Source organism: Falco peregrinus, chromosome 16 (genome assembly GCF_023634155.1).
Source record: "Falco peregrinus isolate bFalPer1 chromosome 16, bFalPer1.pri, whole genome shotgun sequence".
Lineage (NCBI taxonomy): Eukaryota > Metazoa > Chordata > Aves > Falconiformes > Falconidae > Falco > Falco peregrinus.
Window position 1 is genome coordinate 4,088,508 of NC_073736.1, and position 121,896 is coordinate 4,210,403.

A 121,896-nucleotide genomic window follows, 5' to 3' on the forward strand; every position below is an offset into this window, starting at 1 on the left:
AGAGCTGTTGACCTGGGCCAGGAAAGGGTGAGGGCAGGGAAAGGGCTTCTGCTTCCCGGGGAGCTGAGCCATGCAGGGAAGGAATAAATTGCTTGGAGTTTCCCGCTGGGGGATATTCGTAGCACTCAACTTTAATCTGCTTATGCTCCTCGTGTAGTCAGTGAATAGGGAGGGGCTTTTTTCCAAAGGCAATGCAGAGCACCCAAGGGACCGGGAGACGGGTGACATGGCAGGTCTCGGGGATGGTGGCATACCAGATGTGCACGCAGGAACGGCCTGAGCAGACCCGCTCCTGACTCATCCTTCCCAGCTCTGCCCCCAAGAACAGCTCCATTTCCATCCCATTCTGACAATCCAAAGCAGCTGACAAGACAAATACCTGAGGGTGTAAGGAGCCTCTCAAGGTGGCACCATCCTGCCTGTGAGGTGGTGGCTAGCACAGGTCCCCAGGGCAGAGGGCATCTCACCGAGAGGTGCTCTCACGTCAGACATGCACAGGCTTCAGGAGAAATCTCTATTCACACTGGTGATCCTGACGTCAAGGCCAACCCCGATCTCCTCTGGGAAGGGATCTGCTTTGCCCGGCTCCATTTCAGGGCTGGTGGTAGCAGGAGCCACCCATCCCGGCACCCCAGGGCGCACCCACCCCCCTCAGCAGCAGTGGCAGGGCTCTCCCTGGCCAAATGCATCCCAGCTGCTGGCTGAAGGAAACGTTCCCTGAGCTGGCGGAGGGTTTCTGGTAGCGGCTGAGGGACAGGATAATAAAACAGGAAAAAATTAACATGTAAGAAAACATAGCTGCACCTGAAGCAACAGAGGCAAAGAGAGTCAATGCAATTCCTCTCAATGCCAGAAAGGAACTGTAAGTCAGGGGAACAGGCTGATGCCCCCCTTCCTCCCTCCCGCTCTCGCTAACTCCTATTTCAAAGGCGGACAAACAACACACTGTACTGTGTGGCATCTCCACTCTTAAATCTTCCTGTCTTCGGGTTCGTGTAACGTGAGCCAGCAGGGCATGATCTGACCCTCTTGCCGAGCAGTCCGGGGCACAGCCTCAGCTCTGGAGAGAAATCCCCCAGTTGGATCTCCCAAAGCCCCCGAACAAGCTGTAAGGCGTCCCCTGGGAGAGGCAGCTGGTCCAGAGCACTGCTGCAGCCTCCGAACCTCGGGGCTTTGGGTTCAAACCTTGCAGGCAGCTCCCAACACCTGCAAGGCAAAGGGCGATGCTAAAAACTGCCCTGTTTTGCAGCCCGGCTGGCTGCCTGGGGCTGGGGGCTGCGCCCACCCGCCTCCCTATGAAAGATGCTCTTTGTAAACCTCCCCGCCGTTTAGCTCCGCTGCACCTTGTCTGTTCGGTCTCTGCTCAGAGATGGCAGCCGGGAAGCGTGCATCTCCCCAGCCATTTGTCTCCCCGTGTTGGCCTTGAGAAAGGAGTGGGCTAAGCTGGACCTTGGTGTCCACACTGGGGGATAAGTCACGGCTCCGTGGTGCCCCATGGATCAGCCCCATCCGAGGCTGCCGGGACCAGCGAGGAGCAGCCCCGGCACACTTCAGTTGTACCTCCTTGCTTCTATCACCCACAAAAAGTGGGGATGGGAAGGGGTCAACGGGCACCCACCTGGTCAGGCACCCCAGGGTGCCCCCAAAGGACACCATGGCGCAGCCCCCACTGCCCTTGGTGTCACTGGGACTGGCTCGCTGGGGGTTGTTCTTTGCATCGCCCTTTGCAACAGCCGTGCAAAGGGAGACGAAGCTGCCGGCCGAAGGCAGCTCTGGCTGGAGAGGAGCCGAGACTCCATGGACCAATGTCTTGGAAATCATCTCCTGCCGCGGGCCAAGTGCTGCCTGGAGGCTGTTTGTGTTGATTGTTGGGTTTTGCTTTTTCTCTCTTTTCTCCCCCTTTCTTTCTTTTTTGCTTTCTCGCTCTCTCTTTCTTTCTTTCACAGAAAGACATAATCTCTCTCACTTGCTCTCACTCTGTGAGAGCTGATGCAGTTAATTGGAGCTTCTTGTAAGTGAACATTAGCACAGGCAGAGCCAAGAAGACGTCTTGGCAGCAAAATATCATTATCAGTTCTTGAGCTCCAGCCAAAATCCCCTTGCGGTCAAAACACAATTCTTTAAACTAAACAATTAAAGATTTGTGCAAGTGTTGCTGCCATGAGTTATCAAGCATGGGGAGGGGCTGCTCCGTGCCCGTGTCAGCAGAAGTTAAAACAGTCCTGCTCCCTGGCAGGGAAGCAGGTGACAGGCTGAAACCTCCATCAGCGTGGAGGCACGGGGAAGGGGCCCTGGGAAAAATCTCCGCTGTGGTCACATCATGCCTGGGCTAGCAGCCCCACGGTGGCTGTGGCCACGGGGCTCATCCAGACTGTGCCACCAGGTATCCAATTCTCCTCTTCCCGGTGATGTGGTTTTGTTCTTTCTCTTCTTTCTTCCAACCTCGGTGGAAAGCGTCTTTAAGGTTTAGTGGAAGTTTCTGTCAGAACAATAAGCAAAATCTCCGGGTTTTCAGCAGTTTGTCAAAATCTACACATAAACCCTGTCTCCTTTCCTAAATGACAAAGTGTCTTTTTCTGCAGGGACTGTTTCTCATGTTCATGCACTCAAAACCACACAAAAATGAAAGCCAATTTGTTATTATTATTTTAGCCTTCTTTATTTTTTTCCCCCCAAGCACAAAATGATAGCATTTCCCAACTAGATTTAGCTCTGAAGAGAAGAGTTTGGGAATTCACCCTTTCCCCTCACAGCCCAAAGAAAAAAAGCATTGCATCCTCTAGAAACCTTTTTCTCCAGGTTTGGCCCCTCTTTTCAGCTTGGTCCAAAGAGGGAATAAATCAGAGAAAAGGGATCAGTTTAGACAATTTCAAGTTCAGACAGGAGCCTGAGTGTCAGGAATGACTGAAGTACATCAAACACAAAGCTACATTTCTGGGTTTGGGTGAATGTGCCGCTGCAGCCAGTGAAAATGCAAGTGGCAGCTGAGCGGTGTGATGGGAAGGAGGATAATTAAATGTCGTGAGATGGTGCCAGGTGGGAGAAGCACCATCCCTCCAGCTGCAGCCAGGCAAGCTGCAAAGGGTTAATAGAAGAAACACTGTTAATTGTCACAGGTGTAGGGAAGGGTGTGCACCAGGGGGAAATTTTTAAAGAGATGTAGAAATATTACCAGATAATAAAATATCCCCTTTTCAGTGTCAAAGTTAATGTTCCAGGCCTCAGGTGAAATTGGCTCCCCGGGGTGGGCGAAGCAGGAGCTGATTCCCCTTCACACCAGGAGGACAGGGTGCTCAGTGCTACGGGTGCCCCCAAAACACAAAATTGTGGGGGATGAACCGAGGCAGAGAGGCTTGAGAGAAAGAGGGAGGATTAGCATCTTTCCAGCCTCCTGCATAATTTCCACCCCATTGGACATTCTTGTTATCCACATAAATGTCCAAACTGTTTTAATCCTGCCAGGCTCTTGAGACCTTGTGGCAAAGAGCTCCAGGGGCTGGAACAAATTTCCCAGGTCAGGATTGTTTGCCTCTGAGGCTTCTCCCCCTCTTCCAAGTGCCCTGTCCATCAGCCTCCAAAGTTTGTCATCTTTTCCTGAGTGATGCCAGTATCTTCTATATGTCTCTTCCTATCCCTCCTCCCTGCTCATTTAAGTATTTGTTCCCCTTGTTTAATTCTACTTTTACAGTAGGACCCAACCCAGGCACAGCAAAGAGATACCAGTACTGCCTCAGAGAACCAGACTTTCTGCTGTTTTCTTCTCTGATATTCAGGATTTTTTCTTCTATCCCAATTCCTTTCCCCAGTGTCCTGCCCACCCCTTCATGATTCTGTCACTATCCCTCTTTGTTGCTAACTCACCAAAACAAATGTAGGTCTGGTGTTACAACAACATTCCTATGTATAGTAGCTAATAGAGGAAATAATAGATAAAATATTGATTGGTTTAGAGGCAGAAGGTGTGGAAACCCATCTCTCTGTATCTCTTATCACAACAGCAATAAAAGGCAGTACTTTTTTACACCAGTGCATGCTCAGGACTTTTTGAGAACAAGCATTCAGCAAGATGGAAAAAAACTCTGAACCAACACACGGATACACAAACCTGCCAGCATCTGTAAGTAACACCATCATCAGGCATCCTAAATCTCATCGGTTGCAGTTTAGGTACACCTTTAATAGTTGTAGATGAAGATGAAGCTTCTCTGATGAGATTAGCCATCAAGTTGCTGCAAAGTGATTTCTAGGTCCAGCCAGTGCTGAGCTGGGGCTTGGGGCTTGCCGGTATGGTGTGATGCTCCTGCCAGCACTGGGTGGGATCCTTGGAGGAGGATGGATGTGTCTGCATCCAAGGAAGGAAAATCAGTCCTGCTGGGTTGTTAGTGACAGGGCTAACTTTGCAACAGAGCTGGCTGGATCAGCTTTCCTCAACCTCTTGTGCCAGCGGCCGGCTGAGCTGTTAGGATTTGTGTGCTGGTACCTCATCCCAGCATCTGGCTCCCTGTAAAACCAGCCTTCGGTTAGCGGCGAAGCACAAACCCTCTGCCTGCCCCACCAAAGTCCAAATCCTGCCTCGCAAAACCAGCCACATGAACGCAACATGAACCCACCTGCTGCTGAATTCTCTCAACCCGACGCTCCTGCTCACGGGACTGCACAAATCTGGGAGAGCCAGGTCACGCGCTGGGCGCCCTGCTGAGGCGGAGGGGAGCCGGCCCACACCGCGGCCAGGGGCAGGGGGGCATGGGGAAGGAAAGCTGCATTTGTGAGCCACCCATCCCTGTTTTCCAGGGCAGGGCGCAGCTGGGGTGCCTTTGGGAGGAGAGCAAGGGCCGTGGCTTCTAACAGGCGCAGAGTCCCAGCTAGGAGCGTGTTGCCCCTGGGACGAGGAGCAAACTGCGCTGCTGTGAACCAAAACCCCAGCAGTAACCCCAGGGCCATTCCTTTCCCCTGCCTTCAGGCTTAAGTAAATAAGAATTTGTGCTTTGGGACCGACCCCTTTACCCAGGGGAAAGCCCGTTAGAGGAGAACTCATTGTGCTTGTGCAACATTAGCAGGGGAAAACATGCAAAAGGGGAGAATCCCTCCACCGTGGTGATGCACAAGGCTGTGGCTGAGCAGGGCTCTCTCCCTCTGGGCACAGTTCCTCTGAGCCCTCATTTGTCCCCAGCAATATTCAGCCCACGTACCTGACTTGGCTGAACCCCCCAAGCTTTAACCCGGTGCCTGGCTGCACCCAGAGCCATATAAATTTTTTTTTTTTTTCCTTTGCACTAAACAGCTAGCTGCGGCAGGCTGCGGAGGCCCCCTCAGCGCTTCCTGGGGACAGTCCCGTTGCCACCTGTTCCTATGGAGAAGGCTTTTTATCACAAACACTTGGTAAACAGCTGCCGCCGGAGCCCCTTTCTGCCTGCCCTGCGTTTATTCGGAGAAAGTCAATAAAGAAAAACAAACATTCCTTGTCCTTGTGCACACACATCCCTGGGCCGCCGCAGCACTGGCCTGCTGTACGTGGCAGACATGGGGGGGGGGCTCCCAGATGGTGCCCAAAGCCAGGGTTGGTGGGCACGGCCCCACGCCTTGCTTTAGGGCAGCTGGGAAGCCAAGGAGGACACACCACCTTTGCAAAGGGATTTTCCCTTTTCCCTTGCCCAGCATAGGGACACATCCCTGGTAGTGAGTCCAGCAGGGTCAGACGTGAAACTCAGACCTCGTGGGCTTCCCCTCCCAAAGGGGCTTCTTCCCTGCAAGCTCTGAAGGTTACTAAGTTGAACTTTGGTCCCCCCACTGCCCTCGCCCGCACAGGCACCAGCTCCCTTCCCGCTCCCACATGCGCTTCCCCAAGGCAGGGGGAGAGGAAGAGGGCAGACAGGATCCCCATTGCGACAAGCACTTGCCGAGCTGGAGCCAGGAATTAACATGCTCAGGCTATAATTAGGGCTTCAGCACTGTGACACCTTTACAAGTGTCTTTATTTAACAGCAGGTAAATTGGAGGCTTCCAGGTTGGGTATGTTAGCAGGGGGAGGTGGTGGTAATGATGGTGGGGAAGGGATGAGACAGGAGAGAATTATTTCTAATGGCATCCTCGTGCTGTGACAGGTTGACCATGGCCTGGGAGATGGGTGGGAGATGCAGAAACTTGAAGGAAGTTGGTTGGACTCGATGGGGAGAGAGAGTATTTATGTAGGACCTGCGTCTGGATGGGAGAGCAGGGACAGGGGGTGAAGCTGCATGGGCTGAAGCCCACACGGAGTATCAAGGCTGTGCTCATCCTATTGCCTGCCCCGTTCAATCCACCTGCTCCTACCAGCACAGTTTAGCCTCTACCTTCCTCACTGGCAACCAGGTCATGTTGGCTGAAGCAGGCTGGGAAGCAACCCCATAAGTGGGGCTGGAGCAGGAGCAGGTTAGGGGCAAGGGCTATGGGGGGCTGGCGGCAGGGACTGAACCCCCTGCCGCCCCGTGCATCACTGCCCACAAGCTGCGGGTACCCCTCCTGCTGGCCCTGCTGCTCAGAACCTGCCAGCCCGGCTGGTTAGAGAGGCAACTTCAACATTTGGATCCAGATGATAACACCAGCAGCCTCAAAGTTCAGGGATATTCAGATCTAGACCAATCTCTAGGCTTTTTTTTTTTTTTTTTTTTTTTTTTGACAGCTGCTGCCTCTACTTTAGGCAAGGACATTAGCGCCGAGAGGAAAAAAATTTGATTTTAATGCAAGCCCCAGTAATCAGCTATTTGTGATGGAATTTTATCTGTCCTGGTCTCTAAGGGATGAGAAGCAAGCAGAGAGGAAAGAAGGGTCAGAAATTAGTATGCAGAAATATCTGATCAGCCAAAGTAATTTTCTTTAATAATCGTATTCATACTGGCTGCTCTCCGCTCACTAGAAGAATTAAGTATTTAATAGTAATATATTTCATCTGGCAGCAGTTCCGTTTCGTTAGGAGCTGTGATGCCTCGCCGGGGTGGGGGTGGGCAGGGGAGGCAGCAGGAGGAGGGCCCCAGCGCGGGGCGACCTGACGGAGAAACAAAGCTGCCTCGCACGCCGGCGTGATCGGCAGCGGGTCCCGGGGGGACACCGGGCTCTGCCAGCCCTCCCCACTGCCTGGCACCCGTCGGGGAGAGCCAGCCGGTGCGGCATGGCACAGGGTGAGCTTGTTATGGAGCTATAATTACAGAGGAGCGTCCTGCTCTTGCAAGGGGACGTGAGGTGTTGGGACCAGCCGGTGCGGACATGGGCGGAAGGACCCGGGCGCTGCTGTGGGCCGTCGACGTGTGTTTCACGTTGGGCCCCGTGTCGGAAATCCTGTGCTGCATCCTCTGGGCTGCGCAACACAGCAAGAAGGTCACACCAGAGAAACATCAAGTTTCTCTGTGGCCTTAAAACCTATGGTTCTGTAATTGCCAGGAGATACACTAATTATTATTATTGGCATCCTTTTAGGAAAGTGTATAAATGCATGCTTAACTTAAGCATGTCCATAAGTCCCATTGACTCTAATGGGACTTAACTAGATGCTTAAATGCTTCCCTGAATATCGATGTTTTCCCAAATCAGTGATTATTCACAACAACGCCATAGTAAAGGCAAGAGCCTCCCAACAGGCCCGCAGCCTGGATCTGTCTGGGTGCCTGCCGTGTCCCCTGCGGTCACCCAGGGCAACATGCAGCCATCTCTCGTTCAAGAGATCCGCAGCATCTTCCTGCAGTTTCCAGCCTTGCAGCACATGCAGCGCCCGGGTCAGAGGAGAGGGACCCTGTGACAGCAGCACAACGGCACCTTTGTAAGGGCAGGATTGTCCTCCCAGAGGCCGGATGGGCTGAAGGCACAGGGGAACGTGTCCCTGCTTGTCATCCTCAGCCCCATGCTGCCATCAGGACTCCCCCAGGACATCCAAAACAAGAGAATGGGGTCATCCACTCCATGCCAGCCCTGCCTCCAAACACCCGCTGTGATTTGCACAGGCAGGAGGGGTTGGGTGAGAAATACCAGGGAGAAATTAATCCACATTTGCTCAAAAAAGAGGCAGAGAGAGAGAAATTCAAATCTGAGTTCAAATCCTCTCTCTTCTTTTAAAAGCACATGATAGAAACAGATGGAAAGTGATGCTGGCAATTCAGATCACTCAATAGTCTGGAATTAAATACTATGTGTTAAAATTGACAGTTCTCCAGGCACAGGGGAAGGAGGCAGCCAGGGATTTCAGGGGGCCTTGGCAGAACAGTGACTTGGGGATCAACTGCCTTGGAAAGGTGGGAAATGCACTCTTATCGGCCAAACTCTTCCAGAAATAACAGCAGGAAAACAGCATCACAAACCCTTGTGTTGTTGTTGCCTTCTGGATGAATTACAAGCAAAGTGTCAATGGCAGAGAGCAAATGTATTGAATGATTCAAGCTGGTACACAAGGGGACAGACCTAGTCTTCCTTTCTTCCTTTTCTTTCTTTCTTTCTTTCCTTCCTTCTTTCTTTCTTTCTTTTTCTTTTTCTTTCTTTCTTTCTTTTTCTTTCTTTTTCTTTCTTTTTTCTTTTTTTTCTTTTTCTTTCTTTCTTTCTTTCCTTCTTTCTTTCTTTCTTTTTCGCTTCTCTTTCTCTTTCTTTCTTTCTCACCCACTAACCCCCCCCCCCAAAAAAAAAAAAGTTCTGTACTTTATTTTCCAAAGCTGAAGAAATCAGTACACCTTCCCCTTTGCTCCCTCAGTCTCAGTTCTGTCCATCCCAGCTCCCGTGTCCGTTTGGGTGACATGGGCTCTACAGCAAGACCAAAAAGCATTCGTTGCAAAAAATGAATGACTCGATCGAGCTTGCAAATGCCAGAAAGTAATGTTCAGTTGAAAAAAGATTTAGTGAACTGGGACTTGGCTCTTGTGATAAGCATACTGTAGTGTGGAAATAGTGAGTAAATAAATAGTATAGCAGAGGACAGGATTCCTCACAGCAAAAATAGTGAACATTAGGGGTGTTAAAGCTTTGAAGTGATGGAAAACTCCAGAGCTGATGATAACAGTGGGCTCCAGCTAAAAGGCAGGATAGGTGATTAGACTGCAGAGCTCTTGTGATTGTGCTTTTAGGGTTTTGCATGGTGATATGGGTTTGCCCGGGACACAAATAGCCTCCTTTGAGGGACAGGAAAACAACTGTGAAATAGTCTGGGGTTTCAGGTGTTCCTCACTGCTCGTTTGTGTCTGGCCAAACCTTATTCTCTTCTCCTTCACCTCCTGAACGACTGTTCAGACAGACCCTGAGTGTGGGGAAGGGAGGAGGGGGTGTCTGTCCGCACACCCGGACATGTCTGCACTGTGCCTCGTCCCCAAGTCACCCAGCTGCTGGTGACGTGCTGTGCCCACAAGAATGGGCACGGCTCAGCCCGTATCACCGAGGATGCACTGAGCGGGTGTGTGGGGATGGGGGGGTCACCCTGCTGGCTCCCACCGAAATCCCTGATGTATCCATTTTTCATCAGCACCCTGAGATGCCGGGCCCCTCCAGTGGGCAGCGGGTGCCGGCTCCTGCCTGCCCCGTGGCTCCTTTCTTGCCTCCCTCTCTCCCCAGCACCACAGCCTCCCACGAGCTCTGCTCCCCTCACCGCTCGAGCACCTTCAGGGATGCCAGCAGCACAGCAAGAGCCATCTCTGGATGCTGCTGCTCTTGGAAAGGCCCGTGCCAGTGGTCCAGCTCCCAGCAAGCACCCTCGTCCCTCTCTGGAACCAGTGACCCCGGACATCCATCCCACGCGTGTCTCCTCTCCTTCCTCCCCTCCTTCCCCATCCTCCTCCTCCCCAAAGCGCGGTCTGCAGAGCACGTGTTTGTGAGCTCACAGGGAACGGCGGGACACGGGCCTTTCTCTCAGCTCTAATGAAACCCTTTAATCATATTCAAATAGGTTACTGTTCAGGGGGAAAATAGAAATATGGATTTGATAGCAATAAATTTCCCTGGCTGGCTAAGCCCAGTTCTTAATTGTCCTGTCCCAGGGCTCGCACATTTCATTGTTCGTTAGGTGCTTAAGTCCCTGCTCTCATTTTGTGGCGGTGACATTACCGCTGATGGCTCTAATACTCTCATAATTTGAAAGGGGATTTGCATGATAGAACGCAGAGTATTAAAAGAAAAAGAAAAAAGGAGAGTTAAAAAAAAAAAAAAAGAGGGAGGGGGCGAAGAAGGAGTGTGCGGGGGGGCAGGGGAGCGGATTCAGCTTTCACTTAAAAAAAAAAAAGTCACTTTCTTCAAAGTCAAATCATTGTTTTCATTAAAGTGGAAAAAAAAAAGTGTCTCTTCTGCACAGTCAGTCCGGCCTGGCGCTGGTATTATCCTTATTGTTGCTAATGGTTATTAATTATTATTATCCTGCTACACAGAGCACTGCGGACGTGATGTCCCCAATGTCCTTGGGACAAAGAGAAAAAAAAAAAAAGCAGGGTGTCCGAGCCAGGGCAGGCTCCTGGCAGCCGGTGGTGTGAAGCGAGAGGGGTTTTGCCATTGTCTGCGGTGCGAGAGTGTTTTGGCAGGAGCCTTGGCAGGCATCTGCTGCCAGCCAGGGTCTCCGTCTCGGCAGCTTGCTTTGCTTCTGGTGTGCCTTGGTGCGCGCTGCCCCGCTGCCAGCTCCCGCCTGTGGTTTGGGTCAAGGGTGTTTTTTGGGGTAGAAAACACAACATAAAACCCAGGTCGCCTTGCTGCCTGCCTTTATCCCCCTAACTTTGGTTAATGTTTAGAGATGAGCGCAAATATATCGTTGTTCCTCGATGTCCGGAGAGGCTCAGACCTGCACGTGGGTCCCACCGCTCCCAGCTGAGCTGGGTTGGGCTCTGCAGCGCTACCTCCAAGGGGCTAGAAACCAGACCCGGCTTCAGAGCTGAATTTTCCTAGTCACTGGCTTTTAAAGCTAGGAAGAACCATTATGATCATCTAAGCTGCAAGTACCGGATCGCCTCAGCACCTGGGGTGTCAGAAATCCTGATGTGGATTTTATAGTGGCAAACCTATCTCTGCAGAAAGAGGGGCACGGGTCTCCAGGCTGTCATTTTGCAACATAAAGACTGGGGGGAGCAGTGATTTCTGCTTCTGTTGCTGGCACAGAGAGCCCCCACACCAACGTAGCACCTCTACGCTGTTGATACTAGCATTATTAACCCTGTTGCAGTTATATCTCCCTTTGGTTCAGCTGGCTAGTTTTGTCCAGCCATGAAGAAATTTATCCCAACTTTTGACAGTGACTCAGTTGTTAATTTCCTGAAAAAAAATCTGCAGTCTCAAATCTCTTTTGAGGGATTTTGCTTTTCCCCTTGATGGCTGGTTAAGGGGGAGAAGAAACACACCTACATCAGAGACTAAAAAGACTTCCCTTGAACAAGCCAGAAATTGCCCAGCCTTTCCCGAGCCCGGAGCTGCCTCCACCTGTATTTATGGAGTGAGCACTCGCCAAGCTAAATCACAGCCACGTCACCCAGTTCAGGTCCAGTTGGACCAACACCAGTCCACAGGCCACCACCTAACCAGCCGTGTCCATGACTGCAACATGTCTTGAAAGAGGACTTGTGCTTGCTGACACATCTCCAGCTGCCCTTTCGCTCCCTGTCTCACTCATGTGAGAGAAATGCACAGAAAGAAACTGCAACCAAAATTAGTCTTGGGATAAAAATCCCTTTTTTCACCTCTTTGTATGGAGACCACAGTTATATTCTGTAGTTGATCCGAAATTTAACGTCGGTGCATGGACACACACTGCAATGTTCCTGTGCTCTAGTGCACAGGAGCTTATGGGAAGGCTTTTATCCATCAGCTGTTTATTTTCTAAAAATAAAGTGGTAGTCGGAAATGTATCAATTATTATTATAGTGTCTGAGGCTTGCGCAGGAATCATATTTTGGCTGCCGTTCTCTTATCAAGCAATTTAGCATCCTTCAAGGTGAGAAGGGCCCAGTGAGTGAAAATCAGCTCAGGTCTGTTGATCTCGGCAGAACTGGAGTCATTTGCACCAGCTTGGGATGCTGCTTTCACGCTTGCCATTCCCTCTTTCCCCTGTAACTCCATTGTCCATCCCAGGCTGTGCAGAGACACTGGCGAAGCCCCGGGCCGTGCATCCAGATGCTTTCCTGATTTCTCTGCATTTCCACATGGGCTCTTTCCAGGCTTCTTTCAGTGGAAAGGATCCTCTGGCAGTTCATGGAGCTGATTTTAGCCCCAGAGCCACACACTGAACTCCTTCCCACAACATCAGGTATTTACCAGCTGAATTCACCATGTGGGAGGCACCGAGGTCCCCTCACTGTGGGTTTCCATGTGACGGGGCTCCGGGAGTATGGCTGTGTCTGCTCATTCCCGAGACTACTCACCACCCATTTCTGGGAATTTCACCATCTCTAATGCGCATGGGAAGAAGCCCAAAGGGCTCACAAGGAGCAGAGATTTCTATTTATGTGGCTGCATCCCACAGACACCCCAGACAGGCTGGGCACCCGAGCCTCTGCCCTTCCAAGGAGTGCCTGGTCAAATTCCCAAATTGAGATGGATTTTGCCAGCCCCACCCCGAGCTGTTTACCCTGCCCTTGCTATCAACAAATCCCCTGCTTAAAGCATGCCTGGATTTCCTCGCCTGGCTCGCCCCAGGCCTGCAGTATGAGACGGGGACCAGCCACAGGCAAACCCGGAGCGCAGGAGGAGCTCACAGCCTGGCGGAGAGGTGCGGTGAGCTGGCTGGGCTGCGAGCGCCCTGCCCTTTGCCGGGAGAGGGATTTGGATCCAGCACGTGCGCCGGGAGGTGTCTAAATCCAGAGAGAGACCCTTGAGGGCGTGAAGGAGCCATGTAGCGGTACGCTGAAGGAAGGATCCTGGTCAAAATAGGATAATCTCATCTCTCTCCTATTCTATTTTCATCACCGCGGTATTGGACCACTTCCCACTAACATATTTACCCAGCGAGGTGACTACCATCTGTCTCCTCTTTATTAAAATACTCCAGGATTTTCCCCCATGAGTCGTCACCCTTGGGAATGGGAAGAAAGGATGTCAGCGAGCTGGAGGGAGGACTGGGAAGTGGGTCATACCCTTCAGGAGCGCTCTCAGCCCCTCCAAACTGGGGCATGCCGCGAGTCCGGGGACACGGCGCTGTTTGGACTCGGCTGCACAACGGATCCTGGGGCTTTTTTTTTTTGCCTAAAGCAGCCATTTCGAACGGTGCCATGTGAGTTGCCAGCCCCCACCGTGCAGCAACTTGTTCCCCGATTACGTCACCCTGCATAAAAGGGAATTATTCAGACCCTCGTTTCAGCTGAAACAATACTGCAAATTAGCTAAACGTGTGCTCCGCTCCCCTCCCGCCCCCCACCCGCCCATCTTCCAAGAAGCAAGACCTGCCTGGTGCAGGTTGAAGTAAGACCTGCTCCAAGGTTCAAGGGATTAAGTCACTGAAACCGATTTTGTGGAGTTTAGAAAAACGCCCATTTCCTTTGGAAAAAAAAAAGGAAAAAAAAAAAAAAAAAGAGAAGAAGAAGAAGAAGAAAAAAAGGGTCTTGAAACAGGCCCCACCAGCAGCAGCGCCTGCAGCAGCTGCAGTGCCCCAGGGACCCTCCCGCGGCGGCGAGCTCTGCTCCCAGTACCTGGCCCACCTCGGCTGGGCATGGATGGGCTCCGCAGCCTCTTTGCATCCCTCCCACTGCCCTGTGCCCCCTTGCCTGGAACCCTCCGTGTATTGCTAGCTGGAGGTCTGTCTGGCAGTTGCCCCCACCAAAGCCTCAGCAGCCTCCATCACCAAGGAGGTGGCCATGCCTTCACGTTGCCACTCCAGGGCCCTGTGCAGCTCTCAAGGGGGGCCCGACACCCCCAGATTATCTCCTGGGCAGCAGAGCAGCCTCCGCACCCTCAGCCCGCTCTCTGGTCAATGGTGGGATGTGGGACATTTCCCAGCACATCTTCCACCGCCGCCGTCCCAAGCCCCGCTCACCCCAAGAAAGCACCAGAGGCAAAGTGGAGCTTAAATATTTTTGTTCTCTCATTCACTTAGAGGTTGGGGGGAGGAATGAAGGGGGGAGAAGGGAGAAGAAGGGGAGGGGGACAAAGGGGGTTTAATAGGCTCCAGTGACAGCACAATGTCCACATTGGGAAAAGATTAATGACGAAAATTAATCGCATGACCTTTCTTTCGAGGAGCTGGAGGTGAGGCGAGCCATTAAAGCCTCTTATGTTGTAATTAACGTTTGAGGGGAGAAAAGACTGGCTTTAGAATGGATGCGATCATTTAATTAGGGTTATGCGTCAGTGCCACAACAGGTTCAGAGAAGTCATAATTTAACTATAGCTTTAAATTACACAGTCAGAACGCGGATGGCAGGGTTTAATGGCAGGGAAGCGCTGCCACTGAGGAGTCGGGAAAACAATTAAATAAACATCTCGAATGGGAGAAGGAGAGGGGAGACGGCCGTGGAGGCGAGGAGGGCATCCTGGGCAGGGAAGTTGCGTCTTGGGTTTGTTTGAAAGGGAATCCTGTTAAATCAGAGCAGGACAGACCTCGAGCCGCCTCCGTCCAGCTATACGCCAACAGGCTCGTGTGTTCTCCCTGACCAGAGTTTCCAGGGTAGTGGGGTCTCTTCCTCAGCCTGGTATTAATCCACCAGCCCTGATTTCCCCTTCTTTCACCCCAGTGGATGAAGACCCCACGGGTCTTAATGTGATTCATGTTGAGGCACCGTGGCCCAAGACACTCTCTCGGCAGTATTTATTTGATGCTTCTGTGCAAGGCACAAGGCATCTCACGACCAACATTAGCAAGCAAAAGCAATGTATCTTTACAAATACAAGATTTTAGAAAGTCAGGATTTCTTTTTCTCTTTCAGGAGAAGAATTCACCAAAAATAATCCAGACAAATGCCTAGCTTTCCCTTCATCTAGGTAGAAACATCCACTTGGTGAGAAGCACTGGCTGCTTTAGCACTGCTGCAGAAAGCAGCTCTTTTTGGTCCTTGAAAGGGGAGTGAAACGCTGCTCACAGCCACGCCGGGGCTGTGCGGCATAGCATCGGCACCGTGTCCTGCTGGGCTTTTTTGGGGAGGGTTGATTCAAAACGGAAAAGTTGGATTGCGTTTGACTTTGGCGCAGGGAGCAGGTTTAACAGCTACTCGGTGCGGCGCAGGCGGGTGTATATGTTAGAGAGAAGGTGAAGGTGGATGTGTAGAGTCTTGGAAAATTATATGTGAGAAATGAGTGTCATGATCAAGTGCTGCATATTGGATGGATTATTAAGGTTCAAAATTAAAACATATACAATATTGCCAATGCCAAGAGCTCTCTAATCATAAATCAGTTCCCCTGACCCCTTCATAATCATGAGATTGCCCTAAAGAGCATGAGATTTTACATAATAATAAATGTGAAAGGGTTTTTTTTTTAATTGGCCTTCTGGTTTTTTGAGCCTGCAGTGGTCACATTGTCAAACTCTTCTTGGCAATCGGAAGGATGTTTTATTTGTTTTTTTAGTGAAGGTGGAGGTTTATCTGTAATGCTGTATCATTGTGAAATTATGCTTTAGGAAAAACCCGTACATTTCTCATGAGCCCCTTCTTTGGCAACACAGCAAACAGAAGCGAGAAAACCGAAACTCTGCGATCCCAGTGCCGATGCTGAGCTCCCTGTGTGGCGCAGGCTGGGGGAGCAGCCCGGGAAACGGCAGGTTGAATCCTTCGCATCGGTGCTCCTTAACCCGGGGGGTAAATCACAAACAGCTCTGTCGCCTTCAGCAGAGGCAGAAGTCTGGAGTAAATAGTTCTCTGAATCTAACCAGCTGCTTAAAACCAGTATGATACTCCTGCTAAAAGGGAAGAATTTTTTACATTGTCCTTTCCTTTCATCATTCACTTTGGTTTTCCTCTTGCTTTCGCTCACTGAGGGACCATTATTACTGATGTGCGCCTCTCACTTTGTTTTTTATCCGCTTTGCCTTTCAGTGAAGGTCCTCCTGTCTTCCCACTGCACCGTCAAATTTGGGCTGCAAACCCTTGCTTCTCTTTGGGGACAACTTGTGAAATCCTTACAACGCATAAAAATTGTGAAGGAAACCCCCAAACACTAGCACACGATTAACCGTAAATTCTGCAAAACCCTTTCTCTCCTGGCACACATGGGCTGAGTGCCTCTCTCTGAAGAGGTGCTGCCCCAGGTAACACAAACCACCTTTGTGTCACCACCACTGTCATCTACAGCTTCTGCACTGCCCTCCACAAGCATCAGGTCTTAGCATTTTCATCCTGTTGATGTTTTACTCTCAAATGAGGGGGAGAAGAAACGAAAGGGAGAGCGCACAACGCCCCCCCTGTATCTTGCCCGCTCGCTCTCAGCAGAAGGCATCTCAGGCTGTGCTGGGTGCAGTCACTGCACCCGTTTTGATGCAAAATGCTGAATTTTCCACCCTCTGCATTTTTGCAAGACCTGCCTCAAAGGGGGAGCGTTCACTTCCATCACGCCGCAGGGCTGCATTTCGTTCCCCTCACCTGCAGTCACACACCGCTGCAAGCACGGCCCGGCTCCTGCTCACCACGGTGGGAGCTGGCGGACACTGCCAGCCTGCCTGGATGGCAACTCGTGTCCTGGGGCTGGCAGGAGGGCACCATCCTGCCTTCAGGAAAACTCAGCAGCGAGTGGCTGTGTTTGCTCTGTAGCCACTACAGTTGCGGTGCCTCCAATTCAGCGACGTGCACAAGCACCTGCTTAACTCGGAGAGCGGGGTGAAGTCCATCCCTGCTTAGCGAGAAGCACTTGAGACAAAGTGCTTTGCTAAATCTAAATCCAAATGCAATTCTGGGCCGCATAAACAGAGGTATCCACTTGTCAGCGAGGCCATGAGCATGCCAAAGTACCTGCTTGCAAATAGCCCCAGCTCTGCACCTCCTGGCTGAGCAGTAAGTGATTTGAGCCAAATAGCCCCCAGATCCTAGCCAGCAGCAGTGACCCGACATCCAGCATCCCTGGAGCTCTGGATTTTGGGGAATGAATTCTCAGATCACTTCTGGACTGAGTTTTGGAACAAAAAACCCCCAAGCAGTCTCCCCGCTCCGCCTGTCTCTGCAATCTGTGCGTGTGCACCAAGCCTCCCCAAGGACAAGGTCATTTTGCCCAGCCCATGCAGGACTGTTCAGGTGACCAGGGTGTTATTTCTGCGCTTGCATGAGCTCAGAACCAGCACAGGCAGACAGGACAGGTGAGTTATTTTCCTGTGGGATAGAAGTGAAAATATTTACCACGTTTCTCGCCATAGTGCTGGAGAGATACAGAATAAATAACAAACAGGTCTGCTCTGGAGCAAGGGATGGGATGCTTCAGTTGTCCAGTTACTTTGCGCTCAGCTGGGATATTTGCATGCTTAGACATGTAGGGGGATAAAAATGCACAACAGGATCTCAAGCCCATTGCCTCTTTCATCCCACGTCCTCACACTGTTGGGTGTCAAAGCCATTGCCTAGTTTTCCCCTAAACACCTGTCTCTGCAAGAAAGCCTGGGATTTGGGAAGAACCAAGTGCAAAAAATAAAAAAAATCAACCACTCCAGCCCGCGTTATTGCAAACCCCATCCTTGGGGACGTACCAGGACCCACACCACTGCTGCCCTGGGCCCTGCCCTCCCCAGCGAGTGTGGTGGCCCCAGTGCTGCCATGCAGAAGCCTCGTCGATCCCAGTTGCTGACTGCCCCATAAACCCCAGCACCCTCGAAAGAGAGAAAAAAATGGAAATGACTTCTCTCCTTCACGGAGGTCTCGTGGCCTTAAAACTTAATAGTCTCTCAAATGCCGTAATGCAAGAGGGGACTTTTATGGACTCGACAAGAGATAATATTATTAAGGTGTGTTATTATATTAATTCCAATATTTCATGAGATGGGGCGGGGGGAGAGGGTGAAGAATAAAACCTTTCGCTGGGGAGTTCTGCGTTGTCTTATCCCTCCCCAGGGATGCACAGAGCGGTCAGTGAAGGCTGCTGGGGCTCCTTGGGTAGCAATGCCACTGTCACCAAATGCATCTTCCCCTCCTCCTCTGCCCTCCCCTTGTGCCAAGGCAGACGTCGAGGGTCCTGGTGGGAGGTGCAGTCCCAGGGTGGCTCTCCAGATCTGAAGTGCAACGAGTTCAGAGGGGATGGCTGGGTAAATTACCAGCCCTTTGACTAGTGACCAGTCATTTAAAGTTTGTGCCACCGTCAATGGGGAGCAGATAGAGAGGACTTGGGAAGAAGCAACTTCCACTGTGCTGGGAGAAGCCGTGGCTGGATCCAGGGATCTCCTGGGAAGGGCAAAGCTTGCACCCAGTTTTCTTGTTGATGCTTAGCTCTGGCTGCCCCTAACCCAAGCTCTGAGGGCTGGGCTATTGGCTCTGCATGCCTGCGGCAGTGCTCACGGTGCTGCAGGGCACCCTGGTGTTACTGGGCTGCGGCAGCATCCCCCAGACCTCTGCTCACGTGCCAGGCAGCAGCGTGGGTGAGGCACCCTGTGCCCAGGAACCATGGCTGGCTCAGCTCTGGAAGGATGGAGAGTGCTTTTTGGCACTGAAATCCCTTGAGGAAGACTGCACCAACTGCAACATTTTGCCAGAGCGGGCAAGGAAACATCCAGGGATCTCCCTGTCGGGTCATCTCCACCACAAGCAGAGGCAGACGCAGTCCCTGCGATCTGCCATCACCCCATCCACTAAATGCCTTCACTGTCCAAACAAGGGCTGCTCGATCGTTTCCTTTCCTAATCCCATCTCTTTCTCCTTTTTTCTGTATTTCTCTCCTCCCTTCTTTTTCCCTCTTTCTACTTCTCCTTACCTCTCCAAGCCAAAGCGCCTGCTGGGATTTTGGAGTCCAGCCACTGCCCAGCTTTCACCGTGTGTGGGCAACACCAAACAAACAGACTGTAAATAAAATACCCTCTCTCTCACACACACACATATTTTCTCCATTACCTCCGCTAATACTGTCTTTCTTCCATCTTGAGTTCAATGTTGTTTTTTGTCTCTCCCAAACCCCTCCTCCTCCTCCTCCCTGCAATTTATTCCAGCTGTGAAAACCTTTCTGCCATCCCCTCTGCCACACGGGCGGATAGGTGAGTGGCAGCGAGAGAAGCCCCTCTAAGCCACTGTGGCTAATCTATCCCACATGTGTGACTTGGCGGGTGTCCCACGCCGGAGCCCGGCCGGACTGTGCGGCTCCTGCTGGAATCAGCCGGGCTCCTTACGGGCTCCGGCCCAGCCGCTTCCCTCCCTGTGCCGGTGGAGAGCAGCACTGGGGATGAAACGGGCCATCTGGGGCTTCTCTGCTCTGCATCCTCTTGTACCCGGTTTGTCGGTGTGGTCTGAGCCAAAGGAGGGAGGTGGAAGCCTGTGGGGAGGAAGGGTCACCACGAGGAGGACAAGAGAGGACAAGCCACGAGCACATCTAACCATCATAAATCCCTGTGCTGGGCTGAAGGATGTCATGAAGCCGGCCTTTGCTCATCTCAATACCTTTAGGTAATGTTTTCCACTTCAACATCAGCCTGTTGGGAAACAGCTACCACCCTCCCCATCAACTGCTGGGGAAAGAGCACTGCACACCTTGGGGTGACTTGTCCCAGTTGCCACCCTGAGCCATTCACAGGGCTGAGGGAAGAGTTTGGCTTTTGCACGCCCTGTATCCACACACAGATTCACCCTCCCCAATCTGGGAAAGGGACCCGGGAGCCCTGACATCCCAGCTGGATGCACTAAACTGTTCGGCTCTAACATGTTTGGATCCCTCTGTCGCTGATGGAGACAAAAATGAAGTAAACCCCACACATTATTCCAGTCCCATGACGCTGTATTAGTCAATAACACATCCTCGTTCATAAGCACGGGCATGCATAAAAAGATCAGATCATCAAATCCTTCCATCCCTCTGTTGTGTGTGGTGGTGGTTTTTGTTGTTTTTTTTTTTTTTTTTAATAAATACACATTGAGGCTTTTGCAAAATAGAAATGAGAAGCGTGTTTGGCAGTTGGCAGAACTTTGTGCGGGAGCCAAAGCGCCGTCCTGCCTGCCAGATCTATTTGTCTATCACTTGGAGCTGCCAGTCAAGGCAACGCTGCCGGCACCCAGGGGACGGCTGACAGCACGAGCCCTGGAGACTTGGTGGGGGAAGAGCCTCGCTAAACCTTTAAAGACCACTTTATTTAACAGATAGCTTTAGTTAAGCAGTGGTTCCTGCTGGGCTATTTTCCTGGCTTCCCTGTGGTCTCAACACCAAGCAAATAGACAGGAATTTCCCGTCGCAGCCCAGGGATGAGGCGAGAGGAGAGGTATAATCCTCACTTTCCGGCAGGTTTGAGGCAGAAGCGGGACATGTCCGTTGTCCTGCAGTGCTAATTGCCACCCTCGTCATGGCCTCGAGGCTCTCTGGAAGTTGTGTCTGCCTGACCATGTGGCTTGGCCTGATTTTAGGCTAATAAGGATCTTGAAATGCCCCTTTGCTCCGCTATTCTCCATCCCAGGCAGCTTTTCCTCGCCTAAACTGTGCTACCACCCACACTTGGAAATAGGAAAGACCTCGAGGAGGCCGTGTCCTCCTGGTGACACCAGCTCAACCTGGAGATGTAGGGAAATAAGCACAGCTGTGAGTACCGATCCAAAACCAAGTGACCACTGGCCCTTCACTAATCCTCCACCACCGAGACAAAGCCTCCTGCAAACCCCAGATCCACACGTGTGCACACACCAACACTGCAACATTCACAGGGCGTGCAGCCTTGTCACCCTCAGATGACAAGTTATCTCTGATCGCCTAGAAAGAAAGCAGGGCAGATCGATCAATCAATCCACCCATCAGCTTTTCTCACCTGCCTCTCACCTTACTATCGGGGCTGCAAAAACGCAGAAAGAAACCAGAGTCCGTTGGAGGACTGGTGTGAGGGTGAGCTCCGTTGCACCGTGATGAGTTGGTTAGCTGCAAACTGTGTTTTTAAATAAGGATTTTAGAAAGGCAGGAACTTGTAAAACAAATAAATAGGAGCTCTTCTTAGTGAACCTGTCTCTGAGGCAGAGCAGAGGGTTGCTGTGCTAAAAGCAAGCCACGTTTCCCAAATGAAGTGCATACTCAGACGGTGCATTGCTCAGACACACCAGCGAGGTCCTGACTCCTCCAAAGTGAACATCTGCTCAATAAATGTTGTCTCCCACCTGATGGAAGCAGTTGAGTCAAGGTGTGGATTTGTTCCAGATGGGGAGCATAGGTGCCATCGTCTGAATTCAAACCAAAAACCTACGTGTTGAGCCCTGCTGAAGGGATCGTCTTCCTCCCCACTCCCACCGCTTCCACGCAGGAGGCAATGCTGAAAATGGGAGAAAGCGTGCAATGCGGAGGTACAAGGGTAAAGCACCAGCCTCTGCTCTCTTCCCCTGCCCCCTGTGCCTTTTCCCCGTTCTCCTCCTCCCTCTGGCCCCCGTCTTGCTTTGCACAACCAAAACGGGGTGTTGAGGTCCCTTCGTGGGGATTTCCCTGGTCATTTTAAAGAGCAAAAATTTGACGGCAAGTTGGAAATCCCACTGCCCAGAGGAAAACAGCTTATGCAGCGTGTAAAGCCCCTTTAGCACTTGTGCAGGGTTTGGGGCTCAGGTGATGGGGAGCGGTGGCAGGGAAAGGACCCGGGGGGTGGAGGAGCGGAGAGGGTGCAGCAAGCCCAGGGAGGGGAGCAGACCTGTCCTGCGTTAACTCTGGGGGTATTGACTGCTGGGACGTGAAGGTGGGGAGAAGAAAGGAGAGTAATGGCCCTGGATTTCCCCCAGATGTGTGGCGGACCCACATGATTGATGGCATCTGTCTTTTGCTTTATTAAACTTGTGCAGCCATGTTCAGCCAGGGATTTGCAAGCGGCTTAATGAGTATTAGGGAGGAATCTCCTGGCAGGACGGGGAGATTTCAGGGGTTTGCCGAGCCACTGGCAGGAAATGTCCTGCACAATGCGACGTGCCCTGCAGGACAGGGGCTGGGACACCGGGAGCAAAGGGAAGGGCGGAGGAGTGATGCCTGCCGGGGCGCACTGCTGGGGGTCCTTACCTCCCCCTGCAGCCTGCAGCAGCGAGACACACGGGTGCTACAGGTCTGGAGGTGGGTGCCAGCGAAGGGAGCCAGCAGCAGGCTGGGAGGAGGGCTGGTGCTGACCAAGGAAAGCACCTTAGCGCACAAATGGGCCAGGACACGGGCAAGAACTGATGACAGCAGCCCTGGTTTGCTGTCTAGGTCCTGAATCCAAACCCAGAGCTCAGACTGGAACATCCCGAGTGACAATTTGCTGGTGTGTTCGGGGACAAGTTGGCATTTGGGTCCTTTTTCTGTCGGGCTCAAAAGGCACTTTGAGAGATGAGTTCACCCAGAACCTGAGGTCTGTCCTGGTCTCCGCTGCTGGATCAGACCTCTCCTGCACACGAGCTTGTCTACACAGCCCCTTCCTCCTCTTTCCCTCTTTGATGGGGGGTTTCAGAGTGCCAAGACCTCGTGTCATGTGCCTGCTTATCCTAGTTAGGGCAGATGTACGTGCACATGTGCGCAAGAGTGCACATATAGATGCGTACGGAGTATTTGTGCGTATCCACATGCAGACTGGGGAAGACTGACATAGAACTTTTCATCTGCAAACATTTGCACCTTAAAAGCCTGGTTAAACGGCAAAGTTTCTCAGCTGCAGATGAGCACAGTGCCTTCCCCACGCCTTGCTGACCCAGGAAAACACTCCAGGATATTTCCAAGTTGATTCTCCATCCATATTTATAAGAACCACTATGTGAGGCTCCACTGGCACAGGGTACCATCACTGTGCCAGTGTAAGGCCACAGAAAAATCTTCCCTTTTCTCTGCCCTGAGCCTTGAGACATAAAGTACCTCAGTGTTCTGCCAGCCCCCACCACTTTCCAAACCCTGCAGGGTACGTTCCCTTCTTTCAGTTCTTGTGACCCTTTCCTGCATCACTTTAAAGCCTGTTTGTGATGGAAGGCACCCCTGGACTAGATACTGCAGCGTGAGACGCTTTGCTTTCTCCTCTGCCAACCTCTCTCCTTTAATCCCTTACCTACGTCACTCCCCGTCTCCATCCACACCCTCCCCACCCTGGGCACGTCACGATCACAAGTCTCTGCACAAACTCAGGCCTCTGACGCACAAACAGCATTTTGAAATGAAATCAGTTTGGTTTCTTTCCATTCAAATCCTGATTTTCATTTTGTGGGGTTTGGGGTGTGGGGTTTTTTTTGTTTGTTTAAACCATCTACCTTGGCCACAGCAGCTTGATGCTTCTTTTTGCATTTTAAACAAAAGCTGCGAGTCTTGGGTACCGCTTCCACTGTGTTAATTTCAGAGGGTTTCCAAAGAACTTTTACAAATATAAAAAAAAGGGATTTCAGGAGAAAGTGAACCCCGAGCAGCAGGATCCCGGTGAATCCTGGTGAATCCGTGCAGTGGCAGGGTGGCCGGGGAGGCACAGGGAGGCGATTCCCTCCTCCAAGCCAGACCCAAGGAAGCAAACCCAGGAGCTCCAGCCCAGCCCCGCTCGGGAACGTGCCCTCTGGCCTCCCATCCCTCCTTCCTCCCCGCGGCCTCCACGCTCCCTCCTTCCCCCCAGCCTCCCCCTCCCTGCCTCCTCTCCAGCTCAGTTGTTTTTCTTATTTTAATTTTTTTTTTTGCAGAGATTTTTTTTTTTTTTGGTGCCTCTCTTTGTCAGAATTAGTCAGGGCTGAACTGCCTCCACTCCCCAAGGAGACCCTATTTCACCCTGCCTAAAGTTCACCGCCTTGTCAAACCGAGCTAATCTCCTGCCGGGGAAGGAAAAAGGCTCATTTCAAACTGCTGCACATTCGGGGAGCGGCTGGGGGAGGAGGAGGTCTTCCTGGCTCCAGCCTGAAAAGACCCTGGACAATAATACCCCTTTTGTTCTAGGACAGTGGGAGGGGGCTCAGCGGTAGGAATGAAAGATGGGGGATATTAAAGGAGCAGGTGAAAGACATGCGTCTTCAACAGTCACAGATAAGAGCTGACCCCCTTCTAATCTGACTGAAGCTTATTATCTTACTGCCACAGTCATTACTATTAATATTAAATATGAAAAAAGAAAACTGCATGAGACAACAACCTTAAAGAGGCTGCGCTAAGGCGTCAGCAGATGCGGAGGTGAAGCCGGTGGCTTGGGCCGGGTAAAGGAGGTGTTTCTCCAGGGACCCCCGGCTGGCGTTTGCCGGTGGAGGAGATGTTCTGGCTGCAAGTTGTCCCTTTGGGCCGAAGTGTTTGATGCCACAAAACTGTCTGAACCAGAGCCTCACTTTTCTTAGCAGAAAGCAGCAAAACTGGGGTTTCTCGGCATACATGGGGACGTGTAAGGTGGCAGAGGAGCAGGAACTGGGGGGTGCCTTGCTCGGACTCTTTGTGGGGGGCTTTGCTGGATGAGGCTGGGCTGGCGGCTGGCAGCCGGGCTCAGCAGCATCTCCCCCAGCTGAGATGTTTTATAAGAGAGGCCAGAAAGTTCGGAGCGGTGCGTCTGCATGGACTAGCACAGCACAGCCAAGGGAAGGGGGGGGATCTGGGAAAAAACAGGCACATGGAGAAACTAGCTCCCCGTTTCCCCCCTGTTTGTGCCCTCTGCTCACCGAACATCTCGCCAGACCTCACTCAGCCAAGGGCTGCTAACTCTCCGCCGTGTCACCAGGCTGCTGGGGGGAAGGTGGCCCCGAGCCCACCATGAAGCGCCAGCAACTGGGTCTGGAAATGTCCCCTCAGCTCCATCCCTGCCACAGGTGGCCTTGGGAAAGGCACTTGGCGGCTCTTTGTCCCCTTTCCCCCTCTGGGAAGGTTTCCTTTGTTCCAATTAGTCCATAGGCTCTCCAGGGCGGGGGGATCCTCCTGGAGCCTGTTTGCACAGCGTTCGCCCCAGCAGCCCCGCGCTGCCTCTGTAAATACCAACCATGCAGCAGCCGGACGCTCCGGAGGTCCCTCTCCCACCAGGAGTCCTGCCTGGGCAGGAGGGGAAGCAATTTTCCTCCCGGCACAGGAGAAGGAAGAGGGATTTTTTTTTTTTTGGTGAAATTTGACAGTCCCTGTCTCTGGGGCGCTGATGCTTTCTGTGTATGGAGGGGAATGGATGGATTTGGCAACTGGGCTATTTGTTCTCCGTGTCAGGGGGTTACCAAGTGTCAGCCCAGCATCCCGGTTGCACCAGCCCAAGGAGCCATGGTCCCCGCCTGGCTCAGGGGCTGAGCTCCTCTCCCAGCTAGGGCCAAATTTGCTCCCAATGAGCACAGCTGGGGTGGTTGCTCTCCCCGCTGACCTCTCCTGTCCACCTCCTGCTCTCCCTTGGCAGCTCCTCCGTGGCACGGCAGGGGGGCAGCGGGGATGGAGGGTGGCTCCTGCCAGGTGTGTGGGGGTTTCCCTGCCAGAAAGCTTCAGGGGGGCCTTCGTCACCCTGGAGAAGCGATGCTAACGGCTGGGTAGTGGTGCTGCAGCTCACAGTGCTCACTGGACTATCATTTATTAACCACACTGGGGTACCAAGCAGGGACAAAGGCCCCAGGAGGGGATTTGCCCGCTGGTTTGGGCATGGAGCTGGGGGCCATAACTCCCTGCCTAGTGCTGATGTTGCAGTAGACCTTGAGTGTGAGGATGCAAAAGGATTGGGGCTGAGGTCTTGGCATGGCCATGCCTCCGGGGAAATGCAGCCTGCTCCATCGTAGGAAGGAACCAGCATCGTCAGGCCCTTCATCTGAAGGCTCAGGGGTCTGATCCTGAACGCCACCAGCCTCATTGCAACAAAAGGGCCTCTGAGAGGGGGGCCCTTTCCCCACCGGCTGCACCTGCGCGAGGCGGGCAGAGCCGGCTCTGCGTCCGGCAGCCTTTCCCAGGGCACCGGGACTGCCCGACGCGGTGGGAGAGCTCCCGCCCGGGTGAGGCACCAAGGAGGAATGTTTGCAGCGGCCTCCTTCCCCTACAGTAAACATGAACGGATGACCCCGCAGCGACATGCTAGGGTTGAAATAGTCTGTCTGTGCACTGGAGAGCCGTGGGAATGCGGCGGTGGTTACGTCACGCCGGGGAGACAGCACAGCCTCAGGGACCACGGGCGCAGCCGTGGCCTCCACGAGTCGGGGCTGGGGGGTCCCCAGTCCGGCCATGCCCTGGGCAGCAAACGCGCGCAGACCTTGTCTTTGCAAGCAGGAAAAGATAATGTGATTATTTATTATCAGCAGCTGGCTAGGATGGATGGAGTTGACAATGGCTAAGCTTGCGGCAGGATGCTAAGATGCATTCGCTAAGTTATATCAAAATATCCTTCAGCGTCTATAGCTGGCAGAATTGGGCGGGATATGTAAGGGAACAACTTTTGCACAGCAGTATGACTCTCTTGTTTCCATCTAAGACAAGCTTCTGGAAAGAAATGGGAAAAATCCCTGCAGGGAAATCGCTCAAAGCCTTGCAAATGTTTGCTGGGATGGAGCAAAATGGGAAGTGCCTGTTCTTCAAGCTGACGGGCCGGTCCAGAAAGCAACAAATAAGGGCTCATTCTGTGACACTTTAATATTGCTTTGTGAGTTTTAAGAGGGCTGTTCCAGGAGCCCAGAGGCCTCTGAGCAATTTTTTACCGTTTGCACCCAAAGCAGATGTACGTTGCTGTGCTCTGAAGGTGGCAGGAGCCTGGGGGGTTGCATGCAGGGGGTGACATGTTGGTGGCATGATCACACCGCGCACCAAGGGAAGCCAAGCCACACTGACCAGCACAGGCAGATTTACCTCCCTTTTGGGTCCAGAAATCAGAAGTGAGGGCTAAACCACTTACGGGAGGGAGCCCACAGCCTGCCACCCTGTGAACAGCAACTGGCACCTCCAAAAAGAAAAAGCTTGGCTTTTACCACTTGCAACTCCCATTTCAAAACCCCTTCGCTCAGTTGTATCGCTTTGCCCTCCTACAGGCAGACAAAATTCATCGTATTAATATTACGGGCCCCGCGTTATTATGTGTTAATATCTGCGGACACTAGCTCTGCATATGGCACATCTGCCCCCAAAGGGCACAGGAAATCCCATGGTTCTTGTTAAGTCAGACATGGAAGGGTGACTTGTTGCTTAGTTTCAGACCGATGTGTGTTTTCATAAAATTAGTCCATTGAAGCAGGGATGGAGGCCATAACAATATCATGCGTGCCGGCAATTTTCCACTCCTGTTTTTCAAAGCTAGGTACATTTTTTTCTGTTCTAGACAGCCTAAATGTGCTGTTCCTTATCTAATCTTGTATTGATGTGTCTGTTAGACAAGGTATGCAGCATGTGTCACTTCTGAATACCGTCATTCAGGACCAGCAAGCTACTCTGGATAAGCTATTAATATTTTTGCATTTCACACCACACAAGACTTTTTCTTTGCAGATCTTAAAGCACTCGCTTAGTTAGTTAGTTCATTATTCTTCCAGTTTATAAAACAGTAATAAGTAGTGTCTATAGAGACAAGCCAGCCTTTGACACACACATGAAACCGCATCAAGTCGAGGGAAATGATGGCAATACCATACGTATAACAATAGCAGAGAACCAGACAGCCCCCAAAATAAACCTAATTCCCCGTGCTGCACGAAGCGTTGCCTAATAATGTTCAGCTCGAAAGAGGCAGGACACCCTGCAGTTCCTGAGATGTAGGCTATTATTTTGGTCTTAACAAATATTAATTAAGCCTCTGAGGATGGATATTTGTTGTATTTTTTGCTCTTGACACAACAAAAATAATCTGAAGAAGCTACAAAAGCAGACAAATAACTGTGTTTACCAGATATGTGCAAATACCTTCATCCAGCTGGAGATATAGGGATGTTTCGTCCTCCTCTCTTGCAAAGGCTGTGCCCGGCACTGGCTCGGCTGCACCCTGTGTAATGCTGTTCCAGTGATGGAAACAGCTGAATTTTTGACAGAAACTGGCTTTTGCTCCTTAACTTTAAACGCTGGGATGAAACAAACCAACCTCTGCTCCGAGAGCCCCAAACCACTCACCCTTTGGGCAACACAGCTTGAGCGGGCAAAATTTTTCCAGCTCAAGAGCCTGAATTTGGGCTCACAGATCCATTTTTAAGCAGCTGAACAAGAATCCTCGGGAGTCCGTAACCCCTGGGGGGATGGAGATGTGCTGTGGTTAATGCTGTGGTGGTTGTTGTCATCACCAACCCCCCAAACAGGGTGTCGGGTACTTTATAGCTCATTGGAAGGAAGAGTCTCTTCTCCGAGCACAGCAAAATCTGCCTCTGTAATTAATTCTAGGAGCGGTGGGTGTGGAAGATAGCAGGCAGACATATGTACGTACTCATATTTGCACCACAGTAGGTCAGGAAATGAGGGTTTTCTCTACTGAAAATGTGAGCTTTTTTTCAGGGGAGAAGAGAAGTTGGTCTCAGAGCCACCCCAAAACGCGGCAGCGGGAAGAGAGTGGGGGGATGCGCCCGGTCCCTGGTCTCTGACTTTCCCAGGGTGGTCACTGCCTTTTTGGAAGGGGCAGGGGGGCCCTGGCCCTGGTATGATTTGGTTTTCAATGAAAAGTTGAACCATTCCTGGGGTAAAAGGCACATTTCACCCCCAGAAGCCCTTGCCACCCATACTGGCATGGGAGAAAACAAATTGTCCATTGAAAACCCCCTCCGAGGCGGTTTCTGGCTGAGAGCAGGTTTATGCCCACACACCTCCCGGGCCATACGAACTGCACGGCTCCCATTTTTCCAACCTGGGGAGCTGGCTCGGGGCACACACATCTGGATTTGGGCAGCTAAACCGGGACCCTGACTTTTGGAGGAACCGAAGCACCATCAATCCCACCGGCGCTGTACCCTTCCTGGGCACCGAACCCCACGGGGTGGGCACCGGGGCAGGATTCGGTGGGTTTGCTTGTACATCTGTGGGTACCAGCAGCCACTGGCTTTGTCCGTATGGGCTGTGCCACTAGATTTTCTAACTGATCCTAGCCAAAAAAAAAAAAAAAAAAGCAAAAGAAAAAGCAGGAGGGGGTAAGGAAGGTGGAATTAATAAAAGAATGGGATTAAAAAAAGAGCAGAGAAGAAAGTTTTCTGAAAAAGAGAAAAAGGAGAAGTAGCTTCACAAAGTGACACTTAATTCAAAGCTTTTACTTTGGCTTTTCCACTTTGGAAGCATGAAAGCAGCTAAATTAGCAAAACAGAAGTAAACTGTTGACTGCTTCATTGCAGGATTAAGTGTGATAAATGGAGGTTTTGTTCAGCCTCTGTCCAGATGTTGTGTCTACGCTGGGTGTTTTTTTTTTCTTTTTTTTCTTCTTCTTCTTCTTCTTTTTTTTCACATTCTTGGCCTAAGGCCCATATATATTTTGGATACTGCAGGGAGTATATAATATCATTGGAAAATGATGTGGTCTGGTAACCTTTTAAATAACATTTCCTCCCTCCTCTCTTTTCTAATAGTTTGTTTTTCTTTCCATGTTTTCCTTTTATTGGGGGGAAATTTTTTTTGGAAATTAATGAGGCCAAGGTTTTAAAACAAACAAAACAAACAACCCCCCCAAACAAACCAAAGCAAAAAAACACATTATTTCCCTCCCCATTTGGGGAAGGGGGGGAGCAGGCGGGGAGAGTTAAGGGACTTGTAAGGGCGCAGGCTAAGGATGTGTTTGGGACTTTTTTTTTTTCCTGTCTAGAAAACCTTCCTGATTATTTTTTAACATTCCCAGCTCACTTGGCCCAGAAGCCAGGCTGGGTTTGGGACAGCAATTTCAGTTCCTCGCTCTGTTAGCGTTGTCAGAGCCCCCCGACCCCTGAAGCATTTTTTTTTTCCACCTCGCATTTCGTGAATCGGAAGTACCTGTCGCTCCTGGAAGCGCTGGATGGAGAGACCGATGACCAGCCTTTCCTGAATCTCAAACCCAGCATCCAGCAGGAATTCAGACCTCCCAATTTTAAGCAAAACAAGCCAGGGGAAGGTGGCGAGGACCGTGCCCACGGAGCTGCACGGCCACGGGGCAGCCGTCCGGTGGCACTGCCGAAGGGAGGAGGAGGTTGCCAGCCCCTTCCCCATGGCTGGGCAGTGTTCCCCAGGGTTTTAGCATCCCCCCCAAAAAATAGCAAATCTGTATTTTTGCATCTCTGCCATGCTGCCTGTTCTGCAAGTGGCTGGGTGCTGCCCAGAGCAGCGTTACCCCACCACTACGGCTGCTCCGGTGGGAATGGCACTCCCGCTCCATGCTCCCCTCCTGCCTCCGGTGCTCCCCACGGGGCTCCCAGGTTTTTTTCCAGAGTCCACCTTAAAATCCCATCTCGGCGGCAGCTGTGCCTCCCTTGGCTCAGCCTGGCTCTGGGAGAGGAGCCCGGCCCAAGCTAAAATTGTGCTATTGACTCACCCGCTGGCAGCGGGCTGCGAGGCCGGCACGCCACTTCAAGGCAGTTAAAAGAGCATTTGGGGTCTCACCCCACGGCAGAAGGACCATGCTGCTTTAACCCTGCGAAGGCAGAGCCCTGCTGCCCGCGGGGGGAAGCCCTCTCCCTTAGGTGTTAGGCAGGCAAAGGGGGCTAAGTAGGGGAGCAGCATGGATGGTATGGGGGAGTACCGAAATGGGTTGATTTAAGCCCTTGATGCCATCTAGCATGGGTTCACTGCTGGGGGAGTTAGGGCAGGACAAAATGAGGGTGTTCACCACCCAAACATGGGGATTTTCCCCCTTGGAGCACGTTCTGGATGTCAGCACCTACATTACTTAGGGCTAGATTTGCGGCAACTTTTAACAGCCCTTATTGCTTCCCACTCTGTCAGTGCAAGGTGAAGGGCAAACCCGCTGGCTCCCCCGATCAGTGCCAGGGCTGTTGTGCCTGCAAACATCTGGGAAGGGATAGGGAAGCATCCCTATGGGATGAGGCATGAGGGTGGGCAGTGCAGGAGCCCACTGTGGCTCTCAGGTGCTGCCCTTGGCCGAGGCACAGAGCCTGGGTAACCCCTTCCCGGCACAGCTGGGCTATCCTGGGATTACAGCTGGACCTGGCTGGCCGTGCCACTGGGTACACCCCAGGCTGCAGTGGGACAAGTCCCCGCTCCCCAGCATGGCTCCATGTCCTGTGCGTTTTGTGGGTTTTTCCAAGGTGATGTTAAGCAAACGGAACCCAAAAAAAAGAAAGAAAAAAAAAAAGGGTGAGAATTTCAGCAGATAAAAATGCAAAGCGGCAGCCATTCGCAGCAGTAAACACCTTGGAAAGTCGCTCTCAATTTTTCTCCCCACCATCACCTCCCTGCCTCCCCTCCTCTCCCTCTCCTTCCCTCCCTCTCTCTCTTAAGGTAGCAGCATGGGAGCTTTGCCAAAACATTGTGGTCCCGTGGGGAAGCTTTGCTCTCACTGAAAGAGCCCTTGCGCCTGCCAGCCCAATTAAAACAACGTGAAAGGAAAGCAGCATCTGGAATTGCGCTGCCTCTCACAGCCAAGTCACAATTGTTTAGTCTGAAAGTCGTTTCAGGGAGAGCGGGGCTGGCTGGCTGCGCAGTGGCCCCCACATCTGGATTTGCGGCTAGACAGCCTCTTTGGCTGCAGTCCTGTGTGCATGTGCATTTTTAACTTTAGGATATGCTGACAAGTTAAGAAGTCAGAAAGTCAGTCACAGTAACAGCCTCCGCGGCCCCTTCCTCCCTCCGCCCCTTTCTAACACACACACGCAGTTGACTAAATACAATTTTCTGACATCCTTTCATCTGGAGAGAGTTTCTTCCCTTTCCAGCCTGCAGCTCAGGTCCCCGATGAGTTATTTGAGCTGAGCCAACACATGTGAACAAAAAGTCTTCTCTTCGGTCTATGCTCAAGGGCCCATCTGTGCTACCCACATTTCGCCGGCAGCGGGGCTCTGTCACGCTCACACCGTGGCTGCCCCACGCGGGGACCGTCACGGCCACCTTGCCACTACCCACAGGGGACAGGTTGCCCACGGGGTCTTGCTCCTTGCCGGCCGTGAGGCACTGGTGACGGTGCGACAGGGGCAAGGATGTGTTCAGGGCTGAGCTGCCCATTGAGGCGTGCAGGCTGATGGGGAGGGCAGGGGTGTGCAAAAAAAAAATAATTCAGCTACTGATCCCAAGCGGCACCGTGGGAGCGCTTCCAAGTCAGCCTCACCATGTTTTGGCCAAAGATTTTGCCTGCATTTATGGTTTTTTTTCCTCTGAAGGTCTGGCTGTGGCTGAGATGTTGGGGTGTTGGCCATTCCTTGGGCAGGCAGGTTCCCCGCCAAAAAAAAGGGATAGGAAAGGCAAGTCTGAGCTTTTATAGACCCGGTTCAGGAAAGATCACTGACCATGCTGCCATTACTGCTTTCGTTTGTTCCCACAGTGCCCAGAAACACGCCGAGCCCCCACCGGTGTGGTTTTGCCATCCCAGGAGCCAGGGCAAACAGCAAAGAGAGCGGGGCTGGCGCAGGAGCCGATGCCCAGGCAGCACCGAGCTCCAGCTGCCTGCAATGAGCCCTGCTCACCAAAGTGCTGCTGGGCAGACCCCTCAGGATGGGTGCACATCCCATCCTCCTGCAGGACCAGCGCAGGAGAGGACCAAAGCAGTGAGAGGCTTCAGAGAAAGCCCTTTTTTTAATGACCGACTTCCCTTTGAGCTTCCAGAACCATCAGCGCAGCCGAGTTTGCAGCATCTTGTGTCCCTCCCTTTGCCCAGCTGCGCTTTGCAGCATTCCCTGCGCGCTGCGTCGAAGCAGTAAAAGGGCGATAAAATAAGGGTAAAACAGTGGTAAAATAAGGGAAAGTTTCCATCTGAAGGAGGAGGGTGGTTGCTGTCGGCTGAGGGCCCCCCCTGCCACCTGGACCCATTCCAGGCTCTGCTTTCAGACCTGCATCAATGGCACAAGTGCTGCTTCATGGTATGGCCACCAGTTTTCAAAAGCGGCTACTGATCTGGGGACTGGGCACAGTCAGGGTTCTGTGAGGAGATCCCAAAGCTCATGAATTCCCATCTACCCGCCCCATTAAAGCAAATGCCATAAATCCAGGGTTGGAAAAGCCCGGGGGGCAACGCTTGGAGGTTTCCCCTCTGGGAAAGCAGCTTTCTGCTTTTTTCCCTTGTTTTCCTTCTAAAACTAAGCTTATCCTGCCCCTCACCCCAGCGTCAGGCCACGTTGCTTGGCCTTTGCTCAGCTCAGGTTAACCAGCACCCAGAAACGGGGCTCCCCCCTGCACAAAACAGGGCTGGGGGGGTCCCAGTGAAGAGGGGGCTGCCCTGAGCCCCCGGGGTTTGGGGTGAGCTGTACAACCCCTGACGGCTGCTTTTCCTGCTGCCCTTGCACACGCGCTGCCGGGTGTCCCTCGCGCTGCCCGCGCCTCTGCCTGTGCAGGAGTGTTGCTACCAAACTGGTTTAGCAGCTCTGTAGGGTGAGTTATGTTGTTTCGAAAGGCTCCCAAATACATGTTGTTCACAAAGTTCTCCTGTATAAATAAATAGCAGCATTTCTCTGCTGACCTTTGCTCTTTTGCCGGGTTTCTCCTAAATGCAGAGCATACAAAACCGCCTTTTATCCCCCGAGAAGCCCGAACCACCCTATCTCCGTGTCTCTGTGTGCGTGGTGGTGCAGAGAGACATCTGGGAACTGTCTTCTTCATCCTCCTCCCTCCCCAACAGCCTCGGACCTTGGGCTCACGGGAGACCCAGAAGCATCTGAGCTTCTCCTGCCTGGAGCTGAGGGGCCGGAGAAGGGATGGAAAAGCAGTACCATCAATGCCAGCATTCACAAATCCCATGTGAGGCCTCCAGCTTATTCTGAAATAGGCTGAAAACCCGTGCCATGATGCTGTAATGGCTATCCCCGATAAATTTCTTGGGGTTTTCTTTATTTGCCTTCTGCTTTCCTGGCCTGCTGTGCTAGTGAGGTCATATCTCCAAGGGTGGCTGGGTGACCAGAGCTTTTGCAATTGTATCAGGAGTTTCATCGTAGCCAGTGTTTACTCTGAAACCCGTCATGTGGCTTTGTTCCCTCCGGCTTGCTAAAACGCTGGGAGATCCAGGGAGCTGGAGAGCCACAGAGGAGAAAAAAATATTCATATAGCAATAAAAGAAAATAGAACCTTTAGGAGCCCAGGCCTGATTGCAACCTCCTCCCTGCGGCGCCTGCAGCGCAGGTTGCTGATTTTCAGTGGTGCAAGAACAGCCCCTCGTCCTCTGTGTGGCAGAGACCCCAAGGATACTGGATGACAGAGCATCACCTGCCTGGCTTAGATCTCTCACCCACCCTGAGGTTGTTCTTGCCATTGGGAAGCAGTGCCTGCTATCGATAACTCCCTGATTGATGACTGAGTAAACTTGCCTTGTTTACCAACGTGGGTGTCATACTGACAACAAACAGGTCTCTACCTGAGTGTGTCATAAGCGAGGGAGGACAGTAAATAAGAAATGACACGTAATGCTGCAAAGCCCTGAGCTGCTGGAAACAAGGGAACAGATTCCTCCTCTGCACGGCACGTTGCAGCAGAACCAAATTGAGGGCTCGGTCATCTCCTTGGAAAACACTGGAGAAAATGACATAAACTGCTTGAAAAAAAATAAAGGAGAAAGAACATTGAACCCTGCAGCTAGATTGCAGGGTCTCTGGGGCAGGGACTGTCTTTATTCAGAGTTTGCCCAGCACACAGGGGCATTGTGGCAGGGCTGTCGAGACAGCTCCACGTGGGCATGGTGCAGCCGGCCAGACGGCACTGCCCTGGGCACAGGCACCTTGTGCAAAATCCCCTCGGAGCAGCCCCCGCGCCGTAGCTGTTGGCACATGGACAGTGATCCAGGACACCCAAGCCAGCTGGCCAAGGTCCCCCCTATACCTGGGGCCGTGGCAGGAGCCCAGATCATGCCTCGCCGCATCCTCTCCTGTGCTGCATCCAATGAGTGGTAATTACAGCGGTGCCAGAATCTCCTAATTACACTGTTGTGGGTGCCAGGAAAACCCATGGCTTTGGTGAAATTAGTCTGGGCTTCAGCAGAAAGCCAAAGCCTGCAGAAAAAGCCTCACTGAGGCAGCTCTCCTGGATATACATGGGTACAAGTGGGGACAGAAAATGCCCCTTCTCCTGCCAGCTGCCCCAGGCATGGTGCTGGGAGCCAGCACGCAGGCTGCCAGGGATGCTCCCCCCTTCCCCAGGCACCTCCGAGCAGCCCTGCAGCATCCAGCCTTCCTGCTCCGATGCTGCCAGCCCTTCCCAGGACCCCGGGGGGCAGCCCTGTGCCCCCACGTGCTGCTTTTCTCCCTGCGTAGCGTGGGCTGTTCTGCTGCTTGCAGAGGGGGTGGGAGGACCAGGGGCTCCCAGGCATGAAACCATTCCAGGGGTGATCCCTGGCTGATGCTGCCAGGGCTCAGAGGCCTCAGCTCTGCCCGTCGCAGACCAGCTTGACAAACCCTCACAGCCCGTGTGAGGGGCTCTGGAGCTGGTTGAAACCCAGAGCCGTCACTGCAGAGCCATGGGCGAGATGCAAAAGGCCCCAGTTAAAATCCAGGTGTGATTTCTAAGCACTGTGGGCAAATGCTCTTCCCACTAAAATGGTTCAGCTCCTCCAGAAGCACTTTCAATCTGCCTTTTCCCATTTCTTCATGTTGGAGTCAGAAGCAGCCGATCAGCCTTCCTCGAAGCAGGACCATCTAGTATTTAAACTCAGGTCCAATTCCTGCCATTTGCTTCCCAAGTGTCCTTGAGCACATCATTTCCCTCTCCCTCAGGTTCCCCACCTGTGAAATGGGGCTGAAAACGCACCGAGACAATATAAAGTGCTTCAGGCTGTACAGACACCCTCGCTGCTCTGGCAGTAACTCTGATGTCTTTCGTTTTTTGCCGGTGGTTTAATGAAACCTGCTCTGTGAACCGGGCGGCGTGACGGCGGCGTGCCCCGTGGAGGTGCTGAGCTGTCTGTCACGGGTGCTGCTGAGAGCTGCTAGAAATGCTTCATCTCAGAGAGACCCACACCGATTGCTGGGATGAAAAATTTCATGGGAATAATGTACGCCATGGGATAACAACGTGGGATGCTGGAGCCACGGACCGGAGAAGCTGAGCATGACACTAACAAGGTCGAAACTTTTCATTTACTCCTTGCCTGGACCCCCCCACCCATGCCACGCACCCGCGCGCACGCACCCGCACGCACATACAAAGTTTCTGGGTTTATTTTATATTTTCCCTCGTAAAGATTTGTGTCCGTGCTGCTCTCGTATCAAAGCCAGCAGTGGCCCCTAGGATAAACATGCGGTCAGAAGACAGAAAACTCCAGGCTAAAACACTATTCGTTTCACCCATAGCAGCATAAACTGAGAGGCTTTTAAGAAGGGCGAATGGTTTTCTGTAAATCTCTCATATCAGCAGAAACCTTTGAAAGAGTTTGTTTAAAGGCTGTGGAGATAAACAGCCCGGCCAAGTGTTTGTTTAAGATGTATGTACTCTGTGTCGACTGGTAGGCTGGTATTTATATCAAGGGGGGGGAAAGGAGGGCTGGGATCTTTTTGACCCTTTGGTGGCTACGGCTGCGTGAACTGGAGTGTTTGGAGAGCTGGGGGGGCTGGGCTGGGGGTCACCCAGGACCCTGGGCTGGAGCTGGGGACAAAGCCAGGCAGGTGTGCGAGGGCGGGCGAGGGGGTTTGGGGCAGAGTCAGCATTGCTGTGCTGTGCAGAGGTCCTGGCTGAGATCCCCGTGCCAGGCACAGGGTAGATAAATGTCTGGTGAGGGATTCCCCCCGCCTTGAGCAGCCTGGAAGCTAAATAAGCCCCACGCAGGGAAGGGGAGGAAGGAAGGATGCGCAGCCCCGGGAAGCAGACGGGCAAAGCTCAGCCCAGATGGCCCTTGGCCGTGCAGCAGCCTGGGGCTGACTCGGGAGCTCAAAGTCATCGCCCGAGCCCCGCTCTGCGCCTTCAGCCGCAGCTGGAAATGGCCTTTCGGCAGCTTGGCAGAAGGCGAGTTGAATGAAGGTGTGTTGGATTTCAAGTGACGTTGGCTGCAGAGCCGTGGGGCTAGAGGCGGTTAGCAGCGCGCTGGCACGTCCCCACCGCGGTGGTCCCAGGGACGGGACCGTGCTGGCAGAACTGAGGGGGTGGAGGGCTCTTGCGCAGCCCCAGAGGTGCCAGGCTGGGGAGGTGCCTGCCTCGCTTCTTGCTTTCAGTCGTGGCTGTCTCCAGCCGGGTCCGAGAGCCAGCTCTGCCAGCAGTCCGTCCTAGCCACACACACGCCGAGCACCACAGCTCAGCACCTGTGGGGTCCTGCGCCGGGGCCCCTCCTGCATGGGAGAGGTTTAGGGGGGTCAGTCTGCCCTCGCCTGCCTGGCCGGGAGAACGCCCCAGCAAAGAAGGCAATGGAGACTTTCCTGGAGACAAGCCGGTTCTGTCACCTTCCCTTTCAGACCTGTCCCTGTAAATCATCTGGATGGCTTTTTCCCCCCTAAACTAAACAAAACGTGGATGCTTAGCAGCCTGTCTCTGGGAAGGAGGTGCAGTCAGAAGGGACTTGCTCTAGATTTACCCTTGTGTAACAAGAAGCAGAATTTGGCCTGTTTCCTGGACTGGGAGGGTATGCAATATCCATCAGCTGAGCCGGGCACGTGAATAACGCTTATAGCATCTTCCCTCATCCTGAGGGATCCCAACAGCACATACAAATCTTCCAGGTGCACTCAGTGCTCCTTCTGCCACTTCTAGGACAGATCCTGAAGTCAGGATCAGGGTGTCCTGCATACCTGCTGGACATGAGAAGTGAAGGGAAAATGCTGCAAACGGCCAACTGTCAGGTGGAAAGGAAACCCTGGGAGCTAAGAGCTCAGCTGGTTTAAATCAACATCTGAACAGTGGTGCTGGTGGAGTAGCACCAATTTACACCGGCTGATTTGGCCCAGGGTGTTTTAAAACCCAGCCAATGCTTGCAGCTTCCACCACAGGCAGCCCAGGGGCACCTGAATAAAAGGGGCTCAGTCTTAATGCTGTGCTCCTCTGGAAGGATGGAGCCTCTCTCCTTGCAGTGGTGTTTACACCCTCCAGGGCAGTGTGCTGGCTCTGTGATCTGTAACTCCTTGTGTGATGGATGAGGTTTGTGTGCCTATCACAGGAGCATTTGCTCTGCAAGGTGAGTCTTGACTTGGGTAACAAGTCCAATTGCATGTGATGTTTTATAGCCAGAAATTACATAAACTGCTCTCCTAGCCTGCTGTGTTTTGAGTGTTCAAGCTGTTGGGGCCCCAAGCTCTTGCAGGCATCATATAGATTCATAATCAGTGCAAGTCCCACAACTTAAAAAGAAAACTCTATCCATGAACAGAAAAGAAACTTTTTTTTTAATTAGCATGAACTGAAGCTTGGAAGAAAACCCCCAACCTTCAACTGACTGAGGGTTTTGTTTACAGAAAATCAGATGATCCTGTTTTGAGCTTTTAAAACTGTTGTCATATTTTTAAGTGTTAGAGGCACTAAACGTTCTCTAAACAAACCTGTTCAAAACTGCCCCCACACACACCTCTTCCCCCATTTCTGAACTGCTCTCAGCCTGCTCCTGTTTCCTTATTTCTGCTCTGAGGAGGCTGCTGAAGCTGACCTGCTTTTGAAATATTTCAGTTTGGCCCAAACCAGCAATATTTTTTTTGTATTTACCCTCATTACTCGCTGAACTGCCTGTTTGGATCGCCTGGCTATTGAAGCATCTCAAAGTTTGTTATGGAAATCTTCATTTTAGTCCCACCGCAAACATTAACATTCAAGAGCAGCTTGGGGTGGGCGCCCAGCACTGTGCTGCCAGTCTGGAGCCCGCTGTTCCCAGCAAGGCAGGGAGGCTCAGAGGGTCAGGTCTTCCTCGCAGGCGGCATCGACACCTTCCACTAGCCTCTTCTTTTAAGTCTTGTTACGAAAAATATTGTGACCTTCCTTGGCCCATATTGCAGAACCTTCGTACCAAGTTTTCCCTGTCCTAAAACTGCAAGCGAAGCCCCTTTCTGCTCCTCCCGTGCTGTTACGGAGAGCAGTTGATCCCTGTCCTCATCACAGCAACCTTTTATACCGTAAGGCTGTTATCATCGGCCCTCCTTGCCCTTCCCCAAGCTAGACTAAACACACCCAGCTCCCTCAATCTCTCCTTGTGGCTTGTGTTTTCCAAACCTCTTATCATTTCTTTTCTGCTCGTCTTTGAACTCCCTCTAGCTCGCCGATGTCCCCCCTGCCAGGCGATGTGGGCTGGGTACCTGGCTGAGCCCCGCAGCATCCCCCCGTGCAGGCTCCCTCACCCTGGCTGCACTAGGCAATTGTTGGCTCGTATTGAGTTGGTGATCAGATATAAATCTCACTCCTCGTTGCGCGGCTGCCTTGCCAGCCTTTCATGAAAAAGTTATAGTTCGGCTTTCTGCTACTTATTCCCTGTCCCTTTGGCCTGGCTGCAGCTCATTAGGTCATTCATTCTTTTTATTGAGAAGGTTTTGAGCTCCAGTCCTGTCCCCCCAGGTGGCAGCCCCTCTCTGGGGTGTTCTCACAGACATTATACGTGTCCTCTCTGTGTGCAGCTTAACTCACCACCAAAAAACCCAGCCTGAGCTGAAGACTATGCCTCCTGCCCCAGCCTTGAAGTCCTTTCTGTTCGATAGCAGGTTGCTGATAACTCCTAGCATGGTTTCCCACCCAGCTGTGCCTTTGGGATGGTGATTTCATCGTGAGACCGTGTTACCTTTACTTATGAGAATACTGGGGAGGCTGCACCAAAGCCTTCCTGCAGCCAGCCTGCTGTGCCTGCTGCTCTCCTCGTTTCAGCCAGGCTGGCTGCCTGGGCGAAGAAAGAAATTGCCTTGACGCAGTATTCTAGACAAACCCATCTCCTCGCCATTATCTTCTAACTCCTTACAAATTGATTGCTTAATAATCTATTTGTGTATTTTTCTGAGTATCAATTTATTCTGACTAATCCCCACCCCCTTTAATCATAGATGTTATGATTGCCTTTCCCAGTCCTCCGGGAATTTAACATCTGACTTCCTATAGACACGAACCAATGGATCAGAGAGGGCTTTAGTCCCTCCTTGTGTACGAGTGGGGACCACCGAGGTTTCTCCAAGCCCGGCCTCACTTGGAGTGGTGACAGCATCTGAGGGGGAGTTTGTGCCTCCCCCTGCCCCAGCCTGGGGGTCCTGCGTGAAGAGCTGCCAGGGCAGATGCTGGGGCAGGGGCCCAGGGCTTGGCTGGGCTTTGGTGCGAGGGCATTGCTCCTGCCGAGGGATGGAGATGTGCCAGCCTCCCTCGCAGCAGACCTCTTCACAAGGCCAACTCGCTTCTGCTCTTTGCCATGCCCGTCATCTCACTGTGTCTCACAAAAGCAAACCCTGAGAAACCACTTTCTCCGCTCAGTGGGAATTTGGAGCTACTTGGTTCTTTTTCCAGCCCATAAAACGCCCAGTCCCCACCCTGGCTTGGTTCTCCTCCACCCCCTTTTAATTTCTGTGCAAAGGAAAGCCCTGTGTGAGATAGTGATTTAAAACCCAGAAGCCAACACTTTTCTTTTCAAACCTCGATATTTCATCTTTCCTCTAAGAAGGAAGGAAGCCCCTTTTGTTGAGTACACAGCCTGTAATTTCCCTGTCAGATCCTAGCGGCAGGTCAGTGTTGTGACTGACTGAGTGAGGATCGCTCCCTTAAGGGTAATTACACTAAATTTCCTTTTGAAGGACAGCTTTCTCTGGATATGATACAAGGAACCCGCTTTTTTCCATTCACTTAAATTCATGAATTCAGTGGCTGTCACCAAGTGTGCAGCGATCCGGGACTTACACCCCTTCCAGCTCCAGGGGGAAGCCTGAGGAGGTGGCGATGGGGACATGTGGCAGAGCCCCCACCGCATCCCCCATGGAGGGGCTGAGCTGGGATGGACCACGCTGAGGATGGGAGCTCATCGTGGATCCAGAGGACGGAAGAGGATCACAGAGCAACCTGGGCTTTCTCTGCCACCTCCATGCATCATTGTGATCTTCCCTTCCTTCCACCTGGGTGGCATCACAAGGCTTCATCCGTTACTTTCTGGCATCTCGATTGCTCCTGTGGGCTCACCCACCATGTGTCCAGGAGTCACTCATCAACAACAAACAGTTAAAAGGAAGAAAATAGGCTGGAAATATCAATGCACTTTGGTAACAATAAACCCTGCTTTTAATTTATGCTAATATGTAGGGTTGTGGTGACAGTAAGAACAAAATTACAGAGTGGCTTTCTAGCTGGTAATTATCCCTCCATTTTCGTTGCTCGGGAAGATGGACACACAATTATGCTCTCTTGCTGTATATTAATACGGATTCTTGACATCTTCAGCAGACCTGGAGCTGTCATCGGGCTTTTTGTCTACTTTAATTGAAAATTAATGGTTACTGTGTTACCACGGAAACCGTGGCAATGGACGCCAATAGCGCTCACATATCAAACAGGCACTGGTGGCATTGTCTGTCCGTGTTGACCTTGAAAGTTAAAAGAAAAACTTAAATTAAAAAAAAAAAAGGGGGGAGAGGGATAGGAAAGAAGGAAAAAGGGGGGGAAAAAAAAACCAAAACCAAACCCCTTGAAAACAGAGGGTTGGATACTGTGAATCAAGGGGAATGTGAAGGAAAAACTTGGTGGGGTTTGTGTCTTGACAGGGAAACAAGAGGGAGCTTCGAAATGAGAGTTGGAATGGTGAAGCGGAGAAGGATGTTTGAGTCTATAAACTATACGGGAGTCTCGCGAGCAGCTGCGTGGGGCTCTGCATCCTTGAGTCACTGTGCGAGCAAGGGGTATGTGCGGGGATGTTGGTGTAAACCACGACAAAAAGCTGCAAAGGAGCCCCAAGGAGGGGAGGGAGGAGGGTGGGCAGGATGGGGGGAAAGTTAATGGTCTATGTGAAGATAAGAGAGAAGGAAACAGAGGGGCCCGGGGGGGGGGGGGGGGGGGGGGGGGGAAGGCAAGAAAGGAGAGAAATAGGCTGAAGGGAAGAGAGTCCAGATTTGCTTTGACTGAAAATATCGCCTGGATGCGGATGGTTGCAGAGCCCGCAGATTAAAGCAGCCCTGCCAGTGCTCTGGAGAGTGTTTGGGGCCTGCCACCTCCTCCGGCTGCGCAGCACAGAGGGACCCTGCAGCCCCCTCCCTCCCCCAGAGATAAGAGCTGGGGGCGCGAAGGGGGACCCTGCTCCAGCGCCTGGGATCGCTCAGCTGTGGGGAGTGCTGGGGGGCTGAGCCCAGCCGGGGACACTCAGCCTGCTCCGCCTGGGTCAGAAGCGGGTGGGACTTTTTCTTCTTGGAAATGCAATTTTAGGGATGTTTTCCTTTCCCTAGCATCAAACTTGCGCTGTCTCCTCTCTTCCCCAGCTCACCCAGGGGAAACGCGGCAGGGGCTGCTCCGTGCCCTTTCGCAGGACTGCAGCTGGGGCAGGAGGACCTTGGGGCAGCCTTTGGGAAGGTGGACCTCCAGCCCTGCTTGCCAGGGTGCAAACACACCTTGGGGACAGGCTGAGGGAAGCAGAGCAAAGTTGTGACATTGAGTGTGGCACGTGGCTGGGTCTCGGTGACGTGGTGGAAAGCGAGCAGGGGCCAGGCAGCAGGGGTGGGCAGTGAGGGGCTCCCTGCCTGCGGTGGGTCCCAGTTGCCTGCACCAAAATGAGCTCCACAGCTCACCTGGCTTTCCCTCTTCCTTTCCTGCTCTCCTTGAGGTTCCCATGACCCGCGGTCCTGCTTTTAGCAAGGGCTGGAGCATGGGGAAAGGCGACTGCTCGGCATTCCCATGCGTAACAAAATGCCACCTTAGAGCAAAAGGATTTACAGCTGGTAAGAAAGTTGTCACCACCCCAGGTGTGCCTGCTTATGCGGCCTGGAAGGCAGGGACATCTTGGCCGAGAAGTGCTTGTGGAGAATAGAAATGGGAACAGTTTAATCAGGAAGCGAAACGATGAAATTTTAGAAACCCCTGTGAAAAGGTGAGTAATCCCCAGGTACCCACGGCTGCTCGGTGCTGCTCATTGCATCCTCCCATGGGATGCTGTTGGGTCTGCCCAGCCTCTCCCTGCTGCCGCTGGTCCAGCTGCACCAGGAACGTGCCTGCTGCATCCTCGCTGCCCTCACAAATGTCACTGTATGAAGCACCGAGGTGTACCCCAGCCCCTTCAGGAAGGCGACTGGGGGGCCTTTTACAGCCAGGAGCCTGTCCCTCGCCCAAGCAAACAAGAAGACAAACACAGCAGAGGCACGCCTGGAAGCCGGAGTCTTTTTTCATTTTCCCCGCATCCCTGATCCCAACCTTAATCCCCATTCTGAATCCTGTCAGCCCGGCTGTTCTAGCACTGACATTGCTGCAGGCGTCTTCTCTGCTGCCTTCCCTCAGATCTGCCTCCTCCTGGGACATCTAAAGAGGACTCCGAGATTTCTGTGTTACTGGATGATTCACTCCGTGCCCTCCAGCAAAGCGCCGGGGTTCCCCGGGGAAGACACAGGAGAGGGGGGACGGGGTTGTGATGCTTTGCTGGTGGATGCTCCAGCACGGGGGCTCGGGGCTGGTGTGTGGTGGCTGTGGGCTCTGGCCATCTCGAGGCGGGGGGAGCTGCCAAAAGCAAAGGATGGGCAAGGAAAGGGTGCTGGTGCCAGTGCCCAGTGGGGAAAATGAAACCATCACCACAGGATGGCATATACCAATTTTGCTGTCAGGTTGTTAAAATAATGATGCACTGGAGTAGTTTGCCCAACCCGCCATCGATCGGATGCTGTAAATGCTCAGTGATAGACACATCACCGGGCCAGGGGCTGCTGCGGGAGAGTGGCTCTGAAGGAGCCTGTCTGCCTTTCTGCTAGCCCACACATGCAGCCAGCCTCGGTGTGAGCAAGCCCATGACCTAGCTGGGGTGGGGATAGACTGCAGGAGAGCAAAGGGGTCTCCCTGGAGGGGGTCTCTCAGCCCTGCATCCAGAGGGACAGGTGCAATGAGCTCCCCTGTTTGTGTGATGCTGGGAGCAGATGCTCCTGGTGATGGTGCAGAGACCTGGGCGAAGCCCACCTTTGACCCTCCGAGAGGGGGGAAGGAAAAGAGGGGGGAAAAAAAGTCTTTAGGCTGAAATCTTCTTGCTCAGCTACGTCCAGCTGCAGCAACAGCACAGGGTCTGGATTGCTGCAGCGTTTGGGGGATTTCTGCCTCTGCGCCTCCGGAGCCTGGGTGGCACCAAATCCCGGATCCAAACACCTCTGCCTCTGTGCAGGTGGAATGCTGAGATTGTTCCATGACTGCGAGTCACAGGCTTCCCCTTCAGGCAGGTTTCCTCAATAAAAACTGGCCAAGCCGAACTGCAAACTCCCCAGTAGGCATCCCCCTTGGCTTTGGGAGAGATGAGGATTTCTCACACTCACCCTCAGGCTCTGCAGCCCCTTCCCCACCCCCCATCAGCTTCCAGCAGGGAAGTGGTGGGGTGGGACTGAGACTGGCAGCCCCCAGTACCCCTGATGTTGTAAGCCCCCAGGATACCCCAACTTCAACTTGTGCATTGCAGTAAGGAACTGAGCGGTGTCTTTAGGATGCTCAAGCTGGAAAAGAGGGGCAAAGCTCAGTTACAGGGTCAGGGTAGGGTCTGCCCCACTGCTGATGCCTATGGGGAGGGTCTGTCCCCCTGCTAAACCCCCCTGGGGCAGCTGGGACACCCCCAGGCACTGGCACCTTCTCTCCGTACTTTAATTGCCGTTGCTGCACACGCATCTGAGCGGGTGTTGGTGCAGTGGCATAAAGCTTTTACTGTGTTTTATGTGGGCACTTGCAATATAGGCTGTGGGTGGGTTGGTTTTTTTTATTCTGTATGTGGGGACTTTAACAGTACATGTTTGGATTTTATTACCCTGCGTACGTGGGGTTTATGACAGGAAAGGTGGGCATTTTAATGAACTGCTCAAGACACAGGAACAAGAATGGAAAGATGTTTTCGATGGCCCTTTAATAAATAACAAAGAACTCATCCATTTAAACATTGTAAGCAATAAAACCCATGTATACGTTGTTGAACATACATAGTTCCTGTGAAGTTAAAATCCGTTATTAAGCTATGTCCATTAGCCAGGCAAGAACAGCTTTACTTTTGGGGTTGGCAGTGCGTGATGCTGGAGGCTCTGAGGTCCCCAGGGCAGGACAGACCAGCACGAGGGTTGGTCCCTCGCGACTGAGCAGAGACTCTTTGGAGCAGCCCAGCAGCTCCTCTTTGAGCGCTGCGGTGCCACACAGCAAGTGCCAGGGTGGTAAAGAGGCAAGAACTGTCTATCCAGGACCATTCAGGCATTTTCTCCCCTGGGAAATTCCCCTCACTGCCCTGCCCTCTGCTCTTCCCGGCTCCCCGCGGGCAGAGCATCCCGGCCGGTTTGGGCACACGGCTGAGCCTGGCTGCCGTGGTGCCCTGGGGATGCTCCACCAGCTGCCCGGCTGGTGCCAAGGCGGTTGCATCGCCGAGCGAGCCCCGTGCCAAATCCCAGCGCTATCTTTCGGTTCAAGTTCTCCTGTTTTTTGAACACCCGCAGATGAACGTAAAGTGGGCTACGAACGCAGCCGAATCCTGCAGTAACCCGACGCGGGTCGGGGGGAGGGCTGGATTCCTGCAAGAGCCTGAAAATATCTTTCTTTTTTGAAATGTTTGTATAGCATGACTTGGCCGATTTACCTCATAATATCTCACGTTGGCCTAAAGCCGAGGGCATTAGCGAAACTGTGAGCCAGATAAATGATTCTAGCGCTTTTTCTTCTCCGTATCTGCTGTTACAATAAAAAAGGGCCTTTTCCATCCAACTGCCTCCCGTTAACCCAGGCGGTGCCGGGCGGCAGGAGCAAGGGGAGGCGGAGGCGGGGTGCGGAGGCGAACGAAGCCGGCAGGAGCAGGGGCCGGGTGTTTGCACAGCCAGGAGTGGAAAAAGCCATGGAGAGCCTTTATGCTTCCTGGCACGGCCGCCGTCCGGCATAGCTGCGGAGGTGGGGGCTGGAAGCCTGGAGACGTGAGATCTGTGGGTAGGAACGTTACCCAGGGGGAGATGGTTTGATGTTCCCATGCAATTGCATTAGATCCAGTTCCCAGCTGATGGACATCTTCTCCAGAGGCTGCAGACCCCTTCCAGATGCCATCTAGGTGGTCTCCAGGATAGCATCTGCAGCGGTGTTCAACAGGAGGCAAGAGGATTTGGGGTCATCATCTCCTGGCTGATGTGACCTGCAGCAGGAGGTGACGCAGGTGAGGAGGTGGCACGTCCCACATTGGCCAGGACAAGCCACCTGGGGCTGCAGGAGCTGCTGGGGGAAGCATCTGCATCTCCTTTGCAGAGCACAAGCCCCCTCTGCGCCAAGAGAGGTGTAACAAGGCATGTCGAAACCACCAGCGCTGCGCAGCAAAGGTTCAGTTTACAGAGGCAAAGGGGTTTTAATATGAAATAACCCCAATTAACCTGCAACAAATTCCCAGCCCTTATTTTTTTATGCTTGCGGGGAGAGAGGAGCAGGACCTGGAGGCCTGAGGAGTGGGTTTGAGCTGCTTGTGGAAGGCTGTAAAAATAGCTGGGGCAGGAAGGGGGTCGGGGGGACCAGTGGGGTCCATCTTCCCCCCATCTCCAGCTCAAGCCCCACAATGAGAGCTCGCTGTGACCTGAACTGAGAAAATACTGATTTTTACTCAGTTAAATTGCTTTAAAAAAGGACAACTCCATCAATACGACGTGTGTTCAAACACTCAGTGTACAGTTCGGGCATGGAGCTGCGGTATTTTTTCTGGGACTGTGGTGGCTCCATTCTGGGTCACTTTTCAGCATTTGGGTGAATTTGAGCACAGTTTTGACAACAATCTGGCTGGTGGGACCTCACCTCCGAGACCTGGAGGATGCTGGTGCAGCCAGTGACGTGCCAGCCTCCCCCCAAACCAGCTGCTTCCGTGTATCACTAGAGCACACGCAGCAGCCAGCGAAGCAAAGTGCTGTGCAAACGCCTGTGTCACGCAATTGCACGTGTGTGCGTGTGCAGGGCTGGGGGAGCAGAGGATGATTCTCTCCCTTTCAGGCACGCCGGGATTATTACACACAAAACCTCTGCAGAAATGGTTTTCGTACGTTTTCAAAAGTAATCGGCCGTATGAGGAGGTGTATTTGCTAAATTTAATTGCGGTAATTCAAACACAGCGAAGGGCTTTGGGATTCTGGTTGTAGAGATTAGGTATCATAGCTAACATCGTGTACACGCCGTGATTACACACTCCGTAACAGGACCTGGACCCCGTCGAAGGCAGGCGGAGCGATGGGTCAGTGGGTCTTGTTTCAGGAGGTCTGTGTGAGGGAGATATGATACTGGGTGCGATTTCAGGATGAAGGGGCACATTCAGCGCCGGCACAGCACCCCCAAAGCCCAGGGCAGTGCATCGGGCAGGGACGCTGGGAATCGGCACCACTCGGGCTCTTACACCCACCCAACCACTGCTGCATCTGCACCCAGGTACCTGATTCGGCTTCTGGGATTTACACCACAATTAATTGCCTGTTTCCTTGGTGTTGGGATTGGGCTCTGGAGAGAGCCCAAGTGCGGGATCGGGATGAGCCGAGCTCCCCGGCACACCCCGTTTGGCCTGGGCTAGGTGTGCACCTCCCCGAACGTTGGTGACCTCATGCCGCAGACATGGATGAGGTCACTTGGATAATTGCTCTCCCGAAACGATGTATCTTGCGGGAAGAGGATGTTATGAAGCCGGAGAACTTGCTAGGGCAAAAAAATACACTGCACGCCCCTGGCCAAGAGTGCTCCGAGGGGAAACTCATCGGCAGAGCATGCCAAGACCTCCGAACAACAGGCTGCCGGCTCCGGGGGCATGGCAGGAGAAGAGACACCGGCAGGCGAGATGCAGCGCTGGGGGAAGCCAGGGGGATAATTGCAGGAGGAAGATGTGGGGTACCTGGCGGGGAGGGAGAGGGGTCCTGCAGGGACCTGCCCTCCCCAGGGCACACGCGGCGGGCGGGCAGAGCGGGGTGCACGCACCGAGCTCTCCCATCACCAGCCCCGGCTGCGCAGGGCGCTGCAAGAGCTTTTCCTCGGGGAAGGAGCTGTGCTCATCGGAGATCTCCTTTGCCTGCCAGGCCGCCTCCTTCCCCTCACCAGCTCCTTCTCCCCCAGTTAAAACTCCGCTTCTGCCACTCTGGAACAGATCGGTGCGGGTGCCCGGGGTGCTTGGCTCTGCCGCTGCATGTTCGCTGCCTGGAGGAAACCTCTGCAACACATCGTGCCTCAGTTTCCCCAGCTGCAAACCAGCAGGAGCGATGCTCTGTCACCCTTGCAAAGCGCTCAGAGAGCCTTGCTTGCAAAAATGTCCCAGTTATCGCTCACCTAGCCCTCCTTTCCTTTGCCAGGGAAAACTCCAAAGGTTTTATCCTCCCGTACAAAGTTGTTGCAGCCCGCGAGACACGCAGGCTCAGGTCTTCTCGCAGACCTCGCTCAGGGTGGTGTTCCTTCGCCAGCCTGTTTTCAGCTGTTTCTTCTCCCTGTAGCCCCGTGACAGGTATTTGAAAAGAAGCTGAGAATAGTCCTATCAAACCTTCACAGTTATTGGGACAAGCCAGACTTTAAGGAGACTGAAATGAGTGAGTTTCACAGGCAAACAAACAGAATTACTTTTGTCACTGCACCAGGAAAAAAAAAAAAAAAAAAAAAAAAGTTGGGAAAAAAATAGCCGCTCTATGGAAAAAATCAACTCTTTCCTGAATAAAGCAGAAAAAAATGCTGCTGTATTGAGCTGTGACATATGGTTACACAAATAGAAACCACAGAGGGGAAAATCATGTTTTCTCTTTCATTATTTATCACTCTCTAACTGTCTCCAGCTGGGTGAGTAAACAGCCTCATTGGGCTGTAATGAGAACAGCCTGCTGCCACTGTGCTCCGGGCTGCCGGAGCCTGCTGGTGCACAGCGCGCGTGCGAGCGTGCGAGCCGGCGTGTGACACGCCAGGCCTCGCCTGCTGCTCACCCCGCCGCCCCTCGTGGCATCGCCACCCGCGCTGCGGTCCAGCGGGATGCAGGCACGTGGCGCCGGCACCCGCAGCATCCTCCCTTCGGCAAGCGCTAACTAGGTGCAGGCTCCGAGTTCAATTAAGCAGGCTGCTCCCGGTTATTGTTCAGGGGAATTATGTGCCCAATTTCCCCCCTGAGCCACCTTGCAAATTGACTCCTAAGTGTCCCGTGAAATAGCTGCATAATTTGCACATTGGAGGAGCTGCAGCAAGAGCGGGGCTGAGAGCTGGGTGCTTTGCTTCCTTCTCCACCTCCATCGTTTTTAGCCGGTTTTATCGCTTGCTTTCGCCCTCCCTGCGTCTCTCACAGGGTTTAACCGCAGGGCCCATGGGTTCTGCGGCTCGCGGAATGCATCTGCCCTCCTGTCCCGTCTTGAACGGCTCCAAAAAGTGAAGATTTGCAGCTCTTCCCTCCCTGGGGACCAGACCTGAGGCCACGGTCCTTTCCCACACCCAGAGCCCTGGTCCCTTCCCGGGAGCCCCAGGGAGGAGCGTGTGTAGATGCACGGCAGCTGGCCCCCGCCTCCCCAGTTTTCCCATTTGCTTTACTGGGGGGGATCAGACTTTAAGATTCAGATCCCCCCTGATTAGGGCAGGCTTTGGATTAGGCTCTGAATTAGGTCAGGGTATGGGATGTTTCAGCCTCCCAGTTGCTTTTGTCTTTCCATCCTGCATCTTTCCCAGGGCACAGTGGAACTGGAGGCTCCCTGGCCAACGCGCAGCTCGTGCATGTGAACCAAAGGGCAAGTTACACACGTGAGACGGGCACAACCACCACGGCCCAGCTTCGAGCAGCCCCCGTCCCTCCCCGGTCCTTGCACCCAGGACCCTGGGGAAGGTGCAGTCACCGCAGGCACTGCGTAGCACGGAGGCACCGCGTCCATCTGAGCCTTCCAGGGGAGAAAGGTCTTAGCTAAGAGCCAGAAAGTCCTTGAGCATCGGCAGCGGTGACAAGTGATTTCCCATGAAGATTAACCCATTTCTCAAGTCGAGAACGGCAGCCGTCCCCTCTGCGCCGAGCAGCGTTTTGAGCGGTGCCGAGTCCTTCCAACAAATGAAAAACTATTAGTAAACGGAAGCATTTTTAATGAAAACTGACCCAATTTTGAATGGCACTTCTCCTCCCACCTCAGGAATAGTCTGTGCCAGAGTTTGAGTGAAATTAGGTCATTGTTGAACAAAGGTCATGAAAGAACATGAAAAGCTTTTCAATGGGAAACCCCAGTTTTTATGGCTTTTTGTGGAAATCCCCTCCCCAATAAAGCCGTAAACAAAGTGACAAAAAATTGCATGGAGCAAATCATCCCTGTATTTATCCATTATGCCCAACTGGGTGCAGTTAAAAAATCCAGTTTGAACCAACTGCAGATTTCACCCTTTCTGAACTTGCAGTGATTTTTGGGAAGGAAAAAAAAAAGAACCTGGAGAGAACCTGACTTTTTTTCCTGCTAAAACTTTGCATACTTCAAACCTGGCCATTGCAGCCTTCCTGCAGGACTGGGATTTGGGTGTATGTCCCAAGGGAGCTCGGGGAGGGGGGGGGAGAGCAGGGAGGGCTTGGGCTGCGCCTCTGATTCAGCCCTGCACATGCTCCCATCCCATTGACTTAGCACTTAAACAGCCGCCTTGCTGAATCAAAGCCCTCTTACAGTAAATACTCACTTAGCTTTCACAATCGCCATGGATGATCTAATCCCTGCCCCTTTCCCTGGGAAAGGATTGCAGAAGCAGCTCCTTTCTGCAGAAAACCAGTGCAGATGAGTGCCCGATTCGGAATCCTTGGGAAACTTGCACAAATAAGTAAATAGATGTGAAAGTTTGGGGTCAGGCTCGCCCAGGAAAGTTTTCCAGAGCGCAAAGGATAGCTGAAGGGGTCTCCTGTGGGATTATGGCCCTGCGATGCCCGCTCAGGCACAGACGCATCCGATTGTCAGGTGTGTGCGAATGGAGCAGCCACCTGGGAAACTCAGGTCTTTGGATTTTGGAATGAGCTGGGGGAGCAGGAGGCCTGATCCTGCGGCCAAGGCAGCTCCGATTCATGGTGGGACTTGATTTGTAAAGGCTTCCGCGCCTGTGTGCGTACACACACACATCTGCAAATGCAAAACTCGGTGCGTATTTTCCCCTCACTCTTTAACAGAAGTTTGGCCTCGATGGCACCTGGTTTGGGTGGTTGCTCAAGGTGCTGGTGGCTTCTTCCCCGTCTGGTCTTGCAGGAGCAGCTCCCTCCTGCCACTGCCGTCCTGTGCGTGGTGAATTCAGTGCCCTGCTGCCATCCCGTCCCCACCCGTGGCACCTCTGCAGGGGCTGGGGACCCGGCCCCAGGGCATGGCGAGCACCAGCACGGGCTGCACGAGGGCTCGTGGCACGTGTCCCTGTTGTCCCCAAGCTCACGGGAGCTGCTCTGTGGCCCCAGCCAGGATCCCGGGCTGGCGTCGGACCTGGGGATGCTGCAGTATTGTTAGAGTGAGGCGGCGGCGGAGCCCTTGGTGTGGGAAGCAGTGCCAGAAGCCGAACTCCAGCCCCAAACAAAGCGCTTTTGTGCTCCCGCCGGAGGGCGAGCAGGGATGGCTTCCTGCTGCCCAGCTTTTGGGGGCTGTTTCCCTCATCTTCGGTGTCCTGTCCTGCTGCTGGAGCATTAAATAGGCCAGATCCTGACCTCCAGAGCCTTCCCCTAACCCCACATTTTGATGCGAGTGCATTGCAATCCCAGGACCGGCTGCTTTGCCATCTTCCCCTCTCCTCCTCTTCCTCCCAGCCACGTTGTTAGCATCCTCCCCGTGTAAATTTTAATGAATTGTCATCAGACCAAAGTAATCACCAGTCAGCAAAACTTAATTTTACAAAAAGACAAAAAGAGGCTTCGCTCTAATTGATGGAAAATTGGTCGTTTCTTGTCAGGTTATTGTTCATTTCCCGTCCGCTAATGACTCCTCTCCTGCCAGCCATGCCTGGCCCAGGAGCCTGGCGAGCATCACGGCTGCCCCACACAGCAGCTCCGGCGGCTCTTGCCCTAAACAGAGCTCTTACAAAACCTGAAATAAAGAGGAATATTTTCATTAATAAACTTTGAAAGGGCAACGCAATGGAAACTTGAAAAAGGCGCAAGGAAGATGAGCTGATGTCCTGCCCGGCAGCCCCAGGGGAAGCAGCAGGAGCGATGGGAAGCACTCAGCTGTTTTCATCAGGGCACACAAGCAAGCAAACAGTGCTGATAAAGAGAGAGACGAATATATTTTTGGATGCCTTTCTGTTTGAGTCACCCAAGATGAGAGCCAGGTAAACGAGGCTGGAGCACCGGTGCAGATCCAGCAGAGCTTTGCTGAATTCCTGGACCCACACATCAGAACTGGGTTTTAATGAACCAGGTGCTGTCCCTTTATCCGTGGTGATGGGGGATTCTTGGGATGGGGAAAAAAAGGTGGATAACTTTCTTTCCCTTCAAATATTGGCAGCCCAAAGGAAACCAGACCTGCCTCACACCATCCCAACCACTGTTACTTACGGATCATATTGCAGTAGTGCCCAGGGACCCTGGTCTGGTCCCATCTTGTTCGGAATGGTCTAAACACACCCGTGGACTCCATGGAGTCGCATCCCGGGCGTGAGGCAGCCCCCAGCCTCCCCGCACCGCTCCATGAGCTTGGTCTACACAGGCTATTACGGTAATTTGATAAGCCAGTTCTTCGTGATATGAATCTTCGCCTTCGTTAAAGGGAGGAAAAAAAAAACACCATTGCATTTTGATGGCTCACAGGGACAGTTCATTAAGCAATCAACTCTTTTAATGAAATATTTCTTTGTTAAAATATTCATTGATCTGCCGCGGTTTTGCATGGAGAAAGGGAAGGACCGTGTCCCAAATGCTTTTCTGTTGAGTCTTCCCAAGCACGCACTTAAAACAGCGGGTTGTGCCCCAGCATCACAAACACGGTAATTCACACATCAGCCCTTGGCAGGCACCCTTCAGGGAGCCCCTGGGCTGGAGCAAGGATCCAGGGCTTTCCAGAAATGGCTTTTTTTCCCCACCTCTATCAGGCTGTTATGCCTAAGGACGGCTGAGGATTTACACACCCGCTCTGGGTCTCCCTGGGAGGAGGCAACGGAGGGATGTCTTGGGCATCAGCTTGGGCAGAGCAGCTTGTGCCGCATGGCCGGGCACCGGGTGCGGACGTGGTGGCAGAGAGGGGGCAGAGCTGGGCCAAGTGTGAACAGAAATGGGAGCGGGCAGAGTGGTGGCGATGGGCAGAGTGGGAACAGGGGCGTCCCAAAGTGAGGGACTGGTTCTCCTGGTGGGGTACGAGGGGACGCAGGACCCCTTTGCACCCATGGGGCAGCACAGCAAAGGCCATTTTATATCCCGCAGGGATGCTACGGCCCCGGTGTAAGAGCAAGGAAGAGGGAGCTCGGAGAGCCAGGGTAGAGAGCATTGGCAGAAGAAGAAAGAGAGGAGGGAAAAAAATATCAAAGAGTAAGAAATGAACAACTGCAGACAAAGCGCCGAATCTGGCCTCCCCCCTCCTTTCTCAAACCTTACACCATGAGTAATCCCCGCCGCTCGGCACCGTGACGGCTCAGACAAGTAGTCACCACGTGCGGGTAAGCATCTCCCCGAAGGAAACAATGCAGACAAACACGGTGAGTGGTGCATGCAGACGTCCTGCTCTGGATGAGTAATGTTATTTGAAAAGCAGATAAATAAAAAAAAAAAAAAAGAGAGAAGAGAGGAAAGCGGGGGAAAAAAAACCCAACCAAAAAACCCTCGGTGTGTGCTGGTGGGGAGAGGGAAGCCATGTGTCCTGTGTCCCTGTGTCTCAGTGTGCTCGTGGCATGGCACGGCATGGCACGGCAGCTCCCGAGCAGGGGGTACGGCTCCGTGGGGGTGCCACGGACCCTGCAGCGGGGGGATCTGCGGCCCCTCCGCTCACGGGCTCCTTCCTCTCGGGCACTGAGACTTTGCAGGCACGAGGGGAAACGGGTCACTGCCTGGAGCCCCCCACACCACGTCCCCTCCTCTGCGTGTGGGAGCAGCACACGCAGGCGCTGGTGGTTTTGCCTCTCCGCTGTCTCTCCTTTAACCAGCTGCTTCAGCTCACTAAAGCCCCCTGAGCCCGCTCTCTCTGACCTTCCTCTCTCTGTGCAAGTAGGGGAAACTGAGGCACGGTACAGCTGCAAGCCAGAGGGCCTTCAAAGCCCCTGCCTGGGCTCTCTGGCTGTGCTTGGGTTGCTGCACCCCATTTCCCTTCACGTCCCTGCTCTGCAGACAGCTCTGGAGCAGGTGTCGGGATCCCCCGTCCCAGGGGGCTGCTCTCCCAGGAAACTCCGAGGGGTTTTCTGGCCAAGGGTGATGGGGGACACGCTGGCAGAGCAGGGGGGAGTGATGCCAGAGCCCGGACAGACAGCAGCCTGTCGCTTTAAAAGGGAGCCAGGAGCCTCTCATCACTTACAGTAACTCGGTGCATCATTTCTTTGCCTTACGCAAGAGGCGAGTGGGGTCCAAGAGCTCAGCGTGGCCACGGCCCTGCCAGCACGTCCGGGCAAAGCCGGATTCCTCCGGGTGCTCAGCAGCCAGCGAGTATGGGCTGAGCAAGGCATGTGGCCACGCCAGCACCCTCCCTCGGGGGCCCTGGGGGTCTCCTTGGGACCCCCGGCTCTGCCAGCCCTGTGCTGGCTGCGGATGCAGCAGCTGGAGCTGTGGGCTTGCCCTGGGGGACTGATCCTGCACCCTTCACCGTGGGTCTGTGCATCCTGCCGTGATGCTGAGATGAACCCCGAGGTGGTTCATACCCGGACCCCGGGGGAGGTGAGGGTGCAGGGGCTGGGCTCAGGGTGCTGCCTGGCACCACGGTGTCACAGGGTGCTGCAAGAACTGCATGAAAGTGGCTGGTGGAATTTGGGTGGAAAAACAGCTTTTTTGCTCATCTATTGAAATTTCCACCCTGGAAGGGATGGGAATTTGGGGCTTAGCTGTGTCAATGCACAGCTCCCTCTTCAAAACACTACTCTGGAAGGGAAAAAATAACTTTCTTCCCTCATTATCCCTATTTTCCCATTCCCAATTGTCTTCTTTTTCTTCATCCCATGTTTTTTTCTTTATTTTGCCTTGGAAGAGGGAGGGAGAGAACCCGAGACAAGGCAGGAAGCAGAGGAGGGTTCAGGGGACTTGTTCGCATCATCAAATACAGATTTTTTTATATAAGCATCTTTTAAAAAGTCAGGTTTTCCTTTCAAAGTTACCCTTCCCATAGAACAAAAATTAGAAAACAAATGAGATGTTCTGCACCACCCATTTGGCAGAAATGGCCAACCCATAACCTGTGGCAAGTGGCTTTGGGTTTCGGCTTGGAGAGGACTCTCCTGGAAGGATGAGGGTACTGCCTGGTTCAGAGCTGCTTTGTCTTGAGTAGGACTTAAGACAAACCTAAACTGACCTTTTCCACGGAAGATTTCAGCTTTCTGTCAACCTTACAGCAAGCTGAGAATGTTTCCATCCCAGGCAAGCTCAGGAGCGAGAACCTTCGGTTGAAATTTTTCACTTTTCAAAGGTTTTCAGCATTCTGGTTGGAAGAGCAGACGCTTTCTGAAGGAGAAAAAAACCCCAAACAACTTTGCCAGGAAAAGCGATTTCCCACAGGTAAGAGTTTGGGGATCGATCGCAGAAGCATAGGAGTGAGGGTGAGCTTGGAAGAGGTGGAACGTGGGATGTTCCTAAGAGCCGTCACTTGCCCCACACCAACTCCTGGTCCTACAGCCACGTGTCTCGGTGCTTTCTAACCAGACATGATGCAAAACGTTTAACCTAAGAGCTATAAATCCTGCTGCCCCATCCCCTCCTGAAGGTGCTTTGCCTGTTGCAGAACAAAAGGAAGTTTTTCCCTTTTTTTTCACTCTCTCTCTCTCTTTGGGGAGTTCAGCACTGTATCACAATCCCCCATGGTCTCTCCTGTTGTCACCTTCCCAGGAACCTCCCGGCCACCTTTGCAGCATCCCTGCTGTCCCTGCAGCCATCGGCTGTGGCGGAGGCAAGGTGGTCCCTCGGGGACCGAATCCCACCAGGCAAGGTGCCATACAAAACCCTGGCTGAAGCCTGGTCAAGCCACATCTCCTCACCCAGATTCCTGCTCACTCCTAGGTTTTTTTTTTTCCTGGCTGACACAGATGAACAAAGAGGGATCTTTGGGCCACGCTCAATTCACAAACTCCCCTTGGTGGAAGGCTGCCCGTGTCTTTTTGTGCAAATCCTTCCCGCTCAGATGCTATTTGATGTCTTCAAAGGGGCTATTCTTATGTTGAGAAAAGAGGGCAAGCGCAGGTTTGACGAGGCTCGTCACTCAAAGCTATTTTTCGCTCGGAAAAGTGCCAGTTTGGGATTAAAAAAAAAAATAATTCTGTTTTTCATAGGCTGATATTTGGGTGAATAACTCATAAAGACAGAACACTGGGTATTAGGGTGTAAACTTGGGGAGGGGAAGGAGAAAACAGCTTTTTTGTGTATCTGGGAGGGAAATAAAACTCCTTGAACCCACAAAAAAAATGCCTGAAGAGAATTGTCTCGGCCGAGCCAGGGGCAGGCCGCAACTTGCGGTGTCTCCATTTTGCTGTTGTGGGTCAAGGCTACATCCCAGAATGATGGTGGGGCAGGAGAGGGCAGTGAATTTCTGCGGGGGGCTGCCCCTCTGCTTGTGGGGAGCAAAGACATCGCCCTGGGCTCGAGCTGCCAGCGCCCCGTGGGTTTGTGATGTGCCAGGAGGGATCTGGTCCAAGCTTGGGGGGGAGCGAAGCTGCCCCTCTTGCCCTGTGGTACCCAGCCCTGAAACGGGTCCGGGTGTCCCATACTGCTCCAGCTGGACCGCGGAAAGGATGGAGAAGTGTTGAGTGTCTCCCCCCACTTTCTATGATTCTTTAAAATGTCCCTTTTGAGCAAATTAATAGCAAAATCAAGGGGAAAATGCCCCGACAAGGGTGCTGCGGGGTCCCGGGAGGTGGCAGGCCAGTTCCCGCAGGAGGTCCCATGGGTGATGCTGAGGGATGCAGAGCCCGGCCACCGCGGCCGTGGGTCCGAGGAGCTGCCCGGGAGCATGGAGGGGGCTGGCTGGAGGTTTTTTCGTGTTCTTTTCATTGCAAGGGAGAGGGGAAAGCTGTCTCTCCCCGCGAGAAAACGCACTGGCAGGAAGCAGAGCCCCCACCTTGTACACAGCGCCAGTGCACAGCGCTTCCGAGAAACGGGTCCTGGGGGGCCTCTTCCAAGAAAGCCGGGCTCCTGCCACCAGGACCTGGTTCTGCAGAAGTGGGTGTGCAGCAAACGCTCCTCTGGAGCCTGGGAGCTGCCTGAAAACCAGCTGAGCCCTCCGGAAAATCCCAGGCCTCCAAACAGCTCATCCTGCTCATCCTGCTCGTCCTCTGAGGGATGATCTTCAAGGGGGCAAAACTGATGCTGGGGCCACCAGAGCTTGTAGCCTGGGAGGGGGGGAAACCAGCTTTTCCACCCCACAGAAATTCCCAGCTACAGGCTTTCAATTCAAGAACAGATTATTTTTTTTTTAACAACAGCTTTCCTGTAAAAAATGAAATTATAGGGGGAAAAAAATCCAGGTGGGTTGAAATACCTTTCATTCCAATTTCACCTTTTAAAACTATTTTATCTGTCCATAAAATGGAAATTTCAAAAAAAGCTACTTTTGAAGTAAAAAAAGAAGAACATAGAGTGGTCCCACATTGGTGCTGTTGAAATATACCGGCTTTGACATGTCGCGGAAAACTTTGTTTCACTCCTTCTCTGCGAGATTTGGACCATCCACCCCCAACCCACATGGATGGCTGCGGGTGGGGGGAATGGCACCCCCCAACCTGCTGCTCCGAGCCAGCCTCAGCGGCAAGGCCAGGGCCCCGAGCCCCCCTCCACAGCTGGCTGCATTCCCCCGATCTGCTTGGTGGTGGCCCCAGTGCCCGTTTGTGTGCAGCACCTGGGTGATGGTTTGGGTCCAGCACCCAGGAGATGCTTTGGGTCCAGCACCTGGGTGATGGTTTGGGTCCAGCACCCAGTGCCTGGGTGATGGTTTTGGGTCCAGCACCCAGTGCCTGGGCAATGGTTTGGATCCAGCACTCAGGTGGTGGTTTGGGTCCAGCACCCAGCGCCTGCGTGATGGTTTGGGTCCAGCACCCAGGAGATGCTTTGGGTCCAGCACCCAGGTGGTGGTTTCGGTCCTGCACCCAGTGCCTGAGCAATGGTTTGGGTCCAGCACCCGAGCAATCGTTTAGATCTGGCACCCAGGAGATGGTTTGGGTGCAGCACCTGGCTAATGGTTTGGGTCCAGCACCCAGAAGGTGGTTTGGGTCCAGCACCCAGGAGATGCTTTGGGTCCAGCACCCAGGTGGTGGTTTCGGTCCAGCACCCAAGTGCCTGAGCAATGGTTTGGGTCCAGCACCCGAGCAATCGTTTAGATCTGGCACCCAGGAGATGGTTTGGGTGCAGCACCTGGCTAATGGTTTGGGTCCAGCATCCTCACGGAGGTTTGGAGCCTCCATCCAGAAGATGTTTGGGTCCAGCACCTGGGTGATGGTTTGGGTCCAGCACCCTGGCACGGACTCTGCTCCCCTGGGGGCTCTGGGGACCGGATCTGTGCTGGTGGGACGGGATGTTGGGGTGTGACAGAGCCGGGCTGGGGGCTGTGGGGGTCACAGGCTCAGCCCCTCACTGTTCCAGCTGTAATCTGGGGTCAGCGCCTGTGTCCCCGTTCACGCTGTGGGTCGAGCTGTGCCCCCCCGGCACCGCCCAGCTCCCCGCTGCCCCCTGCCTCAGTTTCCCCGTCGCAACCCAGCCCTGGGGCATCGCCGCGCTCGGGGGGGACACACCAAAAGCAGCAGAAACCAATTAGCGCAGGCGTTAATGAGGAAAAACGCGGAGGGGCAGAGACTGGGGCACGTCGCACTGGGGTGGGGGCATCTCCCCCCTCCTCAAAAGCGCGAGCGGGGGGGCACGCACACCCACCCACCCTCCGCCGGTTGGGGGAGGAGGGAGAGAGCGGGGGGGGGGGTGCGGGGGGTGGTGCGGGCGGGGGAAAGCGGCTGCACCTGCTTTAGAGGAACTATGGTAGGGCGGCCCCCGCGCTGCCGCCGCGCCGCCGCCGCGCCGAGCCGGACCTGAGCGCGGCGCGCACGGCCCCGGCCCGGCCCCGGGCTGCCCGCGCTGCACGGCCCGGCGCGCCCAGAGCCGCAGCGGGGCAGGGGCGGCGGCGCCGGTGCCCGCAGCCCCCCGCCATGCCGCGCCGCTCCTAGTGCTCGCAGCCCCGCCGCGGCCGCCCCGTCGAAGTTTGGGGAAGGTGCGGGGGCTGGGGGGGGTGGAGTGGGTGGGCGGGCTGCGGGGGGGGTGGGGTGGGGGGTGTTGGGGGGGGCGCCCCCCCTCCCCTCGCCGCGGACCCCGGCGCTCGGCGCGACCAGGTGGGTGAGAGCGGAGCGCGGCCGGGGGGGGGTCCGTGCCCCGCGGGTGGCCCCACGGGGGTGCGCGGTGCCTCCGCCCCACCGCGCCTGGTGGTGGCGGGGGGGGGTGTCGTGTCGGGGTGGGGGGGTGTCCCCCAGGTCCCCGCCAGCAGGTGTGGGGCGGGGGGGGGCCGCCCTGCATGTCCCCCCCTCCCGCGGAGCGCGGCGGCGCCGTCCCCCCGCGCTCGGAAGTTTGTTGCCGGACAAAGGGAGCGGGGCCGGGGGCTGGGGGAGGCGGGGGGGGGGGGGGGCGGAGGGTCCCGTTGTTTTGGGGAGGGGGGGTGTCCTCGCTGCGCCCCCGGGGCAGCCCCGCCGGCGGCGGGCGCGGGGGTCTCAGCCGCCCCCCCGAGGCGTTTCGGCGGCCGGTGGAGGGAAGGGGGGAGGGGGGGGCAGCCCCCTCGGGGGAAGGGGGCGGGGGGGGTCGAGCACCGGGAAACTTGCGCTGCCGCCGGGAGAGCCGCGCTGCCGGGGCCGGAGCTGCCGCTGCTGCGGCGCCTGGGGGTCCCGCACCCCCGGGGGGGCTTCGCGCCGGGCGGCTTTGAGCCGGGGGTAGGGGGGGGGACCCGGCCGCCCCTGCCCCGCCGGCCGCCCCAGGGGCTCGCTTTGTCGTTCCATCCCATTTCCCCCCTCATCCTCCTTTTCTCTCCCGTTTGCTTTTAATCCCGGCTGCTTGAGAGGCTTGGGTGGGTTTCCCCCCCACCCCCCTTTTTTTTTTTTTTTTCTCCCCATCCCCCGTCCCGTTGCATTTTAACTCAGTCCCCCCCAGCCCTCCCCCCCCCGTGGATTTGCCTCCCTGGGGGGGGGGATCAGCCAGCCCCAAGTTTTGCAATTCCTGGGAGCAGCCGCCGTTCCCGTCAACCTGCCGCCAGCCCGGCCACCGCTCCGGGAATCCGCCGCCTCCCACATCCTAACCCGGCCGGCGAGGTGAGGGGCGAGGAGGACAAATGCCTGGCTTCGGATGGAGCTGGAGAATATTCCCGAGCAATTCCCGCAGGTTTGGACTCCGGCGAGGGGGGGGGGGGGGGGTGTTGAGGGCACCGGCTGCGCGGTGCAGCGCTGCCCCGCGTTTCACCCGTGCTTGTGTTCCACCCGGTTGCAAAGTTTGAGGAGCTTCGGTGTGGCTTTGTTGGAACAGGGAGCGAGGGTGGGGGTGGTTTTTCCAAGGATTTAGGGGGGTCTTTATAACTGGACACGATGCCGGCTGCCTGCGGGAGGTCCCGGCGAGCTGGCTGGGACCCCGCCGGGCAGCGGCTACTCGTGCTGTCGGCGCTAAGCATGTGCTTGGAAAGAGTTGGGATGATGGACTTGGCTTCTGGAAATTCAGAAATTCCCGGGCACGCACGGTTTGGCGAGGCTGGCGGCGGGTCGCCTGGAGCAGCCTCTTTCATCCCATTCCCACCCCGGTGTCCGCCTTCGTTGCGAGATGCTCTCCCAACCCTGGCAAAGTTCAGATCCTTCTATTCTTCCCTGATCCATCTCTCCCGGCTGTGGGATAAACAAACGCGCCTCTGTCTCTTCTCCCCTCTCCCCCTCTCTCCCGCTAAAAAAGAAAAGGCACTTCAGAAAGTGCTGCCTGAGCAGCAGATTTGTTCGGAATATTTCTTTTGGTGGTAGGAAATCTGTTTTGAGTTGGCAGGCGCGTTTCGAAGGTGTGTATAGGACAGAACAAGTGGAGTGTAATTGGTTTTTCTTTTTCCATTTGGGAGTGATTTTTTTTTTTTCTTTTCCTTTCCCCTTTTGAAAAATAAAAATATAAGCGGAGGGTTGTCTCTCTCCCTCTTTCCCCTCCTGTGCACTTTTTAATACAAATGAAAAATGTGCGTAGGAGAAAGCAGGAATAATTCACAGGCATCTGCAAACTCCACTTTGCTCGGAGTAGTGGTTGGGAAGCGCCCGCTTTGAAAACTTGCGCTGGGATTTTTTTTTTTTTGCTGCTCTTAATATAGTCCTAGAGGAATTTGTGTCTGAATTCCTCCCTGGGATCGCTCGTCGGCTTCGGGCAGCTCTTCCATCGCCATCGGTCTGGCTGGGAGACCGCGATTCCCAGGGATTTGCCTTTTACCACACTCAGAACCAACTTAGCGTCGGATTAAGACCTCACTTTTCCGCAAGCATTGTAAAGCTGTGGGGCATACAATAAAAATGTTATTAGTTTCTGTATGAAAAGGTTGGGTTGTTTCTAACCCAAACCAGAAGTAGGATTTACTTTTACAAATTTCTTCTTGTGTGTTAAAAATTTACACGAGAAATATGTTATGCTGGAGGAACAGGCATTTGATGTTAAATCAAGCCAACATGTGTCTCGCGCAGGCGGTGTGACCCTGGTCCTTGTGTGTTCGCAGAGACGTGTTGTGTTCCCTTTCGTGCCTCCCGGTATTCGCAATTAAATGTAGCGAAGTCTCAGGCTCTTGTGAAATCTAACTCTTAATTTATTACGATCTATTTTTTGGTTGTAATTTCCACCCCACCTTCAAGTCCATAAAAAAAAAAAAAATAAATCCAACGAGACCCCAGGAGTGGGTGGATGGAGAAAAGAGATCTGAGAGAATTACCCCCTTCCCCCCTTTTTTCTTTTTTTCTTTCTTTTTTCCCCCCACTCCAGGTCACTGAAATCAAACTGGGAAGGGGGGATATGTGAGGGAGAAGGGACGGAATGTCTTGTGCTGAGCTGGGGAGCTTTTGTCAGGGCTGCGGAGCCCTCGGTGGCTCCGGCTCCTGCTTTTCTTCTGCCCTTTGTGGTGCTGGGGCTGGGGTCGAGGCGGGGAAGAGCCTTCCCCAGCCCTTCTGCTTCGAAATAATGGTCGGGACCTACTGGTTCGAGATGCTCCCTATTTTTTTATTATTTTTTTAATTTGTATGTATTAGTTGTTGTGGGCGTTTTGTTGTGGGTTTCCTCCCCCCACCCCTATCCTGCCCCAGCTCCTTGTGCTGGGGTGTTTGGCGTGGGGATGGGGATACCCGGGTAGAGCATCGCTCCAGTGATAAAAGCCAAAGCGTGCCCAGAAACTGGCTGGTGCGAAGCTGGGACTCGTCAGGGGGAGTGTGGGGGGGGTGTATGTGAGAGAAGGGGATGAGCACGGACCCCCCCCTCCTTAACCTGCGTTGCCCGGAGGGGTCAGGGGGAGCGGTAGGTGCCCCCCGAAGGAGGTGGCGGTGGAGAAAGTGAGGGGAGAGCTGGGACTGTGCTGGAGGGGGGGGGCAGGAGGCTGAGCAAACAGAGCGAAATGAAATAAAACAGATTAAAGTTGCTGCTGGGGGGAGGCGGGGAGGGGGCTGATACTTTGGAAAAGAAAAATAATGTAAAAAATCTCTGTAAACGCCGTGTCCAGCCCTAGTCACCTCCCTGGAAGACGGGTGACTGTAGGTTTTCCGTCCTCCTTTGAGAAGGGAAGAGCAGGGTGGGTTGAAAAAAAAAAAAATATAAATCTGGGCAATGTATAAAATCAAGTGACACTAAAATATCTACTCCGGGCCCTCGCCCTTTCTCTCCTAATAACCCGGCAGGAATGCGAGTGCACTCAGTTGTGAAGTTGCTGCCCGGAGAGCCGGGGAGCTTTTCTTCTCCGCCGCTGGAGAGGGGGATGCTTTGAGTCTGCTGATGTTTGTGTCTCACTGTGGGGCTGGGGGGAAAGGGGGGTGGCAAAGCTCTGGCTTTCAGGGGGGTTTCTTCTTTTATTTTATTTTTCTTTTCCCCCCCTCTTTCCTCTTTTCTTGTTGGTCTGGAAGGGGGGAGCGAGGCCGGAGGAGGAGAGGTGCAACGCTGGGTTCGCCTTTGTAGCGACAAGGTGGGGGGTGAGCTGTGCCCCCGGCCGGGAACGGGGCTCATTCTTCCGACGGGAGGAAGGCGGGAGAGCCCGCAGCCCCCCGGCTTTTCTTTTGCTCGTTTAAAAGTAATACGCGTTTGTGGCTCTTTGCGTGGCGTTCGGGAATTTGGAGGAATTCTCTTTATTTATGGAAGGGAGAACTGGGGTGGTTTTCGTCCTTCGTCCCCCTTGCCCACGGTGGTTTCGAAGCGTGGGAGACCCCCCCCCCCCTTCCCCCGCCCCAGGTTGTGGCTGGCGGGTTTGTGCGGGTCTGGTGGGGATGCTCCCCACTGCTCACACCCCAGCATCTCCCCGGCTGCGTGGGGGGCTCCCACCTCCTCCCTGGGGGCCATCCTGGCTTTATCCTCCGCTCAGCACCGGGGCTCCCGGAATGACCCTGCTGCTGCCTCGGCATCACCTGCCACTTCTGGAAGTGGAAACTTGAAATTTCCTGTCCCGTCCTCTTTGATTTCCAGCTCCTTCCTCCGGCGCGGCCGCGGGGGTTACGAGGGGCTGGGGGGTACTGCCCCGGTGGGGTCGTGCTGTGGGCATCCTCCCCACGGAGGGTCAAGCGCTGTGTTAGCAGGAGAGGGAAGGGAAAAGGGGGGAAATAAATCCACAAATGCGCTCGAAGCTTGGAAACCCATACGTTTGCCTCCGAAGGTGTAAAAATCCTCAGTGTGCCACTTCGGGAGCCCCCCGGTGCACCTGAGAGAGACGAGGGGGTAGCTACACACTTGGCAATAAAACGGGGGGCTGTGCCGTCAGGTTTGCAGTGAGTTGCCCTGTGGCTTGTGACCCTGTCGGGCTGGTCCCTGCCGGCCCCTCCAAGCAGCCGCGGGGGCTTCGGCCACTACAGCTCCCTCCTCGGCCAGCTGATGGGCGAGCGGTGTGGGGAAGGGCTCGCACCCATTTTATCATCTTACAAAACCTTCCCCCTCCCCCTGCTCACGGTGCTGCACCTTTTAAAGTCAAATATAACTTGTAGATCAAGATGGGGCTGGGTGCAGCTTGAAAAACTTCCTAATTTTTCTTTTTCCTCTGCTGCAAGTGTGTAAAATACAGTGAAGACACCACTCGAGGGTTGTGTTTGTGCTGGGGTTTGGGATTTTTTTTTCCAATTTTTCCTAATATAAACCCCTTTTGGCAATCGCAGAGGCGAGCCCCTGTGATAAAACATGTTGCTGGTAATCAGACTGCCCGTGACAAAAAGCTGTTTGCGAGTGGAACGGCATCAGGGAAAGGGAAGAATTACGAGGCAGAAGCGGCGGCGGAGGAGAGCTGCTCCCTTCGGAGGTCGGCAGTGCGATGCTGCGGAGGAAAAGGCAACCCGTCCGTCCGCCACGTTATTATTTTATAAAGATCCTGCTGGAGGAGAGATTAGATCTGGGGACGGAGCTGGAGGGAAGTCATTAAGGGATTACGATGCCTTGCGCCGGCAGCGCAGACGTGGGCATGGGGCTGGCAGTAACGGTACCTGGATACCGGGGCAAGTGAGCCCGGCATGCGCGAAGCACTTGGCACAGGGAGTCGGGATCCTCTCTTCTGGTTTGGGTTTTTTTTTGGTTTGGTTTTTTCAATTTTTTTTTTTTTTTTAGGGAGAAAAAAAAGCCTGTGTTTGCAATCCACTCTCGGGTAAAGTGAGGTGGTATTGCTGCCCGGCGCTCGTGCCCTGGCAAGTTGGCGAAAAGTCTGTGGCGTGTTCCGGCGGAAACCTCCTCCTGCGTGCCGGGTCCGGATTAGCAGCACAAACATGCCGGTTTTTTAGCAAAATAGGGAGTGGTGGGTGGCTGTGGGAGGAAATTTCACCTGGTCCCGACTCTGCTGGCGGCTCCTGGGTGTGTTTATCGGAAGGAAAAGGCTGAAACTTTTCTTTGGAAGATTACTTGCAAAACCGTGGAAAGGTGCAAAAAAAAAAAAAATTTCTTTTTAGGGTGCTAGAGGGGGAAGGAAATCCCACGGGTGGTTTGGAAGCTGTTTATTGTGCCTCATTGGCAAACCTTCTCCACGTGACCGGCTTCGGCTGGGTGCTGGCACTGGGCAGCCAGAGCTGGGAAAGCTGGGAAGCACTGGGCTGGGCCGTGAGGCTGACTGGGAGCAGGGGAGCCACAGCCCCCCAGGGAGGAGGAGGAGGAGGAGGAGGAAGGTCTTCATGTGATGGGTATGTGCTCTGCGTGCGTTGTGCGGGCTGTTGGGCAGCTCCCAGCCTCCGGGAGATGCCGTCCCCCGGAGTGGTTTTGCTGGGGAACCGATGCCCCTGTTTAAACGAACAGGGGGGCTGCGGCTGGGATCAGCCGGGATGAGCCGCTCGGCTGGAGCGGGTGGTGTTGAAACGACCGATTTCAACACACCTTTGCCAGGTCACTGGCGGAGCTGGGGTTTATCTGGTGGGATTTAACTGTACTGAGGGCTAATAAAGGCATAAAACATCACCGGTGCCGTTGGGGGCAGCGAGCGCCTCGGATGTGCTTGGGCAGGGCTAGCCGAGCATCACCCCACGGGCTTGCCTGGGGGGCCAGGAGCTGCCGAAGCTCTGACCCCAAACCCTCCAGCTGTTCGCTGCTGCCTCAGAGTCCGGCTTTATTCCGCAACCTGTAGGTTCTTAGGTGAGTGATTTTTTTTTTTTTTTTTTTTTTTTTTTGCCTGCTTACTGTGAATCTGCAAGCAGGGGACTGTCGTGTATTTGCTCGCCTGTGGGGAGATTGGGACGGGGACCACCTACGAGAAGCTGTCATGGGCTTGGTGAGAGATGCCTTCAGCCTTGGGAGAGAGGGACAGCGGAGGGAGGCTCGAGGTTGGTTGCTTAATGCAAAATAGAAGGCCAGAACCTGTGCTTGGGAGCGAAGGACGCGCTGGGATCCCATCTACCCAGGAGCATCTCCTTTTGGTGGCCCCTCCGCTTTAGTTTGCTGTCTCTAAGTGGTCCAGTGTGGCCCGTTCGTGGGACTGCACTTGCCCGGTGACCCTCTGCCAGCGTTCCTTGGCCCAGGGGCCGGCTCGCTGGTGTGCTGGAGCCTGCGGTGGGCTCATGGCTCGGCTGCGAGGCACCCATCATGTGCCGGGATCACGCCACATCCCTGGGGTTGCCCCTGTGGGATGGGGTTTCCATCATGGGCAGTCCTGCTTTGGCCGTGTTGTCCTGGGTGCCGCTGGGAGGATGCTCCTGGCTGCGGGACTGTCCCCAAATCCTGTGGGGGCGTGGGGCTTCGGGGGCACCTCGGCTCATGGCTTCACCCCCAGCTCCCAGGGGAAGGAGGTGCATGGCTGGGGGTGGCCAGGGACATCTTGCTACCTCCCGGGGTGGGGGGGGAAGGTGCCCCATTGCTGCGTTGGCAAAAGCCTTTGAGGCTCGGGATGGTCACGAGAGTGTTGAAGGAGCCACCCTCTGGGCTGAGGGGACAACTTCTGGCAAGAAATACCTGGCAGGGATGAAGTTTCTTGTTCAGCATCGGGAGTTTTTGCCTGAACTGGACCAGATTTTGGGCAGGAGTGGTGGGCAGAGACCTTGTACTGGGGAGGGAAAAACCTTCTGCTGGGACCTAGGGCTTCCCACGTGGTGGTGTGTCCCCTCTGGGTGCCACTTATCAGGCTGTGCCCTGGCAGCTGCTTTGCCAGGGAGCTGTGTGGCACCGGGGGCAAGGGCTGCACTGGCTGCTGGAGAAGCGCCCCCCAAACCTCACTGCTCTTAAGCACGGTGTGGAAGCAGCATGGAAATCTCAGTGCCTTGAACAAAACCAAAACAGCCTTTAATAACTTGCGAATTTTTTTATTTTTTGGACATCTCCTTTTTCTCCCAGGGGCGCTCCATGCAGCCGGTGAGGGGCTAGTGCTGCTGAGCATCCCGTGGCCCCGCATCCCTGCCCCGGCTCCAAGCTGGGAGAGAGGCAGGAGGAGGTGGTGAGATGTGTTGTGCCACCAAGAGGGATTCCCGGTGGGTGGCCGTCACCCAGCGGGCTGGGTCCTTCCTCCGGAGTCCAAAGTCCCCCAGCCCATCCCTCCTGGATGCAGCTGACGGCAGGAGGGAAATTCCCCGAAGTGCAGGGTAATTCGGATCTGGAATATAAATACGGCATCGTCAGGCCTATGAAAAAATGGAAGAGAAAATAAAGGTGCAGGGGGAGCGTGTCCCGTAACTTTTGTGGCAGGAAATGTGGATTTGGAAAATGTGGATTTGGAAAATGTGCTGTGCCAGGCGTAGCTGCAAAAAACGCCGATTTTGCTGAGGTGGGTTGGGGGGGGGGGGGGGAGCGAGTCTGTGCTTTTCTAAAGTGCCGTCTCCAGCTTTGTTCCCAAAGTTATTTGCTCTTTCTGCCTCTGCTCCCCCACCTGCTTTCCCTGCGGTGAACTCTCTTCCCTGACCAGAGCGGTGACACTTTCATCCCGCATTTCTGCGGCCGGATCGCGGTGGGATGTGGTTTGGTTTATGGGCATGGGGAGGGTCTCCCCCTCCCCATCTCCTGCTGGTGCCGCTGTGCCCAGCGCTCGGCTTCGGCTCTGCTGGGAGCAGGGTTTGGGGGGGCCGGGCTGCAACTGCTCTGCCTGGCACAGATGTTAGCTGCTTATAAATTAAAACCTCAAAATCAACATGATTTCTGATTTGGAAAACAAAAGGGGCGTATGTCCCCTGCTGTGCAGGTACATCGGGGGCCAGGAGGAGGAGGAGGAAGGTGCTGCTGTGCATCCCATCGCTCCCGATTTGGCTCGGGCTCTCAGCACCCGCGGTCCTGAGTGCTCGTGCCTTGCTCCTGCCCCCGCAGCGGGTCCCATTCCCGTCCCTCTGACCCCCTCAGCGCTGGGGTGGGTTTGTAGGGTGCAGCTTGTGGTGGGGGGTCTGGGTCTGACAGCAGAGCCCTTGCTGCCCCGTGCAGGTGGAGGAGAGGAGCAGGCAGGCTGTGCGTGGGGCCACATCCTGCACCCGTGCAGCCCTGGCTGGGCTCAGCGCTTTCCTGGCTGCAAGTGGATGGGGGTAAAAACGCCAAAAGTCGCTGTGCCCAGTGCCATCGAGGAGGGGGCTGGCCCTGGGAGCTGGGCTCCACATCACCTCCTGGGAAAAGGGCAGGGGAAGGTGGTTGCTTCCCGCACGCCGGCGGGTCCCTTACGTGCACTGGGTGCAGGGTCCACCAGGGCAGGGACGTGGGGGCTGCAGAGCCTGGGACATCACTGTTGGGTACAGGGTGCGCGAGCAGGTGCCACCCCCCGGCTGCCCTTTGGGGGCTCGTCCAGCCTGTGGAGGCATCTACACAGGCTCGGGGAAAATCTCCCCAGATTTGGGGTTTGTTGTGCATGTTGGGGAGGGGGATGCCCGGTCAATGCACTCCCAAGAGAAACAAGTAAAGGAAAACATCCTAAAATTATGCCAGTGGGGGTGAGGAGCCCCAGGAAGGGATTTCTGGCCAGGCTCCGCGCTCGTGGGGTGGCAGCGGGTCCTCTTCATCCCTCGTTTGCCGAAGCAACAGGTGGAAGGTCTGTGCTGCACTTCGGGTCTGGGTTTCCCAGCTCCTCCGCTCACCCAGGCAGCGTCTGCGGTGCTGTGGGACCAGCCCGGCCCTTTTAATGGGACAGATCCTGGGAATGGATCCTGGGGCTGGGCTCTGCCTGCCCTGAAGGCGCTCAGGACCCTCTGAGTGCAGCGGGCAGGTTGGGATCAGCACGGCTCCATTCGGGTTATTCATCCTTCTCACTTGGAACCGGGATTTTATTTATACCTAGCGTGGCAGAGCCGCCTCTTAGGGGCCGTTCTGAAATCCCTTGAAGCCTTTCCCTGGATGCTGGTGGGCTCGAGCCCAGGATAAATGTCCTTTTCCTTGGGAAGTGAAGCCGCAGCTTCAAATCTTGCTCTGTCAGGGCTGTTGGAGCAGCCCCATCCACAGATGGAACACCGCGTTACCCCGTACCATGCAGGGATCGCACCGGTGCCGACACCGGCATCGCTGGCAAAAGCAGTGCCGGAGCAATTTTCCCCCAGGTTGCAGAGCTGGTGGGTTTAAAATACTCCCTGATGAGGCCAGTCCATTTAGAGATACAATGAGGGGAGGTTTAACAGGTGAGGGAGCTCGTTTGGGCGTTGGTGCTGGTTCTGGGGGAGGTCGGTGCCACCTGGTCACTTGTGTCCCCACCGTACCGGAGCAGCGATGCTGCAGTGGGGACCACCTGAATTTGCAGCCATAGATTTGGGTTGCTGCAGGAGGAGCTGGTGGCCGTGCCCGGCTGTCTGGGAGAGGGACAGACCCCTCAGGGGGGATGAGCATCTCTGTCATCACAGGATCGGTCCTTTCTGACCGTAGCAGAGGTGTCTGCTGGTCCTCACTGTTGCAGATACAAACGCTCCAGGAACTGCCCTGGGAGCGAGCAGGGGGTCACTGGATTTTGCCAGGGGGGTTAGAATAATTGATGTTGTAAAATTCCTGGCAGTGGGCAGGAGCCGTGGTCTGTGCTGGGGCTGGCTGGGGGCATGGGACCAGGGTGGCCGACACAGGGAGGTGGGTCGTGTCCCTCAGGGAGCTGGTGACCGAGACTGTGTCCACTTCGTGTCTTGCCTGATGCTTTGTGCTGGTGTCGCGGTGATTTTTGGTCTGGGGAGGAAGGGGGACATCCCCTGGGGTGGTGCCCTGCCTGGGGCGGCTGGTGACAGACCTGGTGGCACCGTGCCCTACAGTTGGTGATGATGGAGCGCTTGCTTCCCACCCAGGGGAATGTGCTTTGGGGACAGGGCTTGGCTGTGACCCTGTCTCAGCAGGAGATGCAGAAAGATGTTGTGACCCGGTTGCGGAGGAGCGGTGCCGGCGGGGAGCCCAGAGCCACGGTGCTGCTGCTGTGGGGCTCATGCCGAAGCCACCCCTGCATGCACCCAGCTCGAGGGGGGCACCCTCGCCTGCGACCCCCTGCAAGAGCCCACGCATGCCCGCAGCTACGTGGTGCCCTGGGCTGGGGTTTTCTCGGTCTCCCATTAAAACAAGGAGTTTGTGATGCCCGAGCTGCTGCTGGGGTGCCTTGTTGTGGTTCTCAGCAGCCGGTGGTGAGTCCTCCCCAGGCAGGGAGGGCACATCAGGAGCCAGCCGGGCACTGGCCACCTTGAGCCCCGTTCTCTGCCCCAGCACCCATGGGTGCTCACGGGGCCCCTGGAATTTGGCAGCTGAGAGCTGCGGGCCAGGGCGAGGTGCAGGGTGTCACAGCTTGCAATTGGTGAATCATAAACTAATATTTTAAAGAATGAGGATTATTTTTAGGAAGGGTGGAGGGAGGAAAAAAAACTCTTATTTTTTTAAGTGTGCTTTGTAGTAAGGATGTATCTAACACCTCGTTAATGGTAATAATCCCCCGGATTTGCATGGTGCTTCTGTCCTGTGCCAGTGGCTTCCATGGCTGCTGCAGCACGGCCATATCTGGCCCGGAGCATCAGTGGCCACCGGCGTGCTGCCCTTGGGTGTCATCTCATCCCAAAGCTGGGCTTATTCAGGGATCTGGCTGTTCTCAGGAGGGAAGCATCGCCCACTGCCTGGGACGAGCAGGGATTCGGGAGGTGCAGATCACCTCAATTCACTTTGTCCTTCCAGAGCTCTGTCCCAATCCGTAAAGCAGGGATGCGCTGCCCAGATTTGGGAAGATGCTGTGTGTCCCAGTCTGGTAAGGGCTGAGCTCGGGATGCACAGGGCGTGAGAGCCTGGATGGATTGGCATCGCCTGGGAATGCTGTGGGTGACACCAAAGTGGTGCTGTGGGACCAGATCGCCTTCCTGTGTCACCGGCCTGGCAGCAGTCCAGAGGGATGCTGAAGCTGTGGAGGTGTGCCGGCATCCCTCCGGGAACAGAGGGGAGAAACTCTGGATGCATTCGCGGCCGTGGGTGCGCTGGGCAAAGCGTCACCCTCCTGGATTCCCCAGTGAAGGGTGCTGGAGCGGGGATGCTCACCCAGGGAAGAGGACGTGGCAGCTGAATGTGGCTTATCCAGGTGACACAGAGAAGGAGCACGGGGAACCTTGGCGATCTTTTGGCTTCAGCACAGGGTCTGCATGGGGAAACGCTTCCCCCGGCCGGCGGGATGCTCCATGCCTTTCCGCTCAGCCTTGCTCTCTTCCTCAGCACCCAAAACATGAAATGCACCTTCCCGATCCCTTCCGTGGGTGGTGTGGCCTCGCGGCCGCCCATCACCATTCCCGGTGTGAGACCCTGGGACAGCCCAGCCTCTGCTGAGCACGCCGCATCCCAGCTTTTCAGAAAGCACTGGAGAAATCGCTTGTGTTCTTCCAGTCGCTGCTCTGAGCAGAGGTGTCAGGGCTGTCGGCAGCCGTGTCGCTCGCCGTGGCTGCCGTTTGCTCCGGGATGGTGCTGAGGCTGCCGTGGGGGGTGCTGGGCGCCCGGGCAGACCAGAAGTTGAGGCCGTGCAAGATGGAGCCGAGCTGTGCAGAAATAAAATCAGGAAGGTTTTTTTTGAAATTGCTGAGACCGGCTCTGGCAGTGGCTGCGAGACTGAGCCGGCCTCGGGTGATGCTTGCCTCTGATTTGGACGCAAAAAAAATGGACTTCAGACCAGGAGTTTGAAAATGCCCAAGGATAGTTCTCCCCCCCACTGCCTTTTTTCTTCTCCCTCCTCGTGAGCAGCATAATTTCTGGATGGAGACCAGGCCTCTTCCTGCATAGAAATGGGATTTGCCATGGAAAGCATCAGTGTGCAGCAGGGAGCGCATTAAATAGAGCGTTTTCTGGATGAATTTTTGCACATACATGACGAAGTCTGGGAAAACTTGCAGCGTCCGAGTTCCTCCCTCCTGCTCGATAGGCACCATGACTTTTTTTTCCTCCCCTCTGGATTATTTAAAGGCCAGAAGAGACTTTTAGCAACGTCCAGTCTGACTTCACACAAACTCAGCTGGAAAATTTCGCTTGGGGGTCTGATATGGCAGCTCGTGTCCCAGCGCCAGGTCCCTCGCGCCAGTGGCCCTGCCATCGCTCCTCGCCCTGGTCCAGTTTGTCCCTCACCTGCTCCAGGTCATTTTCTTCCTCCCTGGCTCTGCCCTTGCCCTTTGCAGCCTCCCCTGAAGAGATGGGGCGGGGGGGAGCCCCCGTGGCTTGATTTTTATTTTTGTGGAAGAGCTTCCACCCTTGCTGGGAGCCTTCCTCCACCCGGCGCTGAGCTCGCCGTTCCCAGGGCTGTGGTCCTGTGCCTCTGGCAAGTCAGGATGCTTCCCCATGGCTCTCCTCTTCCTCGGCTCATGGGGGGCGATGTCCTTCGTGGCTCTATCCCAGAGGAAGAGCCCTGGTAGGCAGGTGCCTCGATGGGGACACCCGCAAGCGCAGGACCACGTTCGGTGAGCGAGAGGGATGGAGGTGATTTTGCATGTGCAGGGCGTGTTGCCTGTGCAAGGCGTGTTGTGTGTGCGTGGGGTGTTGCGTGTGCCCCGGCTGGGCTTGCGGGGTGCTGCAGCAGAAAGGCTGGGGGAGATGCACACCATGGCTGCGTGTCACCGATGGGGCAAGAATAATAAATAAATTAAAAAAATAAATAATAATAAAAATAATGGTGTGAGCTAGGCGTGTGGGCAGAGGCTTAAACCCGAGCCGGGGTTTGCGGGGAGATGCTGGAGGTGCCTCTCGAAAACACTGGTGTGAAGCCGGCTGTGTCCCGGCGACTGGTGGGGATGGAGCGGGCTGCGGAGCGATGCTGGGGAGCAACTTCGTGAGCACGAGAGTGTGGTTGCACGAGTGTGTGTGCACACGCGTGTGCGTGCACCAACGTGCACCGTATTCTGCGCTGATGCCCCTGCAGCCGCTGCCGTTGGGCTGGGGCTCCGCTCTGGCTGCAGGTGCATCCCATGTCACACTGGCGATGGGAGGTGGTTTTAATTATTGTAATAGGTTTGGGGGGGGGAGAAGGTGTTTGCGTGGAAAATACCCCGTATTTGAAACCCCTCATCCCATGTGGAAGTGCAGAGCATTTCTCGACAGCAAGTTGTGCATGTTGGGAAATCACCTGCCCAGTGTGTGTTTTGGGGTTTGGTTTTGGGGTTGGTTTTTTTTTTTCCTAGTAGTTTGGAATATATTTTTTTTTTGTTCCCCATGAATTTTTTCCCCACCCTATTCATTATAATTTTTGTTAATTAGATTGTGCTGGGGAATGGTCTCTATTCAAAAGAAGAACCTCTGAGAGATGTTTCTCCAAGTGTGTGTGTGTGCATTTCAGGGGAGGGGGAGGAGAGAAGATGCTTGAAAGAAATAATTTTCAAAATAATTTCTTCATAAAGCTCTTTAAAAAGAAAAAGCCAGGTCCCCTTCCCCCACCACGGCCACCTCCCCTTGGCCCCCCCTAATTAAACGATTTGAATTTTCACGTTAACCGCTTGGTGCTTCCTCAGCGCCTCAGATGATTAGAAAGGGATATTCATTTATGCCTTTTAAACACCGCCCCGATTAAAATCAGAGAGATTTTTTCCTTCATCAAAATCTAACATCCTTGAAAAATTAATTTGATGCCTCTTGTTATCAATTAATTGAATCTCGTTGGGAGAGAGGCTTGTACGGCGGGTGGTTGGAGCTGGCCCTTCTGTTCTTAGTTGCTTTCCCCCCCTCTCTTCTCCCTTCTGCTGCTGCTTCCAAACAGTGACATTATAAAACTCTGCCTTTTTTTAAAATATATATTATTTTTACTCATCTCATAAAATAAAATAAATGAATAAAACTTGCTCTCTCTTCCCGCCTTCCTCCCCCATTCCCTTGAGTTCCTCTTGTATGAAAGACCCTTTTTTTTTTTTTTTTTTTTTTTTTCCCTTCCTTTCTCTCATCCCTCTTTCCTATAACTTCCGAGGCAGGGGGAAAGAAAGAAAGTTGGGGCTTTAGCAATTTCTCGGCATAGTAAAGCGGCCAGGGTCCATCTTTCTTCCTTTCTTTAACGGTGGATATTGGATATTTCATTTGAATCTCCCTCTTTTCAATTAAAAGTGCACAGCTCCTTCTCTTAAAGCCGCTCTATTCTCCTCCTCTGTCTCGGCAGCCGGAGAAGCGATTTTCCTTTCTTCAACATTTCAACTCTTCCCCGGAGACAGGCTGCCTGCATTTTTTTTTTAATAGACTTTTTCTCCCTCTATTAAACTTTTCCAATCTTCATCCCTTTATTTTTTTTTCCCTTCCCACCTCTTTAGACAAAAAAAAAAAAAAAAGAGAGAGAGGAAAAGTTATAAAATTTAAAGAAGTGGGTCATTCAGGAAGTTATTGAAGTAAGTTAAAAAAATAGGCGTTCGCTTCATTTGTGCTCTCCTTGGGGTGAATCTATCTGGTTACTTATAGATTCACTCTTCCCTGGTTATTTATGTCCCGTTGTGAATTTGGGGCTGGGGGTTTTGGGGGAGTTTGGTGCTAACTCCAGTGAGTGCCCAGGGCATCCCAGCTTGGGGCTGGGGAGGTGCTCTTGTTTTCTCCGAAGTGCTGTGGGATGCGGGGGTGGGGGATGTTTTCCTCACGGGCTCCCCATGGCTGCTGAGGGCATGTGCCCCCCTGGTCCGGTGCCCTGGGCGAGGGGTGATTTGGTGCCAGGGCCCCCAGTGTGCGCATCCCCCCTGTGCCATGCGCTGTTCCATCCCATCGTGGTGAGGGGATGTTGTGCCAAGCTGGATTTGGGGTCCTCTGGTGAGAAATGCCGTTGCCTGTTGCCAGCCCTGCCTGTCCTCGCTTGGGGGTGCTCTGTGTTGGTTGCTGAGGATTTCGGGGGTGCCCTGTCCCCATGGCATAGGGGGCTGCAGGGTGGTGTCTGCGCTTCGGGGTGTTTATCCTTTGAATTCCCATTTGGAACATATTGGGCAGAAAGAAAGCAAGTGTTTTGGCGGCATGAGAAATCGGGGGGTGCTTTAACCTCCCTCCCTGCTGCCAGGGCCAGATCCTGGCTCCAGGGGGGGTTCCTGAAGCTTGGCCTTTGCCCCCAAGCCTCGCTCGCATGCATGCATCTGCCAGAATGCAGGTACCGGCCAGCATCCCAACCCGCCGGGATGCAGGTACCGCGGTGCCAGCATCCCAACCTGCCGGGATGCTCCGGCATGGCAGTGGTGACTCACGCTGGGTGCAGGGCACCGGCACCCACCCAGCTGGCACCCACCGAGGGTCCTGCCCCGCTCGGGGTCCCCCTGGGCCCACACATGTGGCTCCTGAGCAGCGAGGCAGGAGCCCCTGTGCACCACGTCACTATTTAATTAGACGTCCCTGATTAACAAAACTTGGCGTTCGGCTTCCTCCTGCCCTCATCTTTCCTGGCTCCGAATCAATGGCTTTGATATGCTAATTAGGGAGTAATTTAATTTCAAAAGGCCGCAATTAACAAGGGTGTTGTGGACATGCTGTAGTTAAGCGGCATAATCTAATTTGCATTAGTAACAAGCAGGGACTAATTAGAAGCTTAATTAGACACTTAGACGGCTCTTGTGTTTACTTTCTTAATGAGATGGAGTGGGGCTCTTTTTTTTTTTTTTTTTTTTTTTTTTTAATCTTTTCAAGAGCACAGCAAGGGAAGCGCAGGATGGAGCAGCATCCCCAGCGCCCGGCACGTGCCCAGCACCGGAGCTGCCCGGCACTGGTCCAGCCAGCCCCGCATCCGCCATGGATGGGATTTTATTTTCCTTGAAGCCTGGCAGGGAATGGGAGATGTGCCAGCCAGCCAGTCGGTGTCTCCGGGGATGCCCCGTATCCCCGTGCGGGATGGCTCGCTGTGGTGGGCACTGGGTGGAGGGTCTCCCGGCTGCGGTCAGGGTGTCCTCGCTGCTGGAGAGCTGGTGGGTGCAAGCTCCGGAGAGCAAAGGATGCTCCGAGGGAGACGTGTTTTGGAGGCAGGTGGGCTCGCTACGATTCAGCAGGAGTTGTGCCACATCCCGCTGACCGGTGTGGCACGGTCCCGGGGGCTTCCCCGGATAGCGATGCTCACACTTCCGGCTCTCCAAGTGAGATGACCCACCTTTTTGGGGAGAAAAACTTTCCTGTGGTCGTTCTTGCTGGATTCCGCTGCCTGACGGTCACCGGGGCAGCGATGACACCGGGGCGGGCAGGCAGGGAGAGTGGCAGGGGATGAAGGTCTGCCCGTCAGCCAGGGCAAGCGCCCAGAGGTTGGTTCTTCCCAAAGAAGTTGCTGGGAGCGAGATGAAAGTGGGAGATGAAAGTGCCCAGAGGTGAGATCCCATTAAAGCGGTGCCCAGGCTTAGCCAGTCCTTGGTTCCTTAAATCTCTTCTAATTTACAGTAATGCTCTAGATTCGTTTCAGCTCCCCCAGACTTTTATTTTAATCCCCTTTCCACATTTCCATGTGTTTATGTGTTAATTAAAGGGTAAAAAGCCACTCTCCAAGCAATCCTGGCTGCTGCTTCTCTTTAAGCCAAAGCCTTTCAAGATTAGCGAGCCACTTCCTAAAGCCTCGGCGGTGCTGGATCCGGATGGGCAGGTTGCTCAACTTTCCAGAGCTCAGAGCAGATCCGGTGCCTGGGATCGAGCCCTCATCCTCATCTCTTCCCATCCGTGCCGAGGAGCATCCTGCAGGACTTGGCAATGAGTATTTGCTTGGTCCATGCTCCTGCCGAAGGGGCAGCTGGCGTGCCGGAGCGAGAGCCCTCGCGGTGCCATGGGGCAGCCCCTGCTCCATTCTGGGTGCTGGCAAGGCTGGAGCAAGGAGGAAAGGTCTGGAAAACCGCTTTGGAGCTGGGAAGTGGCAGAAAGGGTGGAAAAAGCCTCCGGAGCATCACAGTAGCAGGCCACTTGTAAATGTGTGGTACCACCTGTGCCGTCCCTTGCAAAATGCGGTGCAGCACCAGCAATGTGCTGGGGTCACCGAGATGTGGCGAGGAGCCTTTTCCCACCAGTGTTTCCCACTGTTCATCCTCATCCCTCCCAGGTGGTGGGTTTGAGCTTTCTGGGTTTGCATCTGGGGAGACAGAGCGAGGATGGGGACAGCTCGAGGACGGGGACCCACTGGCCACGGGGCTGGGGCCGTACGCAGCCCTGGTCCTGCCGGCAGCCCGCGAAGGGCAGCCCAAAGTTACAGAGCCCCTGATGGCTGCGGTATTGAGGATACTTAAAAATAGGAGAAGCTGCTAAAATAAGTGTTCAGGCAGTTGTTTCTGAGGAGCTTGTGGTCTTGGCTGTACCTGTTCCTGCCGGTCCCGTGGGCTGAGAAGCGCCGGTTTAATTTTCACGTCCGTGGAGCTGAATCAAGTGGAGAAGTGGCCACGCTTCGGTTGGGTCTGGGTGCCCCAAAATTTGTTGGGAGCTTTTTGGGAAGAAATCACTTTGTTAATGCTTCATCTCTTCCTGCCCCCACGTCCTTTGGTGCAGATCTTTGCTTTGAGTCCGCTGGCTCGCTCGTCTCCGCGTTGAGCCTCCTCTGTCTGGTGGGGATGCGGGGATCCGTGGGGATGCTGGGCTCCGTGGCATGCACACATGTGGTGCTCCCGTGGGACCCCGGGAGCGTGGTGCACACGTGATGCTCCCATGAGATCCCAGGCAGCGTGGCACACGCGTGTTGGGCACACACACAGCTCCGTGTCCAACAGCCCGGCCAGCTGATCTGTACCCTCCCTTGCAGGGAAGCTCTGGGCATCCATCAGTCTGTTAATTGTGCTAATTAGAGAGTGTGGAGGTGTTAATTGGAAAACCCTGGTATCGTGCCTGTTTGCAGGGCGGGGTGGGGGGGAATGTCAATAAAATTGAATTGATGACTTGGCATGGCGCGTGCACTTTACAGGTTAGCAGCAAGTCAGGGGATGTCAAGGAAATGTTACTGCTCAGATGAAGCAATTGTTAATTAAAAATCAACGGTAATTAATATACTCTCATTGCCATATGGTACTGCTAAAGGCAGGGGGATTCTTTACTCCAGTTGTAATTCTCTGTTTCCTTTTCTTTGTCCTGCGAAAGGTGCGTGTTTAAGTAAAAGGAGGGGGGGAAAAAAATAATAAAGAGGCAGAGTGCTTATTCAGTGAAGTGATTTTGAGTCTGAAATGGTAATTAGCAATCCATTTGCGCAGCTTCTGGTGCTCCTTGCCATTAGAGGGGTCTCCTCCCCTCCCCTTTTAAGTAAAACCATCCTTTTCTACTTTATCTGGGTGTTGTATCTTCGGTGATGACTGTCTGGACAGGGTCCCTGCCTTTCTGCCTGGGGGAAGGTCTGATCCTGATTAGACCCTCTGGATAGCAGTGTGTGGAGAATCCCTAAAATATTGGTTGCGTTTGAAGTAAAAGAGATGAAAAGCAGGAGCTGGGATGCTGCAGAGCCTTCCCGTCTGTGTGCGGGGATGCACGTGTGCTTCGGCGCTCGCAGCCGGTCCTGCAGCCGGGTTTTGCTCTTCCCAACACGGCTTCAATCGTCCGGGATCAGTCCTGGCTGGAAAAATGCTCGTTCCTAATTTAAATCAACTTCATAACGTTGCAGACACTGGCTTCATTTTTTTTTTTTCTTTAAGGTTTTGTAAAACTTTTATATGAATGGAAATATTTTCATTATTATTATTACTTTCTTTATTACTTCCCTTGCAGTGTTGGGAACCCAGACGCACCAGCATCCCAGTAGGGTTTGTGAACGGGAAGTTGAGTTTTACTAGACTTGGAGAGGGAACCCAACTGGCCTGGTGTCCCGGGCTTCGGGAATCACCCGGCTGGACCCCAGCGCCGGTTCATCGGCTCCAGCATCCCGCCTCTGGCAGGGACCAGGGATGACAGAGCAAGCCCACGGTTACAGCTCCTCCACCAGCAGAAATTTCCTCCTAATTCCCAATAGTTAAGCTTCAATTTATGCCCCGAAGCCAGGAAAGTTTTATATCCTTTCCAAAAACTTTTTTTTTTTTTTCCTTTTTTAATACTTCCTGTTGTAACTCTGGATATTCTTGTTCTCCGTATAAAAGTCAAATCCCTTTTTGAGTCCTGCCGAGTTTCTGGCCATGGTGATGCCTTGTGACTGCCGGACACGGGCAGAGCCTGGCTTTCCCCGTGGGGCCACTTGCCTGGTTGAAACACGGAGCAGGCAGCGGATTTCAGAAGGAAAATGAGAAAAGAAACAGCAATAATTTAATATTCCTGCAGTCTCTTATTTGGCGTTTGGGAGGGGAAAGGAGCAAACGTCCTTTTCGAGGGCAAAAGGTGTTTTCTGTCTTCCAGCTTTTTTTGCTCCTAATGCAGCATCTGTAGGTGAGCATCCCAGCCTTTCCCGATCCTTCCTGGGGAAGCTGCTGGGAGCGTGCCACGCTCTCGCCCCGGCATCCCAGCTCCTGTGCTTCAAACAAAACCAAAGCCCGGTAATCCCGTTTAACCTTGAACTCTCCCACAGCCACCGGTGTGTCACCCTGCCCAGGTTTGGTAGCACCGGGACGGCGGGAGGGAGCCGGCAGCTCCACATGGGAATTAATGTCAGTCATATACCCTGCGGAAATGACTTTTGAAATGCATATAATCTCAAACATGCAAATGAGAAGCTTGCTTCACCCTGTTTAATATGAATGATCAGCTTCTGAATAGCTATTATTACACGCCACATTTCAGCAATTATGTTGTTCACGGTTTGTCTTTCTGTCTTTTGGGGCTGGGGCAGGGGGAGATGAGGAAAAAAAAAGAGAAGAAAAAGAGAGAAACAGTATTTCTTCTCCCCATCCCTCTTTCTTTATTCCCCTCCTGTTTCAAACTCGCCGGCTGGCTGCGAGCGACGGTGGGTGGATGCTGAATCCCGCTCCGGCACCCACCAGTGGGGAAGGAGTGGGACTGAAGGAGGGAAAACTGCGTCCTCTGCTTTTCCACGGAGCAAAGCGTGTGTTGGGAAGGAGAGGGAGAGCCCTCGGGCTCCAGCGGGGCTCCCGTGCCTGTGGCAGGGCTGCAGGGTTTGGTGCTGGATGCGGCGGTGGTGTTTTCCTCTAGTGCCAGCCCGGATCCAGGAGTTTCTCCTAGAAAAGGGAACCCTCGGGTTCATAGCTAACGACCTGCCCGCTAATCACACCCAGACGAGCCAAGACTCTTCGAAGCCAAGCCCTGTAACTCCTGGGGGTCATGTCCCACCTCCGTAGCCCCTTTGCCTTAATTTATACAGCATTTAAGAGCGGGGGGGGAAGGGATGCACTTAGCACCCAGCACCCGGCTGTGTGTTGGGGTGCAGGCGGCTTTTGCAGCCTGTGACTAGCCCGGTGGTTTCCCCCAGCTCGGCTCCGTGGCTCAGGAGCCTGGATTTGCTGAGCAGAGCTGCGGATGGATGCCCTGAGCTGCCCGCATCCCACGGCTCGGCTCCCGGCATTGCCGCAGGCTCCCTTGCCACGGCGAGCCCTGCAGCCGGGGAAGAGCCGGGAGCTTCGGGCGTTCTGCCCTCGTGCCCCGGGTGTCACGGGATGAGTTTCCAGGGATAAAACCCATCCATGGGGGTAAAGCATAGCGCTGTTGCCTGGTGAGAGGGAAACCTGTGGTTGCAGGAGGTGAAGTGCAAGAGCTGGGGCTCATGCGGGGCTGGGAATGTGGTGGGTGTTGTCGCCCCTGCGCTTTGTGGTGGAGGGCGAAGCACCCAGCTTTGTCCTTCGAGGGGATCCAAGGGGTACAGCAGGAGGGCGGGATGCTCGGCAGCATCTGGGAGGATTTTCCGACAGATGTTTTCTGGAGTGCTACCCTGCTCTCGTTTCGTTGCATCCCAGCTCCACGGTACCTTTGGGCTTCCTTCGCCTGGTGGCAAACTTTCTGCTGGGTGTTTTTTCCTGCTGGGAAGGGCTGGTTTGTTGGGAGTTGAAGTGCTTTGTGGAAACGTGACAACTTTGTTGAGATTTTCGTGGTGAAATGCATGGCACAGGCTCCACGTGCTTGGTGCGTAGCCTCGCTGAAGCTTCAGCTTTGCCGTCTCCGCCGTCTCAAAATGAAATATTTTGGAATTCTCTGAAAAACGCCCGGATTCCTGGGGGTTTGTGTCTTGTACGAGGCTGGGAGCAAGCTGAAAATGTGGTGTTTTCCTAAGGGACAGCTTGGACTTGCTTTGCCCCAGTGCTTTATAGGGCTGGCGGCACATTCATGGCAGCTTCTGCTGCTGCTGCACATTTATTTTTTTGGAATAAATTGGACGCAGGTAAAACTGGCCGGGGTTTGACATCCCATCCCTGCATCTTGCCACCAGACCTTGCGGGGATCGGAGGCAGGGCACGGCGAGGCTGGGGGACGGGGCAGCGGAGTGGGGGATGGCCAGCCGGGGGGTTCAGACTGTCTTCTCAGCCTCTGTTCTCTCCTCCTCCTCAGGTCCTGCTAGCAAGTCATGATGGTTGAATCTGCCTCGGAGACGATACGGTCCACTCCCTCCAGCCAAAACGGGGTCAGCAGCCTCAGCAACCAGCCCGATGGTGGCGGGGGCGGTGCAGGCGGCGGCGGAGGGGGCGGCGGGCGCGAAGGAGCTGCGAGCGGGGAGACCAACGGCGAGATGAGCCCCGTGGAGCTCCTGCACTTCCAGCAGCAGCAGGTAGGAGGGACGCCCCGCTTCCACCCTACGCAAGGCAACGCGGGACTGGGTCCTTTGAGGATTTGGGGTGGGGGCACCAGCGGATTTTACCCTCCCTTCATCCCCAGGGCTGGGCCAGGAGGTGGGTTGCACCAGGCTTGGTCATCCCTGTTGGAGCTGGGGTGCAGGTGCCTGTGTTTTGGGGTGCGCATCCCTCGGGAGATGGAGTCCACCCATCCGTGCAGCTGGTGGGCTGGTGCCTGCTGCCCCGGGGGGGGGGGGGGCTGCGTTTTGGTGGGAGGTCCTGCCTGTGCTGGTGGGGTCTGCCTGCTTGGTTCCCCATCGGTACAGGGAAAATGGTGCTGCAAAAGGAGGAGGGCTGAGAGAGCAGCGTGCAGACCTGCTGGCTATAAAATAAGGAGCAGGTTTTCTCTGGGTCTGTGTTTGGTTATCCAGGTGGGTGCTCGCCCCTTCTCTGGTGCTCCCGGTGCCTTGAGCTGAAGCACGAACCTCACACGCGTGGCCAGAAACACGTGTGACCGCCACAAGTGCGTGCAACAGCTCTGCCCTTGAGCACACGTGTGTGCACCTTGGGGAGCTGCGTGGCACACGCCTCCCCTTGCACTGTGCCCGCCCAGGCGGCTGTGGGGAGGGGGGGGGGATGTGTGTGCATGCCTGCAGGTTACCTTTCAAAACAAACTTTGGCAAAAACATAAATTTTCCTTCTCGGATACTAAATAAGGCAATGATCCCTGCCTCGTATGGAGATCGCCTCCCTGAGCCATAAATTCCAGCGTGAAAGCTGTAAAAAATTGCTGTGTCTGATACTTTAGTAGTGAGTGCTGTAAATCCATTACCTGAATAACAGCCGTTTCTCACGCAGTTAAGCCCCTGTTCCCCTGATCTGAAGGCTAATCATGCGTGTAATGCCGCTGCGAGTCACCCCTGCCGAAGGAGCCGTCGCTCGCTCCCCTCCCCAGCCCCGAATTTCACCGCACGCGGCAGCTGGAGCCAGGGGTGGGAAGGAGATGCTCGTTCCTGCCCAGCCAAAACAGTGCGAGTTGGAGGGTTGTGATGAAATGGGGTTATTTCCTCCGGAAAAGAAAGGGGGGGAAGAAAAAAAAAAAAAAGAAAAGGGGGGGTTTGGGCAATGCGGAGCGCTGCTGCTGCAGGCTCGTCCCTGTGGATGGTGCTCACCCGGTAAATCCTGCCCTGCCCAAAGCACAGCCCACGTTTATTTCCACCCTTTTGCATTTCTTCTTTCGGATTCCCGGTGTAATTACACTGGGAAACTCACCGGCACGTGGAATTATTAAGGCAGAGGATTTGGTAAACTTCCAAAAACAAATGACATCTGCAATGACAGCACTTTGGGGGCGGGAGGGGGGGGGGGAAAGAAACCATCCCGAGGACTATCAATCTTCATGCTTCAGGGAGCAGGCTGAGCACCAGCTGGGGTCAGGAATAAATGTCCCCATATAGAGAGTTTTGCACAATTAGGTGCTTTATGAAGGCTTTACACCATCCTCGGGAGCATCCAGCGTTCGCCCCTTGTCACAGGCAGGCTCTTGGACCACTAGGCTATTCCCGTCTGACAGCTCCTCCGTCCCGGCTCCGCTGCAGCTCCCGAAATGTCAGCACTCCATCCTGATTTAACCAGTATGAATCCCCAAGACATTTTAGGAAGCCTGGAGGGGTGGAAACCCACCCAGCCTGGGTTGGAAGGGCCGTCGGTGGATTAAAACTCCACGTCCATTGGGGTTTGCCTGGGTGATGCAGCTCACTGGGGACACGTGCTGTGCCCTCTCGTTTTTGGCTGGTTTTGCAGTTTTTGGCAAAACGAGCTGGTTTTGACCTTCTTGGGGGCCATCTCTCTGCTTCCAGCCTTTTGAAAGGGTGAACCCGGACAGCCCTGGGGCTTGTTGGCAGGGACTTCTCAGGTTAAAACTCTTCTCTGAGGATGCTGTCTGGAGGGGAGTACCCTGGGTGGGAGCTTGAGGGGAGGTGTGTGTATGGGAGGGTGCTTGGGGACCCCCCCAGGGCTGTTCTGTAGCTGCTGGGGGGTCCCCAGAGCAAGGGGACGTGGGTGTTTGATTGCACCAGCCCGGCTTTGCCGAGATGGGGGCTGCCAGCCACGGTGCCGGCTCTGCTCCAGCACGGAGCACAGCTCTCTGTCGCATCCTCGGCTGTGCCTGGTCCACCTGCCCACCCCAATCCATGCAGAGCATCCCATGGTCCGGAGAATCCGGAGGGAGAGTGGAATGGGGTGGGGAAAGGGCATCCCCCTCCTTTCCCTCCCTCTTTCCCTCTCCCCCCAGCCCAGGGGATGGTGTGCAGGTTAAATCCTTGGATTTCAATGGCAGGATTCGGCTGAAAAGCTTGAATAGCGCGCGCCTGCATTGTGCCGGGGTTGGCGGAGGGGAGAGGTCGGCCCGGGGCATGGGAGGGCTGCCCGCCGGCCGGGGTCTCCCACCGCCGTTGCTGTGGGAACGTGGCGAGACCTCCAGCGCACTGACATCCTCTAACGGGGCTCCAAAGGGCCCCGCCGCCTTTGCGCATTAATGAGTTTTTAACGCGGGGGCCAGCCCCTCGCCCCCTGCCACGCCAGCCCTCCTCCCCGGTAATCCTCAGCGGAGGAAAACTGGGCAGGAAACGGGGGCAGTGGGGTGATGGGGTGTCCCATCCCGGCGGCGGGAGGAGGATGGGGGATGCCCCAGTTTGGCTGTCAGGGTGCAGGGCTGCACCCCACGGGAGCAGGGGGGTGCGGGGAGACCCCCGGGTGGGCATTGCACAGGGCTGGGTGCCGAGTGGGCGTTTGGGTTCCTCCAGGGTTTCCTTGAATTCCTGCGAAGAATTCCGGGTCTCCAAGTCTTACCCCAGAGCTGGGGGTTGAATCTGTGGGGTGTGGAGTGACAGGGTCTCGGGGGTCGTTGCAGCTTGGGGGTGCAGGGGGTGGCAGGGTGAAAGCGCAGAGGTGCTTGGAGCAGGGATGTCATGGGGAAAGTCCCCGAGCCCGGTGGCCCCACGGTAGCTTTTTCCAACTTGCAATTCCATGGAAAAGGAGCCATCTGGAAAATCCAGCTGCTCTAGCGTTGTTTGGTGGTTTTTTATGACGAAAAAAAAAAATCGAAAAAAAATTTTGCAGTTTATTGCAGACACATGTCCAAGAAATGTTAAGTTATTAAACAAAAATAAGACTTTTTTTTGAAAAAGAAGCAGCAAATGAGACTTTTTTGGTAGTTAAAGAAGGGTGTGGAGGGGGGAGGAGAGGCACTTCTCTGCCATAGGAAAGATACCATTCCATAAAACATGTGATCACATCTCAAATATATTGTGTAATCCGCTATTATTAGGGTATTTAAGATAAAAACGAGACCAGAGCACTTAAGTGAAACTCATCTCTGTTAGGTTCCTTGATTTATATTTCATATTTTTCTGAGTACAAATGCAGGAGGGGTTTTCCTCTCCTTCCCCCCACCCCCCACCCCTTTTTTTTTTTTTTTTTTTTTAATAATTTTTTTCCTCCATGGGGTGGGATTGTCGGGAGCTTGTTCCTTGTGTTCTTCATTAGTGGAAATGGGTTTAACCCCTCGCCTGCCAGGACTGAGGAGTCAAGAGCGGAGGAATAAAGTCCAGGAGCATTAGCGTGTGCAGCGAAAGGGAGAACAGCTGGGGCTGAGCGAGAGGCACAGAGCCGGCTTGTAAAAAGGACTTCCCCCCCCCCCCCCCCCCCTGTGAAGAATTGTGTCATTTTTGTTAATTTTGATCTCTTTGAGCCATTTGGTTCTGGTTAAGCAAGACCAGGGCTGGGCTGGGTGGAAGTGCTTCTCAATATGGCATCATTTACCGTTAATATCCATCTAAAAATATCCGTGTGTGTGTGTTGTTTTAATGGCTCTAATTCTGGAATGTGGCGATGTCATTTTTATGAGGTTAGTGTAAGAATTTTACTTTTTAAAAAAAAAAAACACGTTTTTTTCATCCCTTCCCAATTTCTACCCTCCAAAAGGAAAGGAGGGAGAAGGGAAGATACAAGACTCTCTTTATAGATGTTCTTCCTGCGCCCTTCCTTGCAAAATTCTTGGTTGAAGATAAATTTTTAGGGTGGCTTTTCACTCATCGGAGGTTAAAACCCCATGCACAACTTTGATCCCATCCAGGTGGAAAATCCCTCGGCTATTTTCGGGCAGCGGTTCCCATCGCAGGCCGGGCAAACCCGCTCCCCCCTGCGCGGCAGGCAGCCGGCACGCTGCTTTTGGCTCCGGCAGCTGGAGCATCCGGGCACCGCTGGGTGTAATTAAAAACTACACCCTCGTAAAATGAAATACCTGGTAGAATAAGGTAGTTTAAAAATACCCTGGGCAAGATTTTCCATTGCACTGTTTGATTTTTTTTTTTTTTTTTTTTTTTTCAGAGAGGGGGGGACATGGGTGGTGATGGTGGAGTTGGGGCTTGTGCTTTTGGCAAGAGCCATCCGTGTCTCCATCCTCGCCAAACTGTTTTGAACCTCTTGACCTATTTCTTCCCAATTTGACCAGGCAGCGGGAAGCCTCGGAGAGGCTCAGCCCAGGCAAGATTTGGGGAGAAAAAAGCAGGGATGAGGGGTGAAGGTGGGGGCTGAAGTGTGTGTCAGCCACCCTGAACGGGATGGGGGTCACCGTCTCCTCTCTCGCGGCTCTTCCATTGCTGCGGCCAGCTGGGACCTGGTGTTCCCGTGGGAAAAGGGGGAGTTTGTGGTGTTTGCAGTGGGAAGGCAGCCGAAAGCTGGCCCTCCTGCCGCCCTGGGGAGCCTCCACCATGTACAGGCTGGAGGTGTGGAGTCCCACTGGCCCCAGCATGAGCCGTTGGGGGAGGAATTACTGATAATCCCCAGGTACGTTGGGTGGAAGCCGGGATAACGGGCTGCTTCCCTGCTGGAGCATGAGGTGCTTTTGCCTGAAGTCAGGGAGGATCCAGCTTCAGTTTATCCAGCAGACTGGAGGGATTTGGTGTCTCCAGGGAGAGACGAGCATCCCCGTGGGCTGGGTACCCCCAGAGCCCCTTTCCATGGTGGAGAAACCTCAGCTGCCACGGGAGCAGCTCGGAGCTGGTCCTGGCAGGGTGTGGGATTCATCCCAGGCACGGTTTATTTATAGACCCCTTCCCCATCCCAGCACGTACCTTCCAGCATCTCTCTCGTCTCTCCCTGCCAAAATCTGGTGTGTTAACGTGCCCGTGGCTATGGGCCACCCCCGGCAAAGTCGGGGTCACCCTCCTCTTCCTCAGCCCAGCACCATGCAGCTGCTGCTGCTCTTGGGGAGGGCAGAGCCACACAGCATCAGCTCCTGATGTAAAAGTGTCTGAGCCACGTCGAACTTTTTTTATGGGATAATTTGCTGATCAAAGGGAGCCATCCAGGAGCATGATGAATTTGACACAACCCATTCGTTCCTAATTACGGGTAACGTGCTAATGACTCTTGAATAACACCATGCAGCAGGATACAATTTTTAAAAGAAATCAGTTTTCCTCTGGTTCACAGAGCCAGGAGGTGGAAGCCCATCCGCTCCTTCAGGGGAGGCTTTTTCCTTCTGCTTTCACATCTCCTCAGCTCTAAGAAGTTGTGGGCAGCACCTTCCTCACTCATCCCGTGGGAAAGGCTTTATCCCACGGGCAGCTGGGCTGGTCCTTCTGCCCTGGGGGTAGCAGAGATGCAGGTAATGCAGGGCTCTGCATCCCAACATCCAGTTCTCAGGGCTCCTCCAGCTGTGCAACAGGTTTGCGGAGCCAGGTGCTGCCAGCCAGAGCATCCTTCGTTTGCAGGCTGAGCTGAACTTGGGCTGAAGTGGAGAAATCGCTGCCGAGTGGTGGGGAAGGAGGGAGGGGGCAGCTCTGGGACACTGGCAGAGAGGCCCCTGTGTGCAATTGTAAGGCCATGTCATATTTTTTTTTTTTCCCCTGTAAATCTTGTAATTTCGTGCTTCAGAGCACAACAAAGTGAGAGAGCCAGCAGGGAGTGAATTAAATTCCCCCCTGAGAGGCGGCGCGGGGTGGGCAGCCAGCAGCAGGGCTGAGCCAGCCGGGTGCTGGGGGCTCAGTGGCACCCACAGGCCAGCCAGGATTTGGGTTTAGAAAGAGAGATTCTGGGAGAAGTCCTGCCTAGCACTTTTCCTGAGTGCTGGCGTTACGTCTCTTCTGTTTTCCTCTCTTTGTTGCATTTTCCATACCTGCTGCGCTGATTTTTGTTGGGCTGGGGCAGGGATTTGCCTCACCGATCGCCTCTGAGACGGTGCTTACAAACACGGGAAGGAGAAAGCAGATCCATACAAACCTCTGTCAAACGGACACCCAGAAAAATAGATAAAGCTGAGGCAGCTGGTATACGCACGGGATGCAGCCAGTGGTCCAGCACCCATCCTTGGGTAGGTGCCTTGGACCTGCCAGCCCTGCTGCGTGCTGGTGCTGAGCAGCCGTCGATTGAATTCCTCCACCCTTGGCTTTTAACGGGAATTACTGTTTTCATTTCAAAAAGTAATTAAAATATCAGACCTTGAGCTGTCATAACTGTCACATGGTTTTTGTGTTCACATTACCGATGCACATCTATTACTGTTAATAACAGGGAAATAACATGCCCGTGGAGAAACGTGCCTTGTGCTGAGGCTGCATCGGCGCCGGGAGTTGGACTGCGGGCTCGTGCCATTCCCGGCAGCAAATTGCCATGTTTGTCCTCAAGGATTTTACGTTTTTAATCATTTGGATAAAGTGAGTTTGCAGGTTTGTGGGCATGCGGTTTTTGTTCATTCCCAGCAGCCGGCCAGGGATGCTCGGGAAGAGGCGGTGGGCACGGGGCAGCTCTGGCTGCACCCACGCTGGGCACGCCGGGCTCCTGGCTATACCCTGGGGTGCAGTTCGTGGTAGGAGCGTGACATTAGGATCCTGTCTGCTTTTGAAACTCCTGGGCTTTTGGCTTTCTCGAGGCTATTTGGTTCATACACGTGGAGACAAACACAGCCAGGCAGGGCAGGGGGTGCCCTGCGCCGCGTCTGGAGCACAGTTGTTGGGTTTGGGTCCCTTGCGCTGAAATTGTGATGGGTTTTAATAAAATAAGTAAGGCTGCATCTGCGAAACCCTCTGCTCACAGCTTCCAGGTTCAGCAGCAACTTTAAAATTATGTCTCATTGCGCAAGTGCACTTCTGACGCCTGTCCGTGTGCAAGGAGTGGGTCGGATGGATTTATCCACGAACAAAAAAAAAAAATACGGCACAACTCGGACATCCTTTGCTTTACATCTGTTGTGTACCCTCTTCCCAAGCAACCTCTAGCAGAGGGGTGTGAAAGGGGGCCTGAAATGCAGGTAGTGGGTCTGTATGGGTGCTCCATTGAAGGGTGCGGTGGGTGCTCCTTGGTTTAGTTAGAGGTGAAGTAAACAGGCGAGCGGAGCCACGGGCAGTGCTGCTCCGGGTTGCACGTGGATTTTGGCAGGGAGGGACGGAGAGGCGGTGCACGGGCTGGGGGCTTTCTTCTTTATAGCTGGAAACACAGAGAATTAACAAGCAGCCCTTTCTCGGGGGGCACAGCTGCCTGCTGGAAGCCGGGACGGTGATTTACGGCCGGGGCGATGACAGCCGGGGGAACCCGTGTGGCACCGCCGAGCCGGGCTCTGACCCCGTGCCGGGCTCTAATGCAAACCTGTCCTGCAGGCAGGGCTACAATGCCTTGCTTGTTCAGAAACGGACACACCCCCCCCCAAAAAAAAAAAGGAGAAAAAAAAAAAATTCTTTAAAAGCAAAAATAAGGAGCGTATGAGGAAGCAGGTCTGGGAGCAGCAGCGGGTACCACCGGGTTGTTTTCCTTAGAGCTTTATTCCCTCTCCTGGTGCTCAGCTCCTGAATGAAGTGCCTTTTCTCGGCTGGCACACGCTGGTGCTCACCCTCGGCCGTGCTCACCTGTGACTTCTGCCGGTTCGCACTTGCTCCTCTCTCCTCCTTGTCTCTTCGCAGGATTTTCCTTAATTTCACCTACTTTCTTCGACTGCCAGCGCTGCCATGCGTGGCTCACTCATGGTTGTTTGTGCCGGCATGTGTTTCCACAAGTGTTTTTTATCGATTTACATTGACTTCTCCCTCTTTTGCCTGTTGGGCAACTCCCTAATGAGACACCTTCATCCCTGCAAACAAGTTAAGGAAACCTGTAGCTCTTTCTAGGCAAACACCCGTAAAAATAAGCAGGTTTTGTCTTGGTCACTTGTGCGAGTTGCTGAAAACTCCTGCGTCACCATAAACTCCGTGTGGATGTGTTCGTGGATTATTAATTCAGGGTGTAATCCTGCACTCGGCCTGACCCGAATCTGGGCGGTGACTGGGACTTTTTGCTGCTCCAGCCTGACAGTCAGATGTAAAATTAACTATATACAGTCGCTTTTGACACACAGGTTGTCAGCTGCAGCGGGAAGGTAGTGGTGGCTCCGCAAGGGTGGGATAAATCCATCAGGTGCTAGTTGTGCCGGGGCTGGGACTTGGGGAGGCTGCGGATGATGCGCGTGAGAATCTGCCAGAGGCACAAAGATGCGGGACCTGGTGACTCGCTGAAGATGGGGCAGGGGGTTTTTGGAAGAGGATCGGATTGTCCCCGTGGCCTTCTGTGGCTCCACAGGGTAGGGACAGCAGTTGGGATATACTGGTTGTACTGGTGTGGCAGGAGGGAGCGTCGGGGGGGTCGTGCCCTCCTCATGCATCACTTGCACCCCATGAATCAAACCTGCGGAGAACCAGTCCGGCCGGCCCCGCGTCTGGGCGCTGCTCTGGGGACCTGGAGGGGGAGCGTGCCTGGAGGAGGGAGGAGGAAGAAGGCATCCTTCCTCCTGCCCACCCCGCTGTGTCTCTTTTGCAGGCTCTCCAGGTGGCACGCCAGTTCCTGCTGCAGCAGGCCACGGGGCTGAGCTCCCCCAGCAGCAATGAGGGCAAGCAGCCAGCGGTGCAGGTGAGCCCCCAGGAAGTGTGTGTCCCCCCATCCCTCCCTATTCAGGAAGGGCTCGGCTGCAAACTTAATGCTGTGGGCAAGCGCACGTGCAAACACCCATCGTCCCCATCTCTGGGGTGGCTAGAGCACACCAGGAGCCCTCGAAGAGGGAAATCCCCTGTAAACCTCCAGAAATTTCTTAGGGTTGTTTTTTTGGGGGGTGGGGGGTTGGTCCCCGGTGTGTGCTGATGGTGGGAAAGGGCGATGCAAGGGAAGGGCTGGCTCCAGGCAGGGTAAGGACCGGGGAGAGAAGGTCACCGTGTGCCACCATACGTTGGGACAGCGTTTCCGATAGGGAGGTGCAGAGTTTCCCAGGATCGGGGCACCCCAGGATTGATGCCAGGTGCTGTGAGCAGGGTGCAAGGTCTGGACAAGGGACAGTCCTTTGGGGCTGGAGCCAAGGCAAGTCCTCTGGTGTGGGACAGCCACTGGCATGAGACACGGGCCCATCTGGGATGGGGTCTTTGTGGCACTGGCAGGAAAAGGGGGCTTTGGGTGGGCGCAGCACCCTCGGGTGGCATCCTGTTCCCATAGGAGATTGAGGATCTCCCCTTTTCTCCCCTGCTGCCCTCCTCTGCCAAAGGAAAGGGGCAAAAACTGGGAAGGAAAGGGGCAGAAGAGGGTGTGATCCCGGAGAGAGGGGGAGGCAGAAAGAAGCAAAGCCCAAGCGATGGGAAGTGACAATTTAAATAGCTGTGCGGAGGGGCCGTCCCTTCAGGCTAATTAAATTTATCGGAGAACAGCAGGTTACCTTATTAGAGCCACGTGGGTTTAATTAACAAAGGAAAGTAATTAGCACAAACGCTCTCAGAGCTGGAGGTCCTGCCTATGCCAGGCTGAGCCAGCACGGCAGCGGGAGGGCGGCGAGAGCCAGGGCTGGGATGGGCAATTCCCAGCTCCTCTCCCGGCTTGGTGAGCCAGGGCATGGCTGAACCTCAGCCAGCAGCGAGTGGCACCAGCAGGTCCCAGTCCCAGTGCTGCCAGTCCCAGGGTGGGCTGGCAGGGGCCGGGGGAGCCTGGAGCCCCTCCGAGTTGGGAAGCAGCAGCTGGGTATGAGAAGCAGGAATTAGTCAGGGCTTCTGCGGCACAAACAGGCGGCTTTTTCCAGCGGTGCTTGCAGGAAGGAAATGCAGTCACTGCATGGAAAATGTCTGCAAAGGACAAAGGCAGCGAGGGTGAAGTCAGATTCCGGTAACCGGCGCCTCGCTCCCCTCCGTGGGTGCGTGTCCCTGCGGAGCTCCTGCCTGCACTCCTGCCTGCACTTCTTCCTCTGCCTGTCCCTCGGCTGCGATGCACGCATGCTTCGCTGGCTCGCCGCTCGCTTAGCATCCCATTCTCCTCTTCTCCGCTCGCTTAGCATCCCGTTCTCCCGTTCTCCCCTTCTCCGCAGCTTCCCCTCGCCTCCCCTCCCTGCCCATCTGGCCAGCGGCTTTGCCAGAGTGAGCTGGATCTGCCTTCCTCTCCCCTCCTCCCTGTTGGTGTTGCAAAAGGACTTGTGAAAGTTGTAGACGTGAGTCAGAAATAGCTCATAACTCAGCAGCGACCGGCCTCTTCCTCCCCCTCCGGCCGGGCCGGCAGCTGGAGCGGGATCTGACCGAGGGGAGATAGAGGATTAAGCAGACTCCTTTGAAAGGAAGTTTATCTAACGGCAGAGTGGTGTGGGTGAGACTGGCCAGGACGGCGGGAGGAGGAGGAGGAAGGCTGGATCCCAGTGCCGCAGCCCCTGGCTGGGCAGGGAGCAGGGAGCATGGCAGGACTGGGGGGTTCACTGCAGCATTTGGGGACCGGGGTGCCCTGGGTGTGCCAACCAGGGCCCCCGCGGGCTTTGCTGCCCCGCAGACCCCACAGCTGGGGGCTGGGTTTCCACATCGCGTGGGTATTTTGGATGAAGCGAGCAGGAGGGTTCGCAGCGTCGGGCAGAGAGAGCAGGAGCCAGCACCGCTGCGGATTCCCCGTGCTCACCATCGCCATGCCCTTGTGTTTGCAGCGAGCACCCCCTGCCACCTTGCTGATGGGGACGGAACGATTATGGGACACCAAGTCAGCGGGAATATTAATGTCAGTCGGCAGCAGCGTGCTCTTAAAAACAAGGAGTTGCTGGGCTTAAAAGGGATCTTGGGTTGTTTTTTTCTTTTTTTGTTTTTTTCTTTTTTTTTTTGGAGTATGAACCCTCTCTCGCCCCAGATGCCTGGAGGTATGTGTGGAAAGCCTCACAGCTGACACTCAAAAGTACAGCTGCATCTAAAAAAACTGCCAAAACAACCCACCCCCTGAAACATTTTAAAATGGTTTTATTTCTTTGCAACTTGAAAACTCTTAGAAACTTGGCAGATGCCGACAAAGTGTTGCATTTGAGGAGTTTTGCTGCAGCTGGTCCGCAGGATGCTCTGCTCTTGTGCAAGGCTGGGTGGGAGCAGTGGTTCCCCCCTCCCCGGGATCTTGTTGGCACGGGGAGATGCTGCCGGTGTCTGGTAAAAAGCCCATGGTACGAGGTGCTGGAGCACGTTTGGAAAGGCAACACCCCGTGTTTTCGGTGCTGGGGTGTTTCTGGCTCAGAGGCACCACTGAATCACAGAGTGCCCTCTTTGGGGTCCCTTCCCCAGCTTGGCCCCTGGAGCCAGGGGTCTCCCAGCCTCCAACAGGAGCAACTTGCTGAGGTTAAAGAGCCTCTGAAATGGGAGAGGGGCTGAAGGGCGCTGAGGAAGGGGAGAGGAGTTTGGCGCAAACTGCGGGAAATTGCTTTTCTTTTGTCTGCTGCAGCAGGGAGGGCAGCAGAGCGGAAAAGTGTATTTTGTTGATTTGAAACTTGAGTGAAATGGGTAATGAAGACAGATCAATACCAGCCCTTCTGCGTTCCCTCTCCAGGAAAAAATACAGCAGCCCGTCCGTCTCGGCTCGCACAGCGCTAGATTTTTCCATTTGAACTTGCAGCAGTGCCATTCATCCCTGCTCCCCCTCCTCCTCCCCGGAGCCCCTGGCTCTGCCAGCCCGGAGCCCCTGCCACCCCCTCCATCCCGCTCCACTGTCCCTGATGCTGTGACCGCAGCAGCAGCAGTTTGGATTAACAGGGGAGCAAAGGAGTTGCTTCAGTCCCTGTGGATTCATCAGCATGATGTGCCCTTGGAGGAGAGGTGGCCCCCCAGGGACCCTGCCTGGGTGATGCTCGGGGGCAGCAGCTCACTGCGAGCCAAGGAAGGGGCTGCCAGGCTGCAAGGCTCCGGTGCACCGTCACCACCAGCATCCCCCAGCCAGCTCCCTTTCAACTTCCAGTGGCTCACAGCCCAGCTACGTGCGATTAGTGCCTCCCCGGCGGGGCACGCCGCGCTAACGAGGATGCATGTTGGGTTGAACACGCAGGGGATTGATTCTTCCTTTCCGTCGCGTGCAGCTGAGCGTCAGAGGCTGGTGGTTCTCCATGCAGCTACAGTGGTGCCCCCTCACCTGCTCGCCATGCTCTGCTGCCCTCCTCCTGTCGCCCCAAGGCAATTAATCCTTTGGTGCTAGGGCTGTTCAATGTGTCCGTCAGATAACCCTGCAGCCTCAGACTCCAGCCTGGCACATGGAGCTGGAGCTCCTTTGCGGACCTGGGTTTGCTTTCTCCTCTGACCCTGGGTAGATTTGGGTCTCTGTCCCACCTTGGTAGGGTCTAGACGCAGCGCAGTGCGAGCAGAGGCAGGGTGGAGAAGTGTTTGGGTGGCCCTGTGCCATCCGTCAGGGTACAGAAAGGATGGCTGGGGTGACGGCGGCGATGTGAGCGGCATCACTGCCTGGCCCCAGGCGCTGGAAGCTCTTGCAGATGGTCTGAGCCAGCTGAATCTCGCAGCTCGCCCGGGGATGCTGCGCGCAGGAGGGGATGTGTGGATGTGCCTGCGTGCTTTGGCTGGGCTCGGAGTGAGAGGTTTGCTCTTCTCCAGCTGTGGCAGCGAGAAGTGGGTGCTCTGGAGGGGGGTGTTGCTCATCCCCTGCCCCCACAAACAGCAGACTTCAAGCTGCTCTTGGTGGTGGTTGTTTCCCCACTTCTGTTCCCGGCTCCCAGCCTCCCTCGCCGACCTCTTTGGTTTGTTTCTGTTGGTTTTGGATTTGAAAAGGGTGTTTTTTAAAAAAAATAAAATAACAACAAACAAAAAAATGAAACGGCACAAACACGTTTGCTGTTGTTTCTAATTGGGAGTTAAAACCTGAGATTAGATCAGAGACCAGGATGTGCAGTGCTGTGGGCTCGGTGGGGAGCACCGAACACCCCAGGTAGCTGGTGTGCACCCACCACAGGGAGTGGGTTGCTCATCCCCAGAGCCCCCCATCCCGGGTCCGCAGGGACTGAGGGGGACAAGGTCTGGGCTGTGCCTGCCCTGGCGTGGGAGCTTGGATGTGTGGTTTTAGGTGTGGACCTGGAGATGCTCTTTCCCGTAGCGGCGGTGGCGTGCTGCCCCCAGCTCCCCGGGGACACGGTGGCTTCTGCGGCAGCCTCCTGACGTGGGTGACGGAGCGGCTGGGAGGTGAAGGTCGGTGCAGGGATGCTTGGAGGCTGAGCAAACCGCAGGCTTGCTCACACACCCGCGGGCTGATGGGGGATGTCCCGGCTCTTTGTGCTGTGCCAAGCCAACTGTCCCAGGGGTCAGGAGGGCGGCTGTCCCTCTGATGGCAGCCCCGCAGCGCTGAGAGCCAACACCGGCCGTCGGGCTGTGGCTTTCCCCGCTCTGCCTCGTGGCTGGGAGTTGCAATCTGCTTCCCGTAAAAAAAAAAAAAAAAAAAAAAAAAAAGTATTCTCAGAAAAATTTAAATAAAAGCATCATTCCCCCATCCTGCTGCGTTACACCCGGCCAAATCCTGTTTCGTTCCGCCAGCTTTGGCAGGAGTTGCTCCACGCTTAACGCTGAGCGCCGAGTTTCCTCTGTAATACCTGTCTCATTTTCCACCCGCTGCCTGATGATCTGCATCCACCTCATCCTCTGGCACGGAGGGATTACAACCAGGACCGCCTGGAAAACCACCCCCTCGAGATCCCGCTCGCCGCTCGGAGCCGCAGCGCCGGGGCTTTCTGGGAGGCAGCCGGAGCTGTTAGTAAGCAGTTTTGCGGCGTGGCAGCCGGCCAAGGAGTGAGTCAAACCCTTCCTGACTCGGTGTCTGGCAGATGCCAGCTCGTGACACGGCGGCCGGGGACCAGCCGCTGCTGTGGGGCTGCCTGCGGGGCCCTGCATCCCGAGGGATGCTGGGGGCGGTGCAACCGTTGCGGGCGAGGATGGTCCCCGGCCACTCCGGTGCCTGGGGAGGGTGGGATGGAGAGGAGGCAGCTGGGCACACCCCAGACACCCTGCGCCCCTCTGCTCAGCGCCCGCTGGCTCTCGCTTGCGTCACTGGCTGCTGTGACCGCCTGGATCCCAGCTTTTAGGCAGCTGTTGCCATAAGACCCCCGTTATCCAGAGGTGCTGGGCTGGCCTCATCCCCTGCCACCGGGAAGCTTACACGCCGGCGGTCACCGGGCTGCAGGTGAAGGGGCTGCACTGTGCTGTCCCCCTCCCCGTTAGCAGATCAGACCCCAGTGGGGCTCTCGGCCAGACCAGGGGTGGACGTTGCCGTCCCCATCTCGTTTTGCTGGGGCAGCAGCTGTCACCGTCCCCAACAGAGGCAGCAGGGGCTGGCACCGGAGCTCGGGGCAGAAAAGCGCAGCACCACGGTTTGCTGCCCTGCGCTGAGGTCCAGGCTCCCAGCACCGGTAAGTGATGGACGGCCACGGTGAGAGCAAAACTTCCTGTAAATGGGAATTTCTCCTTTTGCGAACAAAAGTTCCTGCCCTCCCTGGAAACCTTAGCCAGCAGGGGGATGTTTTCCACGCTGGGGGGGGAATTATTCCTGTGGCTTCGGCATCTGTCAGGGCTCTGAAAGGTGGTGGAGCCTGGATGCTCCTTGCAGGAGCCAGCACCAGTTTGCCCCGTTTGCACCTCACCCCCTGGCGAAGCCGACGCCATTTCCCCATGTCAGCTCTGCATCCCAGCACGGAAGAAAAAGCCATTTAATGCAGACAAAGGTTGTATGAAAATATAATTCTGCTTTTGTTAGCAGCCATCAAACTCTAAAAAGCGTCACTTTTGTTTTCTTGTAACATTGTGAAAACCTCGTGTCGGATCGAGAGCTGGGGCCCTCTCGACTAATCGCCTCTCCTTTGTGTTTTTAGATTATAGGGGCAATTAGTGTTGTCAAAACCTCTGGCAATTCTCTTTGCTCTTGACAGGGTGTCAGTCCGCTGGGCGAGAAATGGAAGGTGTTATAACTCTCCGGTAATTAGGATGCCTCCGATTTGAAAATGCCAGCAAACGTGTACGAGAGGCCGCACAGCGGCGGTGGGGGCGGGGAGGCCGCCCGGATGGGGGATGCGGATGAGCAATTAATTAGGGGCTCTCATTCCAAGCACGTTGCCAGCTGATGAATTGGCAAAGGGAAATTAGCAGGATGCTTAGCTCCCAGCGAGCGGGCGCGCACCCTGCTCGCTCTCGTCTTGCCGTCCTCGCGAGCTTCCCTCCTTCCCAGATGTTCACCGAGGGCTTTGCACAGCTGGCTGCCAGCACCTGTCTGCCGAAACAGCAGCTCTTCCCTGGTGCTGGGGGGGGGGGATGCTAGGGGTTCTCCCAGCTCTCCCACAGGTGCCAGAGCCCTCGCAGGGCATTGCAGCTCATTGCTGGGGATGCTCCTGCATCCCGAGCCCTCCACCGCCAGCCGAGCCGGGGCAGTCGGAGGCGCCCCAGCCCTTGGGTGTGAGCATGCAGCAATTAATTAATAACTCTGACACGAAGGCGGCTGGGGGGGGGGGATTGCCGGTGACAAATGAAACTCAGCCCACTTGCAACGCCTCCCTCCAGCAAAATGCCTGAGTAAATAGATAAGCCTTCGCAATCTCCCTTGAAGGTCAGCGCGCTCCAGCCCGGCCTGCTGCCCACCATGGACGGGGGGCGGGGGACGGGACGGGACTGCATGGGGCTGCCCCCGGGGTCCCAGCCCCACTCTGTGTCCCACTGGGGTGGCTGGAGAGGGGAGGCAGCCCCCAGGGTGGGCAGCAGGTCCAGACTGGGGAGTCTGGGCATCGCTGGGGTCCTGAGCAGGAGGGACTGGCGGGTCCTGGGCTCTCATTTAGAGTTGTCTGGGTGATCTGAAGCCGGTTGCTTTGTTTCTCTGTCACTTGGTCTGTGAGCTCCTGAGACTCTGGCATGAGAAGTCATCTACTTTGGATCAAACCGGGGTCCTTGGCTTGCGCCGGCGGCCTGGTGGGGCTCTGCCGCATCCCACGTGCCGAGGAGTCGCCTCCTCCTGGGGTCCCCTCAAAGACCCTGAGGCTGCTGCTGGCTCACCCGCTCTCCTGCTCCCAGCCAGCAGCAGCCATCTGCTTTCCTAGGAAAAGGGAGCATCTGGGAAGGGCTATTGGATTACAGCAGAGCCCTAACCCTGCCCAGAGCCTTGGGATGGGCTTTGGGCTGGTGGGATCCGCGGAGGGCTGGGACCAGGCAGCACTGGACGGCTGTGGTTGGGAAGGCAGCGTCGCTCCACCTGGGAGAACCAGCGGAGCTGGGTTCCATCACCAACACCTTCTCCGGCGCTTTGCCGCGGGGGTGTGGACCCATGTTATGATAACCAAAGGCAGGGGGTTGGCAGGTTTTCTTAGCCCTCCCTCCACTTGGCACGGTAATTAGGTGAGTTACTGGTGTCAACTGGAGGTAAAGCTTTGATGTGTCTGTGGAAAACCTGGTAACCTCTTCCTCCGTGCGCTGCTTTGCAAAATTATTTGGGTGATCGGTATCTTCCCCACTTCCCTTGGCGTTTCCCTCCTCCCTGCATCCTCCGGGACCCCAAGGAAGGGAGCGGTGCCCGGCGCCTTTCCCGTGCTCGCAGGAGGGGAGGGAGCTGTGGTTTGGAGCTGACTGCCCATGTGCTGCTGCCTCCTCTTGCTGCCTGATTCCCCCGGTTAAATTTCGTTAAAAGAAGACCCTGCGGGCAGAGAGCATCCTGCCCTCATGGGGGTGGGGGGGGGCAGCTGGTGGCGTAGGAAGCTTCACCCTGGTGCCAGCTGCACCACAGGGCATCTCCCTGCCATCGCCACGTCCCCAGTGCTGGCTTTGGCATGCCAGGACAGACTGGTGGCCAAGGGCTTCCCCCCAAGGTGATGCAGGGATGGGGGGACACGGAGGATGCCCCGGGAGAGAGAGGGGTGGGGGCCACTCACAGGCTGTTGGCATTTGGGAAGGGTTTTCCAGGCCTGGAATTGGGAGTGGTGACGTGTCCTCGCTCTCCGCAGGTCCCCGTGTCCGTGGCCATGATGTCCCCGCAGATGATCACCCCACAGCAAATGCAGCAGATCCTCTCGCCGCCCCAGCTCCAGGCCCTCCTGCAGCAGCAGCAGGCGATAATGCTGCAACAGGTAACGCTGGTGCTGGGCTGGCTGTGCGTGGGCTGGATCTGGCCAAGCCATTTCTCACAGGTGTCTGTGGGTGCTGGAGCTTATTGAGGGCAGACAAATTGGTCCTTTCCTCCTGGGGCTCCTGCGTTCCCCACGTATTTCCTTGGGGATTCCCAGTGTGTCCAGCACCAAGGGATGAAAAGAGCCGCAGGTGCTAACAGTGCAGGTTTGGGGCTGCCCAGCTCTTGGGGACAGCTGGGGACAGGGTGGATGATCCTGGCTCCGCCGACCCCACATGGAACCCCCATGGCCAGGGCTTTGGGGCAGGAGCCTGGGTCTGGCTGCAGACCTGAGTGCATGGGTTTGTTTCTCACGGCCCCACTCGGCTTTTCCGGAGCGCTCTGTCAAATGTAAAATGAATGGGAAGGGAAGAAAAAGGAGGAGAAGAGAAAAAAACAAACCTCAACTCCAAAACAAAACAGGTCTGCTTGGGTAAACACCTCCTGCCTGCGGGAGGGAGAGAAGGAGAAATGCCACAAGCATCCTCCACGCCCTTCCTCCTGCCTCCGTACCTGTTTACTCCAAACAGGCTGATAAGGATTCAAGATTGGCCCCAGGGAAAGAACAAAGGGTAAACACTACCCTGGGTGGGTCCTTCCACAAGCCTCTTTGGAGCCGGATAAAGAAACACGTTTGACTGCAAATTAAACAACCCAGGCCGGAATAGCTCGCATTCTCCACCAGAAGAAAACCAAACATCACACCTCTCACCCCTGACCCAATGTTCCTGCAGCCGCGCTCGACCATGCTGCAGAGACCTGGCTTTGACTGGCTTGCGGGTAAACACCCAGGCTTTCCAAACCTGTTTGCCGACAGAAAAAGCAAAGTTGCTGCTGTCAGCGCTGTCAGCCCCGAGCTGATAAAGGCTTCCCGGCATCCAAAGGGGCATTCCTGAGCTGCTGCCGTTGCCCCTGTGCGGGGGTACGGGCTGGGTGGGAGGGGGCTGCTGCGTCTTGCTGACCTCCCCGTGCCTCTGCTCCCCTCCTGCACAGCAAATCCATCACCAACAGTTTATTTTAGGGGCTCGGGCGAGAGCTGGCATCAACGCCAGCAGGTCGTGGGGCTGGCTCCTGCAGGCAGGGACCCTCTCCAGTGGCTCATGGTGGTGCTGGGGCTGTTTTTCTGTCTTTTACTGGCCCACCAAAGGGCTCCTCCAGTGAGAAGCTGGGTTGCCTGCACTTGTCCGTGGTGCTTGCGAGGGGGGGATGCAGGTCTGAGCCCCTGGTGCTCACACGGTTGCACTGGTCAGTCCAGGAGCTGTGGCTGATCCTTGCCCCTTCCCAACTGGGAGCCCACCGGCTCTCACAATACTTCCCAGGGGTGTTTTGGGGTCCCACCGTACTGAAAGTGGGGTTTCTGCACCGCTGAAACATCGCAATATGTGCCAGAGCGCCTGGGCTCGCTTCTTTGAAGGGGTTCACCCATCTCCTGGCATTCCAGATCTTCACATCAAACAAAATCCCCCCTCAGCACAGCCACAAAATCCCCAGGATACAGAGAATTTAGTGAGCCGGGCCGGGGGGGGGGGGGGTTGTGGCTCTCCTCCCCGGGGCCGGGCAAGGCGGACCTGGACCAGCCGGTGGCAGAAAGCCAGGGCAGCCGGTTGGCATTAAGACGAACAGCAGGTTTGGCATTGGGGTTGTTTGGGGCTTTCGCTTGCTGTGAAGATCCAGAGCCCTTAGGAGCGTGTGCTCAAGGTTTCTTCTGCAGCCGTGACTCCTTCGGCGGGTGCTTTTCCTCTTAACCCGCAGCCAAGAGCCTGCCCTGACGGCGCGGTGCCAGGAGCTGGCATGGCTGTGGCAAAGCCCAGCGCTGGGCACGGGGGTAGCGCCAGGCAGGGAGATGCAAACGAGGTGTTTCTGCTGCTAATCTAGGCTGCTCTCTCCCCTCCCGTCCCTCCCTCCCTCCCAGTTGCAGGAATACTACAAGAAGCAACAGGAGCAGCTTCACCTGCAGCTATTGACACAGCAGCAAGCCGGAAAGCAGCAACCCAAAGAGGTGAGCTCATGCAGATGGGTTCTGGGCCATCAGATCTGGCAGCAAATAAAAGGGGGACCAGCACAAAACAAGGTGTGCGTGGATCCCAGCACCCAGGGCAGCCGGCTAGGAGCTGGCAGGGATGGACACGGGGTGTCCTGCTCCTGGGGGGTGCCAGGGTGGCCGGTCCGGGTGCTGGGAGTTCCTCCTCCTCCTCCCTAGCCGCGATCTGGCACATGCACCGAGCTACATCGTTCTTGGCACCGCATCCTTGTCGGTGTATCTAGAAACTCCAGGGTGGGTGTGAGGAGCGGTGAAGTCAGTGGGTGCGGGCTGGCAGCTCTGGCGAAGCCGCTGGACCCTCAGCAGGAGGGGTGGGTCGCTGCCCCCCCAGCACAGAGCAAGGGCTCCCCAAATCCTCCTGGTGGGAGGGGGGCAGGCGAGGCTGGGCTCAGCCCTTGCCCGATGCGCTGACCCTGCCAGGCTCTCAGCACGGCTCGGGCAGCCCAGTCCTGGTTGAGCTGGCATGGCAGCACCCTGGCAAGTAGGCAGGCAGGGCTGGTCAGGTGGGAGCCCAAACCAAGGCTTTTCCTGCCAGGAAAGGTGGTTCCACAAAACCTAAGCACTGCATGAAATAGCTGTGATGCTGGCGAAGGGCTTTTCCAGTGAGAGGTGCTCAGGTAGGGGATGCTGTCAGCACCCCCGTGACCAGGGACCAGGTTGGCTGTGATGGGCCCTTTGCTGGGGAGGTGGTTGGCTGAGGGAGAATTGTTTATGCTGGTGTGATTGCGTCAGTCTTGTGTAACTCCCTTTACACAACAGGTTCTGCTGCCGTTTTTCGGAGTAATGCACTCCAAGGCGTTGTAGCTTTATCAGCAATGCTCGGGTTTGGGGATGTGCCGGTTGCACGGATGCTGGGGGTTGACCCTGACGGGCAGCGGGCAGGTAGCACTGCTCCCTTCCTTTTTCTTACATATTTTTGCCCTTTTCTCTTCCTAGATCGGTGCACTTGGTACCATTGGGGGGTATTTTGCGTTGCATGTGCTGTTGTATGCCTGGCATCACTGCCCTCTCCCTCGGGCATCCTTCCTTGGGCTCCCAGCACCAGACGGACATGGAGCTGAGCCATTTGGTCCCTGTCGCCGGCTGAGCATCAGTAGCAAGCAGGGAAATGGGTGCTGGGGCCATTCATTGCAATCCCCCTTCGTGGAATCCAGCACGTTGATTTACACTCACCTGTTCTCAGCACTTAAAAAATTCAGCTTGCTTTTGGGGAAGAAAGCATATAAGCCCAGGCTACATATTGGGGTGGGGGCTTGATGGCAAAGGACATGCTGGTGCTGGGGGAACAGGAATGCTCGGGGTCACACCGGCACCCACTCAAGCTTTCAATAGACTTTGACCCAGGCTTTCATTGCGGGCTGTCGGCGTATTTACGCGGCGTGCGTGGGGTCAGGCTTTATCAGAGCCATCTGCAGGAGCTGGAGTAGCTGCTGGTGCTCCAGGAACGGGGGAGGCATAAATCTGAGCTTCCTCAAGGGCTTTCCTCTTGGCCGTGGTGATGTTATATTGCAGCAACGAACGGGGATATAATTAAGCTCTAACAAAGGGCTTGCTTAGTGGGCTCCTGGTTTCAAAAAGCGCATGTTAACTTTTAATTAAATGGTACAGAGGAGACGAGAAATTTATCAGCTAAGAAAGTCTTGAGTGGCTGGCAGGGGGGAAGAGGCATTAGATGCTGCTATAGGGGTGTGTGTCCAGCTCCTGGCAGCATCACCACCCCATGGCTGGGAAAACCAGCCAGGGGTTCCCCACGAATGGATATCGTAGTGTTTCCACTCCCCAAACCCCTAGCCGGGCTTTGTGGGGTCAGCTTCATTCCGTGAATTTGGGCAGCTGCTATTAATAAAGCATGCGTTCGGCAGCGGCGTGTGCCTGCCGGCAGCGGCGGTGCCGTTGCTTCCCCCGACGGCGCAGGGAATAGCTGGCGTGTCTGGGATGCCGCTGCAGAGCCGCTCTTGGCCGACGTCGGCTCCTTCATGGAAATCCACAGCGGTATTTAATTACGGCCCCGCTGCAAGGTTTGTAAACCGAGCGCCTTCTGCTTTCCCTCTGCTTGATTTCAAGGACTCGCCTCGGTGTAATTGTTAAGTCAGCGGCTCGTCTGCGAGCGCGGAGGAGGATCAGCAGGTGGGAAAGGCTTTGTGCCGCCACCACCACCGCCACCGCGCCGAGGAAGGTGCCGGGAGCAGGTAGCAGCATCCCATGGAGGAGCGTCTCAGATCTCCCCAGGAGGAGCGGCGTGGCTGGAGGTCCCCTGGCGGGTGCGGGGAAGGGGAGAACAGGAACAGAGGGAGCGCGGAGGATGGAAACGTGTCGGAAGCGCCTGTCGGCAGCATCCTGTCCCAGAGGATGCGGGGGGGATGCTTTGTGTCCGTGGTCTGCAAGGAGCTGCGTGGCGGCAGGGGGTGCGAGGAAGGGGCTGAGGAAGACGGCTGATCCGTGCATCCACACGTCTTGCCGGGATGGGGCTGAGCTGCAGCAGCTCCCAGCCCTTCCTGGAGCCTTTTCCTGTGCTAGGGTGTACGGGCGAACCGCCGGCCCCCAGCAGCATCCTGGGCACGGGGGGAGCAAGGACCTGCGGCGCAGGGCTGGGACGGCTCTGGGCAGCCCCTCGCCCTCATGGCAAGAGGCAGCGAAGCCAGTGGCTGCCATCCTGCTCTTTCCCTGGCTGCTTTGCCTCTCCAAGCCCCGCTCCTGCAAGCAGCGTCCGGGTGCAGAGACCCCAGTATCCCCTGGGGACGAGGCCAGTGGATCTCCCTGTCCCCCTAAAGCTGCTGGGGGGGGACGTGGGTTGTCCCTCTCCCGAGTCTGGTGGGGCAGAGGAGGGGGCTGGCGCAGGGGGGGGGGTTGCCTGCTGCCTAACCTCGGTGTCAGCTTAATGAACTGCTCCTGTCAGTCCCGCGTGTCACGCCGAAACTCCTCCTGATGTGCTCATAAATCAAAGTGACGGCGGCTCTTACCCCAGTAGCTGCATCCAGTCATCTGCGTCTAATGTACGCCGAGCACAGGCGCAGCTCTGGACCCCGAGCCCCTGCGCTGGGATGGGAGGCAGGACTGGAGGGGGGGGGCAGGATCTGACCCTAACACAGAGCAAGCTTCTCCGAGGAGTGCTGGGGGGTCCCCTCCGGGAGGGGCTCAGCCGGCATTTGCCAGGTTGGGGCTTGGTGAGGGGAGAGGAGCCGAGCGAAACGCACAGAGCGACGGCAGGGAAGAGGTTTTCTGTAAGGTTGGGGCTGAAAGTCAGATTCTCGCGCCCTGCCTTCTCCAGGGCAGACTTGACTGCAAGACCCCGGGCTGGTGGGTGCTGGTGGGTGGGTGTGCACGTGGGTGCGCATCCTCACCCATCACGCTGGGTGGGTTTGAGCCCGTGCAGTTTATTGGCTCCGCAGTGCAGCAGTTGCTCCCTGGGGACTGGCAGGTTGGCTTCCCCAGGGAGAAGTGATCCTTGTTCTGGCTCAGCCCAGGCATTTGTGCATCCGCCAGGCACCAGGACTTGTATTCCCAGGGCTGGTCCTTACGTTGGTGGTCTGGTGAAGCTGGAAGGATGCACATGTGGATTCGAAGCACGGGAAGGTGCGGGTTCAATGTGGACAGCATCGTCCCTGCCAGAGCCCGTGCATGGGTCAGGGCTGCCCGGTCCCGTGGGGCAGGGGGGGTCTGACTCCACCGGCCGCAGCTCCGGTGAGGCCAGGTCAGGAGAGCCCAGCTGGGCTACGAGGTGCAGGTGACGTGCCCCAGGGATCCTCGTGACTTCATTCACTCCAGTTTCCTCCTGCCCTGCAGCCTGGAAGTGACATGAATGAGGCTGTGTTCATGCGGAGCCAGGGCTTGCCCTGGGGTCCCTGGGGAGGGCAGCAGCAGAGACGGGAAGAGGAGGAGAAGCCGCCCATCCCATCCCAATCCCATCCCAGTCCCATCCCAACCCATCCCAGCTGCTGTTCTAACGCAGGCGAGGGCACGCAAGTCCATCCCACGTGGTGGCAGAGCTTCCCCTGGCAGGGGACAGGGACGGTGCTGCCTCTGTTAAGGCCCTCAGGTGCGCAGCCTTGTCCTTGGGGTTTTTTTCCTCCATCATGATCCTGCGGTCCATGGCCTGCTCCCTCCTGGCTCAGCACCTTGCTCAGGAGCCAGGGCAAGCACAGATTTCTCTTCACTGAGCAGAAATCGCTTTGATTTGTGCTGTTATCTTCAAGCATCAGAGGTGCAGGACTGAGGCAAAGCCAGAGAGGGTCTGGACCTGACGCTGGGGGTCAATCCTGCCATGGCCAAGAGGTGGACAGGACAGGGAAGAGTCTGCACATCCCTCTGAGGCTGAGAAACCAGACTTAAACTCTTTCTGTGACCTAGACGGGACTCACAGTCGTGCCTGACATTGCAGACTGTGGAGGATTTGCAGGACCATGCCTGGAGCCCTATCCTCGCCCTTCATTTCACAAAGCCGGGGCCAAGCATCTCCAGGGGACCACCTGTATCCCAGGGGTGCTTTCGGGTACAGCAGCGTGCGCTGGTTCTGAACTGGGTTTGCCGTGGAGAGCATCTGCTGTTCCCTGTTGAGCAGAGAGCGGGATGCAGCCTCGGGGATCATCAAGCAAGGGAGGTGCGGCTGTGCCAGGTCCCTGAAGTCCCCAGTGCAGCAGGAGCCTGAGTCCCCACGATGCTCAGACCCAGCCAGAAGATAAAGGGATATTTCCTTTTGCAAAGCTCTTGCGCTCATCAGTAAGAACATGGCTGTGGAAATACTTCTTTTTGGGGTTGCAAAGTGCCTTGGCCGTGCTCCGCCGAGGAGGGGGCTTGCTCTGCCAAGAGGGGTCCCGATGCTTCTCTCGCCGAGGATAACGGAGCTGCCATGGAGGGGCTGGGCTGCTGCTGGGGCTGGGTGGCGCGGCACAGCCGGCTCAGGCTGCCTGCAGCCCGGCTCCGTGCAACCTGCAAACAATGTCTGCACAAACAGAGGGGTTTGAGGGGTTCAAGGGGTTACGGAGACGCCTGCCCCGCTAATGAGGCCGGGCAGGCCCAGGGCAGCTCCCCTTTCGTGGCCAGCTCGGATTAGCAGCTGCCTGTCCCCATCCCTAATTGAATTCTCTCCCCTTCAGTTAATTCTCATGGATTTCTTGGTGCCTCCCCAGGGACCCGTCCTGCCTAACTAGTTTAGGGCTTGGCTGGGTTGGTCAGAGCACGGCCGGCTCCTGGGGGTGGGTGGGAGAGCTGCCTACCTGGGGGGTGCTCCTGGCCATGGTGGGGGCACCCATCCTGGCACAGGGCACCAGCTCCCCTGCGGACAGTTGTTTTCTGCCCCCTGTCAAGAAGGGGCTTGTAATGGTCATTTTTGGCAAATAGGGACCATTTCCCTGCTTCAAGGAGGGTCCTGTGCAGCCAGGGTGCCTTTTGGGTGCTGGGAGCCCCCTTTGGGTGATGCTGGGTGCCTGTGGGAGCTCACCCTGCAGCTGAGCCTTCCCCTGTGGGACCCCACAGCTTTCGTTTGCGGGTTCGCCCACCTCGCAGGCAGAGCTGGGTCTCTGCTCTGAGCAAGACCCCAGCTCTGCTCACTCCCTCTCTTCTCGGTGCTTTATTTTTCCCTTCCCCTTTCCCTTTCTTCTCCTCCTCTTCCGACAGATCAAAGCCTCCGTCCGGCTCAGCCACCAGCTGAGCAGGCTCAGCGCCCAGCAGCAGGATGGAGGCACACAGGGCCGCGGCACCACGGCTGCGGGCATCCCTCACGGCCGCCGCCGGGCCCCTGCGAGGCTTCTGCTGCAAGGCTGGAAATAACACGCTTTGATTTCTCCCTTTTGTCTCCTGGCAGCCGTTAGGGAACAAGCAGCTGGCCTTCCAGCAGCAGCTCCTGCAGATGCAGCAGCTCCAGCAGCAGCACCTGTTAAACCTGCAGCGCCAGGGGCTGGTGAGCCTCCCACCGGGGCAGGGCACCGTGCCCCTGCAGACCCTGCCCCAAGGTAAGGACCCCCGCCCAGGCAGAGCGTTGGGGGGAGTCCCCGTGGCTGCAGCTTCTCCCTGCTCCGAGTGATGGAGGGCTGGGGAGGGGGTTGGGGCATTGCTTTTTCTAATGTACCCATTTAAAGTTTGGGATCTGGTTGTATTCATGGCCGGAGCAGCTTTGGGAGTGTTTGAGCAGGGCTGGGTGCAGGATTGGGTCCCCAGCTTCCTCTTGCCGAGGGGTGCCAGGGTGTGGGGGGCCGGGGTCTCCTTTCCTCTGGTCACAGCTCTGCAGGGCTCCATGGGTGCTGCGGGCACCTCGTTTTGGGCTTCCCGAGGGTGCTGTGCAGCCTCCCGGCACAGCTGCCGGCACAGGGGGCTCTGCCCGGCTTCAGGAGATGATTTGGTGGTGCATGGTCCATGCTGGGCTGCCCGAGCTTTGGGGAGCCAAGCTGTGCCGGTAGAGGGGGGAATCCGAGGGGTCCCGAGCCAGCCCGGTGCATGGGTGCCAGTGGGTGCTGCTCCTCCCCGCTGACAGCGGGTGCTTTCTCCCTGCGCCGCAGCTGTGTGCCCCTCGGACCTCCAGCAGCTCTGGAAGGAGGTCACGGCCACCCAGCCTGTCGAGGACAGCATTAAGCAAGAAGGTCTCGACCTCACCACCAACACCTCCAACTCTACCTCGTTTTCGGCCGCCAAGGTCTCGCCTCCCATTTCCCATCACCCTCTGCCCAATGGACAGAGCACCATGCACACGCCGAGAAGGGACAGGTACAGCCCTGGCATTTGGGTTTTACCCCTGGAGAGGTGGAAGGGGCTGGGATCCATCACCCACAGGGCTGGCGGCAGGGTTGGGAGGGTCGGGGGTTTTCTGCCTGCCCCCAAAACAATCCTACTCCTGTTTTGCTGTGCCCATGGAGGACTGGGAACCACCGCTGCGGGGTGTCCCGTGGGTCCCCGAGGGCTGGTCCCGTGCACGGGAACGCTGGAGCATCACAGCTGCCCCGTCTGATGGTCCCTTTCCCTCTTCTGCAGCTCTTCCCACGAAGAGACCCCCGGCTCCCACCCACTGTACGGCCACGGAGAGTGCAAGTGGCCCGGCTGCGAAACCCTCTGTGAGGACTTGGGACAGTTTGTCAAGTAAGTGACTTTGGGGGGAGGTTTTCCTGGAGGAGGGGAGAGCCCAGGCGCTCAGGGTGGAACAGCATGGTGCTGCTGGAGGGGGAGACCCCAGAAATAGGTCCGGACCCCCTAAAATCTGTCTGCCCAGAGACAGGGGGGCCCCGTGCAAAAGGCAAAAACCCAGCAGGGTTTGCTGCTGGAGGAGAACTGGGCAGGCCCAGGCAGCGGGCGAGGGGTCTGCAGCTCCCCTCCTGGGGGGCGAGGGGAGGGGAGGGAGCAGATGGCAGCGCGGCACCCGCTGACACTGCTTGTGGGCTCCGGCGCTGACTGATTAACTCCGCTGTCGAAGAGCCCTCTGCTAGCGTCAGGGTCAAACAAATTGTTTTCACGCTTCGTCAGAGGTTTACTTAATTAGTTCATTTGCAATTAGATCTCTTTGTAGCTGGGATTTTTAGCAAAGACATCAGAAGGAACTGACGGGCTTGCTTGGTCCTTCCAACCCGCCCCCCCCCCCCCCCCCCGCCTCTCCGGCTGTCTGCTCAGCGCGGTGGCCGAGACGCACCGACGCGTGCTTTGCTCTCCATCAGGGAGATCTGGGGGTTTTACAGACCTGTCCTGTCTGCTGCCACGCACTCAGGGCCGGCTCCACTGGGAGCATCCCTTGGACCACACCAGCCTCCTTGTTGGTAGGGAAGGAGCCGGGCGGAGGCCTTGCAAAGGAGGATGAGGAGGTGCGAAGGCAGCCTGCGGATGCTGGGGGAGCCCTGCCTGGTGGCGACGGAGCGGGTGAATGATGAGGCATCTCCTCCCACCTCTGGGGCATGTGTACACGGCACGGGGCAGATGAGCAAGCTCCGCTTTGGAAGCTGGAGCTGGGGTTGGCCAGGGCTAGGCTGTGGTGCCGAGAGAGCCTTGCTGTGCCAGCCAGGGCTCTAGGGTCCTTGCACTCCCCCGTCCCACCTGCCTGCCCCCCCAAGCAGACCTAGGGCTTGCAGGAGCAAGCTCCCCGAGGGGCAGCCTCGCCGGCAGCACTAGTGAGGTGTTTCTGTCCCCTCTCCGCCAACATGAGCATATGTCGGGGTGAGGGATGGATGGAACGAAGACCTCCAGCTCCCAAAGGCTGAGCCCACCTGCAGCAGGGACCTTGCTTGGAGTCCGGGCACCAGCTTCAAGCCTCCTCTGAGCATCACCTCCATGGAGTAGCTCGGAAGGCCTCAGCAGTGGGGGTGGAAAGGGGCAGCAGATCCTTTGAGCAGTGGTTTATAAAAAACCTGTGAGGGTCAGGGGGAGGCGTATCTGTTCCCGGCCAGCACAGCTTTGGCTCTCGATAGCTTTTTCCCTGGGGAAACAGCTGTGCCCTCGGTCTGCTGCGTGGGGAGAGGAGCGGATGGCTCGGTCCAGCTGCAGCCCTGTGGAGTGGGGTTGGGACACCGGTGGGGTTTGCTCACGTACAGGCTTGGCAGCCGGTCCCAGTTACCTAACTTGTTTTTGCAAGTTGGGGCTGGAAGTCTCGCAAAGAGCCGGGTGAGACTCCTGCTGTCTTCTGCCTCTGGACTGAGGGTAGATAGTCCTGGGGCACCTTCTCCTGGGATGTCCCAGCAGAAATATCCCAGCCTCGGTCCTGGAGAGCATTGGCCCACAACCCTGGGACACCTGTGTGTTTCCCAGCGTCAGATGCCACCTTTTGGGGTGTTCCTGGGGTGGCCCTGGTACAGTTTGCCCTGCTGCCCAGCATCTCCCCCTCCAACCTGTCCCACTCCTCCAGTGAGGAACCCCGGGGTTTGCACCCTCCCCAGCAAGGAATTGGCCTGGCTATGTGACATCTCTGGTGCTGGATGTGTCCCCAAGCTGCTGCTTTGCTGGGTCTGGGGGCAGGGACCCCCAGAAGGTGATATCCCTGGCTCTGTGGCAAGTGGCGTCCCCATCATCGACTGCTTGCCTCTGCCAGGAGCCCTTCCCTTCCCCATGAGGGAGGGAGGGCAGGAAGGACCAAACGGCCTCGTGCTTTATAGACATAAAGTAGCCGTATAAACATCAGGCATGAAAGCGGTAGAATGAGGAGCACCCTGGAAACGTCACCTTTTGCCTTCAGGGGTTTCCTTAGAGGGTGTAAGTAAACCTCCATAATGCCACCTTTGTCCTGGAAACCTGCTCCTCAGGTCCTCCTGGGCACCTGCTGCCAGCAGCCTTCTCCAGGACTTTCCATCAACCAGTGGGTGGTCATAAGCACTGCAGGGCTGCCCCAGCGCTGCCACGGGCAGGGCTGGTTGTCTACAGCCACCCTCCAACCCAGTTTGCTTGGTGCCTTCGTGCCTCAGTCTCCCTTCTGCTCGTCACGCTGTGGGCAGCGCTGCCAGAGCATCCCCAGCACAGGCAGCGCCTCACGGGCATCCTTGGGCGTTGCTGCGGTACAGACGGTTTGCAGGTCAGGGCTGATCCCAGGTGTGGCCCAGGTGGAGGGGCCACATTTTGGGCACGTCCAGGCATAAACGCCCGTGTTCTCCTCCCCAGACACCTCAATACAGAACATGCACTTGATGACCGAAGCACGGCCCAGTGTCGAGTTCAGATGCAAGTGGTACAGCAGCTGGAAATACAGGTGGGTACCACCCCAGCCCCCAAGAACGCAGGTTTAAAAAGCTGTTTCCTTTCCAACTCTGCACGCCGTGTCTTGGCTGCTCTCTGCAAGAGGGGGTTAGCAAGGTTGGGGACGGTAGTGAGATAACCAGCCACCCCCGGGGCTCATTTTAAGCATCCTTCCCAAATAGGGGTGCTGGCCCTGGGCCACATCCTGATGGAGATCAAGGCCTGGGGGACCCTCCAACTAATTCCCCTTCTGACAACAGCATCCCTGCACAATTAGAAGGGATAAGTCATCCCTTCTGCCCAAAGTGTCCCTGTGGGTACAAGGGGATGCCACAGACCTGGAAGACACATGCTGCCTGGGGGGGTACGTGCCCCTAGACACGAGCTGTGCCCCTGCCCTTGTGCCCAGCCGTGCCACTGCAGTGAGAGCCACGGGGCTGCTGGGTGCCTGGGAAATCAGGCCACTTATTTTGGTGGCTGAACACGGTCTTTGGAGCCCAACTTCGGGGTGCTATTTTTGGAAAGCCAGTTCTTTAAATAGTGCCTTTCCCAGCGTCTCCGACTCCCCGATGTGTCGTGCGTAATTCGGTTAATCGAAAAGGGGTGGGGGTGGGGGAGGAATGGGAGGAAGCGGAGGGTTGTCATCTTGGGACTTAAAAGTGGTTGAGGAGGAAATTGAGACAGGGCAGTGGTCTCTGTCGGAGGGTTGCTCACCGAGCCCCCCACGGCATGACAGTGCCCAGGTGTGTGGTGGGGGCTGGCAGCAGCTCAAGGCGGTTTGTGCCCATCGCCATGCGGGGCGGTGGGTGTCACCACGGGGGACATCAGCCCCGGGGGGGGACAGCAGCCTTGGGAGCCTCTGCCCAGAGTTACGATAATGGGGGCTGTGGAGGCGGGGGGGGGATGCAGCAAAACCTTCCTGGGTGGGGAGGCTGCGAAGCCGCCTGGGCGAAGGCGTGCGAGCGCATCCTGCTCCCCAGCCCCAGCTAAAGGGAGAGGTTGAAAGCAATTACTGGGGCTTGAAGAGGGGAGGGAAAGGAAGGGGAAGAAAAAAAAGCTGAAGGGCGAGCAGAAAGCTGCATGTGCAGAGAGGAGAACCTGCCACCAGAGCTACCAATTATAAAGTTTTCAGCGCGGAGCTCCCGCTGTGCCAGCGGAGAGCGCCTGCATCACGAGGGGAGACCTGTCAGCTCTAATGAGCACCACGACAGCACGAAAGCATCTGAGCTGCTCCAAACTTGCAGCAAACTCTACTCTGGCTCCTGCCTTTAACTCCTTCCTCGCCTGATATCCGGCTCCAGAGCCTGCCTGGGGAGGGGGCTTGGCTGGCAGGGAGCTGGCAGCACGTGGTAATGTGGCCGACCCCTGAGCTTGAGGGGTCGCGGTGGAAAGGGGAGGTGACGGGGAGAGAGAGGGTGTCAGATCCCATCGCCTCCGCCGGGCTCAAAATCTCTCCTGGTGCCACAGTGAATATTTCACCCTTCTCCGCACTCGGGGGAGTAAACAGGCGAGAGCGCGCAATTAAAGCGATGTTGTGCGTCCGGGTGGATGGATGGATGGACGGAGGGATGGGTGGATGGACGGACGGAGGGATGGGTGGACGGACAGGGAGCTGCTGGTGAGCGGGAGGCAGCAGAGGCTGGAGGAGGGCGAAGGGGACAGGGACAAGAGCACCTGGGCAGGAGGGTGAGGCTGCGGTGGGTGGCTGGGACGGGGCCATGCTGTTGGATGGCAGCCAGAAGGCACGGGAAACAACTCCATTTCATCCTACATTTTTCACCTGACTGCACACATGGAGCTGGAGCAGCAGTAGCCCCTGTGCCCCCCACAATGCATGCCACAGCCTGCCACAGAGCCGTGGCCCCGCTGGTGCTCTTGGGAGGGCTCAGCGTCAGGCAGGAGGTGGCTCCTGTGGGGATGCTGGAGGATGCTGCCTGCCCAGAGCCAGGGCTGGGGGCACCTCTGCAGTGGCTGCCGGCACTGCCTGACCATCTCCCTTCTGCTTCTTGCCTCCTGCAGCTGGCAAAGGAAAGTGAGCGTCTCCAAGCAATGATGGCCCATCTTCACATGAGACCTTCAGAGCCAAAGCCTTTCAGCCAGCCTGTAAGCGTGCATCCCCCTCCTGCCCTTGTACATCCCCGCAGCTGCTGGCTGCCATCCCCTCCCTGTCCTGTGCACGGTCACCACAGCCCTGCGTGGCCCAGCTGGACGGGCTTCTTGGGGTGGCCATGCCTTGACCGTGCTCCGGCACACATAGTCTGGTCCCTTGTGCTGGTGCAAGGCATCAAGCAGGAGTGAAATGCAACCTGCGTCAGAATGTTGTGCTGTTCCGCCAGTTTGGACATGTAATGGTTGCATCCCAATCCCATCCCATCCTGTGGCTGCAACCTCTCCTGCAGCTGCATCCCATCCCGTGGTTGCATCCCCATCCTGTGGTTGCAACCTCTTCTGCAGCTGCATCCCATCCCGTGGTTGCATCCCCATCCTGTGGTTGCAACCTCTTCTGCAGCTGCATCCCATCCCGTGGTTGCATCCCCATCCCGTGGCTGCAACCTCTCCTGCAGTCGCATCCCATCCCGTGGATGCATCCCCATCCTGTGGCTGCAACCTCTTCTGCAGCTGCATCCCATCCCGTGGTTGCATGCCCATCCTGTGGTTGCAACCTCTCCTGCAGTCGCATCCCATCCCGTGGATGCATCCCCATCCCGTGGCTGCAACCTCTTCTGCAGCTGCATCCCATCCCGTGGATGCATCCCCATCCAGTGGCTGCAACCTCTCCTGCAGTCACATCCCATCCCGTGGTTGCATCCCCATCCCGTGGTTGCAACCTCTTCTGCAGCTGCATCCCATCCCATGGTTGCATCCCCATCCCGTGGTTGCATGCCTTTGCTGCCTGCTTTTCCGTGCCGAGCTGCCAGTGTGCCGGGGGGCTCTCCCCACCCGTCCTTCCCCGTGCCGGTGCCCAACCACCCATCCTCCCTCCCGCCTGTCCGTGCAGCTGAACCTGGTCTCCAGTGCCACCCTCTCCAAGAGCACTTCCGACACGTTCCCCGACGGCTTACCTCATCCCCCCACCTCCGCCACGGCGCCCATCACCCCCCTGCGGCAGGGCCCCTCCGTCATCAGCTCTTCCACTTTACACAACGTGGGGCCCATCCGCAGGAGAAACTCGGAGAAGTTCTGCACCCCAATATCTTCAGGTGAGCATTGGGATGGGGCTCAGCACCCTCCAGCACGCGGTTCCCAGGTCCCCAAGCTGATCCCTTCACCCCCCCACCCCCAAATTTCTTATCCCCTCTCCAGAACTTGCACAGAATCACGAGTTTTACAAAAATGCAGATGTCCGGCCACCCTTCACGTACGCCTCGCTCATTCGGCAGGTGAGTGGCTCCCCGCACCGTGGGCTTCAGCTCTGCACCCCGAGACCTGCCTGTGGGGCACCTTGGGCAAAGCCCCGCTCTCCCCCATTTATCTCAGTCCTGGGGGAGCCCCTGCACGCGCTGAACCCCCATGTCTCCCCCCGGTGCCTCCCTACGGGATGGGTGTCAAGCCCCACCAGGGCATCACGAGTGATGCTCTTGTCCCCTCTCTGGTTTCCCAGGCCATCCTGGAGACCCCCGACAGGCAGCTAACGTTGAACGAAATCTATAACTGGTTCACGCGGATGTTCGCCTACTTCCGAAGGAACACGGCCACCTGGAAGGTGAGAGCAGCTCTGCTCAGCGCCGGGGGGCTCACCCCATCCCACCCAGGGCTCACCCAATCCCACCCAGGGCTCGCCCTGTCCCAGCCAGAGCTGCCTGCCATGGGGGATGCTCCAGCTTAAATGGGCACCTGTGGTAAAGGACCAGTTTATGGCACAGCTCTGAGATGGTGCAGGAAAACTGATTTTGTGGATAAATCCCACATTTCTCCCCCCAAAGGCTCATCCCATCCCACCCAGAGCTACCTGCCACGGGGGATGCTCCAGCTTATATGGGCAGCTGTGGTAAAGGACCGGTTTATTGCACAGCTCTGAGGTGATGCAGGAAAGTGATTTTGTGGACAAATCTCACATTTCTCCCCCCAAAACATATCCCTGGTCTCTGGGAGCACATCATCCATGCAGTAGGATACAGCAGAGGGCTGCACTGTAGAAAGCTGGGGCTTTTTGCGGAGCTGGGGCTGGAGCAGAGCTGCCCACTATGAGAGAAGGGCAGATAAAAGCGAGACACCCTCGAAACAGCAGATCAGGGTAACGGTAACGCAGGGCAGCGAGGCGCAGTAGGGTGCAGATGCTGGTCCATGGGTATGGAGGGAGAGTGGGGATGGTCCATGGGGTTGGAGGGAGAGTGGGGATGGCTGGGGGGACGGCTGGCAAGCAGAAGCACCCGTGGTGCGCCCCTGCTTGGTGCTTGTTGCTGTACAGGCAGGTACTCGCAGTTTTTGGTGCTGAGCAGCCGTTTGTCAGGACTAGGCTGATGGGCATCAGTTCTGGGGCAGCGCGCAGGTGCTGGGGCTGCTCCCCCCTTGGTTATTTAGAACTGGAGAACTGAGAAAACGTGTTGTGGAGGAATGGGGTGGTTGTGAGAAGGAGCAGTTACTGCCCTGACAGGGGAAGATTTATTTCTTGTTTCCTGCTGCGTGCGTTTACTGAGACGCAGCATCCTCCTGCTTAGGGCAGCAAGAAATAAAGGGGCAGAGGGAAAGTTACACTTAAAAAAAATTTGAATAAACGAGGCACAAGCGAGACGGTGCATTTTGAAAGGGTTAAAGGAGGAATCGGTTCTCCTGGAGCCCAGGGCCCCCGTGTGTTGCTGCTGCAGATTCCAACAGCGAACTAACGGGTGTTTGGGCTCCAAAGCGCTATGGGTGGCCGCTGGCTTGGGCACAGCCCACCCTGAGCATCCCCACACCCCAGCAGGGAGGGTGGCAGTGGGAAGGAGCGGGGCTGGAGGGGTCCCAGGTGCCTGGGCCATTTCTGGTCCTGGCCGTGTCCCTGCGTCAGGCTGGAGTCCCCCTCACGGCACGCGCGCAGCACTGCAAGCCGGGGAGCATCGTGGGGAGCATCCACCGCTGGTCGCTGCCGCTGCTGTCGCGAGCTGGGGACACCCCCAGCTGCGGGGACAGTGTGGGCAGTGATGGGGAGCACTGGGGCAGAGCCCGCGGTGGCCGTCCCTGCTCCCAGGACGGTGTCTCGCCGGCCAGGGCAGAGCAGGGGCTGTCCCCAGGGCAGCACTCCACCCGTTTTTACAGTTTTCCCATCTGTGGAATGAGACAGCAGCAGGTGAAAATGCCTTTTTCTTGCCTTTTTACTGGCTGAAAGGAGTAAATATTTTGGGTTTTTTGCTTTGCAGCTTCCTCGCACCCCGTGTTATCCAAGGGCAGAGCTGATGTCTTGGACAAGGGCATGGTTCCCTTCTTGCTGCTCTTTATTTTTTCCCATTCCACCACCAGAAGGGATGGCAGGGGATTAAAAAGAGCTACCAGGGGGGGATGATTCCCTTCCCAAATTCCAGTGTCCAAGGCCAGGCTTCTTTTGAAGGAGCGGGATACACAGGAAAAAATAATGTATTTCCACCCTTCAGAAAGCCACCGTTTCTGCTGCAGCTTCTCCCTCATCTGCTGCTGCAGCTTCCCCATGGGATGGGGCACGGGTGCTGGGGGCCAAGGTGGGTACCCCATCCCCACAGGGGGGCAGAGCCCCGGCATGATGTGGGGGCCCACAGGGGGACCCCCGGCACGGCACGGCACGGGGGGCAGGGCCAGGGGTGTAAAGCAAACATCATTAGAAAAGACAAAGATGAGAAGCAAACAGAGCAGCCAAGTCTGGCACTGAACAAATACTCGACTGAAATACAACAGCCACGTTAGGATGAGGCAGGGGACCCATCCCGACACGAGGTGGGAGGATTCCCGTGGCGGGGGTCTCGCCTGGCACCTCCTCCATGTCCTGGGGCCAGCACCCTGCCTGACGCCCAGCACAGGGAACAGGGCATCCCAGGCTCCGGTGATGCTGAATCGCATCCTGCCCAGTGCCAGGATTTATTTTATTTCCATTTTGGCTTTTGCAAACACATACCCGCCAGTGCCTCGACGCAGGGGGGTGTCACCAGAGGGAGAGGGGGGACATGGGCACTGCTGGGCTGCGGCTGCGCCTCCACGTGCAGGAAAGGTTTCGGCTTTGCCACGCTTCTTGCCTTTAATCAGGGCTTTGTTTGGATGAGGAGTCCCCTGCGTGCACAGGAAGGAGGAAAGGGAGCACGGGCAGGATCCGGCCCCAGCGAGGGGAGGAAGTCCTGTGTTTGCTCGCCAGGGGAAGGGGCTCAAGGGCAGCAGCAGGACCCAGCCCCGGCCAGACCTCAGACCCCTGGTTGCGGGCAGGGTGCAGGGTATTCGCAGAGACGGTGCAAGGACAGAGCCGCGGTTCATCCTGCTGCCATGCTGGTCCAGGAGCACAGTGATGTCTGGGGTCCCCCTGGGATTACCAGCTCCCCAGGGTGTCTGCATGGTGCTGAGTGCAGCCCGAGCCTCCTCTCTGGGTGATGCCAGCACGGGGTTTGAGGATGAGAGATGCTGAGGCCCCTGGGGCAGGGCATGTCTCAAATGGAGCGTATCCCCTTGGGTGCGAGCGGCGACGGCACCGAGCTGGGACCCAGGGACCTGGCTCTGCACCGCACCCAGCATCGCACGAGGAGCTGGGCTGGTTCCTGGTGTGACTCAGGGGTTCCCTCCAAAAAATCACATCAAACAGCACTTGACTGCCCAAATCTCTGTCCCCAGGACCACCGCCACCTGGCTCCCACTGGGGCCATTGCGGCAGCACTGGGCACACTGGGGTGGCCGGTGAGCAGTGGGCACAGGGCAGTGACCAGAGGATGGATGAATGGATGGGCAGATGATGGATGGATGGATGGATGGATGGATGGATGGATGGATGGATGGATGGATGGATGGATAACCAGGGAAGGAGCCCAGCTTTGTTTATTTTTGTCCTTAAATTAAAAAGAAGGAGGCAACAGTGCAATTCGATGAGTTTCTGGGAACTCTTCACACTTTCCAGGGTGGGGGGGTTCAGTCCTTGTGTCTCCTTTTGCCTTGTTGTGTTGGCCAGCTTCTTTGTTTATACAGCCCCCGTTCGACCTTTTAAATTGCTGTTAATGTTTTAGCGTAACGAATTAGTCTCTCATCACGAATCAGGACTCGAAATAAAAAAAAAAAAAAAGAAAAAAAAAAACCTCCGAGGCCAACTTCCTGAAATTGGGGTCATTCTCATTTGCAAGGCAGAGAATCTGAGAACCTTAATGCAAGGAAATTTATTCAAAGGCAGAGCCCCGGCGTGATTAGGCCCTTTGTAATTATAGCTCGGAGAGATTCCACTCCAGCCTCCTGCCTCCCTCATGGATTAGCAAGTGAGTCGGAAAAATACACAGGATTTAATTAGAGGCAAATTAAAATTGGTAATGAAATAGGGGCAGTAGCAAATGGCAGGGAGTTGGAAGGGGAAAAGGGAGCTGGTATCTCTCGGGGCTGTGCTGTCTGCCTACGTGTGTGTCTCTTTATTTTACATTTAGAAATGTAAAGATGGTCGATGTAAAGAAGAAAGGGAGGGAAAGGACCAAAAAGGGAGGGTGGGGGGAAAGAAAAAGAATGAAAAAGATTAGCTGGCTTTGCCAAGCTTCCCTGAGTGAGCTGCAGTGGAGAGGGTGGCTCAGCTCCTGGGTTCTTGCTGGTGTGACTTGTTCCTTGTCCCACGCTGTCCCCATCTTCCTCGGCACCTGGCCAAGGTCCGTGAAACGGAGTCGTGTCCAACGTGCAGCTCCGGGGCTCAGCTCCTAAACCCTCCCGGTGCCGACGGGGCGAGCGAGTGTTCGCAGCACCCATGGGTGGCTTTGCAGAGCGTTTGGCTGTAGACACGCCGAGCGTGGCCAGGACAGCCAGGCGATGTGGGGACCTGCAGGGGCTGGGCGAGGAGGAGAATGGCGAGGAAGAGGAGGGCTCCGGGCGGCGGGGTGAGGGGCCGTGCCACTGAGCTCTCCTGCCCGCTCTGCCTGCAGAATGCCGTCCGCCACAACCTGAGCCTGCACAAGTGCTTTGTGCGCGTGGAGAACGTCAAGGGAGCCGTCTGGACCGTCGATGAGCACGAGTACCAAAAGCGAAGGCCACCAAAGATGACAGGGTGGGTCCTTCTTGCCCATGGGGGTCAGCCCAGCACCCGCGCTCCCACCTGCCCCTGCTGCCAGCGCCCTGGTTGCCGCGCCGGGAGCGCTCAGCCGTGCATTGTTCTGCTTTTTCTCTTTCTGCAGGAGTCCGACTTTAGTCAAAAACATGATTTCAGGACTCGGTTACGGAGCACTTAATGCAAGTTACCAGGTAAGGACCCAGTCTCGTCCCCGGCAGGGATGCGGGGGGCACTGAACCATCACCCCTCCGTAGTCCTGTTTTCCGTCACGGTCTCACATCCTCCACGCCTCAAGCCGCTGCCGCTTTCTGTTGCAGGCAGCGCTGGCGGAGAGCAGCTTCCCGCTGCTGAACAGCCCCACCATGATCAACACCAGCTCCGCCAGCGGCATGCTGCACGTGGGCCACGATGATGTGAGCAGCACCGTGGAGCAGGTCAACAGCAACGGCAGCAACAGCCCGCGCCTGTCCCCGCAGCAGTACAGGTCAGCCCGGCCAAGGGTGAGGGGGTGAGGGACAGGGCTGGTGGGGGTCACTGGGCTGCGGAGGCTTTGGAGCTAAGGGACGGTGGCACGTGGGGCACCCAGAGCTGCTTGTTGCCTCCCATGGCTCCTTCCCCCCCCAGCATGAGGAGCAGGGGTTGGACCAGGAATTTCGTGGGGTTGTGGCGAGTGGGACCAGCTCCCCGAGGCTGAAGGCTTCCCTCCCCGCAGCCATCCAGTGCACGTGAAGGAGGAACCAGCTGAGGCAGAAGATGACAGCAGACCTGTCTCGCTGATGGCCACCACCAACCAGAATGTGACGATTCCTGACGACAGGGACCTGGAGGAGGAGCTGCCGGTGGAAGACTTGTCCTAAGGACCCCTTCCTCCTCCCCACCGAGGGGCAAACCCTTTCCACCCTCCCGACTGGAGACCAAGCGACGGCTCCCACCTCCCCAAGGTGACCTTCGGCGTTAACCTGTTTTTTAAAGGCACTTCCACAAAGCAAAAGGGTTTCCTTGGTGCAACAACCTGTCGCTGATGGCTCGTCCCTCACGCTCCCCACCGCCCCATGCTGCAGACCCGGTGACTGACCGACCCCTGCCGCAGGGGACATCCCATGACACGAGAAGCAAAAACCCAAGAGCTGGACTTTTTCTCCCCTCCTCCCTTGATTAGTGACTGGTGAACGAGGATGGTAGGTTGTTTCTGTCCGAAATGGTCCCTTTTTCCTTCCCCGGGCACGGTGGGCACAGGGAAGGCACCTCCGTCCCCTTTTCCCCTCCGGTGTTCTGCCCGGTGATGCTCAAGCCTCCACCAGTGACCACCCTGGGGAGGGAAGGCGGTGGCAGGAACCCGCTGTCATCTCTCCGTCTCCCAGTGGGTTTTGCACTAGGAGGGACCGTGGACCCTGCCCACGTGCTGCCTCCACCCGGCCTTGGGGGAAGAAACGGCAGAAACGGGGGCGAGTCCCCTGCTGTGGTCTGGATGTCGGGCTTGCAGCGTTGGCTCGTGGCTGGGGAAGGATGAGGACCAGCGCGTCGGTGGGACCGTGTCCCCTTTGCCTTGTCACCTCTGGCAGGTTGCTAAACCGCCCGGCGAGCAGAGCAGCCGCCCTGGGTTGGCCCCTGTCCCCACTGGTGGGGGGGCTGGTGGCACCCAGCGGTGATGACCATCCCCAGCCAGCCACCAGCGCCGGGCAGCGAGGACACGGCTCCCTGCTTCCTTCTCGACACCGGCTGCAGCAGGTGACACCTCTCCCAGCCCATGCAGGGACGGCCAGTGGCCCGACCTCGCCGTTGGGGAACGTCTCCCGTCCCCTTGCGCACCCGGTTCCTCCTGCCAAGCCGGGGCAGGGACTCCGAGGATGGGCAGTGGCACAGGGATGCAGCACCCGCCACCGCCGAGCCTCCTCCGGAGGGGCTGGCATGGGCAGAGCCCGGCGCTGAGCTGCCTCCCAGCCATGCCGCTGGCAGCAAAGCCGCCCCCGGTGAAAACCAGTGGTGGGCAAACCTGGCCGTGGCCCCCGGTGAAAGCCGGTGGTGGGCAAACCTGGCTGTGGCCGGTGTGCCGAGCCTGCTGCCACCGGCGCTCCCCGCTTTCATCGTCTCTTTTTGTTATCCTTTTGTGTGCGTGTGCATCCAGATGGGAAGATACCAAAAGATTTCTAGAGACAGAAGGTCCGTAGTTCAGGTGAACAGATGGTAATAATGCCAAAAAAAAAAAAAAAAATTAATAATAACGAGAACAACACAACCAAACACCCCTCTTCTCACTGCTCTTTCTTTCTGTGGTGGTGATGTGGGTACCCAGCGCCAGGCTCCTCCCGGCAGGCAGCTGCGGCCACCTCGGTGCCCTGTGCTGGCCTCAGGGACCAGCACCTTTCTCGGGGACCAGCACCTTCCCCAGCACGGCCGGGCTGGCACTGGCTGTCCTGGCATGCAGCAGGGTCTTGGGGGATTTGCCGTGATGGATGTGGAGCTGCTCCCGTTTTCGAGCCCAGCTCTGGGCTCTCCCGAAGCAACGCCGAGCGCTGCTCCATCCCTCCCTGTCCCTGGTACCCTGGGTTGAGACTTCGGCGGTGGGGGCTGCATCGCTGCTCCAGCACGTGGCCCCCAGCCCCATGCGGGGTCCTGGTGCCGGCACGCCGGGAGCTGTGGTTTGGGTTGAAAATGCAACACACAGCTGTGGGTCAGGGGGATGTGTGCTCGTGTGTCCCCATGCATCCATCACCTCTGTGACATCGCAGAGGGGCTCTTGGCCCTGTGGCATGTGTCCCTGGGGCAAGCCTGTACCTCAGATCATCTTCTTTGCTGCCTGGTCCATCCTGGGTACCCAGGTGGCTGCAGAGATGGCGGGGGGCTGGCCCTGGCTCCCCCCTGCAGCCATCGGTGAGGCTGAGCGCCCCCCCCCCCCCCCAGCCTTGTTCCCAGTGCCACCCTGGCACCATCCAGGGGATGCCGAGCCCCT

General features: G+C 55.6%; 1 protein-coding gene across 3 annotated transcripts; it reads left to right on the top strand.

Annotated features, from left to right (window-relative positions):
• Window positions 1-59,165: 59,165 nt before the first annotated feature.
• On the top strand, window positions 59,166-121,191 carry FOXP4 (forkhead box P4). 3 transcript variants are annotated; one of them, XM_055819936.1, is made up of 17 exons: window positions 59,167-59,303; window positions 81,473-81,689; window positions 90,541-90,630; window positions 98,951-99,073; window positions 101,024-101,110; window positions 106,953-107,100; window positions 107,644-107,848; window positions 108,113-108,217; window positions 110,711-110,798; window positions 112,805-112,888; window positions 113,784-113,985; window positions 114,089-114,165; window positions 114,387-114,488; window positions 118,822-118,943; window positions 119,071-119,137; window positions 119,264-119,430; window positions 119,659-121,191. In XM_055819936.1, exons 2-17 carry the CDS (start codon window positions 81,489-81,491, stop codon window positions 119,801-119,803), a joined length of 2,013 nt encoding a protein of 670 aa, XP_055675911.1. In that variant the 5' UTR covers window positions 59,167-59,303; window positions 81,473-81,488; the 3' UTR covers window positions 119,804-121,191. The 3 variants fall into 3 exon arrangements, with proteins under 3 accessions (XP_055675913.1, XP_055675911.1, XP_055675912.1); XM_055819937.1 differs by lacking the exon at window positions 59,167-59,303 and adding an exon at window positions 60,248-60,454; XM_055819938.1 differs by lacking the exon at window positions 90,541-90,630 and having other exon boundaries at window positions 59,166-59,303.
• The last annotated feature ends 705 nt before the right edge of the window (window positions 121,192-121,896 follow it).

Bases quoted from the DNA above. Each gene is read 5' to 3' on its own strand.
- FOXP4 (XM_055819936.1), top strand. From the start codon at position 81,489: ATGATGGTTGAATCTGCCTCGGAGACGATACGGTCCACTCCCTCCAGC. The intron at 108,218-110,710 runs GTAAGTGACTTT...TCTCCTCCCCAG, and splicing joins GACTTGGGACAGTTTGTCAA to ACACCTCAATACAGAACATG. The intron at 119,138-119,263 runs GTAAGGACCCAG...TTTCTGTTGCAG, and splicing joins CACTTAATGCAAGTTACCAG to GCAGCGCTGGCGGAGAGCAG.